General features: G+C 38.0%; 6 protein-coding genes and 2 non-coding genes across 9 annotated transcripts; 2 read left to right on the top strand and 6 right to left on the bottom strand.

Annotated features, from left to right (window-relative positions):
• Window positions 1–13441: 13441 nt before the first annotated feature.
• TRNAG-GCC (transfer RNA glycine (anticodon GCC)) lies at window positions 13442–13512 on the bottom strand. Its single transcript has one exon. It is a non-coding gene; the product is annotated as a tRNA-Gly (tRNA).
• A 166-nt stretch (window positions 13513–13678) lies between these two features.
• LOC107814634 (putative protein phosphatase 2C 76) lies at window positions 13679–14761 on the top strand. Its single transcript, XM_016640080.1, has one exon. It carries the CDS (start codon window positions 13679–13681, stop codon window positions 14759–14761), a length of 1083 nt encoding a protein of 360 aa, XP_016495566.1.
• A 741-nt stretch (window positions 14762–15502) lies between these two features.
• Window positions 15503–17954, bottom strand: LOC107814635 (uncharacterized). The gene has a single exon (XM_016640081.2). The coding sequence runs from the start codon at window positions 17742–17744 to the stop codon at window positions 15783–15785; it is 1962 nt and encodes a 653-aa protein (XP_016495567.2). The 5' UTR covers window positions 17745–17954; the 3' UTR covers window positions 15503–15782.
• Window positions 17955–31926: 13972 nt separating this feature from the next.
• Window positions 31927–33839, bottom strand: LOC107802613 (uncharacterized). The gene has a single exon (XM_016626144.2). It carries the CDS (start codon window positions 33305–33307, stop codon window positions 32027–32029), a length of 1281 nt encoding a protein of 426 aa, XP_016481630.2. The 5' UTR covers window positions 33308–33839; the 3' UTR covers window positions 31927–32026.
• Window positions 33840–37228: 3389 nt separating this feature from the next.
• LOC107802610 (uncharacterized) lies at window positions 37229–46247 on the bottom strand. 2 transcript variants are annotated; one of them, XR_001651850.2, is made up of 9 exons: window positions 45857–46246; window positions 43794–44685; window positions 42770–43608; window positions 42514–42675; window positions 42367–42421; window positions 41830–41978; window positions 40591–40677; window positions 39710–39882; window positions 37229–37727 (listed from the first exon to the last, which is right to left on the bottom strand). XR_001651850.2 is itself a non-coding variant. In XM_016626141.2 (9 exons), exons 1-9 carry the CDS (start codon window positions 45932–45934, stop codon window positions 37590–37592), a joined length of 2529 nt encoding a protein of 842 aa, XP_016481627.1. In that variant the 5' UTR covers window positions 45935–46247; the 3' UTR covers window positions 37229–37589. The 2 variants fall into 2 exon arrangements, 1 of the variants encoding a protein (XP_016481627.1); XM_016626141.2 differs by having other exon boundaries at window positions 39710–39838; window positions 45857–46247.
• Window positions 46248–74923: 28676 nt separating this feature from the next.
• On the bottom strand, window positions 74924–89615 carry LOC107802612 (agamous-like MADS-box protein TM6). Its single transcript, XM_075235286.1, has 8 exons — window positions 89522–89615; window positions 89186–89389; window positions 89023–89089; window positions 88829–88890; window positions 76887–76986; window positions 75635–75676; window positions 75486–75530; window positions 74924–75389 (listed from the first exon to the last, which is right to left on the bottom strand). The coding sequence occupies exons 2-8, from the start codon at window positions 89371–89373 to the stop codon at window positions 75216–75218; spliced, it is 678 nt and encodes a 225-aa protein (XP_075091387.1). The 5' UTR covers window positions 89374–89389; window positions 89522–89615; the 3' UTR covers window positions 74924–75215.
• Window positions 89616–104401: 14786 nt separating this feature from the next.
• Window positions 104402–104508, bottom strand: LOC142172220 (small nucleolar RNA R71). Its single transcript, XR_012701595.1, has one exon. It is a non-coding gene; the product is annotated as a small nucleolar RNA R71 (small nucleolar RNA).
• Window positions 104509–108816: 4308 nt separating this feature from the next.
• LOC142172168 (uncharacterized) lies at window positions 108817–109170 on the top strand. The gene has a single exon (XM_075235952.1). It carries the CDS (start codon window positions 108817–108819, stop codon window positions 109168–109170), a length of 354 nt encoding a protein of 117 aa, XP_075092053.1.
• The last annotated feature ends 35009 nt before the right edge of the window (window positions 109171–144179 follow it).

Below are 144179 nucleotides of genomic sequence, written 5' to 3'. Positions count from 1 at the left end.
AAACTCCTAATTCATTGAAAGATTGGAAGTACGAATAATTTTACATTATAAATATAATTTAACTAATTATAACGGGTGTTGTCATACTTTTCTGGTTACAACAGTTCTTTGTATTGGAATTTTAAATAGCTTAGCTCATAATATAAAATTTACTTTTCCAATGCATAAAAGTAAACTCACTTGGATCTTATCTTCATTTACGAAGTGCTATACTCATAAAAGTAAACTTTCTAATAATTTATATGTCGAGAGTCATGCAAATTAAGTTACGGGTACTTTTTCTTATATCATTTGAACGTTTGAGATGCAAACTATTATCACCATAAAATATATTTTTGGCATAGCTTTCGAATAAGTATCTATTCCTTTGAAAATAAATGAAATCAGTGTCCTTTTTGTATTTGTTGGTATTACTCTTAGGCAGTGAAAAACAACCACATAAATTGCAAAGAAACCTAGTACATAGGACAAGTTGATGATGTGCATTTATTCAAAACAAAGAAAATCTAAACAAATAAGGACTCAATAATTGAGGGGAAATGGCATGTATTTAACACTTGAAGGACTATGCACTAATGGCGGATTGATGGTTTTCAACGAACGGTGTTAAAATATAAAAATTAAAGATACGAAAAAATCAGAGGATTGAATATATAAGGGATTGAATATATAGTACATAACTATATACACAATATAATTATCCGACAAAGAGATGACACCCTTGCTATGAACTAACTCAAAAGGATCGGTCTAGCGCATATGTGTTTGAGTACGTTCACTCTCCGTGTTCATATTTTCATGCGAAAACAGGAAGGAAAAAAAAAGAGCCTGTGTGTCCTCTTAATTAACAAATTTTTTATTAATTGATTCTTTAACTCTGAATCTTAATTCTTATGTAAACTATTCCTATTTCGGTGAAGTGACAAACTAGAAGAGCTCAAGAAAGCAAAACCTAGGCTGCGCAAGATTGGAGTTAGAGGTTGCAGTACTCCATTCTTGTCGTTTAGGGTTCAAATCTCACATGTAATTAACTTCTCCTATTGTCGCATGGGGCAGTGCATAATTTAGTAAATATCGAATTACCGTATCGAAATCAAAAATTTTGGTATTCGATATTTTGGTATTTGATATAGTATTTGATTTAAGTTTTTAAAAAAAATGGTATTATGTATGGTATTTGGTATTTTAAAATAAAATATCGAAATACTGTAACCGTTACCGTACCGAAATATATATTATATTACACAAAACACATATTATCAATTACAACATAAATATAAAAAATCTAAAATTTTACTTTCCTTTATTCTCTAAGTTCATCAATTAGCTCTAAACAAGTAACAAGACATTTCTAGTGATCAAATTTATTCTTTTATGTACAGTTTTCTCTTTATGGGTCGATATTTGCTGGTTTTGGACAAAACTTTTGTCAAGAAATATTTTCAGTTTTGTATTTTTGAGTACTTTAATTAAGAGTATTACAGTCTATGTCTCTATGTATTAGTTAGTATTCAAACCGAATAAACCGAAATCGAAAGGAAAAAAATCGAATCATATCGAATTTAATTAGGTACGGTATTGATATAGGATTTTAAGAAACCGAATACCAAAAGTATCGAACCGAAATATCTAAATATCGTATCGTACCGACGATAATGTCGCCTATACACCATTCTACACTCTGAAAAGAAATTATTTAGAATGGTACGAACTACGGAGTCTGCGAAGGAAAGAAGGAAGGAGGTTTCCTAAGACGTCCTTATGTACCGTACAATTTTTGCTTCATTACTTGGAAGCCCAACTTAACTAATTAAAGAGTTTGAGACATGATTTATTTTTTAGGTTACTAACTTCACTTTTATTATTATAAATAATTATATATATAATTATTTTTTAGATGATCCAATATAAAACAAACTTCATTTATGTTTGTTCATGTAACTATATTATATTAGGAGGGTAGTATGCATGGTGGTTAAGTCAAGTGGCAAGATAAAATGAAGCCACTCGACAATTTTAGGACAATATTAATAATTAAAATTATAAATAGAAACATAATTATTGGAAGTAGTTTAATGAATCTTATACATATAATCTAAATAGATCTTAGACAAATCTAATCTATATATCTATATTTATATTTATATGTATATTTTTATCTATATCTATAACTATATCTATTTCTATATCTATATCTATATCTATATATTGATCCACTCATAGATTTTCTTCTATATTAGCTAGAAATATGGAGGTAAAAAATTAATTAAAAAATTATAATAGAAAAAAATAAAAAATATATAATGACGTAAATTGAGATAACCTATGGCTATTTATACTTTGGACTAAGTCAAAATAAAAAATAAAAAAATTTACTTATGATATTAAAGATTTATTGAGTTTAAAAATTAAATAAATTCAAGCAGCAAAATAAGATCTTACATAAAGTATACAAATTATTTATAAGGTAAGAAAAAAATTAAATAATTAGTAAAAGATATTTTAATAACAAGAATAATGAAGTCATATTAATATTGATAAATCGTGCAAACGAATATTTTATACGTAAATATTACTATAACATTTAGATATAAAGTGTTCAAACAATTAAAAAAAATATTTTTTTATGATTAATATTTGAATTGAGTGCAGTTAGTTTAAGTTTGAAAGCATAATATAATTTTTTTTAAATACGGTCCAATTAAGAAAATAGAATGATAAAAATTATTTGAATTTGAGATGAGAAAGTTTTTAAATTTTTATCTATCTTATATTAGAATAAGTGTGGTAGAAATAGATATTAAATTTAGACAAGCTAATAAAATTTCACATGACAATGTAATAATATTAGGTATTGAATCATATAAAATCAAAAATAAAGAATAATAGAGAAAACATAAAAATTCAGATTTTTTATCTTAGAGAAAAAGGGTAAAACTTATTTAAATTTGAGATGAGAATTTTTTTTATATCATGATAAGAAAAGTCATAATATAAGTCCACATAACTCAAGTCTAATAGATAAAATCAAAAACTAAAAATATTGAATAAAAGAATAAATAAGAGATAATGTAAGGACATTTATAAATCATAAGTTTAGAAAATAAAATAAAGTAAATATACAATACTTAAAAATATTATTAAATTTTAAATAATTTACAATTTTCGAGCATTATTTTTAAAACAAAATAAATATTTATTTTATAATTAAAAAAATTATATATTTATCTAAATTTTATTAAAGAAAAGTAGTTGATAATGATATTAAATAAAGTTACAAGTTAATGAAAAGCCACATAAAACGTAATAAGATTATATATTAGATTAAAAAAATAGCAAAATTATTAAAAAATTACTATTAGATAATGAAAGGAAAAGACTTTTGAATTTGAGATTAGAAAGTTCTTAAAACTATGATGAGAATGCTCAAATTATGGATAATACCACGAAATTGAAGTCTTATTTATGAAAAATAAAAATAAAAAATAAAAAATTGAAAATACAAAATAAATTTCTAATATAGGTAATTTTACTAATAAAAATTAAAAATTAAATTTGTATCTTAAAACTAAAAAGGAAAGAAATTTTATATAAAGAAATAAAATGACAGTGAATATATTACTACAACATTTAGATATAATATGTTCAAAAAATTAAGAAAATATTTTTCTATGATTAATATTTGAATTGAGTGCAGTTAGTTTAAGTCTGAAAGCATAGCATAATTTTTTGAAAATTCGGTCCAATTTAGAAAATAGGAGTAAAAATGTTACTACAATATTAAGATATAATGTGTTCAAATAATTAAGAAAATAGTTTTTATGATTAAATAAAATTTCAAAAATACAAAATAAATTTCTAATATTGGTAATTTTACTAATGAAAATAAAAAATTAAATTGTATCTTATAGCTAAAAAAGAAATAAAATTTAACTGCATCTAATACAAAATTAATTATAAGAGAACTCAATACGTTTGGAACATGATAATCAAATAACTTATGTATTAATATTTTAGATTAATTAAAAGTTATAATTTAAAATAAAATATGATATTATTTTGGTTATAGGTAAACCATTAATATAAAAACTAATTTAAATTTATAGTAGGGAAGAGAATGTATAAAAAACAATAGAGGTAGTGTGAGGATAAAGGTAGTGTGATTTATACTTAAAATTAATTGAAAAATAAATAAATTAAATAATTAAATTATATTTAAAAATATTGCTGATAAATTTAAATGATTAAAAAATTCCGAATAAGAGGATACAAGCATAAAAATATACCAAATTTCAAGAATAAAATATTTATATTTATTAAAGACTATTAAAAAGGATAATAAGCAAGACATTAATTTAATTATTAAGCTAATAAAAAAATTATATGTTAGTATAATAATATTAAATAATAAATAACACAATAACTATAAGAAAAGAATAAAAAGAAAAGAATTTGCGTAAAAATGACGTGATGAATCAGACATATTTGACTTTCAGATAAAAATAAAATGATAGTAAGAATTTTGTTAAAATAATATGATCTAATGTGCTCAAACAAGATAGATCACAAAAGGGCATGTTTAGTATTCTTTAATATTGACAGAAAAATGAAATGCAAGTACTAAAATCAAGGGGTTAGGTTAGTACAAATAAAAATAAAATAGGTTGTCCACTACGATTTGAACAATAATTTAATATCTTGCTTCATAATTAATATCTAATGTTATATAATTTTCATCTGAGAGGTTTATATTTTAAGGTTATTTGCACATGATTCAAACAACCTACATCGCAATTTGACATGATCTGTTCGCGCATCGCGCGAATACTAATACTAGTAGAATTTAAAAGTTTGCGCCAATATATACTTCATTCACGATGTAATGTTATTAATCAACAACTTATGCAATGCATTGACTTATGAAGGTTCTTCCTTTTTTATTTTGGTCTTTTCCTTTTCTCTTCCTTTATTTATTTTTAGTTTCTTTTTTCTTAAAAGTTTTTGAATTATGGACGGGGTCGTACGTGAATAAGTGAAGAGAAGGGAAAACAAGAGAAGGAAGGAAGTTTAAAACTCTATATCTAACTAATGTAGAGCGGAGATCCAACCAAATTACCATAACAGCAAGTCAGCAACTTCAATAGTATGAATTAATTATCTTAATTTTTTCTTTCTTTTTCAATTTGGTATTTTAAACAAACATATTAAGTACTTTTTTGATGGAAGAAAGTAGGGGTGTACATAGGTCGGGTTGGTTCGAATTTTTTAATTACCAAACCAAACCAATGGTGTCGGGTTTTTAAATTTATAAACCAAACCAAACCAATAAAGTCGGGTTTTTCAATCTCAAGTTTTTCGATTTTTTTCGGGTTTTCGAATTTTTTTCCGGTAAAGACTTAATAGCACAAAATATGTAACTTGTGCTCCAAATATTTATTTTAGTCCTAGTAGAATACAACTATATAATGTATTTTTCAAGAAAATAAAATAATAATATGAGATGGGTCATAACATTGTACTAAAATATTCAATAACATAAATAATAAAATCGCACAAAGAAAATATTACTACTTAATACACCATAATAAAAATTAACATAATCTAAAAATACTATCTAGGTTGTGCTAAAATAAGTATAACTAATAAGTACTATTAATTACACAATTAAGTATAAAAAAAAAGATAAACTAGGTTATACATTTTCATTATAAATCAATTCAAAACTAAAAATAGATATCCAACACTATTGTCATTCCTAGTGTTGAATTGAATTTCCTTTATTAGCATTAGTATTGATTTGAACTTTATTTGACTTACTACCTTTATGGACTATAAAGTTTATTGGTTTCGGTTTGACTCTTTTTAGTTAAAACCAAACCAAACCAATTCTGGTCAGGTTTTTTTTTTCCAATACCAAACCAAATCAAACCAAACTACAATCGGATTTTTTTTTCGATTTGACTCGAATTATCGGGTTGGTATAGTTTATCATTTTTCTTTGTACACCTCTAGAAAAAAGAAATAAGTAAGGAGAATTCAGAAGTGGAGGGATATATTATTGGAGTTGTGTTTGTGTTTGAATTTTAGACAAATGTCTAAAAAGTTTTTAGGAAGTAAAGGGAAAGCAGCTACTACGTACGCACATTGCTCCAAATTGGACCACTACTCCACAGTCCGCATGCTTGGCCAAAAGTTTGTAGAAAAATTCAAATGCTGGTGCTTGAGAGAAAAGGTGAAATACTTTTTGCACTAATTTACCACTATAAAAGTGAAATACACTCATTTCATTCATATATACCATTTTTGTAAATATCACATCTTTAAAGAACACAAAAACAATTAATTAAATATACTTTAATATCAAACAAATTGAGGTTCACTATGTAAAATTATTGTCACCGTTCCATTTCATTTAGGGGTCGTTTGGTAAAAAAATGTAACATGATTATTTCCTTACATGCTAAAAAGATGAAAATTCTCGACTAAATCGGACATGAAAATTCAAATCTAACCTCTCACGAAAATTCTTACTATTTCCTTGCATTTGCTAATTCACATTCCAACATAGCCTCAAATCTTTTTGGTAGATAGGACTGCTAACTTACTGTCAATTGATTACTCTTTGCTGATAAATTGCACTGTGTATATAAGTGTATTAAATTTTAAATGTCCATAACATATAATGAACACGTTTTGCCGGAGAATGTTTTTCACTTTTTGCAAGTTTGAACGCACTTAAATCTTCTTATAATCCCTGTAGTTAATAGAGAAGCTTGCAAGGATTGAAAATCCACCAAAAAATTATGTTAAACGAAAAGCATGTGAAAATCATTTTCCTAATAGATAAAACGTTGAAGCACTCACATTGGAAAAATTCGTCTTTAGCACAAAATTAAATGCTCTATTGGATAATTGAGTTTTGACGGATATCACACCATTGCTCTAATAAGAGTAAAAGTTTTATTTGGACTAAAAATATTTTTTATTTTAGATTCACAAACACTAGCAGTTTAACCTTTTTACACTACCTGTATATTTTAATATATTGTAACAAGTAATTTAATTCTCTAGATTACAACTGTCACTTTTTATGGAACTTGTTGTAGCAGTTACCTTATTTTATAGGTTACTCATCCTATTTTCTATGTATAATTACTTGTAATTACTTGTTAGGTGAACTGATAGTGTATAAAATTAATTTTTGCATAATGAATACATTGAAGTTAAATTCTAAATTTTATAGCTGCGCTTTCTCCATATAATATACTTTCTCCGTTTCAATTTATGTGAACTTATTTCCTTTTTAGTCCGTGCCAAAAAGAATGACCTATTTCCCTATTTGGAAATAATTTACCTTTATGCAATGATTTATAGTCACACAAAATATATGTGTCTCATTTTACACCACAAGCTCAAAAGTCTTCTCTCTTTTCTTAAACTCCATGTCCAATCAAATGTGTTCATATAAATTGAAACGGAGGGAGTATAAGATATGCTGTAAATGCTTTACCTTTCTTTTCCATATGCCTATTTAATTACGTGTTATTGTATGGTTTTGAGTACCAATGCAGATTAAACTTTGGACCTAGGTTTTCCCTCATCTTCAGCTCTAAGTTGTGTGATTAACGTGAAATTCTAAATTCTGAGACGTAGGACACTCTTCTCCTGTCAACATTCACATGTAGTAAGACATTGATGACTAAATTGACTACTATTACTCCTCCATATACTGACTCCCATACCATCCTTTTGCTTCTTTCTCAAAGTTGTCCCCTATATAAACATCTTCTCATCCACACGTATTATGCAAGAGGTTACAATTTATGCCTTGCAAAGATTTTTTATCGTATTTGGTTAAGTTGAGTTGCAATAACTTTTTATGATATGTGAACTGAAAAAATTAAATAACAACCTGCTAAATTACATTAGTTAGTTTTGATAGTGTAAAGTTATTTGTATAATTACCAGTACTTATTTCATAAATAATCCGTTAATTAGGTGATTGACCTCTTGCTAGTCCGTCGTGTTATTAGACGGATATTTAGAAAGAATCGATTCTACACTGGCAGGTTAATATTAAACGTAATATTGTGAGTTTTAAATATTAACATTAAGTAATTTATACATTCAACAGCATAACTAGTTGGAGTATACAATTTTTGGGAAAATATTGAATAGTTTGTGGTAAAGACTTTTACTTGCTTAAACGGATTAACTCTGCTCTAGGTATGCAAAGTAATTAAAGAGAGATTTGATTAATTCATTTGAGATGATAACGGTTTACATAAAAATGAAAGAAAATTCACTTTTTTCATTGAACGGAGAAGAACCTCAATTCAATGTGATAGTTCATCAGCATCCCGCCACTGCATGTTGACCCATCTTACGTTTGAAAATTGAAGTATCAAAGTAAGGCGGTTTAGATTTAAAACAATTGCTGCATTTGAAAATAAGTCTCATATTTTTCTAGAATACTACTAAATTTCAAGAAATAAACCAAAACTTTTTGAAAGCCAAAAAAAATCAAAAAAATATGCCGTAGGCAGCCTACCGTATCGTTTTGAAAGAGAAGGAAACAAATATACTTCCAAAAAGTTATATTCCTTCTATATTCTCAAAGCCTTGGGCTAACTAAGAGCCCAATGAAAGGGCCTTCTCAAGTCATCCAAATAATTGCGCCGGTTGTCCGCCTACGGGATTGGTCTTCAAATAATATTTTTATTTTTTATTTAGTTGTAAAAAAGGCTTCTTCCTCACCAAGAACATCATAGTTCTTCAATAGTGAACATTTGAAATTCTTGTTTGGGGTGAAAACTGAAAGTCAATGACCGATTATTGTTAAAATTAATTAAATGTTGATAATTTTTGCTTAAATTTTTAGCTGAACTAATCTAATGATTTACTTTAAAAATCTCAAAACTCTATTATGGTTCTTAAAAAGTATTAAATCAGACAAAGTCAATCTTCTTGACTTGATGTTATTTGACTAAAATTGTGATGGGGGATTGTTGGCATTGGTATTTGAAAGTTTTGTTTCAAATTCGAATTCATTTGAAGTAAATTTTGGGTGGTTTGATCGAAACTGGAATTACAAATTCGAAGAACACTTTGTTTAACAACACAAAAAATTATGCCATTGGGGTAGACTTCGAGGAACAATTTAATAGATAGGTCAATTGCAGATAACACAAAATCATGCCAATCTGGTAGAGTTTGGTGAACAATTGAATAAGAACAAAATCATGTCAATTGGGGAGAGTTTGTAAGCAATCTAACAAATAAGTCGAATGAAGATAACACAAAGCCATACTAAAATCGTAGAGTTCGGTGAATAATTGAACAATCACAAATTTATGTCAACAAGTTAGAGTTTGTGAATAATTAACAATATAGGTAAAGTAAATATAGCATAATGTCACTGGCCGACTCCCTTACGCTCGCCAGCGGCACCGAATTGCCCGTGCGGCGCCTGCAGTTCCCCTCGCTGCAGGCCAGCCTTCTCGTTTCCCAGGTTTTCAAGCATGATCCTGTATCTGTTGGTGAAATTCGCCCATGAGGCTCCCCCCAACTTGTGCAGCCCGTATGATGTCTAGGCCCTTGGCCCTAGCGTGTCGTGGCGCATCTCGTCTTAGGATCATAATCCATGCGCGCCCTGGGGTTGGCTTAGGACATGTATTATCCCTCGCCAAATACTGAGCATCGCTCTCGCGTGCACAGCCCAATCCTCAAGCTTGACACTCGCCTAGTGCATCCGCAACTAGCTCGTGCTTCGCCCGCTTCGCCCGAGTAAGGCAACATTTAGTCCTTGGCCATTGTCACACGCGTTTTTCGTGCCGTGCCCATACATAGCCCTCGCGACACACTTTCACCCCGAATAGTGCAGTGTCGCCTCACAACTGCATGTGTTAGGCCAATGGACCCTTGCTCGTATGGTTGAACCCAAGCCATGCTCACAAGTTGACACATGACGCCCCTAAGATAGGTGCATCAAGTATCCAATCGGCATAGAGGTCTCTTCCAATATTTCGACAGCCCGTGGGGCTTAGCCGACCCACATATCAACCTCCAGCACCACTTTGGTGCCCAACGCTAGCCCGAAGGCGTTGCGCCATCCATAGAGTTTCCTAACTCGTATGGATACCTAGGACACTCCTTTGAGTCATCCAGGCAGGCCCTTGAGGTTGCCCCCAATGTATCTCTTTCAATACGGCTTGGTGGCAGCACGTATGAGGGAGGAAGGTCGGAGCTTTCATCACATATACCTCCTTATATATGCTTTAAATTAAAAGGCCCAAATTACCTGAGTGGACGGATCTACGTCAGACAATCAGAAGAGCCTTTTCTCACCAGTTCTTGGCCGAAGTCACAACCCCAAAGTGCGGGTTGTGACATCCTCCCACACTCATTCTGCCAGCGTCCCCGATGACATATCATGGCCTACGACATCCCGGAGTCTGCCCCCTCAGGTATGTACTTCGCGGCTCCCTTGGTCCTGTGGGTTGGACTTCCTCGAAGTCCTTTCTCAAAAGGAGTCGTGCCCCATGCACTTCTCCCCCAAGTATCTTCCAAGCGTGCCTCTGCACTTCACCTCCTTTTGGTGTTCACTTGGAAAGTGCCTCCGCACTTGCACCCTCTAGTGTCTAACTTTATGATTGACCCACACTAGTCAATCACACCATGACCCTCGCGGCCTTCATGTCCGTTTGAAGCTTTCCCTTCACAAGTTAGCACATCAACGTGCTCTTTGGCATGGCTCTAGTAGCTCAATCGCTCACATAGCCTCCAACGCCCTCCGGCATAGCTCTCGTAGCCTTCCGCTCCCATAGCTTTTTCTTGCCCTCATTACCTTGAAGATGTGTTCGCTTCCGGACTCACAACTTCGCCCTTATGCCTCTTGCATAGGTGGATCCTCCCACACTCAATGTGGAGGATACTTCGTAGCGTTGTCGTCCCACTTGGCATTCAGCCAGCTCTTGGGACGACTCTTGGTAAGTACTACATTCTCAAAGTCATAGCATCGCTGCATTCCCGAACAAAGTTCTTTGTTTTCCAACTGTCACTTCTTCAACAAGTACCCAATGCTCCCGATAGTACTTCAATACTCGCCCTATAGACAGGTACTCTCTTGGTCCTACTAGCACGGCTTCCCGGTTCGGTTTTACCTCGCACTTGGACTCTCAACGGTCCCCGATCATTCGGCGAACTCCTTTCCAGAATGATGACATCTTCCAACTTGGAAATCCGCCCAATTCTGAAGCTTCGCTATTTCCTCGACTTCGTCTCCTCACCTTGGCAATGCCCTCAGGCAGTCCAAAAGTCTATCCCATAGGAAAGACACTCAAATGATGCGTTGTATGCATCTTTGGCAAGATCTCCACTATGATCATGCCGTATGTTTATAGTCCATAGCTCCCACACTTTGCAATATGGTTGCACGACCTGGCAAACATGGCCTTCTCTTGACCATCCGACTCATCGGCATATTACCACATTCAGTAACACCCTAGACTTTCGAAAGAAAATAGAATCACCCATTTCTTTCTTCGACCAGCAGTATCGGACTCGATCTCTGGTGGCATATGAACATCAATCTCTTCTTTGATATGATCTCTGCACTGACATCCAAAATTCACTCGCCATCTCCACCATTGCCTTGACATTGTGCCATGGCATAGTATGGCCTTAATCATCTCTGATACCACGTGTCACGGGCCGACTCCCTTACGCTCGCCAACGGCACCGAATTGCCCGTGCGGCGCCTGCAGTTCCCCTCGCTGCAGGCTAGCCTTCTCGTTTCCTAGGTTTTCAAGCATGATCCTGTGCATGTTGGTGGAACTCGCCCATAAGACTTGCCCCAACTTGTGCTGCCTGTAAGATGTCTTGGCCCTTGGCCCTAGACATGTTGTGGCACATCTCGTCTTAGGATCATAATCCATGCGCGCCCTAGGGGTTGGCTTAGGATATGTCTTGTCCCTCGCCAAAGACTGAGCATCGCTCTCGCGTGCACAACCCAATCCTCAAGCTTAACACTCGCCTAGTGCATCCGCAACTAGTTCGTGCTTTGCCCGAGTAAGGCAACCTTTAGTCCTTGGCTATTGTCACGAGCGTCTTTCGTGCCATGCACATACATAGCCCTCGCGATACACTTCCATCCCGAATAGTGCAGTGTCGCCCCACAACTGCACGTTTAGGCCAATAGACCCTTGCTCGTCGTTGAACCCAAGACATGCTCACAAGTCGACACATGATGCCCCTAAGATAGGTGCATCAAGTATCCAATCGGCACGTAGGTCTCTTCCAATATTTCGGCAGCCTGCGGGGCTTAGCCGTCCCACATATCAACCTCCAGAACCACATTGGTGCCCAACGCTAGCCCGAAGGCGTTGCACCGTGCATAGAGTTCCCTAACTCGTATGGATACCTAGGACACTTCTTTGAGTCATTCAGGCAGGCCTTTGAGGTTGCCTCCAAGGTAGCTCTTTCAATACGGCTTGGGGGCAGCACGTATGGAAGAGGCAGGTGAGAGCTTTCGTCACCTATACCCCTTATATATGCTTAAAATTAAAAAGTCCAAGTTACCTGAATGGACGGATCTACATCAGACAATCAGAAGAGAATTTTCTCACTAGTTCTTGGCCGAAGTCACAACCCCAAAGTGCGGGTTGTGACAATAAACTCTACTAAATGGATAGAGAAATTTCTAACAAGCAATAAGTGTAGGTCAATCTTGTAAATCATACTAAGTTATCAGTCGTGTCGAGTTTAAAGAATGTAGGCCCAGGGTGAAGTCCTAAAATGTCATTTAACTTAATTAACTTAGACCTCCCCGTGCAACTTAGCCAAATCTGCAAGAATCTCATACTGATTTGTTACATTCAACAAAATGTGCGCATTGAAAGATGCTTTCTTTTAACATCAACTAAAAATACTTTGTTACACCAACCTAAATTAGTTGTAAAGGGGAGTTAGTGGCGGAGCCACATGCACCCAAGGGGTGTCAGCCTGACACCCTTTGTCAGAAAACTATATTGTTTAGTTCGTAATTTTTAAAAAATATGTATATATACTATATAATGACACCCTTGATTTCTTGGTGAATTTGTTTCTTTATATTTTGATTCACTTTAATAAAAATCTTGCCTCCACCACTGGGGGAGTGCATAATAGCAGAAACCTAAGGTATCCAACTCCTACAGTCCACTTCAACCTTGAACCCTCAGACCATCGTGTAGTTGCAGAAACGAACATTGAATGGTATCAACGGATAGGAATATATGTTGGTAATTACAAACAAAGTTATTAGTGTGTCCCAACTGGGTGTTTGGTCTAGTGGAATGATTCGCTTCGGGTGCGGGTGGATGTGAGTTCGATTCTCGCAACATCCTTGGAGATTATTTTAATTTCCAAAAATAATTTCTCTATGTGAATTAAAAAATGCTGTTGCACCAGCCGGGAATCGAACCCGGGTCTGTACCGTGGCAGGGTACTATTCTACCACTAGACCACTGGTGCTTTTGCTTTATTTAATTGTAAATACAATTTATAATATATGCGATTAACAGTTGGGCTACATGCATGATGCATATTGGCTATTGCATAGTAGCATCCAAATTCTTATAAAAGGCAACGCCGCTAGGGCTATAGGATTCATCATCTATGCGTATTTTTTGTCGCTGAGATGGCCCAACGTATGGATGCTGTTCCCTGTTTAGATAAGAAAAAACAATTAAGAACTAATTGGAAGAGGGTGAGTATTACTATCATATATGGATCTTTAATTGCCTGCGTTATTGCAATTTTGACGAACAACCCTATTTTAGTAGCCAAGTTTAAACCTAAACCTGAAGAAAAGCTTGTCAAAGCAAACTACTCTGTTGATTTATCAGATATTTCAACTCAAGATTGTGAATTTGCCTCGATCCAAGGAAGAAGGAAATACCAGGAAGATCGAGTAACATGCAACCTTGATCTTAGTATTCCTTTCTTTAAGCCCGATGATGGCGGCCTTGATGTAGTAGGCGTTGGCGTGGTCGCCGTATTTGATGGTCATATTGGATCGGCTGCTAGTGACATGGCGTCAAAGCTCTTTTTGGAAAAGTTTATCCTTAAGAGTTACGCTGAACAATCTTCTAACTATAGGGAATTCCTAAATTCATCATTAGTACAAACCATTGAGGAAATTGATGCAGAATTCTCTAAGGTAGCTCTTGAACATGAACTTTATTCGGGATCTACTGCTGTTGTTGCTGTTATATATAACAATAGTCATGTTTTAGTTGCAAATGTTGGCGATTCGAAGGCGTTTATTTGCTCTGGTTCTTCGGCTAAGGAGTTGACGAGAGATCATAATGCATATAGGTTGGAGGAGAGGGCTAGGGTTGAAGCTTCTGGAGGAGTATTTACTCATAGTTATAATAATAATGTTCCTGATCTGCTAATGGGACACTTCCCTATGACTCGAGCTATAGGTGATGTTTCTTTGAAAAAATATGGCATTATTGCTACTCCTGAGGTGACTGATTGGCTACATTTAACTTCAGAGGATGAGTATTTGGTGGTGGCTTCTGATGGAATATTTGAAAGCTTAAGTCCCCAAAAAGTCTGTGACTTTATAAATCAAGCAGAGGACAATTCAGATACATCATTATTGGCTCAACAACTTGTTCAGAAAGCATTTTTAGAAGGCAGCAGCGATAATTTATCTGTTGTTTTGGTTCAATTAGGAGTAGAGAGGGTTTCTCCTGTAGTTGATTATTTTTGAGCTGTTTTTGGTTCCATTGATATCTAGAGGTTTTAGAAAAATCTTAGTGCTGTCTGGGCAAAAGTTGGCCTTGATGGGTCTAAGAAGATGTAAAGGTAGACCAAAAAAGTAGTGAGGATAGGTGATTAGGCAGGATATGGCGACATGACCCTTGATAGGAGGGTGTGGAGGTCGAGAATTAGGGTAGAAGGTTAGTGGGTAGTCGTGAGTGTTCCTTGTCCATACCAATAGTATTAGTGTTAGTCTTGTACTTTCTTATTTTTAGATTTCTATTACTACCTGCTTTTTCTTCCGTTTCAACTTTCTTGCTATCTTGTTGTTATTATTGTCTGTTGCTACTGCTTGTTTTTCATCTTTCCTTGAACCGAGGGGTCTATCGGAAACAGGATCTCTACCTGCTCAGGGTAGGTGTAAGGTCTGTGTACACACTATCCTCCCCAGACTCCACTTATGGGATTACATTGGGTTTGCTGATGTTGTTGTTGTTGTCGGAAAAAAGTTGGTTTGCATTCATTGAATACCAGCATAGAATTGTAGTTGCAACTCTAATCTTGTTGGGTAGTAAACGTATTTCCACAGCAAGTGAGAATCTGACATTCATTTTCTGTCTGTACATTCTAGTATGCTTGCTCTTAAAAAATAGTACTAGTAAAACTACTTAAAAGGAACTGGATGTTATCTGAAAAGTCATATAGACAAAAGGTAACTCTAATTTGGTAACCAAAGAGAATAACAACACTGTTTCATATTTTATACAATACCCTGTTAACAAAATACCAACTGGGAAAGGACAGTAGCATCTGTCCACTTGTTTTATAGGCTCCTAATGCCAGATTAGAATCTGTCCTAAAAAACAAAAGGAAGAAAACATACTCGGGTGGTCAGAATAACATTTAATTCTCATGTATTGAGTGACTACAATTGAAATACAATGCATACAGGTGAACTATCAAATGATGAAAATGTAAAACAAATAAAGAAGAGGAAAATATTGTCTTTGAAGGTTTCCCCTTAGCAGATACTATGAGTGTTTACAAGGAGGAAGAGGAGCTCCACACAAGCCACGATTTCCAAAAAATGCAGACTTTGGAATATTGGCTTTATGGGGAGGGATTTTACCACTTAGTTTATTTCTTGATACATCAAATTCTTGAAGCTCCTTCAAATTCAGAACTTCTTCTGGTATTGCACCTCCCAAATCATTATTTGAAAGTAAAATTATTTTCAATTCCTTGGCATTCCCAAGCTCTTTTGGAATCCCACCTGATAGTCCATTTTCTGCTAATTTAATCTCCTGCAAGCTTGTCAAGTTTCCAAATGATTTCGGCATGTGCCCTGTCAATGGATTGTGTGACAAACTAAGTGACACAATAGATGTCATTACTGGTTCATTTCCACTGTTTTCATCTAATGGTCCCTTGAACATGTTGTATGCAAGATTAATAGAATTGTAGCAGCCGAGAGGATCCTGAAATTCCTTTGAGAAAATTGCTCTCAAGTTGCCTGAAAATTTATTGGAGTGAAGATCAAGATCCATCAGCAGTGACAGGTTCCTGAATTCATCAGGGATTGATGAATGGAAGGCGTTATTCGACAAATTCAAGAATGAAAGGCTGGTCATATTTCCAATCCATTTAGGTAATTGTCCTGTCAAACCATTGCTTGACAAATCAAGTGTTGAGAATGATGATGAAGCCAACCAACTAGGGAGTTGCCCTCTGATTCCAGTCTTTGCTAAAATTAGCCGAAACACTTTTAGTTTCTTGAACCAATTTGGTATTCTTGAAAGCCCCAGAGGATTAAATGACAGATCCAAAGTCTGTAACCTCACTAGTTTTACAAGCTGATGAGGAATTTCTCCACTTAGCTTATTTCTTGACAAGTCTAGTGTTTGGAGGCTTTGTAGATTGCCAAAACTTGATGGGATTTTGCCAGTAAAAAGATTATTGGAAAAGAACATGTCAGTGAGAGTTGCAAGATGTCCAAGAGCTGCAGGAAGTTTCCCACTGAACTTATTGTTCTCAAATATTAGCCTTTGGATTTTTGGAAGATTGCCAATTGAAGGTGGGATACTGCCACTCAGCTGGTTTTCTGATAAACGGCAGAATACCAATGAGCTAAGACCAGATATTGATGAAGGAATTTTTCCTGTAAGTTGGTTTTGATTCAGATACATCAGGACTAATTTGGAAAGATTTCCAATTGAGTTTGGAATCTTTCCAGATAACTGATTTTCAGACAAATCAACATATTCAAGATTCTTGAGCTTTCCTGTACTGTCTGGAATGCTTCTAGAAAACTTATTGTGACTCATATCAAGCTTGGTTAATGATAATAAATTCCCAATTGAAGATGGTGTTGGACCTGAAAATTGATTTCCTGAAAGACCAAGTTCAGATAGTGAAAGGAAACCATCAAAAATATTTGAAGGAATAGTACCAGAAATATTATTATCACTAAGATAGAGCTTCTTCAGCTGGTGTAGATATTTAAATGTGGCAGGTATAGAACCGGAAAGCTTGTTTGTATCAAGAAAGAGGCAACTCAAGCGCGATAGCTTGCCAAATTCAGGTGGAATTGGCCCTGTCAAGTCCTTGAGATTACTAAGGTCAAGCCTTTCAAGAAAAGAGAGTTTAGCAAGAGAAGGAGAAAGAGTTCCAGAAATTGAAGTATCGATAATGAAGTCGTCGCCTGAAGAAAGGCCAGGGCGAGAGACATTGACAACCCTGCCAGAGGAATCACAAGCAATACCTTCCCAAGATTTGCAGCAATCAGTTGTAGATGTCCATGTATGAAACAATTTTGAAGGATCAAAGGTAATCTTTTGCTTGAATTCTAACAACGCTATTTTATCTACCAGATGACAAGCTTCTAACTGACATGGAACCAAAAGAATGTAAAAGAAGATGAACAAGAAAGTTTTTCTCCGACCCCAGATGCCCATAAGTGTTCTATGATTACTGGACTTGAAAATAATGTACATGATTGAGGTTAGGAAACTGGATGTGTATTGAATTAAGGGTAGCTGTAAACAGTTGCCTCATGCGGTTTGAGTAGATTACACTGGTAGAATAGATTAGATAGGTCTTGCACTTAATAAGAATATGTTGCTCCTATTGTTTAATTGAAATCTTTTAACTTAAAACACTATCTCTCTTACTTTGAGTTGGCATGAGATGAATTTACGTATGTCACTCGGTCACTCGTTAGGATTTATATAGCTGGTATAGTCATCGAACTTTAACCACTATAATAGTAAAGTTACAATATTATTATTGTCACATTAAAATAAGTGATTGAGATCAAACTTTTTATCACTTTAACGTAACTGAGTTATGTGTGAATTGCTGAGAAAATTAAATGACCGAGGATTTGATATTACATGAAATTAATCGGAAATTACTGGCTAAAAAATTGAAAAAGTACAGAAATTACTTCAAGGTTTTCCTCCCTGCCCCGACCACTTTTTCTTTTCTATTCTTTTTCTGCATTTTGTCTGGTGCTTCTAGTGGAATCTAACTACGATCAGTACTATCCTCCAAGTAAACGAGTTATTATCTAGCCAATGACAAACGAACCCGGTTAACCCATATGCTTCTCCTTACAAAAGTCCAAATGGGAAACCACTTTACCGCAAATCTTGAAAACCACGGCCGTTCAAAGGCGGATCCAGGATTTCAAAATGATGAGTGCACTGTTATGAAGAGGTAGATTTAGAATTTATACTTGACGGGTTTAACTTTTATCTATTACCATGAATTCACTACACTTTTGAAATTAAAGATTCAAAATTATATTCTTTTTAAAATTTTAGTAAGTTTCACATATATATCTATACTCCGTATCGAAAACAAGACCGTTTGGAGTGGGATTTGAACTGTCAATATCACTTGTAGAGGTGCACCCAATAATAATTGCATCATAGGAGTCTTTGAGCATGAGTGCGCACACATATATTTAAATAATTTTGAAGAAATATGACATTATTATACATGATTTAGGAAGAGGAGTATGAGTTTAAGTGAACTCATACCCCAGATACGCCTCTGCGGCTGTTAGTAACATATTTAGCATTACTGTGTGAAATATTTTAGATTTTCTTACTGCTTTGTAGGATATAGTACTGTTTATTTCACTCATCCACACAAGAAATGTATGGTATCGTTATTGAGTCTTGGAAGCAAGTGGGAGATGACTCATATTGCCCGAAATGGTATATCAGGGATCATGTAAATTATAGGATAACCAGCAATCAACTTGCAGTTGAAAATGAGGTGGGGAATGGAAATGGTGGATCATGACCAAATGCGGATCCAGGATTTGAAAATGGCAGGGAATCACTATCTAATAAAAATTTGAACAAATACTGGAGCGAGAATTGAACTCGGACAGCATATTAAAAGTTAAGTTGTACCCTCCCAAATCAATCAATGCAGCTGCCTAAACTTTAAGTTTTAGGGTGCTAATCAAATTATACCTATTATTTAATATATATATATATACACATATATACATATATTGTTTCTGAAATTACCGATAATCGATGATCCCCTACCTAAGGGTAGGTCCGTCTCAGGATTCATGACCCTTAGTCCCAGTGGAGTAAGCAAGAGTTTGTTCTGTCTCGTGTGTGCCTATTATCGCAACTTATGTTTGTATTTAGTGTTTGGTGTGGAGCAGTAGAGGTTCTAAAACTATATTAATTGTCTCATATTAATATTTTTTTTTTTTTGGAACCCCATAAAAATTCGCAGCCTTTATCACGGCCTCTATCCTTCGGATGAATATCATATGGTGAGCACGTTGTACGCATCGGGTAAACCCTCAATGTGTAATAGTTTGTAAACTACACGGGGATATTGATATTTACTTTGCATTATTTTTAAGTAGTGCTAATATTTCGCGTGACGCCTTTGTTGAAGGGTGTCTACTTAGGCCTACACGTAGCTGTAATTACACTCTTTTCATTAGAAAATCAATTCAATGCTATCATATGATTTGCAAGCATAGTCCGAACCAGACTACCAATTTAATTTATGCAGCAAATAGCATGTGCCACCAGTTGCGGAAAGAAAGGGCATTTATGATTATAATGAGTGATTATTGGTCCCATTCATCTGGATAGTGCAAATAACCAGGACTAGAACAGTTGAGGATATGATCATAATTGCTTATGGTGGAGTTTCTTGAGCTTAGCAACTTTACCAGAAAGGGAGGAATGAAAACCATTCCTCCTTGATTCAAGGACCTCTTTCTCGTGAACGATTTTCTGGATTTTCTTAACACTAGTAGTGCAGTTGCCTTAGATAATAAATGTTGACGGTATTGAAATGTATTATTTTGACTTCTGTAATGCAGCTTCATTTCAAGATTGGAGGCTTCACTATTCTAACGTAACCCATGATATAAAATACTGCTACTAGAAAGTTTTATTTGAAGGGTGATAATTCAAAGCAGTCCATTACAAGAAAGCTAAATAATAGCTTAGGTTCTACGTTTTCATATTAATTAAGATTTCCCCTGTCGTAAATATAGATTTTATTCCCTCCCCTATTGCGCACTATAATAAACAAACATTACTTATTTCCAAAGAAAAGTTTACTCATTACTCAATGGGTTAATTTCACTAATGGTCATTGAACTTTCTTTCAATTTCACTAAAGTCATATAACTATTTTTTGTCACTTAAAAGTAACTAAATTTTATCATTGTCACTTAAAAGTCATTTTGCCTCAAACTCCTACCATAAATATGACATGGCATTAAATTTTATGATAAAAATCCAAAAATAAATGCCACATAAGCTAATATGGGTCATACCCATTTTAGATCCATTTATCCTTTAATGTGATTTGATCCATAATCCAAATGAGTTTCGATAAAAAAATATTAATTCCACATTAGTTTAAAATGATTATCCTATACTACAAAGTTTTTCTTTTCTGTCACAACACATTCATAATTATTCTATACTAAAATAATCTATGCTAGAAAATTCTTATCTTGTTTGTATGCCCCATCTGAGTCATTTTATAACTCTATTGAAGCTAAAATTACTACCGTATACAATAGTATTTTAAAATGACTCGGATAGGGCATACAAACAAAATAAGAATTTTCTAGCATAGATTATTTTAGTATAGAATAATTATGAATGACTCGGATGGAGCATACAAACAAGATAAGAATTTTCTAGCATAAATTATTTTAGTATAGAATAATTATGAATGTACTGTGACATAAAAGATAAAACTTTGTAGTATAGGATAATCATTTTAAACTAATATGGAATTAATTTTTTTTTTTATCGAAACTCATTTGGATTATGGATTAAATCACATTAAAGGATAAATGGATCTAAAATGGGTATGGCCCATATTAACTTATGTGTCATTTATTTTTGAATTTTTATCATAAATTTAATGCCATGTCATATTTATGATAGGGTTTTGAGGCAAAATGACTTTTAAGTGACAATGATAAAATTTAATTATTTTTAAATGACAAAAAATAGTTATATGACTTTAGTGAAATTAAAAAATAATTCAATAACCATCATTGAAATTAACTCATACTCCGTCTATTCCAAATCTCTAGTCTTTTTGGAGTCGCTTGTTAACATAAAAGTTGATCATTACAAGTTAGTACATGGAGTAGTATTTATTCGGAAAAGCATGTGGGAGCACACTATCTTGACTTTATCTTTTGGGGAATAAAAACAGGGAAGTATTCATGAACTTGTCCTCACTTAAATCCATAAGCGAAATACTTAGGTTTTCTCCTTCAAAACATAAATGGATTGCGAATACTGAAAAAGAGAGAAAATTCCACAGTTTCTCTAACTTCAGCAGGACAAAAGAAGAAAGAAATAGTTGTTGACCACTTCCTACAACGAATCACAACAACAACAACAAATCCAGTCTGAAAATTGATCATTGTTATACATATTGTGGAAATCATGAAATTCCGAAGACACCTAAAGTTTTGTACAAAATTTATTATAAATGTTTGATATTTGCAATGTATGAGGCCATTTCCAACCCTACTCCATTTTTGCCCCAAACTCCATTTTAAAGTTAAAAATGGAGTAATTTTGCTCCAACCCACCTCCAAATTTACCTCCGTTTTGGAGGGTGAATAGTGTTACTCCAGACTTGGTGTGACACTATTCATCTACTCCATCACTATTCCTTATTATTTTTTTTATTATTTAACCCTTTTAATTTGTCATATTATATATAACTAATTATGTTTATGTAATATCTTTATAATATTATTTTTACATCTTAATTTTGGCTTATAATTTTGATAAATTAATTTTCGTACATATATTATTTTTATGTAAAATTGTAAATTAATTTTATTATAAGTTATAATTGTATAAAAAATATATAACCATCACAAAAATGAATGGTGCAAATATAACATACAAGATGTTGCTAAAATTGAAAAGTGAAAATTGAAAATACATTATATAAAAATACATTAAAATTGAAAATACTTTAAATTAAAAATACATAAAAATTGAAACTACATTAAATAACATAATAATTTAGTAGGGACCTTGGGAAGGTCCTTCCAACAGTATAAATGCTTGGGAAGGTCAAACTCCAATAGTGAAAATGGCAGTAGATGAAAATCATCTATTTGAACAATTTTTAGGTCGACACAAAAAAATTAAGGATAAAGATACTCATTTTGCACTTCGTAATGCATTAATAGATCATTTATGAGAACATACTAGAGGTGATAGTTGAATATTTAAGTAGTATTTAAATTAAATTTTAAACTACATGTAATATGTATTGAATTATCTTGTATCTCAATAATTTCACTTTTATTTGAATTATCCATTAATATTTTACAAGTTGATCATTGGGGCGTAGACAAATTGTGCATGTGCAGAGATATAATCATTTGGATCGGTTTTGTTTCAAGGGTACGGAAATGATCACGACTACCACCGCAACAACAAATTAAAGCAGTAAACTGTTTATTTATGTTGATGAAGACAACCCACGGGGGACCTGGGAATGGGATTTTAAGAAATTATTGAGAATTCTGTAGATTCATAGGACCTTGGACAGAGCATGTGCCTAATGGCTACGTAATCCAGCTGAAGTTTGTTTTCTATTTGCCTAATGAATTCCCTTTGTTTTTTAACACCCATTTTCATTCCAAAATTAAAGCCTCAGATATTCAGTATATACAAATTCGGTCAAAATCTAAATTTATCTACAACTTAAATGTTGTACAGAATTCGCTTAAAAATTATAATTTACATACAATTTATTTATGTATTCTTTTTCGAGTTTCAATCTGAAATTTCAACCAAAATCACCTCGAATCTTCACCAAATTGTCTCTAAATTAAGATATAAACTCCAAAAGATATTCTCAATCATTTGCAACAACACCCAATCCAAAAGAAAATAAAATTTTGCAAATTTCGATTTTCAAATTTAAAACTTTTAAGTTTTCTAATAGATTAATATAGTTTCAAATTCAATCTACTCCCTTATGATTAATACTATTTTGTTTATTGATTCCAAAAAACTACAAGAAATTAACGATCTTCCCTCGTTCAAAAGTGATAATTCGTTCATTGTTTAACATGGAAAAAAAAACATAATAGAATTGCTTGATACCAAATCACTTTGTTCTAGTAAAGGTAAGGCTGAAGTTGAGGAGAAAGAGGACAAACATTCTTCTTTTAAATTTATAATTTTAGTTTTGGAATGGAAGAGGGAGAGAAAGTATGGAAGATTAAAATCTAATACATTTTTTTTGTATAAAATTGATAATTTGTATATGAATTTGTAATTAAGTTAAAACCTATAGTGAGGGTAAATCAATTCTAAAATTAGTATAGATAACCAAAAGTTTCAAATCGAAAATCATCTAAGGCCCAATACTCCACATAAATCATACAAACACTTCGCCGGTTGGCCCCATCACACTCTTGCATTTTGTTTTATAACGACGGAAAAGTATTTTTTTACTGGATGTAGGTAGCACTTATGTACTCACTGACCTCTGTTTTGCGAGGAAATAATTTTGTTTCGTCATGAAATTATTGCTTCAATGTTTCAATTGTTGAAGTCATTAGTTCCAAATAGTGATTTGGTAATGAAATTTAAAAATTACAATGTTATTTTAATTTCAAATGAAATTAATATCAACTTAGGGCCCGTTTGGCCATAAATAAAATTTTATTTTTTTCGGATATTTTTTACTTTTTTTCGAAATCGGTATTTAGCCATAAAAATTTCAAATTTCACTTGAACATGAATTTCGGAAATTTTTGAAAATTTGAAAAACTTCAAAAGGTTGTTTTTCAAAATTAACTTCAGATCACTCACAAAAATTTAAAAATAGCCCAAAATTATATTCATATCCAAACACAATTCTAATTTTCAAATACTATTTTCACTTAATTTTTTTTTATAGTTTTTTTTCTGAATTTTACTATTCTTATGTCCAAACCCCTACTTAGTGACTTAAAGGTGTATCCAATATTAGCCCGTTTGTCTAGTATTTCACTTTTTGCAACATATTGAACCTTTAATATTGGCAAATTGGATACAAATATTGTACATAAGTCGATGGACTTCATAGAAAATTGAAATATTGATTCAAAGGTGTATTTCAAGGGAATAATGAATATCACTCACAAATTTAAACTTCCACAAATTTTTTCTTTTTGGCATAAATTTTATGTCTGAATACAACTTTAACTTTCTTAAACTTTTTTTCAACTTCAATTTCTAACTCAAACACTAAACAGACCCTAATTAACTACTAACCTAAATAGATATTGTAGAAAATTAAAGAATGCAGGCAATGAAAACTAGAGGTGTACTTAGGTCGAGTTGGTTTGAATTTTTTAATTACCAAACAAAACCAATAGTGTCGAGGTTTTTAAATCTATTAACCAAATCAAACCAACAAAGTCGAGTTTTTCAATTTCGATTTTTCTCCGATTTTTCGGGTTTTCGATTTGTTTCCGGTAAAGTCTTCATCTATATTTATATTTATCTATATTTATTATAAAAACACGAATAATTTATACTAAATGTTGAATGACAAATATATCCCTGAAATATTAATAGACTTTTATGCCCTCAATATTGCAGGTTTCTCAAAAAGAAATCATTTCATATTGGATAGAATTGTAATAACTAGAATTTATATACAATGCACACTAGGATTCATATTCTTCAACGAATTTATTTGCTAATAGGATTCATATTATTCACATGCTTATAAGACGTTTTTAATATCATATCAAAAAATTAGTATTAGATTATTTATGGGGTTAGCAAGAAAAAAGTGTGGTGGCTAAATTTAAGGAAGAACAGAAAATCAGTACCAAGGAGTTATTTAAGTTTTGGTAATATTTTTACTTTTAGCATATTCCCGTGCTTCCTTCTCTATTTACGGTTGTGTTAAACCTGTGTCACTACATATTATACGTTGGCAATACTCTTGTGCTTCTATCTCTGTTGAAGGTGGGTTGGGTTGATTTGTTCTAATTTTTATGTATAAAAATATAAATTGAGTGTGTGTGAACATTGACATGTACGTAAGTATATTGCTTTTTGTTAGTTTTACGTGTAGAACTTTGAAAGAGACGATTGTTCGTAATATATTGAAAGATAACACACGAATAAATTAATATGAGAAAATATAGGGTTTTGCGTTCATGCTCTTATCTACTATCGTTATCAAGTTAGTCGTCTTTTTACCAATTTTAATATATTAATTTGAAATATATCTACTTGCAACTAATTTTATCCTTTAATTATGATAAAATTTATTAATAAGTTGGTTTCAATTATATATTAATATTCTTTTATTTCAAGGAACTAATTATAATGAACTTCATATATTAATAACAAGTAGTTTACGCAATTAAACGTGTATTACTTTTGGTACATATTTAATATTTAGCACAAGATATCTCGTGCATTGCACGAACATATAGACTAGTCTATCTATATTATTATAAAAGCACGAATAATCTATGCTAAATGTTGAACGACTAAAATATCCCAAAATATTGATCGACTTTTATACCCTTAAATATTTGTATAATTTAAGGATATAATCGCAAATCACCTAAAGCTGAAACTTTTTTTCGATTTAAATTAAACTACATATACGCCAAGCCTACAAAGTTGATTTTGGGTCAAATACTTTTGGTATATCTTGAACGTAGCCTACCAAGCCTACAAAATTGATTGTCTCTGAAGGTATTGTATACTAAATAAAATTGTTATTTTGAATATAAAACAATTTTATATCATTGCCTAATATTTAGAGCCCGAAATCTTCTAAGTTTTGCCATATATTTTACCCTTAATAAAGTTTGTCCTTTCCTTATTATATTGAAACATATATATTCTCTCGGACCAGAAAAAACATGTATTCTCATCTTTCTAACCTTTCAGAGATGGAAAGCACATAACTTTGAACGAATTGACTAAGAATTTCAATTCTTTTCGGGTTTAAAGTTCTTTTATTGAAGGAAATTCCAACAGGCTCTTAAGTCTTAATCAATTCCCATATCTTATAGTTTCAATCAAGCGAAGAAAAAAAGTTCAAATAAGAACTACTTTCGGAAACTGATGTGATACAATAAATAAGTTAGATTGCATTAAACTGCTTCTTTTAAGATAGTTGTTAATGAGATTTGTTTCTAAATAGTCAATCAATTTTAATATTGGAGACGTATTAAAATTAATCAATCTAGACTTTGTCATTAATGAATCTTAAAATAAGAAGAATAACTTCCATAACATGAATCATTAAGGCTGAACTAAAGTAAATTTTTGCATAAAAAAAGAAGGTATTGTTGTATTCTTAACGTGATTTTACAATTTTAATCTCTAACTATGTGATTCCAAATAGTTTCGTTTTGTCATGTGATTGCGTTAAAACTTTATTGATGAGTTTAATTAACTTTTTTTTATAAGGTTAATAGGTTTACTAGACTATATGTTATATTATGTAAAACAAAATATTTTAAGGAATTGGTTATTAAAATTCGTTCATATCCATGATTAATTTTATAGTATATATGCAATTAAAAGTTATTTTTATTTTTGGTACGCGTTATAATATTTGACAAATGATATCCGTACATTGCACGAACGTAGAGACTAGTACTATATTAAAAACATGAATTCCCTATCGAAATGTTGACTGACTTTTTTACCCTTCGTAAATGTATTCTATGGGTGGATAAAATTGTAATTGTAAATACTAATTATTTTTCTGGAAAAGAAAACCAAAAACTGTCGTTTGTTGCCTTTTTCTGTTGAGTACAACTTATTCTTATTTAGGCTTTGGATTCATTATAAATTTTTGGATTTTTCTGTCAATTAAGGTTACTAATTAATGCTACGTCTTACTTTTTCTAGGTATTCTTTTGTTTTGTTTAGGTATACGATTCACTAATTTTTCTTTGATTGGAAAAATAAAAAATTGCCACGTCTTTTCTTTGTTTAGTTTTAGGATTCACTATTATTTTCTTTTTGTAGAGGAAAACCAAAAAATTGCCCTTTTTTTTAGAATACAGGTTTCCTTTATTTAGGTTTAGATCCTTTTCTTTGTTTCGGTTTGGCATGGACTAATTCTTTTTGGTGGAAAAACTAAAAAATTTAGGACCGAGGCATAACTTTTATTGTTGTTGTTGAATTGACATTGTGTCTAAATATTTTTTGACGTATTTTTTCTTTGTTTAGATTTAACGCTTCTTTTTAGATTTAATTTCTTTTACGAAAACTGCAAAATTCAGCCATTAATATCACTTTAGGTTTATGATTAATTTAGCGATTATAATTTTACTTACGTTGATTTTTAAACTTTTAAACAAAAGCCATTTAGTATAAAGAGGAGCTCAATATTTCATTAAAAGAATTTTGATAGTGTCGGCAAAGGTAAACTTGCTCGTGCTTTGAGGTAAATTTTATAACCTTTCGTTTGTTCTTGAAGTTATGTTATTCTTAATAGATAATTGCAATATTAAATGTTGTCATGTCGTGATTATTATTTACAATATCTCATATACAATTATCATTTTAAATTGACTTATTTACATTTTGTACAAGTTGTTTGGATCATTAATGGAAAATGACACTGTATAGCCGCTCTCAAAATAATAGCCGAAAAATATATATTTATATTCGCTAGCCGAAAAAATGTATAAAGTTTATATAATTTTTGTATATATATAAATATTATATATATACAAAAATTATATAAACTTTATACACTTTTCGGCTACCGAATGTAAATAATTTCTGGCACATGCTAAAAGTGATAATAACTCATTCATAAATGTAGTTCGTTACAGAAAATTAGTTAGGCATTGCAACTCATTTCAATTAAATATCTTATTAATTTAAGTTTATTTTGTCCCTATATTTTATTAATGAATTCATATTGATTTTAGACATTGGCGTAAGATAAATATTTTTGTTCTTACTAGAAAGCAGCTAGAGCGCTTACAAGGAGGATGATAGTATTCTAACAACGATAAAGATCCAACAAATATAAATGTCCTTTTTACTTGTTCTAAATCTACTATTTCAATGTTTTGACTATGAACGTTAATATGTGAAGTCACTTTTAATATCGTTGAAACTTGCATGTAAAACAACTTTAGTCTATTTCATATTCACCATATATTCGTCTTCTACCGGATTATTACAGTCTTTTTGGCAAATGAATTAAAGATTATGAAAAAGGTTTTAAAGATTCAGAATATTTAAGAAAAACAAAAGTAGGGGACAAAAGGTAAGAACTTACGAGAGTGATCTCCACTCTCCAGTACTGCAAGCTACAAGGAACGTTATGTATCTTTGAGAGTTTTAGGCTTGCGAGTATTTCTATTTTTTTTTCATAATGTTACATTATGTTTTATTTCAGTATGTAGAAACATCTTTTCTTCTAATTTTGATTGAATTTCGTGTCTTCACTATTTTTAGAATAATATTAATGTAGTCCTTTCAGAATCAACTACAAAAAATTCCATTATAATCATAAAAGACCGGACTCGAATGCATCTGGATACATGGTTATATGCTTGAATAGGGACAGAAAATTTGATCTTCAAAACATGTAAGAGTCGTTTAATAAAAATATAATTAATACATTCTACTTATGCGATAGTGATTTATTTTCTATAATCGTTTGAAAATAATTACTAGAGTATTTTTTATTGATAAAAATAGTACAATTTTTACGAGAAAAAAAAATATCTTTTGTTAATTGTTAATCAGATTCGAGTCTTCTAGAATGAACTTAAGAATATATAGCTTTCCAACAAAAATTCAGAAAAAAAACTCTTAAATCTCAAGGATATGTATTCAAAATTTAAAATAATGTAATTATAAAATTGGGTAATATTTAAGTTGAATATATAGTGACTAAGATGATTGAGGACTTCTTATGAGATTTAGTTTCTTATTATTATCAGAGTTATCTAAATATGTTCAACAATCATTATTTTTAGGAGTTTATTTTTTTTCATTTAACTTCTATCATATACATCAAATAACTTTTTAATAAAATATTAATGTGATATTTTAAAATTTTAATTTATTAAGACAGGGTACACGCGCAAAGCACGTGCCCAAAAACTAGTAGCATAAAACACGTAACTTGTGCTCCAAATATTTTTTTAGTCCTAGTAGAATATAACTATATAATGTATTTTCCAAGAAAATAACACAATAATATGAGACGAGTCATAACATTGTACTAAAATATTTAATAATAAAGATAATTGATGTGTGGCTATAATTCATGGTTTAGCACACTATTCGCCTTGCATTTTATACGCCTTAATGATAAATTACACTTTATTTGCTCGTAATGAAGTCCATTTTATGTTTAGGTGAATTGGAGATGAAAGTAGAGAAAAGGGGATACTTAAAAGTCGAAAGCGTGCTCGGGAACAGTTGAAAAGGAGAAGCTGGCGAAGCCAGGCCTACACCAGGCGTTATACATGGCGAAGCCAGGCCTAGAGCAGGCCTTATACCTGGCGACGCCAGGCGTGTAGCGGGCGATAGACCCGGCGAGGCGAGGCATAAGCGAGATTGACCAGGCTTTATACCTGGCGACGCCAGGCCTGGGGCGAGCTCCACCAGGCGTTAGGCCTCGCGAGGCTAGGTCTGGGTGTGCGCAGTCCGAGTTTTGAAGACTTAGTTCATCTCCGATTTTGACTAGGATTTTTCCTACACGTTTAGGTCTTTTCCTACACATATAAATAGACCTAAAAACGCCACTTTGGAGTACTTTCGCAACTGGAGGCAAGAATAGTTTATGGAATCAACCGTTGGGAGTTAGAATCATCGATTTCTACATCCTCTCATCTTTACTTTGTAATTGAATTATGCAAAATATTTGGGATATTGTTACTATGAGTATGAGTAGCTAAATTCTTAATCTAGGGTTTTGATGGAACCTATTGAAGGATGATTTTCTTGTTACGTTAATATAAATTTGCCGTAGTATTTTCTCTATTTGTTCAACTATATTATTCATGTGGTTGATTGAAAGGCCCCCAATTAGCTGTGCCTATTTAGTATGTATTACTCGGGAGAGAGTGCATATTTCGGTAGTTGTTGAACAACATCACTCCTAACGTATATGAGGGATCAATACGAAGGGTTTAAAGGTGAGATTAGGGATAACAAAACCTTGGTGCGATCTAAGTGAGCCGTACTTAATGCTAGCTAGCGTAATTCGGGAGAATGTGTCTAGTAAATTGTGGTAATTACTCAGGAGAGAGTTACGAAGTCATAATGCTTATGATCGATAGAGAAGACTTAGGCGAATTTATAGAAAACGTAGCGGAAAAGGTTCCAACAATAGGGAAAATCACAACCTTAGATCATTCCAATTCTTGTTTACAAACCGCTCGTAGTTAGTTATTTATTATTGCATTTTCATTACGTAATATTTAGTTAATAAACATCCAAAGTGTTATTTAAATATTTCTGAAGATTGATTGCGTGAATTTGTGCGAGTTTGTGATTGATATTAAAAGTTAAAATTGTGAAAAAGTTTAAGAAATATTTATAAATTACATTACAATAAATATTTATATTTATAAAATATTTAAAAAATTATATAAATGTAATGTCGGATTGGTTTGACTTTTTTTAGTTAAACCAAACCAAACTAATTATGGTCAAATTTTTTTTCCCAATATCAAACTAAATCACATTTATTTTTTGTTTTTTTAATTTGACTCGGATTATTGATTTGGTGCAATTTATCATTTTTCTTTGTATATAATTTTTAGAGAGGTCACCAACGAAACAGGTGGCGGAGCTTCTGCTCCTTGCAGATGCAATCAGAGCATCAGTTCCCTTTATTTTACTCTGTTTTTTTCTTTGAGAAAAAAAAATTTAGGTTGGGGTGAAACTACAGCTAGTATAGTACAATATGATGCAGCTGTAGATACGTAAATTTGGGTAATTTTTCAGGACAATTGAACGTCATAGTTCATGACAATCATGTGAACTGAATGTCACTTTTCGTCAATCTCAAATCTAGTCGCCGTCCTTTCTTATCCATACAACCCAAAACTACACAAGTCTCACGTCTCAATAGCCGCAAGTAGAGTTGAAAATAAACAATTTCACTATCGTCTTTAAATACTAGAAATTCAAATAGAACGCTACAGAATTCTCTATTGTCCATCCTAGTACTGTTCTTGTTTTAAGCTAAAGATATTATATATCCCAAAACCATATTGGTAGTTATGCTACATGTTATAGTATACTTCACAACCGATAACTTAAAATTCCAAAATTAATTACCTTAAGACATTCTCCTATATAATGTAGCCATCTAGCATGGGCTTCGGTCTAGTGTGACTTTTGCTTTTTCAGAAATCATTGCTAAAAGTACGAATTGAATTCCACCTAATTTGCATCTGAAGATCATCATACATTATATCCCGGGTCGTCTAATAAATTCTCCCCAAACATATTTCTAATATATAACACATCTTTATTTATTTTCCTATTTTCACAAAGATAAGAACTCTCTATAAGCTACATCCCGAAGATATACAATAGATTACATCTAGACCATACCTAAAACCCCATGTGAAGATATAAGAGTACTGGAGAAAAAGCCAGGGAGGAAAATCCAAAAAATATTTATTTATACAATATACAAACAAAAAAACTTAGTAGTACAAAAACAATCTAAGGACCTCGAAGTAAATAGATTGTCACATTATTCAAGGAATGATGGGACCAAAAGCCTGACACTCCGATAATGACTTCTGTTCACCACCTTCACATAAAAATAATCTCAACGGGCACCGGTACAAACAGTTGTCCCCTAACCTCAGTGTTACTGAACCCGGTTTTAGCTCCAACATTGGACCCGGTATGGGTCCGAATAAGTAATTCCCTCCTAGCAACAGCCTCTCAAATTGTGATACCCCTTGACCCGGCAGCACCATTTTTAATGCATATTGGACCGGTATCATACCCGACAACTTGTTGTTCTCTAGTGATAATGATGATAATCTGGGCATTAAACCCAAAAACCCGGGTAATAACCCACGGATCTCATTGTTGCTCAAGTCTACTGCAATCAACTGACTGTTTTGTAAAAAGTTCCCGGGTTGTTGAACCGACCCGTATTGGTTATACGATAGTGTGAGCTGTTCAAGAGAGGGATGGGTGAAGAGATTCGCTGGAACTGACCCACTGAGTTTGTTGTGACTCAGATCAATAACTTGTAGGAAATTCAGTCCGGCGAGACTTGCCGGAATGTTACCCTCTAAGCTGTTGTTTCTCATTGCAAGCTCGACGAGAGATTCCGGAAAAGTCGCCGGAAGTTGGCCGGAGAAAGCATTGTCACTACCATCGAGGAAAAACAAATTATTTAACTGACCCAAATCGGGAAACTCGCCAGTGAGCTTATTGGCTTGAAATTCGAGCCTTTTTAAATTCTTGAAACCGTTGAAAGTTGAGGGTATTGTTCCTTCAAGGAAATTATTATCAAGGTAAAGTTGTTCAAGGTTTGAAAGTGAGCCTAGAGAACTGGGAATTGAACCAGAGAAGGAGTTTCTTGACAAAGTGAGTCGTTGAACACGAGTTAGATTTGAGAGCGAGTCAGGTACTGAACCGGTGAAGAAATTATTAGTAAGGTCTAAGGTTTGGAGATAAGGTAAGTTCCAAGAAACAGAGGAGAGGGAACCAGAGTAACCCCATTGGTCAAGAGCGAGTTCAGTGACTCGGCTAACTGAGGATACTACAATGTCACAACGGAGACCACAGGTGAATTTTTCACTGGAGAGATTGTCACAAGGATCTACTGAGAAATCCCAAGAGATGAGGCATGAGCCAGGTGTCACCGAATTGGGGTCGACGCTATTCTTCAACTGTTTCAAGACTTCAATGTCTTGCCAGTGTGTTGTTGAATGGGCATGCAAGAACAGAGCATGGAGAACTGTAAGGAATATGAGAGTTGAAGAAGATGAGAATACAGAGAATAACGAACGATCCATTTCTGCAAACTTTTTTCTCTGTTCGTTTTTCCCCCCTTCCTTTTGGGTAATGAGAATTGAAGAAGAAGCACCTTTAAGATTGGTTTTGAAATGAGTTCACGAGCATATATTCACAAAGAAAGGTGAAGAAAAAGTGAGAAAGGCTTAAGTGAACACTTGGCAAGGAGGAGTTTAAGGGGTATTTGTCTTTATTCTCTTTACTCTCTCAACACCACTAGTACGACGAAAGAAGAAAAAATATGAAATGTATTATATATGTCAATTAAAAAAAAAGTAAAGCTCATTAAATTAAATTAAAAACTAGTAATAAAATATATTAAGAAGTATGTCTTCAAAAATATCTGAAAAATATTTTGAGAAATTATTTAAAGATGGAGATGATTTGGAACAATTTAAATACAAAATAAGACATACAATTCAAGACAAAGGAGTACGCTAAATTTGGCACAAATGTCTTTTGGTGAGAGAGGCTCACGGGAAAATGTAAATTTCATTATTTTGCTTATTGAAGATAAGAAGAAAAGGGGAAAATGATAGCTCTCTGCGACACTGCCATTAAATGTTATATAGGCAGAGAGCGGGGACAAGGGTCCCAATTTATGGTTGTTACTCAGTCAACAACGTTCATTTCAGGCTCTGATTTTCTTTTTTCACAACATATTTTACTAATTTCCGATGTTCTCCAGCTAATTGATGTTCTGTTCTTTCAATATATTTATCTTGTAACTAACCAAATATTCTCTCATAATGACTGAACAAAATAGGCAAATAAAGGATTCATGAATAACTTAGCTCAGCAGCAATTGCGCTTGCATTGATTGTGAGGCACCTACTTTTAATTGAGTAGCAATCACTTTGCTTCGACCAGTTAAAGAGAGCCACTTTCTGATTCTTTCGAAAAAGTTACTACCAGTAATTTCTCTTTGCGTTTCACGCTATTTGTTTAAGGATATTCTTTTATATTTTCGAAAAAGAAAAGGTGTTATTTTAGCTCTCTATGTTTGACTTTCCTGGTTATTGGACAAATTTTGCTTCGAGAAATTGTCTTGATTCAATTGTTAATTCTTCGAGAAACTTACGCTGAATGTTTGTAAAGCTTTCGCCCCTGAACTTAAAAATTAGTCTGCACGAGACAAATGATAGACCTTACCTAGGAAACTATATTCCGACCATAAAATAGTGTTATGACCCGTGACCTAACATATATCAACCAATTAATTTTAGCCCAACTAAATTTTAGACGAATTATCATTACCCCATTCGTTGTTTCACGCTATTTTAACTGGTAAAACCTGACAAAACCCACCATTTGATTTCTTAAGCTTTTAAATATATTTAATACATGAAAATATTTATTGTAGTGTAGTTTATAAATATTTCGTAATTTTTTTTATAATTTTATCTTTTAACGTATTATTTCAAGCTTTGACTTATAATTTTTGAATGCTCCAATAAGTTTTATAGTCCATAAATGTTAGTAACTCAAATAAATCCTAAACCAAAATCAAATCAATACTAATGATAATAAAAGACATTCAATTCAATTGTACTATAAATGAAAATAGTGTTGAATATCTATTTTTTAGTTTTTTCATGGTTTAGATAAAATGCATAACTTATTTTTCTTTTAGTGTTTAGTCATGTAAATAATAGTACTTATTAGTCGTACTTATTTTAGCAACTTATTAGTAATTTTAAATTATGTTTGTTTTCATTATGACTTATTAATAATATTTATTTTATGCAATTTTATTATCTTAAATTATTAAATATTTTAGTACAATGCCATTAATCATCTCATATTTATATTATTTTATTAAAAACACCTTATATAGTTCTATCTTACTAGGATTAAAGAAATATTTGGAGCACAAATTCTATGTTTTGTGCTATGAAGACTTTATGGAAAAAAAACCCGAAACAACCCGAAAACCCGAGAAAAACCAAGATTTAAAACCCCGATTTCTATTGGTTTGATTTGGTCTTTAAATTTAATAACCCGATATAATTAGTTTGATTTGGTACTTAAAAAATCCGAACCAACCCGATCTATGTACACCTCTACTTTTTGACATAGCCAATACCTCCCAATATGACACATTATAATTTATAAGTTCAAGTTGTTCAACTCATTAAAAAAAGCTTAAAATATGCATCAATGTTAATTGAGAACATACTATGTTTTAAGAGCATATCAAGGATCGCTTAGAACTGAAAATGTGTAATGAATATTTGGTTGGTCGCTGTGGAAGAATATTGATGTGCTGTGAGAATTCTTACCCCATCCCCCTGAAGCCTCATTGGTCTGGATTAGCATCTTCAATGAGACGTTCGAATCCCAAATATTTTAGTGCATCATTAAAGAACGCATATCAAAGATGTGGAACAATAAAAAATAGGCTACTCTCTACCAAATCAGAGTAGCTGGCTCATTTCTCTACCAAATTGGCAAAGATGCCTTATGATTCGCTATTTTAAGAATTACTGAATTATCTTTTAAGACTATTTTTGTCAATCGTAGGAGAATTGCTCATTGTGATGTTCGCTGTTTTAACCCATTACAAGCCGCCAAGTTGGTATCTTGCCCCTCATACTGTCGAGTAGCGCGTGATTTTATGTAGTGTCAGTCTCATCATTGCTAGCTTACTTCAGACTTTCAGCAATGTTATACTATAAAGTTGCTTACCCAACCCAAGGTTGTTAAAGGCTCGTTTAAGGTGGTTTCAACTCTAGAGCCCAGGTAAAACCACATTCTAACTTTCTCTTAGCTTATATGGCGCCTTAGGTGCCGTTGTTAGTATATGAGATAAGAATAATAATTCCAAAATAAATTTTAGGATTAACTTTATCTCATGTTTGGTTTGAAATATTAGTTAATCCGGAGATAACTTTAACACTAAAATGATGAGATTAATTATCCCATATAAAAGGTGGAATAACTAATCCCCATGGGATATCAAGATATCCCATTATGATATCCCACCATTATACCGAATGACCCCTTGGTGTATGTCCTTAAAGTGCAAAGGCATCCCGATCACCTGTGCTGTCTTTGACGGGGCAGTATTAGGCAATAAGCAGACCTAGTAAAATGATACATTAATTGCTAAATACTCTTATGAATGAATATCTAGTCCTTGGGTTCATTACAAGGAAACTACCTCCAAAAGACATACAATTACATGTTTTTGTCAAATAAGAATTTTAAAATGATTCTCAAACTTGATTGACATGACTTCATACTTTGTATATTTCGCTTTACTATAGTTACTTCAATTCTGTTGTCCAAATAGTTGTTTGAGTTATATGGTTACATTTCCTAACATCACATATTCGTGTAGGTTTTTTTATTCTTTTATTTGCTTAAGCCCACACTTTTGTCACACTGCGCGCCCCAGATTATGACTTTTTCCTCGCTTTCGACTACTCTGGCCTAACCCTGCTTTTCATATAATCATTATGGAAAAACTTTTCTCATCCTTAACCAGGCAAAACTCTAGCACAAACCCACCACACTAATTGCAGATTGAGAAACTTTAATAGTTTGAGAAGCGTAATGATGGTCGCAAAGGTAATAATCTGTGTTCCGCATTTTGATCCCCACAGAAAACTAGAATCCACCGGCTATCTACTAAGTTTAAAAAGATAAGCAAAAGATTAGAGAGATTAAAACAAATAATAACTAAAAAAAACATCTTTGCGGCTCTCTATATCTCCCTTCAGAAAGGGGAAAGAAATGATTTAGGAGGCAAACTTCATGTACAACTAAACCTCTGCAATCCGAGATTAAAAGACTAAAAACTATTAAAATCATCTAGGATAACTTTGACCTTTTTATCAAGCGAACGCTACTCTCAATATTTACATTTGAGTAGTTTACTCTTGAAAAAAATATTTGTACATGAAATGCACATCTTCCTCTAGATAACCGTAAAATTTAGACAATTCCATTTACACATCTAATAGTTAAAAACATCTTACTTTTACAAACACCTTGAAGAAACATAAATGCAATCTTAATCCCTCTCCTCCAGAACTGTTTACTAAAATAACTCTGGAAGAGAAAACTGAAAGTCCCAGTAAAACTACACGAATAGAGATGAAGAAAAGAAACAAAGTGGTAAGGGGATCTGGGCAGGTTAGATGACCTTTAGACAGGAACATAAGGAGATATTAACACTTTACACATCCATTAATGAACAGAAGAAACTGATCCTCAACCAAGGATATTCATTCAACGTAAGGTTAATTTACAAAATAGAACAAGGATAACAATGGTACCTTATAAAGGTGTTCGTCTTGGTTTCCTTTCAGGTGACCATTCAAATTTGCCAAGCCTTCCTTTATTCTGGTTAATGCTATGTATGTACTGCTTGACATACTTACGGTTCATCTCAAACATAAAAGTCATTTCCCGTATCTGTAAAAGTGCAGTATGTTCCATAAATTATAAAACTGTAAGACTCCAACCAGTGAAAATATCATAATAGTGAACAATGCATGATCTCCATTTCCAGGGGTAATATAAAATGAAGATACTGCAGGGCATTTTAGGTATACGCAAGTGTAGCTTAGATGGATTTTCTCATCATTGCCATGACTAAATAATACACTCACCAATTACTCTCTTGACCACCCCCATATCCCCCAACCCCGCCCCCTGCAGAGGCAATCAGGGGAGGGGGCAACAAGTCATAGCACTTAAGAAGAAATTGAAATAAAAGGAAAAATCATGGCATGACAGGAAATACAAAAAACTATCTTTATTGGTTGATTGGGAAACACAACATTAGCAGCCAGGTTAGGCCAAATAAAATTTATCCAGTGGTAGGTGTAGTCTAATATCCACATGAAACCAATAGAAAGCTACCACTTCTCAAATCTATATCTCAACTGCAAAAATATAGTATTTGAACTTTAGGATTGATTTTTCACAAACATAGAAAGAACACCAATGTAAATATCTAGTAAAAAGGTGACAACATAAGTAATCAATAATTTATGAAGAAAACATGACCAAGCTGTTTGCTGGTCTCATACTTAGTGGTGAAGAACTTTGAGCGGACAAGGCCAAGCTTTTTGGCAATATAATGATGGTAAAAACAATCCTTCTTCTACCAATTCAGCTTTGAATTTGGTTAACAATCTTTGTAATGACAAAACGGAAATCCCTAATGCATGGAGTTGTGGATGTTGGTCAAAGCTTGGAAGGAGTGTGGAGCATTTTAGTCAACTTACTTTACAAATAAACATCATCTTAGAATAAAATCAGTGCAGAGAATTCATGTAGCAGATGACACCTAATTTAGGATTGATTGATTGAAACACCATCCTACTGTGGGGAGAAGGTCCAAAATATGTATAAGATTAAAAGGAAAATTTGTATAGTTTTGCTCTAAAGGGAAGATCTAGGAGCCCCCGGGCTCCCGTCTAGTGGTAAGAACACAAGGCGTGATGTGTGAATCAAGCGCAATTCACAATTCAGATCTTGCCACAAATATAAAAAACCGGTATTTAAGGAGAAGGGTAGAGTGGCGGGCCCATTATCCAACAAGTGTGGAACAGTGTGCTGCTGGCCCTGGTGAATTTTTGGGTTTTCATATTAAAAGAAAAAGGAGAAAAGGTCTAATTAACTAGTCATCCTTTCCTTGTTGATTTCTTTTAAGTTTCCCTTTTTAAAAAATCTTTTTCCATTTATGTGTTGCTTTCATCTAGCATTTTTTTTTTTATAAGGATTTTGCACTTACGTTGATTACGTACTTCAATATTTTGTTGTCAACGGCTAAAAAAGGTTTTGTTGAATTTTCTTATTTAGAAAAACACTTCTATGTATTTCTGTATCATATACAGATAAATTGGCATTTGGAAAATAAATTAGGGCAATGTATAAAGTATAAGCAGGTCAATTTGGAAATAAAAGATTTAGTACTAATAACCAAATGTTGGATTCTAAAATGGTGGAAAAGATACAGGCCAGGTTGCAACCTACTAACTAACAATCACCAGTAGAGTTCTTTATCTCACTTATCATGTCAGATATGCCAAAGCAACTTAATTTGCTATCTTTTTTTTGTATTAACGTGATCAAGGATGTGTTTTATACATCAACTTTCAGCAAATGCTTTGTAATTTTTCTTTATCATACCTCAACTCATAGTTTAGAAATACCTTGGATGGTTTGAACATCCTTATTTCTTTGACATGAAAAGCAATGTTTTATTTTTCAGTGAACATGTAAAGCAATGTGTAATATTTGTTAGAGAGGATCTCCGACAATTAAGTAAATAAGGAGCAAGAGTCATAGGACGGGAGTACTATCAACCACAAAGCTGAACTTCCAAGACAAACATGTAGGTAACATGCAAGAAAATTTGTCCCTTAAAGGTAAGGAGAGTGACATACCTCTATCACACTACTAGAGCTAAGAGTCAGATACTGCCCAGTATCAACTGACTTGCCATTCACTGCTATTGAGCACCTCCCTAGATTCTTCAGACAGAAAGATCCATCCGATTCCATCTTGATGCTTGCCTAAGTAAGAACACGTGGAGAAATGACCAAAAAAACGCATCCATCTAATGCAAAACAATAAGGATGGCACAACATATAACTATCTGTCCCAGGAAATTTTACTAGCTGACAAAGAAGGCATTCTGAACTAAAGAACCTTAGAAATATTTACCTCCACCAAAATGATATAAACAAAAGGCAATATATTGTCTAGAACTGACTGTTTCATAATATGTCTACGAGACTATGCCACAGAGGATTATTCATCACGATGTCTTCTAGCCTCACCACCCAAGTGCTATTACCTGGTTTTTCCTTAAAATTAACCCACAATTGTGTTTTAGACATCATCAACCAATCACTGCAACTTCCAGTGCTTGATAACATTGCATAAGTAATTTCTTTATTAAAAGAACATTGCATAGCTGATTAAGCAAGAACCTTGAACATCCTGTGTGTTTAAAGCCACATCACTTTTTATGCTCGTACATTATTACATTAAAAGAATTAAAAAGCGCCAAAAGAATCTCCTTCACTGAAGTTTTAACATCAAGTTGTACCCAAATCAAAAAAAGAAGTTTTAAACATAATAACATCAAGTTGTAACATCAAAAGGCACTCAAAACAAAGTCACAAGAAATCATCATATTGTTTGACATGTCTCCTTTTCATCGAGTACATAAACACAAACTATGTCTCAAGGAGTACTCCAACATCATTCTTAACAAAGAAATAATAGCATAACATAGAAGATGCAAACTAAATAATTCTACCTGACGCCGAGAAATTTTGTTAGCACGGCCTTCTTTTCGTAAATCAATGTCAACCTCAACATCTTCAGTGGATCTTCCAAGTATGACCTACAAAGGCAAGCTCATTTGATCAATAATATGCAGGCTAAATGGGAAAGCTTTACAATAATCAGGGTTTGATTTCCCCTATTAAAGCTGCAAAACCATATAGTGCTGAAACTCCATTAAGAAAGGGCGAAGAGGTCATTTGAAAAGGGCTTAGCCACGATACAATCAAGAGGCAGTTAGAGTAGGAATATACTAAGATGAGATGTCGAATCAATTAGCTGCAAATCCTTGTAAAAGTTTGGACAAAAAAAATGATGAGACTAAATCCAAAAAAATATCTTATTTCTGGATACTAAACAGAGACTTAAAGCACACTGCACTTGATCTTAGCCAAGAGGCCAAGAAAGGTATTACATTGTCCAAGGCAAGAATCAGGCAGTAGCTGCAGAATCCATGTCAGTAATATAAATGCCTGATGAAAGACAAGGCACTCTAAGGAAAGTACACAAGTGAGAAAGAAAATCACATTTTTTTCTTAAGATACGGACTCTTTCAAGAATTATTAATGGTTTTATAATTTTTACTCATAACGTCATAACCCGAGACTAGACTATTCTATTTAATCTCAACGAGAATAGGGTATTAAAGCAATTTCATATTTTGTAATAATTTTTTCCAGGAAATCCAGTCAGCGGTCTCCAGCCAAGTTTCCTAGTTACACTACATTTCTTTATTGTTTACTGGTGTTACAAGTAGGAACAAGAAATTTATCCCTATAAATTATATGTATTCTTTCAGTTTTTTTTTTTTGGGATAAGATAAATGTATTCTTTCAGTTTATTGGTGGAACAAAATTCATTGAATGAAACTTATGTAGCTTCGTTGGTGCATATGTGACCTAGGGAAACATTTTCTGCTTCGTATTAAATGGAACAAGAAGATGCCCCAAAGGGAAGCAATTACAAGGCCACATGAAAAAAGTCTGAAAATCAGTCTATACTACTAAAACTAAAACTTCAAAGGAACAGCCGCATAGAAAATAGAAATCATAGATGTGGAAGAGCATTGCCCAGCAGAAAGAATACAAATAAAGAAAGAGGGAGAGACAGAGAGAAGACGAAAGCTGCTAGACTAAAGGAGACTGTTGAATGCTATAAATATAATCATTCAATTAAATAACAAATGATGCAGGTCACAATCTGAGATATCTACCTCGGTCTTCCGAATATAGTGCCTCAGATGACGTCCATATAGGATAGCAAAGGCCCCTCGAGGTGTCATTTCTCTTCGCGAACAAGAACGAGCACACTGTTCCAACCTGATGGTAGTCCTTTTAAAGTCTTCCGCCTGATACTTTGGCTCTGAATATCACATAACCCAACAGTTCAAAGTCATAATAATCTACATCATATAGCATAATAATAGGCATTTTATTTTTCACTATGATGTAAAAACAGTAGCTTCACTATATAACACACCCATTAGCTGTTGGGGCAATCAGGAATTTCTTACTACATCAATTAAAACAGTAGATAGTCACACACCTGCAAATGTATGGATGACTAAATATGGATGTTATCTTTGTATAAGACTATAAGTTCGGCACATCAATCATGAGAAGAAGAATAAACAGATGTAAAAGTGATACCACAGAGTAAGGAACATTCAAGTCTTAAAAGTTGCTTCACATGATTTATCTCCAGTAAAAGCTACAAATGAACACAATCCATTCAATTTCAAATAACTCACCTTGCCTAGTTGTATACGGGTCTTGATCTTGTGGATCTAAGTCCATATCTAGTATCTGAATATTGAAATCCCAAGATCAAAAGGTTATATCTACTTTGGTAACTCTATAGATGAGATTAGCTTAAAAAAGAAAAGTACAAGAATTACCAAAGCTTCAACATCAGAAAAATAAGGTACATCATCATCGCTCTGAGGTTCCTCCAGTTCTGATGTTGAAGGGTTAATTGCTGACTCTATAGCAGCCGCTCTGACAGAGCTTGATTCGCCAAATTGTGGCATCTTGATGAAAGTAGCAGAAGTGTCCCCCACCTGCCACCAACAAATAAGCAGCTCTATAGGTTTCATACGGAAATGCTAAGTAGTTCAAGGAAGAAAGTATAGATAATATTTCAAGTTTTGATACCCCTCTAACTCTAACAATATCCTCCTCTCGCACATCATCTTTAGATACTTCTGCATTTGCAGGCAATGATCTGCTTTGACCTGCGACTCCAGCACCCTTCTTGCCATCACCAGGAAGCGCCGGCAAAGCAGTAGTACCAGACACCTTTACACGGGCAGTACTATCGACGGATGGCTGCACCGGGCGTGTTTCTCCAAAGATGTTTGGTGCAACCTTATTAGTCCATGCAAAAGACTTGACGGAATCTTTTCCACGAGTGAAGGAGTTAACTCTTTGTTCATTTTTATTACTAGCCGATGAGAGGTCCATGGAACTTTGACCAATTGTTTGAGTTGCAGTAGAAGCAAATGATGTAGAAGGGTGGATAAGCAAGAAGATATCGTCATTACAAGGAATTTCTGTATCCTCAGTGTTCAGTGTACAATGCATATTCCCATCAGTAAGCTGTCTTATATCAGGATTTAATGATGATTCGGATGACAAATTAACTTCACAATCAGCTCTTACATCTTGACTAAGCAGGGAGGAAGTGTTCACTTCTGATCCTAAAGGATTGAAATCATCAGGAACTGCAACATTTGCATTCGAATCATTAACTACTTCAGATTCATGGTCGTCTGAACCACCTGCTGGAATATCGCTAGGAGAATCTGGAAGGAGCTTAAGATTAGCTTTAGACAAGTTGTCCGGTGAATCCTTCCCATCCACTTCCATCAAGAGGATGTCATCCTCATTTGAAAGGTTCAAGAGTGAATCTGGGAGATCCGTGAATTCACCATCTGAGGTAGCTGATGAATCAATAAAATCAGTGCTACCAGTCCTGACCCCCATCATTGCTCCTGCAAAGACAAAACTATACATACATGAACACTTATCATAACTATCGCCATCACAAGGATAAGACCTTGTTAACGGCTTATAACATATCTCCAACGCTAATCCTGCTACATTTTCCATTGTGTTCTAAAGAGGGAGAATGACTGAACAGATGGAAACTCCAGTGTATGAAATGAAGAGTTCTGACCTGATTCAGGGGAGTGGGAATGCTGTCTGCTTCCGAATCCACAAGGACCCCTACAGATATTTTGATGGTTGTCACTTCTTGAATGAAAGGTGGACAACTGTTTTCCTTCAGGACTACCAAAGATCTTTCTCTCGGGAGATAACTGTGATAGGCAGGGCCGCTTAACACCTGAGCACTTTTCAAAGTCAATGGAATTGTCTTTAAGAGCATCATGAATTTCTCTGTCTTCCATATCAGGCTGAAAAGAATTCCTCATCTCTTCTCTTAATGATGAAGCGGAAAACTCTTCCAAAAACCTACTTTCTCTTAGAATTCCATCTGGACTATTATTGTCTACTGAAATTGAACACCTACTGTTATAGGCTATACGGGAATTAGCAATGGCAGAAGTGACAGGCATGTCTCCAAGTGCTTCTGGGAAAGCATTGCGCAAGATATCCAGATCTGATTCTTGAAGCCCAAGGTCATCTGAGATACAATTCCCAAGCATACAGTTCCCATCACGAGACTGAGCATCAATTCTGACATGCTGCCTAAAATCAGTTCCATGTCCATTGCATTCGTGTAGATTTGGCTCATCCAGAAAGCCTAGATCGGTGGAGTTGAAAAATTCACTTCGAAATTTCTTCCGCATCGTATAGTATTGTTTACGAATGCTGTCCACTTTCCTCTTTCCAACAACATCTTTGCTTCCTTTAAAATTATCAGATTTATTGAACTTTGACAATGGATTGATCCCTGAAAGTTCAAGCTCAACCATGCGAGCAGAAGCTGGAGCTGCAACATCAGAATCATACAGAAGAGAACGCCAACGGTCTTGCAGCTCTTGCAACGTGAATCTGCGGGAAAATCGCACTGCCCCTCTAGCAAGGGCTTCTAAGGATGCACCAGCCTGCCAGTATATGCAAGGAAAAATGAGCAAGTTTATTTAAAAATAAAACAACTGAGTAAGACTTGGCTATGAAGCAGCTAGATTTGGAGTGCTGATAAAAAAAAAGATGTGGAGTATTATCCCAAGCAACAGTAGACGGTGGAAAGAGACGGACAAGTACTTCAAGAGAAAATAACTGAAGCATTTCTATCCTCATCAATGTGAGCCAAGGTAAAGTAAGAAACATATTAACTTTGTAAGATGCAAAAACAAAAGTATTCTTTTGATAGGTAATAAGCATTTCATAAATTCTTGCACTAAGCCGGTGCATGAGGCACAACTATGCAAACACAAAAATATAGTATTAAGAAATGGACCTCGGGCCTAACTCAACCCCAAAAGCTAGATCATGAGGAAAGGATTGCCCAAGACCATATAAGGAGACCACAATCCATTTCCCTCACCAATGGGGACACATAACTTATAGAAAGCAGATTCGGTTTAACTTATAGAAAGCAGATTCGGTTCAGGGAAAGACAACTAAAGAAATTCCACAGCTACAGGCCTTCAGTTCACAGGTTGAAAAAATGTCAATTCCTAGTAAAACAGTGAAGAGGGACAGTGAGACTCAAAGGTTATGGTCAAATCGAAGAACTGGAGTACCTAATAGCAATCATTGTTTAGCTATTAATAATAACTGATGCATTAGTGTCTTTCGGGACATTGACTAAGAAAAGACGTACATTACCTGATGTATAAATAAATATAAAAGAAGAACTAGATCATTTTTATCCTAAAAACATCCCACAGTTTCAATCTGATCGAAGCTAAAACTTCATCACGTAATATGCAACTACCTGAGCAACAAACATGTAAAATTGGCTGAATCTCTAGCATCATTTGTTAAACGCAGTATTCTCGTATTTAACCCCAATTTAACGAAAATTTGAAGAGTGTGATTTTTTCATGTACCTCGCATTTCCAGCAAATTAGCTACCTTAAAATCTAACTCTCCATGGCTTAGCCTTTCTATATCATCGCTATCAAGTCAAATTTCCAATGTTAAAATTGACTGAACTGATTTAATAGCACATATATGCCTAATGAAAGACAATAGGTGTGAAAATACATAAAAGAATGATCACAAATTAATGCGAAAGTAGATAAGATCGAGTCGAAGATAAAGTGTAACCTCGACGGCGTTCTTCAAGAGGAGGTCATCTTCGGGAATCCACGAAACGGGAACTGGAGCAGCACTTGCCATCTCCATCTTGTAAACCCTAAAATTCAGCTTGATTCCAGAATTAGGAGAGCTACTATTATCATTCTCAATTCTGGTTTGAGGGATTTCGGAAAGTGGATTGTGGAATATTGAACTCACAGTGATGGTTCGGAATCGGAACTTTGGGTGAAAGTGAGAAACTGAGATTTTGGAAATGTTTTTATAGCTTTTTTGTTGTGAGAGCGATGTCACGACGCGGGTAACGTGCTCCACGGAATCCAGATTTTTCTTTTCTCCGTTTCCGTAATACTTTAACGTCCCTCTTTTTCTCCTTTTTCAATTTTCGAATCCCTCGTACATAATGATTTTGAGGGCTTAGTTTAAAGTAAAATGGAGTGTAATAAGTTACTAACAACAAGTTGGTATTTTGGCTGTTTACTGGGTGTTTTTTGGCAAGCTTGCAAGTTTATTTGAGCATCTTTGGGATTATTTATGCTTCGAAATGTGTAAGTTAATAAACAAAATCAGTTAAAATAATAGGTTGGTCACCTTCAATTTATGATTTTACCACTTTTAAGTTGACCAAATATTTTACAGTATCATTTTCCCTAATATTTTTTATAACACTAAACATGCAATCCAAATAAAAATTCTAACTCACTCTCTCCATTCAATTTTCTTCATTATTCTTATGTGAAAAGTATATTTGCCAATGTACTATTTGAAATTGTTCAATTTCGCTTATTACACTATCGGCCTATTCATACTATTGATGTTCGTATTTTTTTTTTGGGGTCACTAACGACGCCTCAACATGAAATGCGTGAAATTCACGTATTCAAATTCTTCGAGAAGAAAAGTTTAAATTTATCTTTCAAACTGTTGAATATAATTTTGGATTATCTTTCGTGTTGGAACTCCATTATGGGGTCAACAATAAAAATGAGAATGTGTTTTTAACAATTGAGGTAATAGTAGTGTATACGGTCGGAATTGAGCTCGCCTACGACATGATAAGTTAGGTTCGGAACATGACTAACCAAATAGTGAAGATCGATCTCGAGTCCCATCGAGCTAGAACCCGGGGTCAGAACGCCTATCTTCGAGAACATTGAGTCTGTAATCTCGGAGTCGGCCTTAGCTCCAATCAAGATCGAAGAAATATTGTTAGCATTGTTACACCCCATGTTTTCGTACGTGAAAGTAAGACATAAGTAAATTGATATAAGCTCGGAAATGAAATGTTACATCCCGCATTTCGTACGTTAAAGTTTCGCCGTAAGATAATTGACATCAGTTCAAGAACAAGATTATTTGGAGATTATAAGTATTATGCTATTTTAAACAAGTGATAAGTAAATTCGTTACGGTGAGAGGGTAAGCGAATCGAAGAAAATGAGTTTCGTCGAAGTTTGACAATTTGGAATAAAATACGGTCCAAGCTATAATACCCCGTATTTATGGACTAGTGACATACAAGGTACCACATGACCATGATAGTAAGGTGTATAAAGTATGTTAAAAGTGAGTAGTATTATAAGTAATTTGAGATAATTCTTAATTATGTGGATAATTAGTTAATTATTGGATTAGTGGGGGATTAATGAGTTGATTAAGGAAAGGGGGTGAATATTTGGATAAGTCTTAGGGAGGCTCAACGTGGCAGCCAAGAGCAAGGTAAATGTGACTCTTAAATTAGGTTGAAAGGTGGCATAATTTGGACATTCTTTGGCCAAGTCATACTTATCAAGGTGGGCCCACACCACCAAGACTTAAAGACTTCTTGAATTAACAAAATGAAGATACTTACATCTTCTAAAGTGACTGGTGAACTTGAGCAAAGAAAAGTTATACAAGATTAAGATCAAATTCAAAGAAGAGATATATCTATCTTCATAGTAACGTAAATAGTTTCAGCAAGAGATTCATACGAGACTTCCTAGCATAATAGTAACATAATTTTGCGATTCTAAGGGAATACAGTGCAATCTTTCTCAAGAATATCATACGGATTTTTTCCTACTTCAATCCGCCATTATGTGTTCTTCGCAAAAGACGTGTAGTAGAGGGAGTGTCAAGAGAATCGGCTCAGGTATGTTAAGGCTATCCCTTCTTTCTTTTTGGCATGATCCAAATGATACAAATGAAATAAGCAAAATACGCAACTTTCATAAATGACTCTATTCATAGAAATACTAGAGGTGTCTATATTCTTGATTCCCCATGTGTCTTATTATTCTATCATATGTTCATGGTCTCAGAAAATACGTAAGTTGATAAAGTTTATTTAATGACATTAATCAAAGGCATAATGGTCATATGATATTCCGAAAGATTTTATTGACGTAGTTCTCATGCATTGCATTCATTTATACATGTACATTGACCCATGACCAGATGGCGTTATATACGCGTATATATATATATATATATATGTAAATATATGTATATGGAATGGGAAAAAGTTACGGCGTTATATACGCATCACCACCTGATCAGCTGGTATATGATGATGATGTTGCCCACAATGGCCGAGATGATATGATGGGATGCCCTCAGAGGTTTGATGATGTTATGAACGCATATACCTAAGCATGGTATGACATTTATACGCATATGCATGACATTATAAATATTAAAGATTCATAGAGTTATTCAGACTTACATGTTGAATCTTTTACTCCATGTTTCTCGCATGTCTATTATTTACTGATTTTCATTCCTTACATACTCGGTACATTATTTGTACTGACGTCCCTTTTTCTTGGGGATACTGCGTTTCATGCCCGCAGGTCCCGATAGACAGGTCGAGAGTCCTCCAAGTAGGCTATTAGCTCAGCAGAAGATGTTGGTGCGCTCCATTTGCTCCGGAGTTGCTTGTTGGTCAGTATGATTTAGACGTGTATTGTTTGGTATGGCGGGGCCCTGTCCCGACCTTTATGATAAGTATGTACTCTTAGAGGCTTGTAGACAGATGTCATGTGTACAGATACTTGCATGGCCTTGTCGGCCTATGTTTTAAGTATATAATGGATCACATTGGCCTTATAGGCCCGTATGTCACAGGTATGAGTTTCTATATTAAGGCTGGGTCATTCTATGTCGGGTATTCCGTCATGTTTACTCTGTTTATCTCATGACGCCCCTTCTGGCTCACTTACCTATGATGATGTAATAAGAAAGATACGATTACGTTGGTACTCGGTTGAGTAAGGTACCGGATGCCCGTCGCGGCCCATCAGTTTGGGTCGTGACAAAAGTGGTATCAGAGCAGTTCTGTCCTAGGGAGTCTACAAGCTGATATGGATTTCTATATCAGGTTGGGTCATTCTATGTCGGGTATTCTCTCATGTTTACTCTGTTTATCTCATGACGCCCCTTCTGGCCCACTTACCTATGATGATGTAATAAAAAAGATACGATTACGTTGGTACTCGATTGAGTAAGGTACCGGGTACCCGTCGCGGCCCATCAGTTTGGGTCGTGACAAAAGTGGCATCAGAGCAGTTCTGTCCTAGGGAGTCTACAAGTCGTGTCTAGTAGAGTCTTGTTTATGGGTGTGTTATGTACCACACTTATAAGCATGAGGTTATAGGGTATTTGGGACTGTCACTCTTTCGTCTTACTCTAGATCGTGTGGTAGAGCTCACTTGTAAGAATTCAGATTCCTAAATTCTATTTTATTCATAATAAGATGATACCTACATCCAGACAGACGATTGGTAAGAGATATAGCTGTGGAAGAGTTGAGTCAGAGGAACTCGATTTGGCATCATGCTTATGATGGATAAATATGAGGTATTCAATAGATCATATGCATACTAAGATATGTAAGCTTCTTGATAAGGAATCCTTAAGGCAAGAATATCTATCCACCCATATGGTTAAAAGAAATGAGAGAATCAGAAGGTAGATATAAGTTTCAATAATGTAAAAGAAGCAATGTGAAGAAGGGTATGAGGTACCCAGTTAATGAATATTGACATTATTTACAATTCAAGCAGAGAAATATAAGCATTTTGAGTTACCTTCAACAGTAACAGAGGTATATACAATAGATCACACCCATTTCAGTTATGCCTTATGGGGGCTGACAAGTGTAGTTTAAGAGAAGGAGGGGATATCGGGATCCGGCTGGGGTTAGAGTAACCCAAAATGGTGAATGGATTGTTTGTGTTAGTTGATACTTCCGAAGGATAGCGCAAATGTGGTAATAGATCTCATTGTGAGACACCTAGATGGTGGACACTAGAATAGTACAACTAAATATGAGTACTACAAAGGTAGGCACTGGAAGCCTTGAAGGGATAAATATTACCTTAGTGTGGCTCCCATCCCTAGTAGAGAAAGAATGTTAGGCAAACCGAAGAGCTAGTAGATAGAGCAAGGGGAGCTAAAATCAAAATAATGTCTTGTTCGAGTTTTCAAAATAAAGTGATAGACATAAATGTTAGCGGGAAACAAGAAGAGAGTTAATTAAACATTATGAGTAAGATGTGATACATGGATGACAACGGTAGATAAAAAAGATGACAGTATTACAGAGTCTATAGTCAAGTGAGGGAAAAGACGAGATGTGACAGGCCTTGAGACAACAAAAGAGTATAGGGCATAAAGTTATATCCTCATTTCGAGAAATAAGTTCATGACTCTAACGTGATTACCAAAAGGAAAAAGTTAGACCCCAGAGTAATAGAAATCAGTATGGACTGGTGAACAAGATAAACAAAACATGAATTAGGGACTGAGTGATTTGATAATAGTTGGCATCATGAGAAATTTAGAGATTGTGTTCCGGCGATAATAGAATGGACGACAGAAGAATAACCCTTAAAGGTCATTCAAGAAGACGTTTTCCTAAAGCAAGCAATGTGAGCAAAGTTAAGCTTAAGGGACTGTATGTGCCAGTTATACTAAGTGTCACCCTCGCGAGTAAGGAAATTTGTTATCCTTGGTACAGAAGGATTACCGCAAGGCGAGTAAGGATCATCCATGATGTGAAAAGACGCCTAAGAGAAAGAGGTAAAACATCTATATGTAGCTCGTCGTAGCCCTAAATCTTAGTATTCCCCTAAAGGGGGAATATGGAGTGATGTGGCATTAAGTCAGAATTAAGTGATTCTAGTAATTATGGAATGGTAAAGGAAGAATGCGATAAAAAAATGAAAAAGGAATGAGCTTGCACTTATCCAAATCCTACAGATATGCTACGATTCCAGAACATTATGCGAACACGATGTCAAGGAGAGGAAGTGAGGGTTCCTTCCCGGGATGTTATTGATAAATAAGGAGCCACAATGAGAGGTAAGTTAAGACAAAAGAAATAACCCAAGAAATATTACGCGGAATATTGATATGAGAATGGGCCAACGAATAGTTAGCAGTTGATTCAGGAAGAGCCTAGTTATGGCTAGGCAAGAGGATACAGACAAATCAACAGATCGTGCAAGACAAACATAGTGAACCCCAACATGGGGAATTCAGTCTCGCAGATATGACATTGTGATCCTTGAGAAATATTCAGATAGGAGTTGGGATAGTTAAAGGTACCGTATGAGTGTTACAGAAATAAGAGAGAGTCCCACCGGGAAGACAGTCAAAATATCAGTTCAGAAGCAACCCTACAAGCACAAGGGCACGGAGGTAAGTAACTACAGATAATTATAGGCGAGGAAGGACATCAAAAATTCTATCGGGTATACAACGTAATAAGCTCTCAGCTTTACAGGAGTCAGAGGGTCTTACCTAAGTACTACAACGAAAGACTAGCTGAGGAGATAAGGAAGAAGGCTTCAACCTAAGCATAGTAACTTGAAGAAGAAGGTCATGTAAAAATAGTCTCACTACAAAATTGTATGCACTTCAAAGGAAAGAGGCACATACCGTGGCTAATGAATGGGAAGTAAATATCAAAAGTAATATTCGAGGCCATATGAGTTGCACGAAAATTCTGACATGCGTGGGAACTAAGATAAGTTAAGTATGCACGCAACAAGGGGACATAAAGACCAGGAAAAGTAATAGCTTACATTTAAAGAAGGTTGAGAAGGAACGAAAGGAATTATTCGATCAATGATCCAGAGTTAGTTACGTTATAAATGCACTTAAGAGTTCAGAGTATTATCCATGCAGCATATATGTTGAAAATCATACAGCCGTAAAAGACTCTGGTATAAGTTAAAAGAAAGAATTGAGTCCAAGTCATAAACAAGGGATTGAATTGTTAGATGATGGTATCACGGATATTCCATAGCGTCTATGAAAGGCTAAAGTAATAATTAATACCATGAGCCACAGATCGGAAGATAGATTAAGCCTACCTAAAGGTTGATCTGAGGAAAGAGGAAACTAAAGAGTTACATTAACTAAGTAAATCAGGAGTCTGATTGTTGGACCCAGAAAATCATAGACCTCGTGATTGAGAATATTGAATAATTACCCTTAATTTGGGTGGTGAAAATTAGATTTTTAACAAGCTTAAATATGTGGGTTTAAATTTCGAATTTGATTCTGTGAGAAAGTTGGAGTGGATGTTATTTAGAGTTGTTAGAAATAGTATAAAGAGATTATATCTTCAAGTTGTGGATGTGAATTATACCTATGTGAAAGGGAGGTCATGAAAGAGATATAAGATATGATGTGAGATTTTAAGGTAAGTAAGGTAAAGGTGAACAACGTACGAGATACTCAAATGTAGAAGGGTGTGAATAATCCATACTTCGGATAAAAGGCTAGAAGTGTTGAGATTCAGTATCCTGGAATGATAGCGGCGTCATCAGTGGCATATCTTCCAGCCTATGGTTTCTAGGTATTGAGAGGTCTAGTTAAGAGAGTAAAGAAGAGTTAGAGACGATATAATATCTCGTTTGATGTTCCAGAATAACATAAAGAAATCTATGGTACAAGCAAGATGAATGAGGTTGCGAGTAGTATAAATAAATATGTGTAGATCGCAAGCTAAAGTATGGTAAAGCGATAAGGTTTTAGGATGACGTTTGGGCCTTCGATTGAGTAATGAATTGTATGAAATATGGTTATACCCACGTAACCAAGGGGGATTTCATGAATTGTACAGGATTAAAATACCCACGTAAGGTGAATCACATTGGGATGCTATGAAATATGGTAATAGAAGCATGGTATCGCCCCCGGGTAGATCAGTCTAATCATTTCAGATGTTCCTCGATGAGACGTGAGCCCTAGCGGCAGTATTACATAAGAGGTCAAGTTATCGGTATTAAGGCGAATCAATAATGGATGGATAAAAGTTACAAAGTATGAGATGAGATTAGACCATCATTCTTAAGATGAGCAGTAATGAGGAAGCATTAAAAGACTTAGATTTATACATATAGGATAAACAACGAGAGTAACCTGGATTTTGGTAGCAGACCTAAGTAACGATAAATCGAAGTAAGAGTTATGGTATAGTATGACCTACCTAGATGCAGTAAAGTCATACGAATGGATAACCGGGTCTATGAAATAAGATATAGCAATATTTGTAAGTTCGACAAAGTACTGAGCGAAGAACTTCAGTATACCCATAGATGCCAGAGGGACATCTTATCAAGCTATGTATATGTTTACAAAGTGAGGCCTAGAGATTGGCTAAAAGTTGGAGGGAAAAAGGAGAGAAAAGTCGCATAGGCGCACTTACAAGGTCAAAGTCGTACATGCTGCATGATAGAAGGTAGCAACAAATACGAGATTTGAAGGATTCCGACCACAAGTCGTGGTGTGAGAAAGAGTCCTAAAGAGAGGAATGCCCTAGCCTTTGGATTTATTTACAGAATAGTCGCTTAGATGGCAAGAAGAGTACTAAAGTATTCAGAAGACATAGGTTATAAAAATGATAAGTGCATCAGTCAACATTCGAGGATGAATATTCCAAAGAGGTGAATGATGTCGCACCCCATATTTTCGTACGTAGAAGTACGCCATAAGTAAATTGATATAAGCTCGGAAATGAGATGTTACATCTCGCATTTTCGTATGTTAAAGTTTCGTCGTAAGATAATTGACATCAGTTCAAGGACAAGATTATTTGGAGATTATAAGTATTATGATATTTTAAACAAGTGATAAGTAAATTCATTACGGTGAGAGGGTAAGTGAATCGAAGAAAATGAGTTTCGTCGAAGTTTGACAATTTGGGATAAAATACGGTCCAAGATATAATATCTCGTATTTATAGACTAGTGTCATATAAGGTACCGCATGACCATGATAGTAAGGTGTATAAAGTATGTTAAAAGTGAGTCGTATTATAAGTAATTTAAGACAATTCTTAATTATATGGATAATTAGTTAATTATTGGATTAGTGGGGGATTAATGAGTTTATTAAGGAAATGGGGTGAATATTTGGATAAGACTTAGGGAGGCTCAACGTGGCAGCCAAGAGCAAGGTAAATGTGACTCTTAAATTAGGTTGAAATGTGGCATAATTTGGACATTCTTTGGCCAAGTCATACTTACCAAGGTGGGGCCCACACCACCAAGCTTTAAAGACTTCTTGAATTAACAAAATGAAGATAGTTACATCTTCTAAAGTGACGGATGAACTTCATCAAAGAAAAGTTATACAAGATTAGGATCAAATTCAAAGAAGAGATATATCTATCTTCATAGCAGCGTAAATAGCTTCAGCAAGAGATTCATACGAGACTTCTTAAAAAATAGCAACGAGATTTTTCAATTTCAAGGGAATAGAGTGTAATATTTCTCAAGAATATCATATGAATTTCTCCGTACTTCGATCTGTCATTATGTGTTCTTCGCAAAAGACGTGTAGTAGAGGGAGTGTCAAGAGAATCGGCTCAAGTATGTTAAGGTTATCTTTTCTTTATTTTTGGCATGATCCAAATGATACAAATAAAACGAGCAAAATACGCAACTTTCATAAATGACTCTTTTCATAGAAATACTAGGGGTGTCTATATTCTTGATTCCCCATGTGTCTTATTATTCTATCATCTTTTCATGGGTCTCAGAAAATATGTAAGGTGATAAAGTTCTTTAATGACATTAATCAAAGGCATAATGTTCCTATGAAGTTCCGAAAGATTTTATTGACGTACTTCTCATGCATTGCATTTATTTATATATGTACATTGACCCATGACGAGACGGTGTTATATACGCGTATATATATATATATATATATATATATATATATATATATATATATATATATATATATATATATATATATATATATATATATATATGTGTGTGTGTGTGTGTGTGTGTGTGTGTGTGTGTATGGGGGGGATATGGGAAAAGGTTATTGGTGATTTACCCACAGTGGCCGAGATGATATGATGGGATGCCCTCATAGGCTTGATGATGTTATGAACGCATATACCTAAGCATGGTATGACATTTATACGCATATGCATGATATTGTAAATATTAATGATTCATAGAGTTATTCAGACTTACATGTTGAGTCTTTTACTCCATGTTTCTCTCATGTCTATTATTTACTGATTTTCATTCTTACATACTCGGTACATTATTTGTACTGCATTTCATGCCCGCAAGTCCCGAAGATGTTGGTGCGCTCCATTTGCTTCAGAGTTGTTTGTTGGTCAGTATGATTTAGACGTGTATTGTTTGGTATGGCGGGGCCTTGTCCCGACCTTTATGATAAGTATGTACTCTTAGAGACTTGTAGACAAATGTCATGTATACGAATATTTGTATGGCCTTGTCGGCCTATGTTTTAAGTATATAATAGATCACATTGGCCTTATAGGCCCGTATGTCACAGGTATGAGTTTCTATATCAGGTTGGGTCGTTCTATGTCGAGTATTCTCTAATGTTTACTCTGTTTATCTCATGACACCCCTTCTGGCCCACTTACCTATGATGATGTAATAAGAAAGATACGATTACGTTGGTACTCGGTTGAGTAAGGTTCCGGATGCCCGTCGCGGGCCCATCAGTTTGGGTCGTGACAAGCATAACCAACATAAGACCGAAATATCTGTGACTGGTCGGGTATTATGGCGAGAATCTCTGTGCGTATCAGTAAGAAACCATCAATCAGCTAATCAAATGATTTTTTTACCTTTTGTAGAATTGTACCTAAAGTAGTACTCCTCTACTATATAAATGGGGGGTCTGATAATTGATTTAACATATTATAACACGCATCCCAAAGCAAAACATTGTTATTATTTCTCTTTAACCTCTTGTTCTTCTGTATACTGACACTGATTGAAGCGTACCTGGCTCGAGGGTGGCTAACCTTCCAAGGCTGATACTATTTAATTTGTGTGGTTTGCATTCACTTTGTCATTATTTATTACAATTGCGATCTAATTTATCATTTTGTATCAAGTTAGTCCACATATCCTTAAAACCACTTATAAATTTAATTATTATCCTATTTTGAAGGCAAACAGTTTGGCGCCCACCGTGGGGCTAAGGATAATAGTGGTTATTTGATTCAAATCTCCTTAACACACACTACTTTTCACTTGTTCTTTGAAGTGTCTCTAATTTCAAGTTAAAACTCAAAATGTCGAACTCTCAATCAGCACCCCCTACATGTTGACAACGAGTCTGACCATCACGGTAAAAATAACAACATAGCACCCGGTGATGAGGTACCGCCCATTGATTCTATCGGAATTCCAATCGTGGGCCCGATTGACGCTAATTCATCTGTGTCTATCGACGCAAACTTTCCTACCGACCCCGAGAATAGCGTCTGTGGTGGAGCCCAATCGGCAACTCAAAATATTCAAAACATTGGAGGAGACGGGATCAGTTTACGGGTGATCTTCGAAATGTTGCAGGCTCAATAGGCTGTGATAGCTCAGTTACAGAACCAAAGCCGTGCACCGAGCAGAGTTGAACCCGATCCACCCCGGGAAGTCACCCGCATGGATGAACCGGTCGCAGAAAGGTCACATGAAAATGAATCGAGGGCTAACCCCGAGATCATAAAGTTGCTCAAAGAGCTTACAAAATAGATAGAATCAGGGGAAAAGAAAATCGAAGCTAATGACAAAAAGGTGGAAACCTATAATTTTAAGGTGGACCAAATCCCAGGAGCACCGCCAATGTTGAAAGGCCTGGATTCCAAGAAGTTTGTACAAAAATCTTTTCCTCCAAGCGTGGCTCCAAAGCCGATCCCTAAGAAATTCCGCATGCCTGAGATTGCATGTAACATCTTACACATGCGCCATCAAAAGGAACAACTTGGAGGATGATGAGATCGAGTTTGTCTTGTTGAAGAAGTTCGGAGAGTCCCTGTCAAAAAGGGGCTATGATATGATATCACAACTTACCTTCTAATTCTATTGACTCATTTGCTATGCTTGCGGATTCTTTCGTGAAAGCACACACTGAGGCCATCAAGGTCGAGACCAGGAAATCGGACCTTTTCAAAGTAAAACAGAAGGATAACGAGATGCTTAGAGAGTTCGTGTTACGGTTTCAAATGGAACGAATGGACCTGCCACCGATCGCTGATGATTGAGCCGTTCAGGCTTTCACCCAAGGGCTCAATATTTGAAGCTTGATGGCTTCACAACAGTTGAAACAAAACCTGATAAAATATTCGGCCGTTACTTGGGCCGACATGCATAATCGGTATCAATCGAAAATCAGAGTGGAATATGATCAACTCGGGGCGCCTTGGGGGTCCGTTTATCCTGTCAGAACCATCGACAGAGTCAAGGGAGACATCGATCGTGAACCGAGACCAAATAGGGATCAATATCAACATTATAATGGAGACCGAAGAAGTAGTGGGTCCGGGCGAAACTCTATGAGAAATGAAAGGAGAAGTGATCGAGGTTAGAGCAACCGGGAACTCATGAGAAAAAACAGCTTCTACAGGCCCATCGGGCCTAAAGAAGCATCGAGGTTATCATAATACAACTTTAACATCGATGTTGTCGCCATTGTATCATCTATCAGACGCTCAAAGATATCAAATAGCCTCGACCTCTACAATCCGATCCAACCCAAAGGGATCCTAACCAGATGTGTAAATATCACGGCACTCACGACCACAAAATGGAGGATTACCGACAATTGAGAGAGGAAGTAGCCCGACTATTCAACAACTGACATCTTCGAGAATTTCTGAGCGACCGAGCCAAGAACCATTTCAGGAATAGGGATTCTACAAACAGACCGAACAAGAAGAACCTCAACACGTCATTAACATGATCATCGGTGGGGTCGATGTCCCTCAAGGACCGATGTTGAAGCGCACCAAAGTATCCATCACGAGGGAGAAATGAATTCGAGATTACATACCGGAAGGAACCTTGTCTTTCAACGATGAGGACGCGGAAGGGATCGTGCAACCCCAGAATGACACACTGGTAATATCTGTACTCGTAAATAAAATTTGAGTTAAGCGTGTGTTAATTGATCCAGGTACCTCAGCCAACATCATCTGATCGAGGGTCGTGAAGCAGCTCAGTTTACGAGATCAAATCGTTCCTGCAATCCGAGATCTAAACGGATTCAACATGGCATGTGAAACCACTAAGGGTGAGATAACATTACCGGTGAACAACGCCGGGACCATCCAAGAAGCTAAGTTTTATTTGATCAAAGGAGACATGAGGTATAACGCTTTGTTCGGGAGACCATAGATCCACAACATGAGAGCAATGCCCTCGACACTACACCAGGTGCTGAAATTCTCAATACCCAGCGGAGTCAAGATAGTGTATGGGGAACAACCGACCATCAAGTAAATGTTCGCGGTCGATGGAGTGATCCCGACATCCACAATTTCAACACTAGAGGATCCGAACAAGCTGGTCAAAGATGGGGCCAAATAGCAATCACTGTTATCAACCTCGATAGAATTAGAGGATCGAGGGATAGACGAGGATGAGGACTACGGGGTCCCCAGATATTTCATAGCCCCCTGATGACTCCGACGCTACAAAATCAATGGTCGAGGAACTGGAACAAGTCGTATTGAGTGAACACTTGCTCGATCGAAAGGTATACCTAGGCACGGGGTTAAGCCCCGAGCTCAGGAAAAAACTCATTCCATTTCTTATAGCTAATGAAGATTGTTTCGCTTGGTACCACCTTGATATGACAGAGATCCCACCAGAGATAACCACTCACAAGCTGAGCTTGGACCTAAAGTTCTATCCGGTCAAGCAGAAGAGGATACCTAGTCCGAGGTCAAATATGCTTTCATCAAAGACGAGGTATCTAAACTCCTTAAAATAGGGTCTATTCGGGAGGTTAAATACCCGGAGTGGCTAACAAATATAGTAGTAGTCTATAAAAAAAAGGGAACAAATTAAGAATGTGTGTAGACTATAAGGATTTGAATAAAGCATGTCCCAAGGACTCTTTACCTTTTCCCAACATCGATCGCATGATCGACACCACAACCGGCCACGAGATCCTCAGTTTTCTCGATGCCTACTCCAGGTACAACCAAATATGGATGAACCCGGGTGATCAGGAAAAAAACCTCCTTCATCACTTTGTACGACACATACTGTTATAACGTGATGCCATTTGGATTAAAAAATGCCGGTGCCACTTACCAACGCCTAGTAAACCGGATGTTCGAGGAAAAAATAGGAAAATCAATAGAGGTTTACATTGACGATATGTTGGTTAAGTCCCTGCGAGCAGAGGACCATTTAAAACATTTGCAGGAAACCTTCAACATATTGAAGAAATACAATATGAAGCTGAACCCGGAGAAATGTGCGTTTGGAGTTGGATCATGTAAATTCCTCGGGTTCATAGTATCCAACCGAGAAATTGAGATCAACCCCGACAAAATCAAAGCCTTCGAAGATATCACGGTTGTGGACAACGTGAATGCCGTGCAAAGATTAATCGAGCGCATAGCCTCCCTGGGGCGATTCATCTCGAGGTCCTCCGATAAGATCCACCGGTTCTTCACATTATTGAAGAAAAAGAATAACTTCTCGTGGACCCCATAGTTCCAACGGGCCTTGAAGGAACTCAAGCGGTATCTATCGAGCCCACCACTGCTTCAACACGCCGAAGACAGACGAACAATTGTACTTGTACTTGGCAGTATCGGAGATAGCGGTAAGTGGAGTCCTGGTCCAGGAAGAGCAAGGTACGCAATTTCAAATTTACTATGTTAGCAGGACCCTAGGTGAGGCCGAAACTAGGTACCCTCACCTAGAAAGGCTGGCGCTCGCTTTGCTAAGCGCCTCTAGAAAGCTAAAACCATACTTCTAGTGTCACCCCATATGTGTCGTGACTACTTACCCGTTGAGAAATGTTATGCATAAGCCTGAGCTCTCGGGCCGATTGGCTAAATTGGTCATGGAAATTAGTGGGTACGATATTCAATATCGACTCCGTACCGCCATTAGATCTCAAATTTTGGCAGACTTTGTGGCCGACTTTACACCGACCCTAATACCCGAGGTCGAAAGAGAGTTATTAGTCAACTAAGGGACCTCCTCAGGGATCTGGAACCTCTTTATGGACGGTGCCTCGAACGCAAAAGGGTCCGGAGTTGGCATCGTATTGAAGCCACCAACAGGTAATATAGTTAGACAATCTATTATGACAGTGATATTGACTAAAACCGAGGCCGAATATGAGGCCATGATTGTAGGTCTCGAACTAGCCAAAAGCTTGGGGGCAGAGGTGATCGAAGCCAAGTGCGACTCCCTCCTCGTGGTGAACCAAGTTAATGGGACGTTCGATGTCAGAGAAGAATGAATGCAAACGTACCTGGATAAGTTGCATGTAACATTACATCAGTTCAAAGAATGGACTTTGCAACATGTACCTCAGGATCAAAACAGTGAGGCTGATGCCCTCGCTAACCTGGGGTCATCAGTCGAGGACGACGAGTTCAACTCGGGGGCAGTCGTACAACTTATGAAATCGATAGTGGAAGAAGGTCATGCCGAGATTAACTCGACGAGCCTAACTTGGGACTGGAGGAATAAATATATAGAATATCTAAAAACCAGAAAACTACCATCGGATACAAAATAATCAAGGGCCCTGCATACGAAAACATCCCGGTTTAGCCTGTCCGGAGACGGAACCCCGTTCAGAAGAACTTTCGATGGCCCACTCACGATATGTCTAGGACCAGGGGATACCGAGTACGTATTGAGGGAAATCCACTAAGGCACCTGTGGAAACCATTCAGGCACCGAATCATTGGTTCGAAAAATAATCTGAGTCAACTACTACTGGATCGATATGGAAAAGGATGCGAAGGAGTTCGCGCGAAAATGTGATGAATATAAAATACACGCTCCGATGATTCATCATCCCGGGGAACTACTGCATTCGATTTTTTCACCATGGTCATTCATGAAGTGGGGAATGGATATCGTTGGCCCCTCCCGTGGGTACCCGGTAAGGCTCAATTTATATTGTTTATGACTGACTATTTTTCTAAGTGGGTGGAAGACTATGCATACGAAAAGGTCAGGGAGAAGGAAGTCATCGATTTCATTTGGGACCACATCATATGCCGGTTTGGAATGCAGCCGAGATCGTGTGCGACAACGGGAAACAATTCATCAGCAACAAAGTTAGTAAGTTTCTTGAAGATCATAAGATCAAAAGGATCCTATCAACACCCTAGTGGGAACGGACAAGTAGAATCGACCAACAAAACCATACTCCAAAACCTCATGAAGAGGTTGACACGCCAAAGGAAAATGGAAGAAAATCCTGCCGAAATCTTATGGGCATACCGTACGACCTCGAAGTCCAGTACCGGGGCCACCCCATTCTCACTGGTTTACGGCTCCAAAGCTCTAATACCAGTCGAAGTCGGAGAACCAAGTCTCAGGATCCGATATGCAACCAAGGAATCGAACGACGAGGCTATGAACACGAGCCTAGAACTATTTGATAAAAGGCACGAAGCAGCCCTTGTCAGGTTGGCCGCCGAAAAATAGCGGATCGTGAGATATTACAATCGAAGGGCCAACCTTTGACCCTTCAATGTCGGGGGCTTAGTGTTAAGGAAGGACACACTAAACACCAGGAACCCAAACGAAGGAAAGCTGGGGCCGAACTGGGAAGGACCTTATCAAATTATCGAGATCACCGGTAAAGGATCATACAAGCTCGGAACAATGAACGGTGAGCAACTACCGAACAACTGGAACATAACTCACTTGAAGCGATACTACTGTTAAGGTACGACCCCATTTATTTTCTTTTATTTATTTACATTACGAACTAACACTTGCAGGCAATCATCAAAGAACGATGCAATCTTTAGGACTGAAAGCACGCATTGCACTCTTTTTCCCTTGAACCAGTTTTGTCCCAAATGGGTTTTTCGGCAAGGTTTTTAACGAGGCAACAGTAAATCATGCTAACTTAGAATTGAAGTCCGGTTACGAATCGGTATCGAAGATCACGACAACATTATTCGAGGTCTCTCTACGCTCGTCCCCGAACATTGGGGGGCATCACCCTCGGATAACGACTTTAGCAAGGAAGGAAACTTTATGATTGAATAGTCTCGGCTCGATCGATAAGATTTACTGTAAGGGCCAAACGGTCAAATAAACCATGCCCGCATAGACTACTCGAGCCCTGGCACAAAACTTGTGCACATGTGTAACTGTTACGCACAAGAATAAAAAGAAGTTTCTACCTTGCGGATAAATATCTTGTCCCTTAAGAATTTCTCTTTTTTCTTTTCCTCTTAAGGAATTTCTTACATTCGATCCCCTAAAGGTATCGAGCCCAAGGGCCGCCTTTATCCGGGTTCAAACGATCACTGCCAATCGAGGGCTGCCATCCAAAAACAAACTCGGACGGCTCGGGCTATCGGAGCCCGGGGGCACGAGACCTATTAGGCAGCATCTGAACCTTAAAGGCTACGACCATCCCCATTCGGGGACTGTTATCTTAGGCAAATCCGGATAACTTGAAGTAACAAGCCCACTGGGCAACACCTGAACTAAAGGCTACGGCCATATTAAAACGGCTCAGAAACATCTGAGACCCGTAACAAAAAGCAAGGCCTTCAAAATTTCATAACCAGTTCTAAAGGCTACCTTCGGCAAACTATAATCTAAAAAATCATAAGTACTTTGGGGGAAAAAACATTTCTGGTCATACCGAACTCACACGATGCCATAAACAAAATAATTTTGAAGGCAAGGCCTGTTCGAACCTCCAAACATGACCTAACTATTTTATGCTAAGGCATTTCAATCTTTGCAAACATAAAGAATAAAGCAAAGAAAAACAAAATTCTTAAACTGTCGAAGGAAAAAAACAAGCCTTGTATATTATATACAGTCTTGACAAAGGCCAAATGACCTTAACAAAAAGTGCAAAAGTACGAAAAAAGCAAAAAACATCTACAAAGGCGTCTAAATAGCCTGGTCTTCTTCGCCCCCGGTTCCATCGGAACCCTCAGAGTCTTCTTCTTCTTCTTCTTCGTCGAGGTAAGCTAATTTCTTAGCCTCGGCCTCGAGCCCCTTAGCGATTTCGATCTCGGCCGATAGATCAAAACCCCAAGTATGAACCTACTCGAGGGCCTCTCTTCGTGATTGTCGCTTCTCGTATTCAACAATGTCTTTCAAGTGGTCCTTGGCTGCTTTGGCATCCGCCTTATATTGGGACACCATCTCATCGGCGTCAGCTTTAACCACCGCGGCCACTGGCTTGGCCGTTTCAAATTCCATGCCCATAATTATTCGATCAGAGGTAGCAGAACTTAGCCGAGATTAGAGCTCTTCAACCTTTTTGGCCTACACCTTGGTCTTTTCCTTTGCTTCTCGAAGCTGGGCCTCAGCCTAAGTCAGTTGCACCCGTGCAACCTCTTTTTCCGAGGCCAAACGATCCATCCTGCCATTTCATTCGTCGGTCTCGGCCTTGACAACATCCATCTCAGCTCGCAGTTGATCGATTTGATCAATGTTTTATTGGACCTGCGGATTCCGAACGTTAGTCATCGAACCTAGCTCTTCGTCACTAACCTCAAATATTTTTACCTGCTCAACCAAGTCGGAATGCTCCTTTCGAGCCACCTCCAGCTCAGCTCGGAAGCTCTTAACCCCCCCTCGTATTTCTCACTGAAAAGTTTGTACATATCTCTATTCTCAATAAGCTCTTTGGCTTCGGCCTCAAGGAGACTCAGCTCTTCTCGATATCAGAGGAAGATCTCGTGGTGAAACACCGAGGCCTGCGAATACAAGGAAAAATATTAAGATCATTAAGTAACCAAAGCTTGAAAATGAAAAGGTTTGGTAACACCTTGCCCGATTCAATGTCTGTTATGCTTCATTGAACAAGCATGGAGACTCCACCTCGTTCATCTTTGATTGGTCTTCTTTAGTCACCAGGCACCGGAGGTAACTAGCTACCCAACAGGCGCGGAGAGGACCCGGGCATCCTCCGGAATAGAAATAGTGATCGAGCGCTTCCGACCGGGATCGACACTCGGGGCAGGAAATCGGTTGACCAATCTCAGACTCGAGCTAGACCCACCCGTCCCAGAGGGCGAACTCCTTCTTGGTACTTCTAAATCGCTCAATCCGGTGAGATCCTCCGTGGCAATACAATCCACGTCATAAAAAAAGCTTTGGAGGGGATCGTTCGCTCCTTGGACCCCCTCATTTGAACGCTCCTTCGCCGCTTGAGCTTCACCGATCATTGAGTCCGTAAACAAAGGCGATCCCGTTATATCGATGACACCGTGTGGAGAAGAACTGGCATCTTGAGGGTTCTCAACCCTCACTAATACATCGACCTCTTGAGTTTGGGAGGGATTGGCCTCTATCGTCCCCCCTTCGGTTGATGACCATTCTTTAGGGGCTGATGGCTCACGGGCCACTAAAATTTCATCCTCTTCAGACTCGTCCCTGAGCCGGTAGAGGGAGTCCGAATCAAGTATTCGGGAGCTTGAGGTTTCTTTTGGCTTGCGGATCAGCCTCCTCCTTGGTTTCTTTTTCTCCGAGCTCGGAGAACTCGAAGCCCTTTTTCTCTTCTTGTGTTCACCCTGTTTCGGAGCAGGGGACTTGTCACGACCCAAAATCCTAACCGTCGTGATAGCGTCTATCTCAATACTAGGCAAGCCGACAACATCAATAACCCACGATTCCTTTTTAAATACGGTAAATATAATAATTTAAGTTTAATAGAAAATCCCATAAATACTGGATATAAATGCACTCCCAAAAATCTGGTGTCACTGAGTGCATGAGCACCTATACATTACAAGTCTGGAAAACACGGTCTATAATAGTGTGAGACCAAATACATTAAACAAGGAGATAGGGAAGGAGAGACAAGGTCTGTGAAACACGACAGCTACCTCTGAATTTTCGGAAAATTAATTGTGCGAAAGAATCAACACCCACTGTGTCCGGGATCACCTGGATCTGCACACGAAGTGCAAGGTGTAGTATGAGTACAACCAACTCAGTAAGTAACACTAATAAATAATAACTGAGAGTAGTGATGAGCTTCACAGCTAAGTCCAAATAAAGTATTTTTTAACACAAAAATGGTAGGCATGCTCTCATGTTCAACATTTGAAATTCCACAGTAATTTCATATCAACTTCAACTGAAACAGAAGATAATGTCTTTCAAAAATTTCCAAAACAGTGATATATGACAATTGAAATGCACCAATAATGAAATCAATGCATCCTCTCAGAGTAACAGTCACTTAGTCCTCCCATTCACTCCAACCTCACAGTCACTCTTTCCTCGCAGTCACTCATTCCTTTCAATCACTCAACACTCGACACTGGACACTCGTCACTCGTACTCAGTAGGTACCTGCGCTCACTGAGGGTGTGTATAGACTCTGGAGGGGCTCCTTCAGCCCAAGCTCTATAACAAGCCAATCATGGCAAAATCAATAAAACATGCTGCGACATGCAAACCGATCCCATAAATATCCTCACAATCAGGCCCTCGGCCTCATTCAGTCATCAACCTCTCCAGTCTCTCGGGCTCTCAGAAATAATAATAAGCAGCCCAAACAACAATGATATGATACATCAATAATGGACAATAAAGACTGAGATAAAATGTGCAAATAAAACTGTGACTGAGTGTAAAACAATAATTTAACATATAATTCCACAAGTACATGACCTATGTGTGCCCTAATAGTGTAAACACATGGTTTAAACATGATTTATAGTTTGATTTATCTAATACGTAGAAAATGTAGGGATATCAATAGATTATTCAATTACACAGTTCTATGGAATTTACCAAGTCACAATTCCTACAGTGCACGCCCACATGCCCGTCACCTAGCATGTGCGTCACCTCTGTGATAAAGCACGGGAGAAAATATATTATTGATATTAGATACTCAATATAATACAAGAGGTCCTATTTATAGCTACAGTCTACAAAGTACATATTACTCCCATTCCAATGTGAGACTATACATAACTAACACTCCCCCTCAAGCCTGTGCATACACATCATATGTACCGAGCTTGTTACACATGTAATTAATACGAGAACCAGTAAGAGACTTAGTGAAAATATCTGCTAGTTGATCATTCGACTTTACAAACTTTGTAACAATATCTCCTGAAAGTATTTTTTTCTCTGACAAAGCGACAGTCGATCTCAATGTGTTTAGTCCTCTCATGGAACACCATATTTGGCGCAATATGAAGAGCAGCTTGGTTATCACACACCAGTTCCATCTTGCTAATTTCTCCGAACTTTAACTCCTTGTGCAACTGCTTGACCCAAAATAACTCACACGTTGGCATAGCCATGGCCCGATATTCGGCTTCGGCGCTAGATCAAGCAACTATATTCTATTTCTTGCTCTTCCACGAGACCAAATTACCTCTTACTAGAACACAATATCCAGATGAAGAACGTCTATCAAAAGGTGATCCTGCCCAATCAGCATCTGTGTACCCAATAATTTGCTCGTGGCCTCGATCCTCGATCCTCGAATAGTAATCCTTTGCATGGAGCTGACTTTATATATTGAAGAATGCGAACAACTGCATCCCAGTGACTATCACAGGGAGAATCCATAAACTGACTTACAACACTCACCGGAAAAGAAATGTCAGGTCTAGTCACTATGAGGTAATTCAATTTGCCAACAAACCTCCTATATCTCGTAGGGTCTCTAAAAGGCTCCCTCTGTCCAGGCAGAAGCTTAGCATTCGGATCCATAGGAGAGTCAATAGGTCTGCAACCCATCATTCTAGTCTCCTCAAGAATGTCTAAGGCATACTTCTGTTGTGAAATAACAATACCTGAGTAGACTGAGCAACCTCAATACCTAAAAAATACTTCAATCTGCCTAGATCCTTAGTCTGGAAATGCTAAAAGAGATGCTGCTTCAGATTAGTAATACCATCCTGATCATTGCTAGTAATAACAATATCAATAATATAAACCACTAGATAAATACACAGATTAGGAGCAAAATGCCGATAAAACACAGAGTGATCAGCCTCACTACGAGTTATGCCGAACTCCTGAATAATTGTGATGAACTTACCAAACCAAGCTCGAGGGGACTATTTCAAACCATATAGTGACTTGCGCAATCGGCACACACAACCATTAAACTCCCCATGAGCAACAAAACCAGGTGGTTGCTCCATATTAACTTCTTCCTCAAGATCACCGTGGAGAAAAACATTCTTAATGTCTAACTGATAAAGAGGCCAATGACGTACAACAACCATGGACAAAAAGAGATGAACAAATGCTACTTTAGCCATGGGAGAGAAAGTATCACTATAATCAAGCCCAAAAACCTGAGTATATCCGTTTGCAACAAGACGAGCCTTAAGCCGATCAACCTGGCCATCCGGGCCGGCTTTGACTACATAAACCCAACGACAACCAACAGTAGACTTACTTACAGGAAGAGGAACAAGCTCCCAAGTGCCACTCGCATGTAAAGCAGACATCTCGTCAATCATATCATGTCTCCATCCTGGATGAGATAGTGCCTCACCTATAGACTTAGGGATAGAAATAGTGGACAAAGAAGATATAAAAGCATAATGAGGTGATGGCAAACGATGATAACTTAAACCGACATAGTGGGGATTAGGATTAAGTGTGGATCGTACACCTTTGCATAGTGCAATTGGTTGACTAAGAGGAGACAAGTCCGCAGTAGGTGCAGAATCTAATGCAGGGCGTGAATCACCTGGGCCTGATGTTGGATGTGGACGATGATGATAAGTCAAGAGTGGTAGAGTTGCAGAAGGTTGAACTGGATTATGGGAGGAACTGAAGCTATATGTGGTGGAACTGGAGCTATAGGTGGTGGAGCTACAACTGGAGCTGTAGGTGGTAAAGCTGGAGATGTAGAGGAAGATGAATAGGAGATAGTGACTGAATCTCCAACAGATGAAATTGGTAGTACCTCAGAAATATCTAAGTGATGACCTGAACCTGTGAAGTATGATTGGGTTTCAAAGAAGGTAACATCAGCAGACATAAGGTACCGCTGGAGGTCAGGAGAGTAGCATCGATACCCCTTTTATATTCTCGAGTAACCCAGAAATACGCACTTAAGAACACGAGGAGCTAACTTATCTGTTCCTGGAGTAAGGTTATGGAAAAAATAAGTGCTTCCAAAGATACGGGGTGGAAGAGACAATAAAGGTAAGTGGGGAAACATGACATAGAATGGAACTTGGTTCTGAATAGCTGAAGATGACATACAATTAATAAGATAGCAAGATGTAAGAACTGCATCCCCCCAAAAATGCAACAGAGCATGAGATTGTATGAGTAGGGTACGAGCAGTTTCAATAAGATGTCTATTCTTTCTTTCAGCTACCCCATTTTGTTGAGATGTGTACAGACAAGATATTTGATGAATAATCCCATGAGATTTCATAAGCTGCTGAAATGGGGGAGACAAATACTCTCGAGCATTATCACTACGAAATGTGCGAATAGAAACCCCAAATTGATTTTGAATTTCAGCGTGGAAGGTCTGGAAAATAGAAAACAACTCAGATCGATTTTTTATCAAAAATATCCAAGTGCACCTGGAATAATCAACAATGAAACTGACAAAGTAGCGGAATCCCAAGGTGGAACTGACCCGACTAGGACCCCAAACATCTAAATGAACTAAAGTAAAAGGTGACTCTACTCGATTATCAAGATGCCGGGGGATGCTTATCGAGCTGACATGACTCACACTCTAAAGGTGACAAGTGAGATAAAGCAGATACCATTTTATGTAGTTTTGACAAACTGGGATGTCCCAACCGTTTATGTATTAAATCTGGTGAATCAGTAACAGGACAAGTTGTTGAAGGAAGGTAAGATGTGAGTCCATGTGATTTAGCAAGGATAAGGTAATAAAGTCCGTTTAATTCACGCCCGGTACCAATGATCCGCCCCGTACTGCATTCATATATAAAAACATGGTCATCAAGAAATAAAACAGCGCATTTAAGTGATTTGGCTAAGCGACTAACAGCTATGAGATTAAAAGGACTATTGGGAACATAAAGGACTGAATCTAAAGGTAAGGAAGGAAGTGGGCTTGCTTGACCTATTGCAGTTGCCATGGTTTGAGACCCATTGGCCATTGTGACTTTTGGAAGAGATTGAGAATACGAAATAGTAGTGAAAAGAGATTTGTTACCAGAAATATGATCTGATGCACCTGAATCAATGACCCAAAATTCAGAGGATGAAGATTGGGAGAAACAAGTCACGTATTACCAGTTTGAATAATAGAAGCTATCTCAGAAGATGTCTGCTTACATGCTTTGTACTGAAGGAACTCAATATAATCTATTAAAAAAACCATCCGACTATTCAAAGTATCGGTTCCCATGTCGCTACAATTTGTAGTAGTAGGGTTAACTTGAAATAGTAGAAATAAGTAACTCCTGTGAGAAAACTGAAGAAATGGCTGGGAAAACACTGCTTACAGCAGAAAACAGAAAACTATTTTATGCCGGAAACATTGTTCACACCGGAAAATACTGTAGCTCACCAAAAAATTATAAAGTTGTCGGAATTTTTCGTAACCAGGATGGATAGACTCGTAATTCCCTTGCGAACAAGCTGTCCTGAAGAAATGTTTAAAAAGAAATGGCCAGAAAGGTCACTGTTCACGCCGGAAAAATATAAAAGTGGTCGGAATTTGATTTGAATTAGATGGGTAGGCTCGGAATTGTGAGAGCAGGATGTCCTGAAGAAGCTTCGCGAAAAAATGGCCGGAACCCTCACCGGAAAAGTTATTGTTGCCGGCGCGTGGCAGCTTTTCTACCGGATAAATTTTCAGGGGTTGGTCGTCGGAGAGTGATCTACCTCGTGGTGGTGTTGGTTTTAGCACAACACCGATAGAAAGTGACTTTCACGTAGACAAGCCTTAGGTCACAGGAAAAATTCCACGATGACTAAGTTCTTTCTTCCCGGTTAACGCTGGAATGACGCACACCGATCTTTTCTCCCTAATGCTCTGATACCATGTGAGAAAGCACGGGAGAAAATATATTATTGATATTAGATACTCAATATAATACAAGAGGTCCTATTTATAACTATAGTCTACAAAGTACATATTAATCCCATTCCAATGTGGGACTACACATAACTAACAACCTCAAAATCAATCACATAACACATAATTTGGGGTTTCATACCCTCAGGACAAAATGTAAAAGTGTTACTTACCTAAAACCGTATAATTCTTTATTCTGCAATGCCTTTGCCTCGCGAATCGGCTTCCAAACGCCTCAAATCTGGCCACAAATAATCTGATTTAGTCAATAAAAATTATAAGAATTAATTCCCTATGAAAATACAAATTTTCCATAAAAATCTAAAATTTCATCCAAAAATTGCCCGTGGGGCCCACAATCCGAAACATGACAAAAGTTATAAAATCCGAAAGCCCATTCAACCACGAGTCTAACTATACCAATTTTACCAAAATCCGACCTCAACTCGACCTCCAAATCCTCAAATCTTATTTTCAAATCCCTAGGTTCAAATCCCCGATTTAGACCTCAAAAACATGTAATCTAGTCGGATTATTCGATGATAATTCAATATTAAGAAGTAGAAATGATCACAAGGGACTTACCTCAAGTTTTCCCGTGAATTCTTGCTCAAAAATCGCCTAACCTATTTTGGAAATGTCAAAAATGACAAAAATTCTCGGACCCTTCTGTTTTTGTTCTGACCAAGGATTTTCGCACTTGCGATTCGCTCCTGCGATGGCCATTGCACCTGCGGACAAGGAGGCCGCTTCTGCGATGAAGCGTCCGCTTCTGCGGTCCAAGGCTGCTCCCACTCACTCTGAATCTGCGGAGCCTGGCTCGCACTTGCGGGCTCATAGATGCGGAATTCTTCACGCACATGCGACGTAGCCCAGGACAAGCCCAAATCTGCTTCTGCGCATTGCCAGCCGCACCTACGGCAGCGCACCTGCGGGGATAGTTCCGCAAGTGCGATTGCTCTAGAAGGCAGGAACTTCCATATTTCTTCTAAGTCCAAATTTGATCAGTTAACCATCCGAAACTCACCCGAGGCCCCCGGGACCTCAACCAAATACACCAACAAGTCCTAAAACATCATACGAACTTAGTCGAAACCTCAAATCACATCAAACAACGCTAAAATCACCAATCACACCCCAATTCAAGCTTAACAAAAACTAACGAATTTCAACTTCTACACCCGATGCCGAAACCTATCAATTCAATTCGGATTGACCTCAAATTTTGCACACAAGTCATAAATGACATAACAGAGGTATTCAAATTTTCAGAATCGGATTACGGACCCGATATCAAAAAGTCAACTTCCCGACCAAACTTCCAAACTTAAATTTCTATTTTAGCCATTTCATGCCTAATTTAGCTACGGGCTTCCAAATAATTTTGTGGACACGCTCCTAAGTCCAAAATCACCATACGGAGCTATTAGAATTATCAAAACTCTATTCCGGTCCTTTACACATAAATCGATATCCGGACACTATTTTAACTTAAGCTTTAAACCTTGGAACTAAGTTATCTCATTCATTCCAAAACCTCACCGGACCCGAACCAATCACCACGGCGAGTCACATAACAAATGTAAAGCATAAATTAAGCAGCAAATGGGGGAACGGGATTGTAATACTCAAAATGACTGGGCGGGTCATTACAGGAGTCAGTGGGGAAATCGTCACTACCGGATGTGGGCCTCATTTGGACATCCTTGGGTAAACCTGCAAAGAGAAATAAAACAAGTAAGGACTTAATCATGGAGAAGGGAAACCAAATATTACTCATGAAAAGAGATCTCACTGTGCGAGCGGGCCTCCCATCAGCCTTTTGAAAGCTCGCACCACGAGCGCTCGGAATAAATCCTTTGTGATACGATGCCCTCGACCCACTCCTTGAGTCGAGGAACTGCATTCGGGATCCGAGCAATAGCTGCACCATCACAGAACACCAATAAGAAGGAAGGAAAAAAGCGATAAATAAAATCTTGGAAGGAAAATTATATACTTACGTTTCATGTTCCATTTCTTAGGAAACGACATTTGCTCGGCCGGGATCAAGTTCGAGGTCCTCACTCGGACCAAACGGCCTAACCAACCTCGATCCCTATCTTCATCGATACTCGAGAATGCGACTTTACTGGCCCGAGGGCGAGCTTGATCAGCCCCCTCCAGTAGAGTCGGGGACTGTATAAACGCATGAGGTGGTCGATCGTGAAAGGGCACCCTTCGATATTGCTTACAAAGAAACGGAGGAGGATTACGATCCTCTAGAAAGAAGGGTGAATTTGACCGAGGGTTACCTCGTATCTTTTGCAAAAGTCAACGATAACCGGGTCCAAGGGACCCAACGTGAATGGATAAGTGTAAATACTTAAAAATCCCTCGTCGTGGGTGGTGATGGCTTCGTCAGGTTTGGGAACCACCACATATTTGTCAACCCAGTTACAATACTTCTTGACTTCGGAGAGAATATCCTCGGTGATCGAGCAGATGTACCTCGATACCTCCTCACACCGACCTGGTACGGAGGAGGGCTTTTTGACTTTAAAATTAGCATTGACCGGGCACCCCCCCGGATGAACATTTTTAGAGGAGGTTCTGGTGCTAGTTTCTCGACAACAGTACGTGACGCGGTCTCTTCGGTTGCCGGCCGTGAGGTAGAAGGAGTTTCTTTTTGGGGAACGATTTTGGAAGTTTTCGCCATTTCTTTATGGAGAGGAAATAAGGAAAAAGAGGGAGTTAAAAGAGTACGCTTAATGGTTTGCGATGGAGACGAAACAAAAGTTCTTATAAAAAGACCTCAAATATAAGTGCCTGAAAATATTGAGATTGCTAAGGTACGAGGACAGAAGCTTTTAGTGTAAAGTTTGAATGAGCAAATGAGGGGGTATTTATAGTTTTTCAACGACAATTCGCATCCAGGAGTGGCCGACCAGCAACTGACAAACATTTAATGTCATTAAGACTTGACTGACGAGACGTTTCGACTATTTTGTCGTTTCTGTCGTGTGGTGTCGAAGAAAAAAATTGAAAGGCCATGTCGTATCTCGTCATTTACTCTCCGAAAAATGAGGGGACTATCTGTATATGGTCGGAATCGAGCTCGCCTACGACATGGTAAGTTAGGCTCGGAACATGACAACCAAAGACTGAAGATCGACCTCGAGTCCTACTGAGTTAGAACCCGGGGTCAGAACGCCTATCTTCGAGAATATTGAGTCCGTAATCTCGGAGTCGACGTTAGCCCCGATCGAGCTCGGAGAAATATTATTAGCATAACCAACAGAAGACCGAAATATTCGTGACCGGTCGGGTATTATAGCGAGAATCTCGGTGCGTAGCAGTAAGAAACCGGCAATCAGCTAATCAAGGGATTTTTTTTTACCTTTTGTAGAATTGTACCTAAAGTAGGGATCCTCTACTATATAAAGCGGGGTCTGATAATTCATTTAACATATTGTAACACGCATCCCCAAGCAATATATTGTTATTATTTCTCTTTAGGCTCTTGTTCTTCTGTATCCTGACATTGATTGAAGCGTACCTAGCTCGAGGGTGGCTAATCTTCCAAGGCTGATACTATTCAATTCGTATGGTTTGCATTTACTTTATTATTATTTATTAGAATTGCGATCTAATTTATCATTTCATATCACGTTAGTCCACGTATCCTTAAAAGCACTTACAAATTCAATTGTTATCCGATTTTGAGGGTAAACAAGTAGACCAGAAGTTTAATTGATTGTGCAATTTCGAATGATAAATGGACAACTTTCTTCTTAATATAGCATTTTATTCAAACCTTATGACAAATGATACTTTCCTTCACTTTCTTTCTCTCTTTTTGCCGTTCGATTTCATATCCTTTCAGTTGATTGAAAATGAATTTGGTAAGTAGTAATAAAGATGTCCAATCGATCTTTTAATAATTTTGTAATGAGATGAAAGCATGTAGTATAACATTTTAAAACTCTGGTTATATTTTTTGCTTTCGATGTTTTGAATGGAAACTACAACTCATACTTTCAAACACAATTGTGTTCTAAAACTAATTCCGCTAAAGCAAAATCAAAAGAACGCAATTTAATGACCATTTGTCGTCTTCCCAATAGCATCGAACTTCGAAGTATCCAACAGATTTAAGCAAAAGCATATTCGGGATTTTTTTCACTTATGCCAGTTCAAACGAAAGCTGCCTTGTGATACCTTTATCACTGAAAAATCCCAATTTAGATTTTCCCTTTAAGTAAAATGTGGATTACACTCGATCGAGGTTCAGCCATAACCCAAAGAGAAAATTTACAAGTCACAAGCACGCTACAGAAAGAGTGCCGCCTTTTCTATCAGCACAGAGCTTATTCCCAGTAGTTAATTGAAATAAGTAAAATTCGTCGATTCATATAATTCATAATAAAGCTATTACAGATCTTAAAATAAGTTTACAGCTCCTAACCAATATGCATCAACAAAATATTAAGAATTAGACTTATAAATGAGATGTGTTGCATAACATTCTAAAAAGAACAAACTACATGTGTAGATTTTCTAACAATAAAGTAAAAAAAATCAACATCGGAGAATTGAATTCATTCAAGATATCATAATTCATCTTCATAATTTGGCATCACACATAGTGGAGTCGAAACTCCTAGCTAGAATAATAAAGTGCTATAGACAATTAGGAGAGCAATCAAATCCAGACTTAGCGTAAAACCTAATTAGATAAAGTAGTCTTTGCAGCTTGCAATAGTTAACTTTTTTGAGTAATAACATATAACTTGGGAAGTTGGTTCGAATAAGTAAGTCAACATTTAATTAAGGGTTTAACCCCATTGCCAAATTGCTGTTTTCAAGCAAGGTGTAGATTACGAGAACCAAATTCTCCTCCATTTTGAAGATTGGGGTGCAACGATTGTAGGCGAAAAGCATAGAGGTTGTGTGCTCCATTGGCAAATGCCATAGCAGAGTTGTACTCTCCCTCATTTTCCACTACACCATACTTTGGATCTTCACTTTTTGCTTCCTTAATTTGATGAAGCAATTAACTTTTTCGTGTTAATTAACAATCCCATAAATCAATAACAAAAAAATCAAACATATCTATTTAAAATATACTTACCAAATCAAGCACGAGGTTTCCATGTTGCTCTTCTAAGTTCTTCACCTATTTTAGTCATCACATAAAGAATCCGTTGCACTTTGTAATATATTCCAAGCGAAATGAAAGGAAAGAAATTCATATCAAAGATAACTAAAAGGAAGACTAACCTTCTTCCTGAAGGTATCTGTTTGAGTCTTGATCACGTGGTACTGTATGTAATTCATAGAGTCACTTATAGTTAAGTACGTATATAATACATGTGGAAAAAGAATGTTAATTTTATTTGCTGATAATGTAAAAATAATTACACTAAATGTAATGTGACTTACTCCTAATATGTTATTCACCATCTTTTTGGATTTCAAACCCATACTTAATGTATTCTTAAGTGGTTTAATTGAGTACATATTTTTACACTTTATATAAAATTTATACTTGTAGGGAAAAGTAAAATATATCATGGCCGAGACAAAGGAGCAACTTGTTTTTTTACTAGGACTAAAAGCTTTGCGTGGTTTGTATATTTTTTTCATTTTTAAATTTCACTGAATTGACCCAAAATGTTTTGACATTTTCACTAGTTGACCAAGAGACTTTAAGACCAGCTTGGAGATCTATTAAAATGGCAAATGTTGTTTCACCAATGTTTAAATTAAGTTGGTCCAAGCTGAAAAAGAGTTGTTACTAGGGATGGCAGTGGGGCGGGGTGTGTGCGGTTTGCAAAACCCACAAAATTTTCGATCTGTCTCACCCTGATAGCTTAGCTATTTTTTCAGTTTTCTACCCACCCCGCTTAAGTTTTTTTCTTTTATTTTTTCTAAAACAAACTATTTTGACATTTCAATATTTTTAAAATGGAGAGTTAAATATTATTCAAGCAATTATGTTTTTTCTCTTTATCGTAGTGTGAAATTACATGCTCATACCAATTAATCTCATTTGTAGTAACATAATTTTCCAAATGTATAAAGCTAACCACGCAGTCTCCATGAAATAAGACAGACAAGATTCTATCACCCAATCAGCCAATTGCTATATGCATGATACATTTTTTTTTAGTTTTGCGTTCATCCTTAATTAGGAATATTTAATTACTATCAGCAAAATAGAGCTGGAAAAAATAAATCTTAAAAGCTTTATAAACCATCCTTTTTAACCGTTCATATGTATTTCACTTCCACGTTTCTCGATGTGTCTAAAATAAGAACCATTATCGTTTTTGAATACGAAAAGGTTAATGAAAATAAAATAATTGCAAGATAAAGAAACATGAATGCTTTCCTTGGATAGAAACCGAAAGTTAAATTGCTAGTAATAAAGATAAGTCTAACAAATTGTAGTAGCAGTCGCATAAAATTAAGAGGGAAATAGCAGATAATAATGCCAACAAAATGCAAGAGTAAAGGTAAAAATCATAACCTTTCTTTCACGTATCTCAGCTAGAGATTCAGAGATGTTCTCCTGCAAGTGGCACAACTCCAGCAAATTGAGGCCGCTCATGTCTTCCCCTGTTCTTTGCCTATGAACAGACAAGAGCATCGGTCATTTAACTATAGTTGCTGCATTACATACAAGTTTTAGGTTTTATTCATTATATAATCAGATTAGTTATAAAGTAACTTTTTACTAGAAATATTAAATGGTAACATTGTAAAGTTTAGTCCTCGTAACTAGTATGTTATTGTAGGTGTTTACCCGGAAAATCGAATAGATAAATAGTTCTAAGGATGTGTGATATAACTTGACATAAATTGTACAGAGAAACAGAAATGCGTATATTCTAGACTATGGGAATGAGAGATAAAATAGTGAGCGAGAAGAATGAATGAGATAAAATAAAACAAGCTCAAGAGGTTGATCTTTCAATATCAGAAGTAGACTCTTGTTACAATGTGTGAATCTCCCCATGCTTACAACAATCCCCCTCTTTATAGTAGAGGAATCCTACTTTATATACAATAAAAAATATATAGTGAAGAACCCATGATTGAATTGTCTTTTTTCTAATTCCTGCCAGGATTTTCTCCCTTAGTGCGGTTGCAACGGTCCTTGTCTGTGAGCTCGATACTGACTCGAACTCGATATTGGATTGAGCCATCGGCCTTGACTCGAGCTTGATCCTGATTCGGAGTCTTGATATTCGGGGTGGGCATTGGTCGGTCTACGCATCTTTGACAACTTTCGCGTCGCCTCGTAGTTCAATTTGGTTATGGGCTCGATAATGATACCGAGTTGATCATTGATCGTCCTTAGAGCTCGAAACATGACATCATTACTTCAGACCTCCACCTGACATTACGCAGATACCCTTTGATCGAACCATTATCATCTCGACCAAATCGTATGACTGACTAATAGGTTTCGACCGTATACAGACAGTCCCCGCATTTCTCGGGAAGGATATGACTAGAGACGATATTTTCCAACGGTATGATTAGATGTATATTGGTGTCTGTACTGAGTCCGACCATGACGCACGTGGTAGTTGTCCCGTCGGTTCAGCTTACCGAGGCATTTAATGCATGTCAATCGATGTTTGCCATTACCTGAGATTGAACCGCCTCTGTTCAGCCCATAAATAGCCCGTTTCTAAATCAAACTTTATCCGTTACTCTAATCAAACCCCCAAATTTTCTTACTCTTCTCGTCTCTATTTCGCCGCATGTAGAGCCATCTTCATCAGAGTTTGAAACCGTCTTCTTTTTATCTTCCTTCGCCCCTCTTTTACTTATACCAATGGCAAAAACTTCAAAAACCGTACCGCAGAAGGAGAACGCTTCCTCTTCCCGGCCGTCCGGCGACAAGGCGCCGGCGGAGCCGCTTCCCCACGAGTACGTTCCTGGCCCGTGTATTCTAAAGGCTGATTTAAGGTTGAAAACCCTTCGTCGGTTCAGGGCCGATGTGAGCATGTGTCGATGTACATGTGCTCGATAACAGAGAGCCATCTCGAGACCGTGAGGAAAGACTGCAACTGGGGTCCCGAGGTTGTGCTGCAAATTCCTTCTCCCGAAGAGAGCATCGTCACTCACGTGGAGGGGTTTTTAAGTGTTTATACTTACCCCTTCACGTTGGGTCCCGTCGACCCAGTGATTATTGATTTTTGCAAAAGATATCAGGTCACTCTCGGCCAAATTCACCCTTCTCTATGGCGCATAGTAATCATACTGCGCTTCTTCTCCAACAAGGCCGGGGGGCTGGATTTTACTCTAAATCACCTCATGCGATTGTATCGGCCTCAAATCTTTCGAGGACTAATCAGGCTCCATCGCTGGTCAACAAAAGCTTTAATGTCGAGCATCGATGAAGACAAGGATCGGGGTTGGATGGGCCGCTTTATTCGGGTAAGGACCCGTGACCTTATTCCGGAAGAGAAGATATCGTTCCCCAAGGAGTGAAATTTCAACCGTAAGTGATTTTTTTTCTCTGTATCTTTGGGTTCGGAAGTTAGCCTCGACTTCCTCTTATGCCGAACGCACCTGGCGTGACTTGACAAAAGGTAGATAGGAGGCCAAGAATCATAGTAAGGGTCCCTTTTCATGTTTTTTGAAACATTTTTATGTTCCATTCGTTACTGACTTCCTTTCATGCAGGCGTGACCAAGGATGCCGTTTCGAGGCCTTCGAGTGGTGAGGATGGAACCAAGTCCCCGGTTTCAAAACCGGGGAAAGATAAAAAGCGGAAAGCTGTTTCTCAGTCCGAGGACCCTAAGCCGAAAACTCGAAGGGTGAGAAAAAAGGTAATCGCTCTTGCGATGGACTCGGTCCAACGATTGAGAGATGAAGAAGAAGAAGGTGCTTTGGCACTGGCGGTCCGATCTGCGAAAGCCATCGAGGTCGCCAGGCCTTCTGAGCCGATGGCGGCTACAACGGATGGGGCAGGTTCTGATACCATTAGGATCGATCAGAGCGTCCCAAGCGATTCGCTCGGGACTATGACAGTGGGTCATTTGCCTTCTCTTCCGACTTTTTCTGAGGAGGCGTTAAGGGAAGCTTGAGAATTGAAGACCCCTGATATAGGCGGAGGCTCTAGTGTAGGGAATCCTTTTCGGGATTGCTTTACTGGAGTCGATGATGCCTCCTATATTAGTGACGCTTCTATTCTTCTAGAAGAGGCCCAACGTTTCATATCTCGGGTAATGATTTTACTGCGCTTGGTTCCTTTGTTCTTTTCTAAACTTGACTTGTGTTTTTTTCCCTTTTGTGTAGGCTCTTGGCAAGTTTCGAGCCGATCTCAACCAGTATGAGGCCGAGCTTTAAAAGGTCTCGGAGGAGAGATATGCTATGAAGCTTCTTTGCGGCCAAAAGGACGAGATTATAAAGGACCTCCAAGCAGATTTGGCCAAGGCTCGTGAAGAAGAGGCCGAGCTAGATAAACAGGTGATCATCGTTCTGTTAGAGTATGGATTCGACCCTACTGTGGAAGTTAACACTTCATTATCTCAGCTGCAACAAAAGGTTGAAAAGATCGGGTTACTTCGGGGAGAAGTTGATCAGATCAAGGCCGAGTGTGATCGGTGGAAGGAGACCATGGACCGCTTGGCTGCAGAAAAAGAAACTATCTTGGCCAAACTATCATCGGCCTATGTTCAACTTCGAGGCGTCAAGCAAAATAGTTCGGCCCAGGCCAGGTGGATCGAGGAGCTTGAAACCGGGCTTGCTAAGGCCAAGGCAGAGATCGAGTCATCAAAAGTCATGGCGGACAAGTCTATTGCTATGTATCAGGCCAATGCCGAGGCTGCTCAAATGCAGCTAAGGGAGGCTTCTGACCGAGAGCAACGGGTTACTGACTTGGCAAAGTGCCAATCCCGGAGGGAAACCCTCGAGGAAGTCCACACTCGAGGTTTTGAACTTTCCGAGGAGATTGCCCGAGCCAAGATGCTCAAAGCTGAAGCCAGGCAGCTTGTCTCCTTCGACGAGGAAGATGATGATGAAGAAGGCAGTCGGGGCGGGTCCGATGAGGAGCCTGAAGGGGAAGCATCTCCTGAAGGAGATATCGACACCGGCAGTAGTTAGGACTTAGTTTCCCTTTTGCGAAGTTTTGACCGATCTCTTGTACATAACCATTTCTGTTAATAATAGAGCTTCTTTTGAATGCCTTCTCAGTTTTATGTTCAAATGTGCTTTTGCTTTTGTGAAGATTTTGTTATTGCAACTTAGTTTTATGGCAGTTCTTTGAGCTGAGTTATCTTGAACTTTGGAGTGATGGAACATTTTCGGTCCGATTTAAGTGAGAACAAAGCCTCAAACTCTCGTTGTATTGGTCCTTAAGCTTAATAATTGAGTGGGTTATTATTTGAGCTTGAAGTAAGATAGCCCTTAGGCTTGATAGTCGAGTGAGTGATTATTCGAACTCGAACTTGAAGTATTTGTAGCATGTAGAATTTATGGTCGAGTGAGCAGTTTGCTCGAACTCGATGTAGGATAGCCCTTAGGCTTGATAGTCGAGTGAGTGATTATTCGAACTCGAACTCGAAGTATTTGTAGCCCGTAGGCTTTATGGTCGAGTGAGCGGTTTGCTCGAACTCGATATAGGATAGTCCTTAGGCTTGATAGTCGAGTGAGTGGTTATTCGAACTCGAACTCAAAATAGTTGTAGCCCGTAGGATTTATGGTCGAGTGAGCGGTTTGCTCGAACTCGATGTAGAATAGCCCTTAGGCTTGATAGTCGGGTGAGTGATTGTTCAAACTCGAAGTATTGTAGCCCGTAGGCTTTATGGTCGAGTGAGCGGTTTGCTCGAACTCGATGTAGGATAGCCCTTAGGCTTGATAGCCGAGTGAGTAATTATTCGAACTCGAACTCGAAGTATTTGTAGCCCGTAGGCTTTATGGTCGAGTGAGCGGTTTGCTCGAACTCGATGTAGGATAGCCCTTAGGCTTGATAGTCGAGTGAGTGATTATTCGAACTCGAACTCGAAGTATTTGTAGCCCGTAAGCTTTATGGTCGAGTGAGCGGTTTGCTCGAACTCGATGTAGGATAGCCCTTAGGCTTGATAGTCGAGTGAGTGATTATTCGAACTCGAACTCGAAGTATTTGTATCCCGTAGGCTTTATGGTCGAGTGAGCGGTTTGCTCGAACTCGATGTAGGATAGCCCTTAGGCTTCATAGTCGAGTGAGTGATTATTCGAACTCGAACTCAAAGTATTGTAGCTCGTAGGCTTTATGATCGTCCATTACCTGAAATTCTTTCGATAGTGGTCGGCCCTTGAGCCTGTTTGAATCATGAAGTAGAAAGATCTTTTCGAAGTATGAGACATCTGAAAAAAAGAAGTTTTCCTTTATAAGTCATTATACATGCGTTTGTATCTTGCACCAGGGCTCGAGCAAAACTACGCGGGCATTGTTCGTTTTGACTACTTGGCCCTTACACTTTTCTCTATCGAGACCCTGTCTGACATGAATTTGATATCAAGAAACTTTCTTGTACCAAACTTGGTTTATTCTCGATGGTAGGGCCCCCCAGTATTTGAGGTTGATTATGAATAAGCCTTGGATACTGTTGAATTGCCCTCAGGTAGCACATGGTTGTTGCCTCGTTAAAAACCTCGCCGAAAAAAAAATCCATTCGGGATAAAAGCCGATCTAAGGGGAAAAAGAGTGCAACGCGTACTTTAAAACCTGAGGTCTCGACGTCTTTGATCGAACTCCTGCAATGGGTTAGCTTCGAATATGTATATATGGGTGAAAGGGAAGAGAGAATCATACCTTAACAATAATATCATTTGAGGAGTGATATGCTCCAGTTGTTCGATAATGGTTTTCCATCCATCGTTTTGAGTTTATAAGATCCCTTTTCAACTATATCGAGGACCTGATAGGGTCCTTCCCAATTTGGGCTGAGCTTCCCTTCATTAGGATCTCGAGTACTGATGATGACCTTCCTTAGGACTAAGTTCCCGACCCTGAAGTGGCGGAGGATGGTTCTTCTATTGTAGTACCTTTCGATTCGTTGTTTTTGTGCAGCCATTCGAACAAGTGCCGCTTCTCATTTTTCATCTAATAATTCGAGACTAGTGTTCATTGCCCCATGGTTTGATTCCACCGATGTATGTTGAAACCTTGCGCTGGGTTCTCTGACTGGAATTAAGGCTTTAGAGCCATACACTAAGAAAAACGGAGTTGCTCCTGTGCTGGACTTCGATGTTGTTCAGTATGCCCATAGGATTTCGGGCAGAATTTTTCTCCATTTCCCTTTGACTTTGTTCAACCTTTTCTTCAAGTTTTGGATGATAGTCTTGTTTGTTGATTCGGCTTGTCCGTTCCCACTGGGGTGATACGGTGTCGATAATATCCTTTTTATCTTATGATCTTTGAGAAATTTTGTTACCATTATTGCATGTTATTTCTGCGGGTATCCCGAATCGACACATGATGTGATCCCAGATGAAATCTATAACCTCTTTTTCTCTTACTTTCTCGAACGCATGTGCTTCAACCCATTTAAAGAAATAGTCAGTCATAAATAAAATGAATTTAGCTTTACCTGGGGCCGATGGTAGGGGGCCGACGACATCCATCCCCCATTTCATGAATGGCCATGGGGATAGGACTGAATGAAGTTGTTCCCCGGGTTGATGGATCATCGGTGCAAACCTTTGAATTTTATCACATCTTTGAACAAACTCCTTAGTGTCCCTTTCCATGCTATCCAATAATATCCCGTTCTGATGATTTTTTGAATCAGTGATTCGGCGCCGGAGTGGTTCCCACAAGTGCCTTTATGGACCTCTCGTAAAACATAATCAGTGTCTCCTGGTCCCAAGCATACTGCCAATGGTCCATCGAATATCCTTCTGTACAATGTTCCATCTTCAGCCAACGTGAATCGAGCAGCTTTGGTTCGTAGGGCCCTTGACTCTTTAGGGTTCGATGGGAGTTTTTCGTTTCTCAAATATTCAATATACTTATTTCTCCAATCCCAGGTTAAGCTTATGGAGTTTATCTCGGCGTGCTCCTCCTCGATTACGGACCTCGAGAGTTGAACGACAGTCCCCGAATCAATCTCATCTTCCTCGACCGATGACCCCAAATTTGCGAGTGCATCGGCCTCACCGTTTTGTTCTCGAGGTACATGTTGCAAAGTCCATTCCTTGAAACGGTGCAAAGTTACCTGTAATTTGTCCAAATACCTCTGCATTCTGCCTTCTCGAACCTCGAAGGTTTTGTTTACTTGGTTTACTACCAGTAAAGAGTCATATTTAGCTTCAATCATTTCTGCTCCCAGGCTTTTGGCCAGCTTGAGACCTGCAATCATGGCCTCGTACTCGGCCTCATTGTTAGTCAACCTAGAAGTTTTGATAGACTGCCTAATGATGTCACCCGTGGGGGGTTTCAACAGGATGCCAAGCCCGGACCCCTTCACATTCGAAGCACCATCTTTTAAGAGGGCCCAGACCCCTAATGATATACCCGATTTTAACAAGAGTTCTTTTTCAACTTTGGCTACGAGGGCTGGCGTGAAATCGGCCACGAAGTCTACTAAAATTTGAGACTTGATGGCCATACGGGGTTGATATTTGATATCGTACCCGCTGAGCTCGACGGTCCATTTGGCCAATCGGTCCAATAGTTCGGGCTTGTATAAAATATTACGAAGTGGGTAAGTCGTCAACACGTATATGGGGTGATATTAAAGTATGGTCTTAATTTCCTAGAAGCGCTTATCAGTGCAAGTGCTAATTTTTCTAAGTGTGGATATCTAGTCTCTGCTTCTTCTAAGGTCCGAGTTACGTAATAAACAAGAAATTGTGTACCTTGCTCTTCTCGAACTAGGACTCTACTTACCGCGATTTCCGATACGGCCAAGTATACGTAAAGTCTTTCATCTGTCTTCGGAATGTGAAGCAGTGGCGGGCTCGACAGGTATTGCTTTAATTGTTCTAAAGCTTGTTGGCATTCCGGGGTCCAAGCGAAATCGTTCTTCTTTTTGAGTAAATAGAAGAATCTGTGGCTTCGATCCGATGACCTCAAAATGAATCGGCCTAGGGCAGCTATCCATCCGGTTAGCTTTTGCACCGCTTTCACACTATCCACGATGGTGATGTCTTCGATGGCCTTGATTTTATCGGGGTTGATCTCGATTCCTCGATTTGATACCATGAAGCCAAGGAATTTGCCCAAGCCAACCCCGAAAGCACATTTCTCGGGGTTGAGCTTCATGTTGTATTTCCTTAATATCTCGAACGTCTCCTGCAAATGAGTTAAATGGTCCTCTGCGCGCAGGGACTTGACTAGCATGTCATCAATATAAACTTCCATCGACTTACCTATTGGTTTTTCAAATATTTTATTCACTAGGTGTTAATAAGTAGCTCTTGCGTTTTTTAGCCCGAAGGGCATTACATTATAACAATATGTTCCATACTTGGTGATAAACAAGTTTTTTCTTGGTCCTCCGATTCATTCGAATTTGATTGTACCCGGAATAGGCATCGAGAAAAGTAAGGATCTCGTGACCGGCTGTGGCATCGATCATCCGATCGATATTAGGCAGTGGAAAAGAATCTTTGGGGCATGCTTTGTTTAGATCTTTATAGTTTACACACATTCTGAGTTTGTTCCCTTTTTTATGGACTACAACAATGTTAGCTAACCATTCGGGATATTTTACTTCCTGAATCGACCTTATTTTGAGAAGTTTACTTACCTTGTCCTTTATGAACGCGTGCTTTAACTCGAACTGAGGTCTTCTCTTTTGCTTCACCGGTCTGAACCTAGGGTCCAAGCTCAGTCCGTGCGTTGTTATCGACGGTGGGTTTCCTGCCATGTTTATATGGGACCAAGCAAAGCAATCTATGTTATCAATAAGAAATTGAATAAATTTTTTCCTGAGTTCGGGGGTCAACCCCATTCCCAGGTATACCTTTCTTTCTGGCAGATATTCGATCAATATAACCTGTTCCAGCTCTTCGACCGTCGATTTGGTGGCGTCAGAATCCTCGGGGATGATAAAAGTTCGGGGTGTCAGGAAATTTCCTCGTCATCTTTTGTTTCCTGCTTCACCAATTTGGTCGAGACTGGCAGCTGTGATTGCTATTTGGCCTCTCGTATATTTTTAATGCTCAATATTTCTGAGGCTGATAATGTTGATATCGGTGTTACCTCATCGACTGCAAATATTTCCTTCGCCACATGCTGCTCCCCATACACTGGTTTCACTCCGTCAGACGTTGGGAATTTCATTATTTAGTGGAGAGTCGAAGGTACTTCCCTCATGTTGTGGATCCAAGGCCTTCCGAGTAGGGCATTATATCTCATGTCGCCTTCAATTATGTGGAACTTTGTGTTTTGGATGGTTTCAGCCACGTTCACTGGTAGAATAATTTCCCCTTTAGTCATTTCGCTGGCCATATTAAAGCCGTTTAAGACCCGAGCTGCTGGCACGACTTGATTCTGCAGACCGAGCTGCTCTACGACACTTGATCGGATGATATTTGTAGAGCTACCTGGATCCACTAAAACACGCTTAACCTGAACTTTAGTTAATAGGATAGAAATTACCAGAGCATCGTTGTGGGGCTGAGAGATGCCCTCTGCTTCTTCGTTTTCGAACGATAAAGTGCCTTCGGGCACATAATCTCGGGTTCGTTTTTCCCCTGTGGCCGATACCTTAATGCGTTTGAGTGCGGGTCTCTATGGAATGTCGACCCCACCGATGATCATGTGAATGATATATTGAGTTTCCTCTTGTTTGTCTTTTCTGTTGGAGTCCCTTTCTCTAAAGTGATTCTTGGCTCGATCACTGAGGAATTCTCGAAGGTGGCCCTCATTGAATAGACGGACTACCTCCTCCCTTAACTGCATGCAGTCCTCGGTCCGGTGGCCATGCGTACCATGATATTTACACATAGAATTTGGGTTTCTTTGGGAAGGATCGGTTTGCATGGGCCTGGGCCACTTAGTATCTTTGATTTTTTCGATTGCCGATACAATACTCGATGCATCGATGCTGAAGTTATACTCCGATAACCGAGGTGCCTCTCTAGGATCGGCATATTTGTCAAAGCCATTCTTGCTCATTAGTCTCTGAGAATTCTGTCTTCGATCACTCCTTCGATTGTTCCGGGCGGCATTGTGTGTCGAGCCGTTATTAATTCGATTTGTGACGTATGGTTGATATCGGTCTCTGTTCGACCTCGGTTCTCTATTGATGTCCCCCTAGTTTTTAATAGCCGATCTGTTTGGATGTGCGAATCCGGAAGGAGTTCCTAATTGGTCGTCTTCGACCCTGATCTTTGATTGATATCGATTGTGCACATCTGCCCAAGTTATTGCCGGGTACTCGATCAAATTTTATTTCAGTCGACATGATGCCATCGATCTTCGCTCGTTCAACCCTTGAGTAAAAGCTTGGACGGCCCAATCGTCAGTGACCGGTGGCAATTCCATGCGTTCCATTTGAAATCGGGACACGAACTCCCTTAGCATTTCATTATCCCTTTGTTTCACTTTGAAAAGGTTCGATTTCCTCGTTGCAACCTTTATGGCACCGGCGTGTGCCTTTACAAATGAATCCGCTAACATGGCAAATGAATCGATGGAATTTGGTGGCAGGTTATGATACCAAATCATTGCCCCTTCGAGAGGGTCTCTCCGAATTTTTTCAATAACACGGATTCGATTTCATCGTCTTCCAAATCGTTACCCTTGATGGCACGCGTGTAAGAGGTGACGTGTTCATTGGGATCGATCGTATCGTTATATTTGGGGATTTCGGGCATACAGAAATTTTTGGGGATTGGTTTTGGGCTTGCACTCGAGGGAAAAGGCTTTTGTACGAATATCTTGGAATCCAACCCTTTTATCATGGGCGGAGCCCCTGGGATTTGATCGACCCTGGAATTATATGTTTCTACTTTCTTATCGTTGGCTTCGATTCGCCTTTTGAGCTCCTCAAGTATTTTTAGCAATTTCGGGAGTAGTCCCCAATTCTTGCTCGTTTGACCTTACTACGACTGGTTCCGTTCGGTGGGTAATTTCTCGAGGTAGACTGGGCTCCGGTCTGCTTGGTAGCTGGGTTTGGCTATGCAGCTGAGCTATTGCTACCTGCTGGGCATGCAACATTTCAAAAATCATACGCAAGCTGACTCTGTTCTCCTTCACGTTATGGGAGTCTCGTCCTGCAGATCGAGTACTGCCATGAATGCTATTTTCAGGCTCGGAACGTTGGTTTGCCTCAAAGGCCATATGCGAGTTGACATCTAGCGGTACTTCGGCTTGAGCTTTAGGTACCTCGACTCGAGCTTCAATGACATTGATAAGCGGCCTTCCGGCCCTGAGCATCAAGTTATTGGTTTCGTCTTGAAGGCCGGCTTCGTTGTCGGTAGGTAATGATATTAATCGAGTATTTGCCATTGCTAATTCGAAGTCAGAGACACCCTCAAAAGACGAGCATAAACTGATGTGTGTTGCAGATTTGTATCAAACAAACACTGTTATCCTTAGCCCCACGGTGGGCGCCAAACTATTTACCCGGAAAATCGGATAGAGTTAAATTTATAAGTAGTTCTAAGGATGTATGATATAACTTGACACAAATCGTACAGAGAAACCGAAATGCATAAATTCTAGACTATGGGAATGAGAGATAAAATAGTGAGTGAGAAGAATGAATGAGATAAAGTAAAACAGGCTCAAGAGGTTGATCTTTCAATATCAGAAGTAGACTCTTGTTACAATGTGTGAATCCCCCCATGCTTATAACTATCCCCCTCTTTATAGTAGAGGGATCCTACTTTATATACAATAAAAAATATATAGTGGAGAACCTATGATGAATTGTCTTTTTCCTAATTCCTGCCAGGATTCTCTCCCTTAGTGCGGTTGCAACGGTCCTTGTCTGTGAGCTCGATACCGACTCGAACTCGATATTGGATCAAGCCATCGGCCTTGACTCGAGCTTGATCCTGATTCAGAGTCTTGATATTCGGGGTGGGCGTTGGTCGGTCTATGCATCTTTGACAACTTTCACGTCTGCTCGTAGTTCGATTTGGTTATGGGCTCGATAATGATATCGAGCTGATCATTGATCGGCCTTAGAGCTCGAAACATGACATCCTTACTTCAGACCTCGACCTGATATTACGCAGATACCCTTTGATCGAAGCATTATCATCTCGACCAGACCGTACGACTGACTAATATGTTTCGACCATATACAGTAGGTTAAACTATACTAGTGAATACTATAAAAAAAATTACGCTATATAAAAAAAAATTACGCTATCTTTATATAGCTTAACTCCTTATAAATTACTACACGAAAAAAGAAACATCTGAACATGATAAAACTCATTAACCATCCTTAAATTGCTCAAATTAAAATATAAAAAATAAAAAAACGGTGTTAATGATCCTACTATTACCTTATCTCTCTTCTTAGCTTGTTATTGATCTCTTTCAATCTCTTCAAATTTTCTTGCATTCTCTGTACACATTGAACGAACAAAGGGATTTTGCAGGAAAAATTACATGGTAAATCATTCCTAATATAGTAAATACTATTAAGTCACAACGTTAAACCACATAATGAGAAAACTAGAGTTTATAAGGAAATTACCTCGTAGTGAGTGCTCCAAATATCAACCCCAAGCGTCCTCTGATACTGATCTATCATCTTTTTTTGCCTGATTAACACACAGAAGAAGTTGGAAAGCAAGAAAGAAAGAAACAAAAAGTAACTCTTTTTTTTTTTTTTGTTTTTTTGTGTGTAAAAGACATACGTAGTGTTGGGGCTGGTGTATTCATGGAATTTCCTGGTGCTAGAGAGCATGAGGAGTGAGATCTTAGCATCACAAAGAACAGTAAGCTCTTTAGCTTTCTTGATAATACCATTTCTTCTTTTGGAGTAAGTGACTTGCCTGTTTGTTGAGTTCTCTATCTTCTTTATCTCAATCTTTCCACGACCCATGATCTCTTCTTCTCTTCTGTAATATTGAAACAAACACAGAAAGTAGCTAGCCTCATCTGTCTGTCAAGTGATGAAGTTAAAGAAGAAACAGAAAGGGAGAGTTAGTAGCGAAACTATATCGGGAAAAAGAAAGTTAAAGTGTAGTAGCTGCACTAGTAGGAGCTTTTGCCAATTTCGTGAAAGTCTTTTGTGGCTCTCATGATGACTACTGTTTAACGTGTGATGTTCGGTTCTTTGACCATGACAAGTCCCTGTTCAGCATTATGGCGTTTGTTTGGAGTTAGTAAACTTTAAGGTTGTAAATTCTGTTTTTTAGTTTTTCTATTGTGTTTATATGGGTCTGTTTAGAAGAAATTATTCTAAAAAATTCAAACTTATTTGTTCAGATCTTTAAAAAAATTTTAATAAAGATGGAAACAAAATAATCTCAATTCTATGATCCCGGCTGAAGTAAGAAAAATTTTGTTGTGTCTCGTACACTAATTGTGTGAGGTTTTATTTTATTTCACAATAAAATGAATTCAAGAATTTATGGACCCGAATGGGTAAGAATTGGGGACCGAGGTCACGAATCAAACTAAGAGCAGAACATGATCACTGCCTTCAATTACATGAAGTCCATGGCATTTTGATTTACCAAAGGTCACGCAGTGATTCCTATGAACTGACAGTGACGAGATAATGAAAAAGTATACACGGCTCCCGATACAGATTAATTAATAATCCAAACTGATTCAAATAAGTAAATAGAGTAGTAAGTACTGTAGTGACGCGTTTCTTCCCTTCCACACAGAGACTTTTAATTTCCAACCTTACGGCCTTAAAAAATCTCCAAATTTGCACAAGAAGTTAGTTATCGTTTACTCAAATATTTAGAAGTTATTGTGGTTTGGAAATCTATAGCCCAAACCATCATAGGTGCCACTAGGTAATATTTGATCAAATTATAAACGGTAAAAACTGGTTAGTACTTCGTACGAACTGATTTAAATGGCAATACATTTGATCGAAGAAGCGTCTTCATAGTATTAGGTTGAGGTCCGAAGTCAGGTCACCAAGCTTCGAGCCCGAGTGACCGATCAATGTCGAGCTCGATATCATTATCGAGCTCGAATCCAAGTCGAACTACGATGCAAAGTAAAGTTATCGAGCTTATGAGGCAGAGACCGACCAACACTGACCCCTAATCAATACAAGGATCCGAGTCAGAATTGAGCTCGAGTCAATATTGAGCTCATAAACAAGAGCCGTTGCAATCCCACTAGAGGAGAGAATCCTGGCAGGATTATGGAAAAACTGATTTATCATGGGTCTCCCACTATGTATTTTTTATTATATCTAAAGTAAGATCACTCTACTATAAAGGGGATGGTTATTATTTTTGTAAGGACCAAGCTTTTGCTTACATTATAACTAAAAGACCATACACTCCTATATTGAAGGATTATTCTTTTGGGCTTCATAGAGTGATTCATCTTGCTTAGTCCTTAAATCATCTTCTTTCCAACCTTGTGTATTTTTCATTCTTTACAATCCGTATTTTATACTTTCAATTTATCCTTACGATTTGTATTAAGTTTTACCACATATCCTTAGAACTACGTATAACAGTCGTTATTTGATACGAATCTGCAAAAACACGTCATTTTGCGCTTGTTTCCGGAAGTGTCTTTGATTTCGGATTAGCAACGACTAAACTATCAATTAAATGGACTTACCTATCGACAACGAAGCTGGTCTTCAAGATGAGAACAACAACTTGACACCCAGTACCGAAAGGCCGCTTGTCAATACCGTTGGAGCTTGAATCGAAGTGTCGATAGACATTAATTCGCATGTGGCCATTGAGGCGAACCTACATTCTGAACTTGAAAATAGCATACATGGTGGCACTCGATCTGCAGCTCGAGATACCTATAACGTCGAGGAAAACTGCGTCAGCTTGCGTATGATTTTTGAAATATTGCAAGCTCAACAGGCAGTGATAGCACAGTTGCAGAGTCAAACCTAGATATAGAGCAGGCCGGGGCCCAGTCAACCCCGAGAAATCGCCCATACAACGGAACCAACTATAGTGAAATCAAATAAGCAGGAGTCGGGGACTAATCCCGAAATTGCTAAGATGTTCGGAGAACTGACCAAACGAATAGAATCGGGAGAAAGGAGGATCGAAGCAAACGACAAGAAGATGGAAACATACAACTCCAGGGTTGATCAGATCCCGGGGGCACCACCAATATTGAAGGGCTTAGATTCCAAAAATTTCATACAAAAACCTTTCCCCCCAAGCGCGGCTCCTAAACCGATCCCAAAGAAGTTCCGCATGCCCGAGATTCCTAAATATAACGGAACTACCGACCCAACGAACATGTCACCTCATACACATATGCCATCAAAGGGAATAATCTAGAGGATGATGAGATTACAAGTGTCTGGTGAAGTCCTTCTTATCAGTGTGTTGTCAACCACATCTATAATTGCGATCTAATTCTATCGATTCTTTTGCTATGCTTGCGGATTCCTTCATAAAAGCACATGCCGGGGCCATAAAAGTCGAGACCAGGAAGTCGGACCTGTTCAAGATAAGATAAAAGGATAACAAGATGCTAAGGGAGCTCGTATCTCGTTTTCAAATGGAACGAATGGATCTGCCACCAGTCACAAACAATTGGGCTGTTCAGGCTTTCACTCAAGGTTTGAACGAACGAAGTTCGACGGCTTCACGGCAGTTGAAGCATAACCTGATCGAGTACCCAGCTATCACTTGGGCCGACGTGCACAATCGGTACCAATCAAAAATTAGAGTCGAAGATGATCAGTTGGGGTATGAACCCGCTGCTCGAAGGGATATCAATCGGGAACAAGGTTCGATCAGGGACCGATACCGACCATATAATGGAAACCACAGAATCAATGAATCAAGACGTAACCCCGGACAAAGCAACAAAAGAAGTGATCGAGGTCAAAGGTCTCGGGGGCTGATGAACAGAAGTGGGTTCGACAGGCCTACCGGATCTAAGGAAGCACCACGGTTATCAGAGTATAACTTCAGCATTGATACATCCGCTATCGTGTCCGCTATCGGACGCATCAAAGACACTAAATGGCCTCGACCCATGCAGACTGATCCTGCCCAGAGGAATCCCAATCAAATGTGCGAATATCATGGCACCCATGGCCACAGAACGGAAGATTGCAGGAAACTAAGAGAGGAGGTAGCCCGGTTATTCAATAAAGGGAACCTTCAAGAATTTTTAAGCGACTGGGCCAAAAATCATTTCCAAAACAAGGATTTTGGCAAATAAAATGAACAAGAAGAACCACAACACATCATCCACATGATCGGCGGCGTCGATACCCCTCAAGGGTCGATGCTTAAATGCACTAAGACATCGGTTATGAGAGAAAAGCGACCTCGAACTCAGGATTACGCACCCATAGGAACTTTGTCGTTCAATGACGAAGATGCAGAAGGAGACATACAACCTCATAACGATGCACTAGTAATATCCGTACTTATGAATAAAACTAAAGTTAAGCGTGTGTTAATTGATCCAGGTAGCTCGGCCAACATCATTAGATTGAAGGTTGTAGAACAACTCGGTCTACAGGACCAGGTCGTACCCGCAACCCTAGTTCTAAATGGATTCAATATGGCATGTGAAACCACCAAAGGCGAGATAATTCTGCCGATAAACGTGGCTGGGACCCTCCAGTAAACGAAGTTCCACGTAAGCGAAGGCGACATGAGGTACAACGCCCTTTTTGGAAGGCCATGGATCCACAACATGAGAGCTTTACCTTCGACCCTACACCAGGTTCTTAAATTCCCAACATCGAGGGGAGTCAAAACAGTGTACAGAGAACAACCGGCCGCAAGAGAAATGTTTGCCGTCGAGGAAGCGAATCCGATATCCTCACCTTCGTCAATAAAGGGATCAGATGGTTAGCCAATGTAGTTGTAGTCCCTAAAAAAGGGAACAAACTTAGAATGTGTATAGATTATAAGGATTTAAACAAGGCATGACCCAAAGATTCTTTTCCGCAGCCCAATATTGATCGCATGATCGATGCTACGGCCGACCACAAGGTCCTTACATTTCTCGATGCTTATTCCGGGTATAATTAATTCCAAATGATCCCGGAAGACCAGGAAAAGACTTCATTTGTCACCAAGTATGGAACATATTATTATAATATGATGCCCTTCGGGCTAAAAAATATAGGTGCTACTTACCAACGCCTCGTAAATAAAATGTTCGAGGAACAAATAGGTAAATCAATGGAGGTTTATATTGACGACATGTTAGTAAAGTCCCTACGCGCAGAGGACCATTTGGCTCATTTGCAGGAAACATTCGAGATTTTAAGGAAATACAACATGAAGCTCAACCCCGAGAAATGTGCTTTCAGGGTCGGTTCGGGTAAGTTCTTCGGCTTCATAGTATCAAATCAGGGGATCGAGATTAACCCCGATAAAATCAAGGACATCGAAAACATCGCCATCGTGGACAGTGTAAAAGTCGTGCAGAGGCTAACGGGACAGATTGCTGCCTTAGGCCGATTCATTTCAAGGTCGTCAGATCGAAGTCACAGATTTTTCTCTCTACTCAAAAAGAAGAACGATTTCGCTTGGACCCCGGAATGCCAACATGTATTAGAGGAATTAAAGCGATATCTATCGAGCCCACCACTGCTTCATACTCTAAAAATAGACAAAAAACTTTGCTTGTACTTGGCGGTATCGAAAATCGCGGTAAGTGGTGTCCTAGTTCGAGAAGACCAAGGTACGCAATTTCCCATTTATATGTAAGTCAAACCTTAGGAGAAGCAGAAACTAGATATCCACACTTAGAAAAATTGGTACTTGCGCTAATAAGCACCTCTAGAAAGTTAAGACCGTACTTTCAATGTCACCCCATATGCGTATTAACCACTTACCCATTCGTAATATTTTGTACAAGCCCAAACTATCAGGCCGATTGACCAAATGGGTCATCGAACTAAGTGGGTACGATATCGAATATCAACCCCGTACGACCATCAAGTCTCAAATTTTAGCGGACTTCGTGGCCGATTTCACGCCGACCCTCGTACCCGAAGTTAAAAAAGAATTCTTATTGAAATCGGATACATCATCGGAGGGATGGACCCTTTTCACGAACGGGGCTTCGAACGTGAAGAGGTCCGGGCTAGGCATCGTTTTAAAGCCGCCCACGGGTAACACTATTAGGCAATCTATCAAAACTACTAGGTTGACTAACAACGAGGCCGAGTATGAGGCCATGATTGCAGGTCTGGAGCTTGCTAAAAGCTTGGGAGCAGAAGTCATTGAAGCCAAGTGTGACTCTTTGTTGGTGGTAAATCAAGTAAACAAGACCTTCGAAGTTCGAGAAGATAGAATGCAAAGGTATTTGGACAATATTCAGGTAACTTTGAACCGTTTCAAAGAATGGACCTTACAGCATGTACCTCGAGAACAAAATAGTGAGGCCGATGCACTTGTAAATTTGGGATCATCGGTCGGGGAAGATGAGATTAGCTCGGGGACTGTCGTTCAACTCTCGAGATCCGTGATCGAGGAAGGTCACGCCGAGATAAACTCTAGAAGCTTAACCTGGGATTGGAGGAATAAGTTTATTGAATACTTGGAGAACGGAATGCTCCCATCAGACCCTAAAAATTTGAGGGCCCTACGAACCAAAGCTGCTCGGTTCATATTGACTGCAGATAGAACATTATATTGAAGGACATTCGATGGACCATTAGCAGTATGCTTAGGACCAGGGGACACCGATTACGTCCTACATGAGATTCACGAAGGTACTTCTGGAAATCATTCTGGTACCGATTCATTAGTCCGAAAGATAATCAGATCAAGATATTATTGGATTGATATGGACAAAGATGCAAAGGAGTTTGTTCGAAAATGTGACAAATGTCAAAGATTTGCACCAATGATCCATCAGCCCGGAGAGCAACTTCACTCAGTCCTATCCCCATGGCCATTCATGAAATGGGGAATGGATATCATCGGCCCTCTGTCATCGGCCCCAGGTAAAGCAAAATTCATTTTATTTATGACTGACTATTTCTCTAAATGGGTTGAAGCTCAGGCGTTCAAAAAAGTTAGAGAGAAAGAGGTTATAGACTTCATCTGGAATCATATCGTATGCCGATTCGGGATACCCGCCGAAATAGTGTGTGACAATGGAAAATAATTTATCGGCAACAAAGTGACAAAATTTCTCAAAGACCATAAGATAAAAAGGATATTATCAACACTGTATAACCCTAGTGGAAACGGACAGGCCGAATCGACGAACAAAACTATCATTCAAAATCTAAAGAAAAGGTTGAACGACGCTAAGGGGAAATGGAGAGAAATCCTACCCGAAGTTCTTTGGGCGTATCGAATAACATCAAAGTCCAGTACGGGGGCAACCCCATTCTCTTTAGTATATGGCTCTGAAGCCTTGATTCCAGTCGAAGTTGGAGAACCCAGTGCCAGGTTTCGATATACAACAGAAGAGTCAAATTACGAGGCTATGAATACTAGCCTCTAATTATTGGATGAAAAACGAGAAGCCAATCTCGTTCAATTGGCCGCCCAAAAGTAGTGGATCGAAAGATACTATAATCGAAGAACCAAGCTTCACCATTTTAAACTCGGGGACTTAGTGCTAAGGAAAGTCACCCTCAGTACCCGAAATCCAAACGAAGGAAAATCGGGTACAAACTGGGAAGGACCATACCAGGTTCTCAAAAACGTCGGAAAAATATTTATAAGCTCGGTATTATAAATGGCAAACAACTATAAAGCAATTGGAATGTATCGCACCTAAAACGATACTATTGCTAAGGTACGACCCTCCCATATTCGTTTATATTTCGAAACTAACCCTTGCAGGAGTCCGATCAGGAGCAAGGATGGACCCTTCAATACGAAGCCCTAGGTCTGAAATCACACGTTGCACTCTTTTCCCCTTAGACCGGTTTTATCCCAAACGGGTTTTTTTGACAAGGTTTTTAATGAGGCAACCATTAATCGTGCTAACTTAGAAACAATTCGACAGTATCTGAGGCCTCTTTACAATCGACCTCGAATACTGGGGGGCATTAGCCCTCAAATATATCAAGTTTGATGCAAGAAGGTTACTTTATAACAACAGGGTTCCGATAGGAAAAATTGTAAGAGCCAAATGGTCAAAACGAACCATGCTCATGTAGTTGGCCCGAGCCCTGAACGCAAAACATGAACACATGTATAACGACTTATAAAGAAAGTTTTTTACCGATATCTTATATCCAAGAAATATTCCTCTATTTCGAGATTTATTATGCAAACAGGATTAAGGTAAATCTTTGAGTTCGAGCAAGCACTCACTCGACTAAGCCTACGGGCTACATTACTTCGAGTTCGAGCAAGCACTTACTAGACTACTAAGCCTATGGGCTACATTACTTCGAGTTTGAAATCACTCACTCGACTATTAAGCCTACGGGCTACATTACTTCGAGTTCGAAATCACCCACTCGACTACTAAGCCTACGGGCTACATCACTTCGAGTTCGAAATCACTCACTCGACTATTAAGCCTATGGGCTACATTACTTCGAGTTCGAAATCACTCACTCGACTATTAAGCCTACGAGCTACATTACTTCAAGTTCGAAATTACTCACTCGATTATTAAGCCTACGGGCTACATTACTTCGAGTTCGAAATCACTCACTCGACTATTAAGCCTACGAGCTACATTACTTCAAGTTCGAAATTACTCACTCGATTATTAAGCCTACGGGCTACATTACTTCGAGTTCGAAATCACTCACTCGACTATTAAGCCTACGGGCTACATTATTTCGAGTTCGAAATCTCTCACTCGACTATTAAGCCTACGGGCTACATTACTTCGAGTTCGAAATCACTCACTCGACTATTAAGCCTACGGGCTACATTACTTCGAGTTCGAAATCACTCACTCGACTATTAAGCCTACGAGCTACATTACTTCGAGTTCGAAATCACTCACTCGACTACTAAGCCTATGGGCTACATTACTTCGAGTTCGAAATCTCTCACTCGACTACTAAGCTTACGGGCTACATTACTTCGAGTTCAAAATCACTCACTCGACTATTAAGCCTACGAGCTATATTACTTTGAGTTCGAAATCACTCACTCGACTACTAAGCCTACGGGCTACATTACTTCGAGTTCGAAATCACTTACTCGACTACTAAACCTACGGGCTACATTACTTTGAGTTCGAAATCATTCACTAGACTATTAAGCCTACGAGCTACATTACTTCGAGTTCGAAATCACTCACTCAACTATTAAGCCTACGGGCTACATTACTTCGAGTTCGAAATCACTCACTCAACTACTAAGCCTACGGGATACATTACTTCGACTTTGAAATCACTCACTCGACTATTAAGCCTACAGGCTACATTACTTCGAGTTCGAAATCACTCACTCGACTATTAATCCTACGGGCTACATTACTTCGAGTTCGAAATCACTCACTCGACTATTAAGCCTACGAGCTACATTACTTCGAGTTTGAAATCACTCACTCGACTATTAAGCCTACGAGCTACATTACTTCGAGTTCGAAATCACTCACTCGATTATTAATCCTACGCGCTACATTACTTCGAGTTCGAAATCACTCACTCGACTATTAAGCCTACGGGCTACATTACTTAGAGTGCGAAATCACTCACTCGATTATTAAGCCTAAGGGCTACATTACTTCGAGTTCGAAATCACTCACTCGACTATTAAGCCTACAGGCTACATTACTTCGAGTTCGAAATCACTCACTCGACTACTAATCCCACGGGCTACATTACTTCGAGTTTGAAATCACTCACTCGACTACTAAGCCTACGGGCTACATTACATTGAGTTCGAAATCACTCACTCGACTACTAAGCCTACGGGCTACATTACTTTGAGTTCGAAAATGCCCACTCAGATATAAAGTCTACAAAGTCCAAATTCGATCAAATTGCCTAAAGCCTTATGAAAATATTCATAAGGCGTGAATAAAACAAAATCTTCACAAGGCAGAAAATAAAACAGAGGTAAGACTGGAAAAGAAAAGATATTTGTATATATTTACAAGATTGTTTACATGATTGTTTGCAACATCCAAAATAGAAACTAAGGGACTAAGTTTCTTGGTTATCCCCGGGGGCAGTCTATTCTCCATCGGGCTCAGACCCGCTCTTGCTCCCATCATCGTCATCATCATCATTGGAAGCCAAGGCTTCAGCATCAGCTTCGAGCTCTTTAGCCCTTTTTATCTCTTCAGTAAGGTCAAAACCTCGAGCATGGATCTCCTCAAGGGTCTCCCTCTGAGATCGGCACTTAGCAAGTTCAGCAACCCAATGTGCTCGAGTGTTGGCGGTCTCGGCTACCTCTCTTACTTGTACCTGAGCAGCTTCAGCATCGGCCCGATTAACGGCCACGAATGCATCCGCATAGGCCTTTGCCTTTTCATCGTCAGATACGACTTTAGCAAGTTCAGAGGCCAACCGAGCCTCAAGATTCTCTATTCTTCTTACTTGAACCGAGCTTTTCTCCTTCATACTTTGAAGCTGGTTTTGCGCCGATGATAATTGGGCTCGAGCGGCCTCTTTCTCTACAGCAAAGTGGTCCATACCTTCTTTTCACTTCAAGGACTCCGCTTTTATCATATCGACCTCCTCACGTAGTTTCCCGATCATCTCAACTTTCTACTGCAGCTGTGAGACCGAAAAGTTAGCCATCGTTCCGGTATCCAGCCCATAGGCTTTTAAAAGTAGCATTACCTGCTCAGACAGATCGGTCTGATCTTGGTGAGCCTTGGCCAACTCAGCTCGTAGGTCTTTGATTTTCTCTCCCCTTTTCCCTAAGAGGAGTTTAAGGGAGTTCCTCTCCTGCGTGACCCGTTGAAGATCGGTCTCAAACCGATGCAGCTCAGCTCGAGACCGAAAATATGCTTTTTGATGAACCGCCACGGCCTGCGAAGAAAGAAGAATAGAAGTTAGGAAAGAATAGCAAAACACAAAAGGTAATATCAACAAATAGAGTTAAGAGCTTATCTGATTCAGAGCTAGCTGCACTTCACAAAGAAGGACCGACACATCACTAGGGCCAGCAGCGTCCTTGACCACAGTAAACAGATCACAGAAAGGGTCCTCCCCTTCGTGAGACCGGCTCATCTTGAGGGTCCCCAAAGCTTGGGCTTCCCAAATATCCCCTTCGGAAAAGGCAGGGAGAGTGGGCGAATCTACGATTACTATTTCCCCAAGCGACTCGCTTGGGGCGTTCTCCTCAGTTCGGAGATCTTCAGGACCCTTCCGATGTACCCACTGTTTGTTGACTTCGGTAGGAAGCATCCTCGATCTCTAATGACTCGGGGACTTTGCCCGAGCCTTCCTCCGATATCTCCTTAGTCCGAGGCAGAGCCTTATTAATCACCATCGATTCAACCGTCGTTGGGGCATCAGTGCTTTTCTTCATTCGGGCCGCCAGCGTGGACCCGTCGTTTTCTTCTTCTTATTCTTCTTCGTCTTCATCCCTTAGACATAGAACTAATTCTAGGGTCAAAGTAATGGTACTCTTCTTCGGCTTACGATCCGTCCTCGTCTTCGATTTTAGATCTTTGGGAGCGGAGGCCATTTTCCTCTTATTATCTTTCACCGGCTTCGGAACAGAGGCCGAAGCCTCTTTCTCAATGGACAAAGGCATCAAAACCGTATCTTTGCCCACTCCTATATACGGGAAAATGTATCAAAGTATATGGAAAGCATTTCGTTCGAACTACCAAAAAATACGAGAAAGGGGCTTACCGTGATTTTTGGCCTCCCATCGGCCCTTTGACAAATCACGCCATGAGCGCTCGGCGTATGTGGAAGTCGAAGCCAAATCTTGTACCCATTTCTTGAGATCGGGAACTGTGCCGGGCATCCAGGGAACCGCTGCATCACAAAAAGGGGATATCGGTGAGAAAAGAAATGAAAGGGAAAAATAGTAGGAGATAACAAAAGAATTACACTTACGCTTCATGTTCCACTCCTCGGGAAAAGGCATCTATTCAGTTAGAATCAGGTCCGAAGTCCTTACTTGAACGAACCTGCCTATCCAGCCTCGATCCCTGTCCTCGTCTATGCTCGAGAACAGAACCTTGGGTGCCCGACGCTGAAGTTTTATTAACCCTTCTCGAAAAAGGCGAGGACAGTACAATCATATGAGATGGTCGAGGGTGAAAGGCATCCCCTCGATTTTGTTCACGAAGTATCAGATCAAAATAACGATCCGCCAAAAAGAAAGGTGGATCTGGCCTAGGGTTATTTGGTATTGACGACAGAAGTCAATAATAATGGGGTCGAGGGGACCTAACGTAAAATGATAAGTATACACACTTAAAAACCCTTACACGTAAGTGGTGATATCATCGTCAGAAGACGGGATTACTATTTCTTTATTCTCCCAATTGCAATCTTTCTTTAGCTGTTTGAGGTGCCTCTCGGTTATCGAGAACATGTACCTCGATACTAGCTCACATCGGCCGGGAATTGACGAGCCTTTATCGACCTTAAAATCAGAGGTAAGAACACACGCCCCAGGAATGCATTCCTCGGGCCGTGGATCTACCAGTGCTTTTTCGGCGGCAGGCTGTGAAGAAGAAGCTTTCTCTTTCTGAGGAATGGTTTGTGACGTTTTCACCATTTTTGAATTTAAAGGTCGAGAATAGAAGAAAGTGACAAAGATTTGGTAGTTTTGAAGAATGATTTTTGCAGAAAGGAATCACAGATTTGCGAATGAACTCAGAAGATACGAAAAAATAACTTGGAAAATTTGGAAGATTGAAGATGTAAAAGTGATAAATGGTAAAAGGAAGGGCTATTTATAGATTAAAGCAATGGCGGTTCAATATCAGCGGTGGTCGATCGTCGTCTGACACGCATTAAATGCCTTAAAAAACTAAACCGACGGGACAGCTATCACGTGCGTCATGATCGAGCTCAATATGAACGTCAGCTTATATCTGATCTAGCCGTTGTGAAATCATGTCGTTTCTCGCTATATCCTTTCTGAGAAACGAGGGGACTATCTATATACGGTAAAAACCAGTTAGTCCTTTGTACGAACTGGTTTAAATAGTAATACATTGGATCGAATAAGCGTCTTTATAGTATCAGGTTGAGGTCCAAAGTCAGGTCACCAAGCTTCGAGCCCGAGGGACCGATCAATGTCAAGCTCGATGTCATTATCGAGCTCGAATCCAAGTCAAACTTCGATGCAAAGTAAAGTTATCAAGCTTATGAGGCAGAGACCGACCAACACCGATCCCGAATCAATACAAGGATCCGATTTAGAATCGAGCTCGAGTCAAGATCGAGAGCTCGAGTCAATATCGAGCTCATAGCCAAGAGCTGCTGCAATCCCACTAGAGGAGAGAATCCTGGCAGGATTATGGAAAAACTGATTTATCATGGGTCTCCCACTATGTATTTTTTATTATATCTAAAGTAAGATCACTCTATTATAAAGGGGATGGTTATTATTTTTGTAAGGACCAAGCTTTTGCTTACATTATAACTAAAAGACCGTATACTCCTATATTGAAGGATTATTTTTTTGGGCTTCATAGAGTGATTCATCTTGCTTAGTCCTTAAATTATCTTCTTTCCAACCTTGTTTATTTTTCATTCTTTACAATCAATATTTGATACTTTTAATTTATCCTTACGATTTGTGCTAAGTTATACCATATATTCTTAGAACTACGTATAACTTCAACTCTATCCATTTTTCGGGTAAACACTAATCTAAAAAATATGTACATAAAACACATAGTTTGACGGAGAGAACATGGATTCACATGTCCCATACATGGCGGCGCTATACCCCTGTAAACCAGAGTCTAGTATATTATCAACATAAACAAACAGAAAAAACTACCCACTTTTCAAATTTATATATATACTCAATATATATGTCAACTGCAAGACGTAAATTGATAGTAGGCTATAATTATGTAGTTTAGCTACTATTTGCACTCTAACTTAGATGCACTTTATTGATATTTGAATGTTAAATGATAACAAATTACTCTAATTAAGAACTTTATGCTTTGCAGGAGCAATTCCGGGCTATGAGGACGTTAAAGAGTGTTTTGGAGCTAATATGGAGCATTGAAGGCCAATTGGAGGTTAGCGCACTTAAAAAGAAGAAAGAAAAAAAATGTTGCAGAAAATTCTCCAGGTGCGCGGTCTATGCGCGACCCTGCACTAGGCCGCGCATGTCAGACAGAAACTGGCCAAAGTGCGCGGTCGATACGCGGTCGATGCGCGACTGCGCACGTGCTTCCGAGAAACATCGTCCAAGGCCAATTTTGTAATTTGAGAGGCGAATAACCTTGACCTATATGAAGCCCAGCTCGCCCAAAAAGAGGGTATCTATCTTTTTAGAAGAACTTTGGAGGCAAGAACACAAAAGGAGCAAGACAGAGAATTCTCCTACAAGTTTTTCATATTCTTCTTCTTAATTCCATTGTTGGTTATGACTTTTTATATTGTAATCGTGCATAGTAGTATGAGTAGCTAAACCCGTCATCTAGGGTTGATGGAACTAATTATTGGATGAAGTCTTGATTACGTTTTGATATAATTGAGTCGTTTTTACTCTATAATTGTTCAACTATGTATTTCTTGTGATTAATTGAAAGTGTCCTTGATTAATCGTGTCTAGTTGTCTAGTGTTGCTTGAGAAAGAACACTTGATTAGATTGTTGCTGAACAATGCCACTTTCGAGTAAGATAAGAGATTTATTACTTGAATTTAAAAGCGGGATTAGAGATAATGAAGCTTTGGTGTGATATTTATTAGTTGTACAATTTGTCAAGTAGAGTAGTTCGAGAGAATGCTTCTAGTAAATTATCGTAATTGATCGAGAGATAAGAACGGTAAGCAAGAACTCATCATCTTTATAGAGTGTTACGGCGAGATTATAGCTAACGTGTCAGGAATTAATCCGACAATTGGAGAAATCAATAACCCTAAATTCTTTTACCCTTGAATTCAACTTCATTCTTACTTATTGATAGCTTTTATTGTCATTTTTCCTTAGTTAAATAATTCTGTTAATTATCAAATAAAATCTTGAACTCTGACAATTATCTGAGCTTATCATTAGCGATACTAAAAGTTGTAGTAAATAGGTCAGTTCCCTGTGGGATTCGACTCCGGACTCTTGAACCGGATTATTTTTGCAGCGACTGCTTAGTCCTTTTTATAAGCATAGTTGGGCGTGATCAAATTTTGGGCCGTTGCCGGGGAACTAACGGTGTTATTTATTACAACTTGGAAGAATTGCTAGGATTTTTAGTTTAGATCAATTTTCTGTGGTGTTAAAAATATTTCCATTGAAATTCTCATGTTTGAACTCTTCTGTGACTCAGATGCATGCCTAGAAGCTCCTTGAAAACTGGTGAACTTTTTGAAGGAATATCAGATCCTGAGAAAGCATTCAGGGCATTGAATCAGGCTAACAAGAAGGGCAAACAGCTAAAACAAGATGAACAATTCAAAATTGAAATGGACGACGTTGAGAACGTCAATGAGAACAATATGAATGATCGAGTTGACCCAAACATCGGAGTGGTAGCACCTCTTGTGCCGGAAGATGCTCTATATGATTGGGCCCAACCAACTGCTGATAACCTGGCCACCGCAATTGCAGTCCCTCCGATACAAGCGAAGACGTTTCAGATTACCAACAACATGTTGCACTTGCTGCAAAATACTCCGGGTCGTACATCGAAGACCCACAACAACATCTGAAGAACTTTCTATCAATTTGTGTCACTCAAAGACAGCGCAATCAGATTATTACTGTTCCCATTCTCAGTGACTGGGGAGGCTCAAACTTCGCTGAATTCTCTCCCAATAAACTCCATTACTACTTGGGAGGAACTAGTCAAGCAGTTCTTAAACAAGTTCTATCCACCCAACAAAACTGCGAGGCAAATTGATGAGATATTGCAATTCAGGCAGAAACCAACTGAAACCTTGCAGGAAACCTGGGAGAGGTTTAAGGGTATGCTGGTTAAGTGTCCACACCATGGCATCCCAGATCAGATGCTTGGACAGAGATTCTATATGGGTTTGGCTGACAGTCTGAAGGCCAATGTAGATGCTTCAGCTGGGGGTGCATTCTTGAGCAAAACATTCACAGAGTGTAAGATTCTTCTTGACAAATGGCTCAAAATTCAGGCTGGATGACGAGAGATACAACACTCACTCCAATAGTGTATTCTGTTGCTCTTGACCCAAACAATACATATGCAGAAAACAAAGCCACTCTCATGAACCAGATGAGCTTGTTGACAAAGAAAATTGATGAGATGGGTACGAAACAGGTGCACATTGTTGATACGACAAATGGAGGCCTATGCACTCCCTGCATAAATCAGTCATATGTTTGCTCGTGGAGTGGAGAGAAAGATAACCAGGGCTTCAGAGAAGACATGAATTACGTCAATAATTTTGGGGTCAGAGGCAAGGTGGTCAGCAATGGGGACCTCAAAATCAGTAGTACAGACCAACCCAGAAACAATACAATACCATTCCAGGGGGAGCACAACCACAAGGCCAAGTTGTGCCTTATCAAAGTGAGCATGGCTACAGTCAGCATCACCAACAACAGTTGGCTTACCAACCGCCTTATCAATAACAGGACAGTAATATGATAGAAATGAAGGGAATGCTGCAACAACTCATTGGAACAAATGGAAAGATGCAAGAAAAGTTAGCCGCACATGATTCGGTTATTAAAGGCATTGAAACTCAATTAGGCCAGTTATCTATGGCCTTAAACAATCGCCCACAAGGAACATTGCCTGCAGACATAAACATCAATCCAAAGGAGCAGAACCCAAATCAGCTACTGGCAGTGAGTCTCATGAATGGAAGGGATTTAGACAGAGAGCAAGAAGTTGCTCAATCTAGGAGAGACGCAGTACCCAGTACTCCAGTGACATTAGAGACCGACGAGTCAAGGGAGCTCACAGAGGTTGTAATTGAACATGCACAAGTGGACAAAGGCAAGGAGAAGGAATTTGAACAACTCCCAGAACAGGTGGTGGAAAAGGCTCCTAATAAAGAAAAGACACCAAGCAGTGGGCAGAAGCTAACTCCTGCACCATTCCCTCAAAGGTTGGCATAGCAAAAGAAAGATGATCAATAAAGGAAATTCATGGAAATGCTTAGACAAATTCAATTGAATACTGTAACTCTAACTCAAACTTGCAGCGCGGTAGTGACAAGACTTATGGCTCAAAAATTGTCTGATCCCTGTAGTTTCACTATCCCATGCACAATTGAAAGTTATGCTTTTGCTAAAGCATTGTGTGACTTAGGAGCCAGTATCAATTTGATGCCTTTGGCAATCTACACAAAATTAGGCATTGGCAGAGCTAGACTGACCTCAATGTTGTTGCAACTTGCAACTGGCTGATCGCACAGTCAAAAGTCCGACAGGAATTCTGGATGATGTGCTCGTCCAAGTGGGGAAGTTTGTATTTCTTGTCGACTTCGTTATTCTTGACTATCAAGTTGACGAATAAATACCAATAATTTTGGGGAGGCCGTTCTTAGCCACTGGGAGAGCATTGATCGACTGTGAGACTGGAAAGTTAAAAATGAGGTTGAACAACGAGAAAATAATATTCAATGTTCAACAATCTATGAGGAGGCCCAGCGAATTTGCAAATTATTCACTAGTGGAGGCGGTGGATGTAACACTACAAGAGAAGGATGAGACCCTTAATGTCAGAGATCCGTTAGAAGCTTGCTTGATGAATTTGGAAGATGTGGATGGTGAAGAGTTGGCAGAGTGGGTCATGGATCTCGAAGGTCAACGGTTCTGGAAAAGGGAACCACAGTTTGAGCCACCACACTTAGAAGAAAGGGAAACACCACCTGCGAAGCCATCAATAGAGGAGCCACCACAGTTGGACCTGAAACAGCTTCCAGCTCACCTCAGGTACACTTTATTACGGCCTAACTCTACTTTACCTGTTATTATCTCATCCGGTTTATTAGTTGTGCAGGTAGAACAACTCCTACAAGTGTTATAGGAATGTAAGACTACTATTGGTTGGACCATGGCAGATATAAAGGGTATCAGTCCGGCCTTTTGCATGCATAAGATTTTCTTGGAAGAAGGGCACAAACCTTCCATAGAACATCAAAGAAGGCTTAACCCGAACATGAAAGAAGTGATCAAGTGGTTAGATACGGGTATCTTCTTCCCCATCTCTGACAGTTCAGTTCAGTGTGTGCCAAAGAAAGGTGGAATGCCAGTCGTGCAAAATGAGAATAACGAGTTGATCTCGACTCGTACAGTCACGGGTTGGAGAATTTGCATGGATTATAGAAAACTGAACACAACCACCCGGAAATACCATTTCCCCTTACCATTCATTGACCAAATATTGAATAGGTTGGCTGGGCGGTCTCACTTATGCTTTTTGGATGGATATTCGGGGTATAATCAGATCTCAATAGCCCTTGAAGATAGAGAGAAAACATCCTTTACATGTCCATATGGCATCTTTACCTTTCGGAGAATGTCGTTTGGCCTGTGCAATGCACCAGCTACATTTCAGAGGTGTATGTTAGCCATTTTTACTGATATGGTGGAGGATATTATGGAAATCTTTATGGATGATTTCTCAGTGGTGGGGGATTCATTCGAAGATTGTCTTCACAATTTAAGAAGAGTGTTAAAAAGGTGTGTTGAGACAAATTTAGTGCTGAACTAGGAGACGTGCCATTTTATGGTTAAAAAAAGGTATAGTGTTGGGGCATCGAGTGTCCAGTAAAGGTATTTAGGTCAACCATGCTAAGGTTGACGTGATTGAGAAGTTTTCAACGCCCACTTCGGTCAAGGCAGTGAGAAGTTTCCTTAGGCACGCCGGGTTCTACAGGCGATTTATAAAAGATTTCTCTAAAATTGCTAACCCCTTATGTAAACTCCTTGAAAAGGATCATCACTTTGTGTTCTCTGATGATTGCAGGTTGGCATTTGAGGAGCTGAAGAAGAGACTAGTGAATGCACCAATCATCGTTACACCCAACTGGGAGTAGCCGTTCGAGCTCATATGTGACACAAGTGACTATGATATAGGAGCAATCCTGGGGTAGCGAAAGGACAAGCTGGTGCACCCAATTTACTATGCAAGCAGAACGCTAAGCGGTGCACAACTCAATTATACCGTGACTGAGAAAGAGATATTGGCTGTGATGTTTGCATTCGACAAATTCAGGTCTTATTTGATTGGTTCAAAAGTGATTGTTTATACTGACCATGCAGCACTTAGGTACTTGATAGCAAAGAAAGAGTCAAAGCCATGCTTGATCCGTTGGGTTCTGTTGCTACAAGAATTCGATTTGGAGATTCGCGATAGGAAAGGGACAGATAACCAAGTGGAAGACCACCTTTCAAAGTTGGAGGGAGCTGAAAAGAAAGTAGAGGTTGAAGATAGAACTAAGACATTCCCAGATGAACAATTACTAGCAGTGGCAATGGAGGAGATGCCATGGTATGTTGATATTGCTAATTATTTGGAAAGCGATATTGAACCTTATGAACTCTCTTCGATTAAAAAAAAAAGTTTTTTCGCGATTGTCAGTCTTATTACTGGGATGAACCTTTACTTTTTAAAATATGTGTAGATAACATGATCCGAAGGTGTATCCCCGAGAAAGACCAATCTTTTATTTTGCAGGCTTGCCATGCTTCACCATATGGTGGGCACTTTGGAGGAATTCATACAGCGGTGAAGGTGTTGGAGTCGGGTTTGTATTGGCCGACTTTATTCAAGGATGTCGATGCTTGGGTGAAAAGTTGTGATGAGTGCCAAAGGACAGGCAACATCTCTCGCCGTCATGAGATGCCGATGACTACAATTCAAGAGGTGGAAGTATTTGACATGTAAGGGATTGAATTTATGGGACCATTTGTTAGCTCGTATGGTAACAAGTACATATTGGTAGCAGTTGACTATATCTCCAAATGAGTTGAAGTTGTGGCCCTTCCAACAAATGATGCCAAAGGAGTGACATGCTTTCTAAAGAAAAATCTTTTCACACGTTTTGGCACTCCGAGAGCTATAATCAGTGATGGTGGAACCCATTTTTGCAATAGAGCGTTCGCAAGGCTGTTAGAAATTAAAAGTATCCTGACCAAAATGGTGAATGCGGCAAGGACTGATTGGGCAAAGAAGTTAGATGATGCATTATGGGCGTACCGCACAACATTTAAAACTCCAATTGGTATGTCTCCATACAAGTTGGTGTTTGGAAAAGCATGCCATCTTCCGGTGGAGCTTGAGCATAAAGCCTTATGGGCACTGCGGCAGTTGAACTTGGATATGGAAATCACAGGCACAAGTAGAGTCACAGAGCTACATGAACTTGAGGAATTCCGGTTCCATGCATTCAAGAATGCAAGATTGTACAAAGAAAGGATGAAAATTATGCATGATAAGCATATTCTAGATCGTAACTTCAATCCCGGAGATCTAGTGTTGTTATACAACTCGAGATTAAGATTGTTTTCGGGTAAGCTAAAATCTAGATGGTCAGGACCATTTAGAGTTGTGCAAGTGTTCTCAAGTGGAGCAGTAGAAATTGAGTCTGAAGATGGAACGAATAGGTTTAAAGTGAATGGACAAAGGCTGAAACACTACCTTGGAATGGTTGAAGAAAAGGGGAGAAAGTTGTGATGTCTTTGGGAGAGCCCCAATATGTGAGCGAAGTGCAATCATGAAAGCATGAGTTGTGCTGCGACGTTAAATCAGGCGCTTCCTGGGAGGCAACCCATGATTTTGTTATAATTCGTCGTGTCGCGACGTTAAACTAGGCGCTTCTTGGGAGGCAACCCAATATGTTTTCTTTGTTCTTATTTTTTGTATTTGATTTTGAACGGTGAAAGTATTGACAGGTCTATTAGTGTGCAAGGATAAAATTGTGCGCGACGGAAGGATTCGGGGTGAAGAAATCCATCCGGAGATAGGTAAAAAATGGCTGAAAGGGAGAAATTTCGAAGAACAAACGTGCGCGGCCGTGCACTTTCGGACCCCTACTGTTGTACAGGCGCGGCCGCGCACTGACCGCGCATGGATCGTCCACTGGGTGACCTCCACTGCCCCACGTGCACGGCCGCGCACTGACCGCGCATGAACCGCGCATTGGGCGACGTTTTTAGGTTATTTCATTAGTTAATTTTTTTTATTTTTTTCCCTTTCTTTTCTTTTCGTTTATTTTATTTCTCCCTTACTAATAACCGACCTCCTCTTATTCCCCCATTCCTCCCCTAAAATCTGAATAAAAAAACAAAACAAACTCTCCTCTCTCACAACAAACACACGCCCAAAAACAACCCTCCATTCTCCCCAATTTCAAAAGCAAAAACCTACCTCCCTTTCCTCCCCTTCCCTACTCAATCACTCCCCAATCTCTATTCCTCACAAGCTTCTTCAGGTAAGTACCATGTCTTCTATTTTCCTTTTCCTTCAATTTCTACTTTTTTAGTTTTTCCAATTTTTTCTTTTCTTTTTCTCTTTTAATTGTATGGTAGTAGAAGTCATTGTTGTTATTTTCTTTGCTTTGTATTACTCAGTATATTTGTTGGTATGTGAGGATAGTAAAATTTCATCTTGTTGGGTTGGATTAGACATTGTTAAGATTGTGGTGGAATTGAGGTATAATTGGGTGTTTGGGGAATTTGGGGTGAATTTGCACATCAAGTATTTGTTTAAATGCCACAGTGAGTTCGTGAATGTAATTTGTGACCAATTGTGCGGGTGAAGTCTGAGTAACAGCTATTGGTTCACATATCCCCCCTTGTACTGATAGTGGTATTTGTTTTGTAGGTACTATGACACCCTAAAAGAAAAGACGAACCACGTGCGCCTCTTTTAGTGGTCATGCAGGCTCGTCCCGGGCATGGGCCTCAACCAATGCGCCTTAGTTTGATATCATAAGATTTATATCAAGCTCAACCCATGAACGTTTTAGTCAGAAGGCTCCTAAGAAGCCCATACCGGAACGGGGTATTGATAGGGGGTCCCTCTAGATTGATTGCCCCAATATGTATCATGAGTTGGCTCGACGCATGCTGGATATTTTTTTTGAAGAACCCGAGGAGGCCAACTTGATGGTTGTACGAGAGTTCTACGCGAACTGCTCTGAACATGAGGACCATATTTGCACTGTACGACAAAAGAGTGTTTATGCATCGATAGACGCCATTAGGAGGGGGTATCGGCTGCCAGTATTTGGTAGGGAGGAAGACTATTATGATACGTATAGCCGAGAACCAACCTCCTGGAACCTATATTTCAGAACAATCTGTGTGCCAAACAAAGACATAGTGTGGGTTACGCCGGGGCAGAAGTTTCACTCGGCCTAACTCACTTTTGAAGGGAAATATTGGCTTTATACCATCAATAGTCGCTTGCTTCCTTCCTCCAACACCACTGAGGTGAACGGTCCTAGAGCTACATTGATCTGGTGCATCATGAATGGCTACGATTTTGATGTGGCTAAGGTTATTCATGATGAGATGTTCATCCGTTGTCCTGCGCAGAGGTATGGGTTCTTCTTCCCTTAACTATTCACTAGATTATGTTGGGTAGCACGGGTGTCGGAGAACAAAAACGTGGATAGAAGAGTTGAAAAAGAACCAAAGTTTTAGGCAGATAAAGTGACCATTGGGAAGGATCATGTGGTACCTGGCAGAGCTAATAGTGATGAGTCTGATGCGCCAGAGGAGGGAGATGAAGGGCAGGCTGAGGCTGTGGCTGAGTCACCCCCACACGAGCAAGTTGCTGAGGCTGAGGGAACATCTGTGGTCAGATGGGATACGCGGATAATAACCCTAGAACGTGATATGGCAGGGTTACGCACTTTTGTCACGGATTTGGGGACTCGAGTTGATGCACTGACCACCCAAAATGCAAAATCTGAGAAGAAAATCATGGCTTGCCTGCGTGCGCTAGGAAGGGCGTGCCATCTCGACCCCGGCACTGGATTCGATCAGGATTGATGTACTAGGGAAGTTTCCTTTACATCACAATTTTTTTATTTGTGTGGCATGGGGACATGCCACCATTTTAAGTGTGGGGTAGGGGATATTTTGTATGTATGTTGTATGTATAGATTTATGTAAAGTAGTGTAGTTTCGTTAGTTAACTGAATATAAAAAAAAATATCTTCAAAAGTTTCGATTTGTCCCGACGATGGATATCATTCGACGGATTTCTTGAGGGATTCAAGTCGAAGAAAAAAAAACACAAAAAGATTTTCTTTTGTTAGGAGTGTAATAATTCCCCCTTGATTTTTCTTTGGGCCACGGTTCTTTTTCAAGGGTTTCGTTTGAACCGGGTGTAGTTAGTTTTTTTTTTAATTTTTTTTAAAAAGTTAGAAACCCTTGGGCTATGGGCTGAATTGGAAATAGGATTTCTTAACTTCGTTATGCCTTGAATATAGCGGGTACTTTAGTGTGATACTTAGGCTCAATTGTTGATTCTTGTAAGAGTGCCTTAAATTGTATGTTCTTAACTTGGCTTAAGTACCCTGACTAGAGTGTTTTGATGATCCAATCTGGAGTGACTCTTGTGCCATGTGTGTGTGAGGCTTGTTGTATTCTATGCACTGGATTTGATGCCTAGAACTTGCCCCGTGTGTTTGCAAAGCGAAAAATAGTCTTGTTCAGTCTTGGAAGTGATGTAGGCATTTCTTTGTTGAGCCATATATATATATATTTTACGCACCTAATTATTATGTATCGCAATTAACCCGTTTGAGCTTGTAATCCTATTTCTTTGGCAACCACATTACAAGCCTTACCTATTTGTTTGAATCAACCATCTATTTGAACCTTCTAACCTCTCATGAGCACTTGAATTGTTATGAACTGTGTAAGTGTGGGGTGGTTAGTTTGGCTTTTGAGTGGAACTAATGAAATAAGGAGAAATGTGCACTGTTTTAAAAAAGTAAGAGCCATTTGAATTGAAAAAGAAAGAAAAGGAAACAAATAGTGGTATTGCTGTGAAAAACAAATATTCCTTGATAAGTGGTGACTCTTGATGTAATTGTGCTTAAAGAAGTATGGAGTTAATATATATTGATGTGAAGGTGGAGTTATGGTTTCACATAAGTATGGACTTGAATGTTAAAGTATATGTATTAAAGTTCTTAGGGAGGTGTAGTCACTCTTATATCCAAATATATCCAACCCGGCCTGCAGCCTACATTACAACCAAATAAAGTCCTACTTGATCCTAGACTGAATGAGCTCGATTAGTAGAGTAGTACACTACGGGCAAGCCTATGAAGCATCTTTTGTGGCACAAGAATATCGTTTCTGAGGGTGAGTGAATTCTGTCTATTTTGAAGTCCCTCATTGTGCGTGAATTTTATTGATTGTGGAATGAGTCTCTTTTGTTGCGAGCAAGCACATGATTCATGAAGGAAAGGTAATTCTTGACCTCTGCGTTAGAGTAAGTGAGTAAGTTAGGAATATTGCGTGGTGCGTGGGAGTCATCTCTTGAGGTGAAGATGTTACACTACGGTGCTCAATTTATGTGAAATATTATTGGTGTGATGAGTTAGGGAAGTCGCTTAGTGAAGTTAGGCCTCTGTAGAGTGTGGTTTGATTGCTCGGGGACGAGCAATAGTTTAAGTGTGGGGTATTGATAGTAGGCTATAATTATGTACTTTAGCTACTATTTGTACTCTAACTTAGCTGCACTTTATTGATATTTGAATATTAAATGATAACAAATTGCTCTAATTAAAAACTTTATACTTTGCAGGAGCAATTTCGGGCTATGAGGACGTTAAAGAGTGTTTTGGAGCTAATATGGAGCATTGAAGGCCAATTGGAGGTTAGCGCGCTTAAAAAAAAAAAGAAAAAAAATGTTGCAGAAAATTCTCCAGGTGCACGGTCTATGTGCGGCCGCGCACTGAGCCGCGCATGTTAGGCAAAAACTCGCCAAAGTGCGCGGTCGATGCGCGACCGCGCACGTGCTTCCGAGAAAAATGGTCCAAGGCCAATTTTATAATTTGAGAGGCGACTAACCTTGACCTATATGAAGACCAGCTCGCCCAAAAAGAGGGTATCTCTGTATTTAGAAGAACTTTGGAGGCAAGAACACAAAAGAAGCAAGACGGAGAATTCTCCTACAAGTTTTTCATCTTCTTCTTCTTAATTCCATTGTTGGTTATGCCTTTTTATATTGTAATCGTGCATAGTAGTATGAGTAGCTAAACCCGTTATCTAGGGTTGATGGAACTAATTGTTGGATGAAGTCTTGATTACGTTTTGATATAATTGAGCCGTTTTTACTCTATAATTGTTCAACTATGTGTTTCTTGTGATTAATTAAAAGTGCCCTTGATTAATCGTGTCTAGTTGTCTAGTGTTGCTTGAAAAAGAATACTTGATTAGATTGTTGTTGAACAACGCCACTTTCGAGTAAGTTAAGAGATTAATTACTTGAATTTAAAAGCGGGGTTAGAGATAACGAAGCTTTGGTGTGATATTTATGAGTTGTACAATTTGTCAACTAGTACGAGAGAATACTTCTAGTAAATTATCGTAATTGATCGAGAGATAAGTACGGTAAGCAAGAACTCATCATCTTTATAGAGTGTTACGGCGAGATTATAGCTAACGTGTCAGGAATTAATCCGACAATTGAGGAAATCAATAGCCCTAGATTCTTTTACCCTTGAATTCAACTTCATTCTTGCTTATTGATAGTTTTTATTGTCATTTTTTCTTAGTTAAATAATTCTGTTAATTATCAAATAAATTCTTGAACTCTGAAAATTGTATGAGCTTATCATTAGCGATACTAAAAATTATTGCAAATAGGTTAGTTCCCTGTGGGATTCGACTCCAAACTCTTGAACCGGATTATTTTTGTAGCGATTACTTAGTCTTTTTTATAAGGCATAGTTGAGCGTGATCATACTGACTAAGTTGTAGCAAATAGGCTCGTCATAAGGCATAGACGAGCCTACCAAAATTTATGTATTTTTTATAAGGCATAGACCACCCTACCATTTCCAACGCAAGTAGGAAAATAATGACAAGAAAGTTAATCAATAATTTGTGAAGGAAACAGAGCCAAACTGTTTGGATGACTTCGTATTTAATTTAGGCACTTTGAGCGGACAAGGCCAAGCTCTTTGGCAATATAATGACTACAAACACGATCCTAATTATATCCTTACCCTACTTTAAGCTTCTCTAATATGTTTCTTTTACTTTTTTTCCCTCTGTTTTTCTCTTTACTTCCTCAATTTTTGCTTTCTTCAGAAGGAAATAATTACTCTTGCTGATGAAGGTGAACTCTTGACAACTTTCTGCGTACATCTCTAGATCTTGTACCTCGGCGTATAATGTAGAAGTCTTGAAACAATTGAACATGATAAGAAGTTTAATTTTGCCGGCGGCAAGAATTGACTGGTCAAATGGGCATTTAACTTGGGGTAATTGACTATCAAGATCATTTATTCAAAAGTCAATCTACCTTACCTAATTAGCTTCAATGGTTATTTTCATCAGATCTAGTATTTTTCTGTAATACTTAGTGTCGTGGCAAGTTTAATTTCGAGAAAAATATTGTTAAAGTACTAATTAAGAACTGAATCAATTTACAAAATCCTAAACCAACTCAATACCTGAGCCGACACATTCTTTTTTGTTCTAAAATAAATGCTCATATTTTTGTTCAGTGTCGGCTCCATATTCCGTTCACTGATTTACAATATTTCATATGTTGAATGTTGTTTTGATCAATATACTAAGCAAATGTAATGTTAATTTTTTTGATGTGAAATTTGAGAAATAAATGGTACTAACTAACTTCCTATTTTGCTGTAATTATTATTGGTTCTATGTACCCTTAGTAATTATTTTATTTTTCATGGACTTCTCCTCCATTTTTGTTGTCCACTAGCCACAAGGCTCAGAATTAAAAGAAGAACAAAGTCAATTTTTGATGTTTGTTTAGTTAGTACTATTATTATGTATAGTTAATTTTGCTGTCGGGTCCAAGTTGTGACTTAGTGGGCATTTGGACATAAGAATTGTGAAATTTCGTAAAAAATGAAAAAATTTCAAGTGAAAATGGGATTTGAAAATTAAAGTTGTATTTGGACATAAATATAATTTGGAGATGTTTTTGAATAAATTTGGAGTTGTCTTTGAATTTTTTGTGAGTGATTTGAAGTGAAAATTATGAAAAATGACTTTTTGGAGTTTTTCAAATTTCCGAAAAATTTTGAAAGACAATCTCAAGTGAAATTTGAAATTGCCATGCCCAAACACTAATTTCGGAAAAAGTAAAAAAAAATCTTTATGGCCAAACGGGCCCTTAGAATGATTGTTTTTCCAAATTTAACACTATTCGATCGATTGATACCCAACAAAAAAAACTAAAATCCTGGTGGAAGTATCCTCGGAAGTTATCACTGTACGGAACAATGAACGGAACTATGAATGTTTGGGAACTTTTTTAGAATAAAAAGGAACGAGCCGGGTCAGGTATTGGCTCGATTTAGGGTTGGGTTAGGCTCTAAATTGGTCCAAATTCTTAATTCGTGTTTTAACTATTTTAAAAATCGAGTTAGTGTACTTAGTGTATTTGGGCTTGGCCCATATTTTATTTATTTCAGTTCAGTGGACTAAGTCGGGTCATATAAAAATAGTGGCCCGCATTTTATTTTACACAGATGAACATTTATTTTACAGAGATGAAATAAGAAAGCCGATGGTTCTCTCTCTCTCTCTCTCTCTCTCTCTCTCTCTCTCTCTCTCTCTCTCTCTCTCTCTCTCTCTCTCTCATATATATATATATATATATATATATATATATATATATATATATATATATATATATATATATATATATTAAACTTCGAGCCTTATTTATCTTCTTCTCAAATCCATGTCGATTCTAGCTTATAACATGGTATCAGGGCTTGGATTATGGTAGAGCTCATCCTTGTCTATCGTCCGATGTTACCCCTGTAACTTCTCGCCGGAGTTTTGTTTAAGTTCTCTCATCAGAATCCTTTTCCGATTTCTAGGTTTTCAGTGTTTGCTACTTCAAATTTTTCATTGGTTCGTTGTTATATCGTCTTATCCTTCTGATTCCTGCAAGCGATTGGGACAGTAAGGATTTATCAGCTGGATTCCCGTCGGATTCTAGGGTTTTGGCTTCCGCTTGGTATTTTCTTCAATTTTCATCTATTGGTAACATCTCAAGGTCGTGTCTTTCCGGTTGTGAAAGAATTGGTAATATCGTTTTATCTCTATTTATTTTTTCATTATCAGATTCTGCGATCTCACTTGCATGTCTAACTAGTTGATATTGTTTGAGAAAAATGACGATTGGTATTGTTACTCTTGTTGCGAATAAAAGTGTTTCTGAGTCTTCCCCTATTCCAATTAACTCCTCTGCTTGCCACACTGCTTTTCATCCTGGTGATTTTACTCATCCTTATCACCCTCTCTATGTACATCCCTCAGATATCTTAGGAGCTTCTTTAGTCTCTGTTATTTTCGATGGTACCTGTTATGGTAGTTGGCGAAGGAATATTATGGTTGCCTTATCTGTGCGCAATAAGCTAGATTTTATAAATGGGGCCACTGAGAGACCTCCTGTTAGTTCTCCTATTGCCAGACAGTGGCAACGCTGTAATGACTTGGTTGTATCCTGACTAAAAAATTCCCTCACTAAGGAAATCCCTCGTAGTGTTGAATACTTAGAACTTGCCAAAGATATCTCGAATAAACTAGAAGAGAGATATGAGAAAGCTGATGGTGCTAGGATTTTTGAATTAAAGAAAGATCTAGCACATATTTCCCAAGGATCCTTAGATATTGCCTCCTACTTTAATAAAATCAAACAGCTATGGGATGAAATAGCCTTTATCTCTGTCAATCATCTGAGTGTTTGTATATTTGGGGGAAATAAAAAAAGGTTGAAGATGAGCAAAAGGTGTATCAGTTCCTGATGGGACTCAATGAGACCTATCTTCAAGTCAGGAGAAACATCATTATGTTAAAGCCTCTTTCTTTCATGAACATTGTATACAATATATTGCTAAGTGATGAAAAGCAGAAACAAGTTTCTTCTACCTCTCATTTTTCTTCAACTTCTGCCTCATTTAATATTGGTATTTCCAAGTAGAATTTCCAATCAAAGGTCAGCTTTGATACTCCTAAACCTTCTCTTATCTGCAAGTACGGTAAAAAGCCAGGCCATACTATTGAAAAGTGCTACAAATTGCATGTTTTTTCTCCAAATTTCAAATTCTCCAAAACTAATGGTCCAAGAAAAATGGCTGCCAATGCTGAACAATTGTTTGCAGTGCCTGATTTAACTAAAGAGCAGTATTCCCAATTAATGATGTTGTTGCAGCAGTCACACCTATCTAATTCAAGCTCCACTCCAAATCTCTTGGCTTCAGCCAACTTTTCTAGTGAGTTAATGCCCGAAAGTAGTTTGTTCAGAACCTGCTTGCTTACTAAAATAGAGAACATAGTATGGATTATAGATTCTGGAGCTTCTGATTATATGACTTCTGACAAATCTCTTCTTTTCAATATTCAAACTCTTTCCATTCCTTATCTTGTTTCACTTCCCAATGGGTATAAGGTTAAGGTCACCAATATTGGTTCTTTGACTTTGTCCTCCGATTTAATACTTCACAATGTCCTATATGTTCCTTCATTCCATTATAATTCTAATCTCGGTTTACAAATTAGTTTCTAAACCTAGTCATCTTGTTCAATTTACCAATGCTGGCTGCACTTTTCAGGGCCCTTCACTGAAGAAGCCGGTGGTACTTGGTAGACCAGAAAATGAACTTTACAAGCTCTTTCAGCTTCCTGCAACATCCTTCTCTTGTAATTCTTCCACTTCCAGTATCATACCTTGTTCCATCCCTTGTAATGTTTCTCCTGTTGAGTGTTCAAATTTTTCTAATATTGATGCAAATATGTTTTCTGATGCACATGTACATACTGATCATGCTCTACTGAATAAAATCAATAAATTGTTTGGCATTATAGACTTGGTCACTTGCCTTTTTCTAAGATGAAGTGTATTTCTGATTGTAATACCAAAATTTCTTCTAAATAATCTTTTACTTTCCATGTTTGTCCTCTGGCTAAACAAACCACATTACCATTCTCTGATAGTTCAATACAAATTGTTGCACCATTTCAATTAATCCACATTGATACCTAGGGTACCTACCATGCCCCTACTTATGATGGATCAAAATATTTCTTGACCATTGTTGATGACTATACTAGAGCTACTTGGACTCACTTACTGGGTGCCAAGAGCAATGCTTTTGACCTCTTAAAGGCTTTTATTACTATGGTAGAAACCCACTTTCATTCTAAGGTACAAACTGTGAGGAGTGATAATGCATTGGAGTTAGGGTCTAGTTTATCTGGATCTTAATATTTCTCTACTCTTGGCATTGTGCATCAAACTTTTTGTCCACACACTCCACAACAAAATGGAGTGGTGGAAAGAAAACATAGGCATTTGTTTGAAACCGCGAGGGCCCTACTCTTTCAATCCCACCTACCTATTAAATTTTGGGGAGATTGTATCTTGACTACCATTTATTTGATCAATAGGTTCCTCTCTCCCTTACTAAATCACCAAAGCCTTTATGAAGTCTTATATGGTAAACCTCTTAGTTATTCCCACCTTAGGGCATTTGGCTGTTTCGCTACTCTACTGTTCCTAAAACACATAAGGACACGTTTCAGCCTAGAGCTTTGCCTTGTATTTTTTTGGGGTACCCTTTTGCTAAGAAAGGCTACAAATTGTATAACTTGGAAACTATCTCTTGTCTTGTATCTAGAGATGTTGTTTTTCATGAGCACATTTTCCCATTTCTTCAGTCTTCTTCTAGTGCTCCCAACATTTGTCCTTTTCCTTTTTCTACCTATTCTGATGACTTCCCCTCTACTTCATCTTATGTTCCCTCCCATCCCACATGTTCTGGTTCTCCCTTACCTGCTTCTATTTCTCCTTCGTCACCTCCTACTTATTCTGGTTCTCCCTTGCTTACTCCCGATTCTCCTCCTTCTTCTTCTTCTTCTTCTTCTTCTCCTATCTCTCTCTCTTCATCCTCTTCTGTCTCATTAGCTTCTCCTTCTTCACCTATTTCTGTTCCTTCCTATTATCCTCCTATACCTCTTTATCCTCATTCTCCAACTACACTCAGAAGATCTAGTAGGGTGTATAAGCAGTCCTCTTACCTTTAGAGTTATGACTGTCACTCTTCATCCTTATACTCCAGTTATGTTTCCTCTACTTCTCATTTTAGTGAGCAACTTGTTCCTAACCCTTCACTTATTCTCAGGAAGCTCCTGTCCCTGAGTGGCATGATGCAATGAGAAAAGAATTTGAGGCTTTGAATCCAATCAAACTTGAAAAATTGTTGAATTTCCCCATGGTAAGAAACCCATATGATGCAAATGGGTGTGCAAGGTTAAATATAAAGCCGATGGCACTATTGAGAGGTACAAAGCTAGGTTGGTGGTTAGGGGTGATACTCAGGTTGAGGGGGTTTATTTTCATGAAACTTTCTCTCCTGATGTGAAAATGTCTATTGTTAAGACTATTATTGTTGTAGCAGTTAAAAGGAAATGGCCTCTTTTTCAACTAGATGTCAACAATGTATTTTTGCATGGTGATTTGGATAAGGAAGTGTATATGAAACTTCCTCCTGGTTTATCTGTTCCCTCCACCTCTTCATGTGCTACCCTAGTGTGTAAGTTGCAAAAATCTCTCTATGGGCTAAGGCAAGCTTCCAGGCAGTGGTATGCCAAACTTTCCCATGCTTTACATTCTAGAGGTTATGCTCACTCCTTAAATGATTACTCTTTGTTTACTAGAGGGTCAGGGGATTCTCTAGTTATCTTGGTTATTTATGTGGATGACATAGTTCTTACTGGGACTGATTTAGAAGAAATTTCTACTTTGAAAGATTTTTTGCATGATAAGTTCAAAATCAAAGACTTAAGATTATTGAATTACTTTCTTGGTATTGAGGTTCTGTACACTCTGGTGTCTTACTCCATCAGAGAAAATTCCTTTATGATCTCCTCAGAGAATTTCATTCCGATGTCTTTCTCTTGTGGTTTGCCCTCTTGAGCTACATGACAAATTGAGGGCTAATATGGGTAATCCTTTACCCAGGCCTGAGTTGTATAGGAGTTTGATTGATAAGCTGAATTTTTTAACACATATCATGCCATATTTGTCATTTGTTGTACAACATTTGAGCCAATTCATGCATCATCCTTGTGTTTCTCATATGAAAGTTGCACTGCACTTCTTGAGGTACTTGGAAGGGACTTCTGATTTTGGGTTATTCTTCAACAACTCCTATGATCTTTCTCTTCAAGTTTAATGTGATAGTGATTGGGATTCTTGTCCTGATAGTAGACGGTCAGTGACTGGTTTTTGTCTTATACTGGGTGGCAGTTTGGTCAGCTGGAAATCCAAGAAACAACATGTTGTATCCTTGTCCTCAGCTGAAGCTGAGTATAGGTCCTTGAGCAAAGTTGTGGCTGAGGTTACCTGGCTCTCTAGACTCTTATCTGATTTTGGGCTTACTAATATCTCTTCTATTCCTATTCGTTGTGATAATCATATTGCCATCTACGCTGCTAAGAATCTTGTTTTTCATGAGCGGACCAAGCATATAGAGTTGGACTGTCACTTTGTGCACACCAAGCTGGGTGATGGCCTAATCTCTCTACTACACACTTCGAGTTCTACTCAAATGACTGATGTTCTCACCAAACCTCTACCTGGGGTAGTCCATCATCTACATATCAACAAGTTGGGTGTGTTACCACCATCCAACTTGAAGGGGGTGTTAAGTTTAGTGAATGTACTGACGTGGGCTAGTTAGTGTACTTAGTGTATTTGGGCTTGGCCCACGTTTTATTTATTTCAGTTCAGTAGATTGAGTCGGGTCATATAAAAATAGTGGCCCACATTTTATTTTACACAGATGAACATTTATTTTACAGAGATGAAATAAGAAAGCTACTAGTTCTCTCTTTCTATGAAACTTCGAGCCCTAGTTATCGTCTTCTCAAATCCATGTCGATTCGAGCTTGTAACATTAAAGTCATTTATTTGCTAATAATAAGTTTGAATGATTTAGATCTTATACAAAATCTAATATTACTAAGACATTTCTTTTGTTTTATTGTTTTTAACGGATACGTTCACTCAGACATTCATAGTGAAGGTAAGATTTTACCCAATACTGTATCCATTACAATCACACAATTATTACAATCAGTCTCCCGCGCATAACCATCGCCAACTACCACCAATGACTTCCTCTGACGCCAGTCACCAGGCACAACCACCATTGCACAATTACCACTGCCTGTAGGCACCTCCACCATCACAACTACCACCGGTCCATCTCACAATCCTCACCATCAACGACAACCATTGCCAACATCTTGGTAGTTTTTAGAGTGTGCCCCATCAAACAAATAGTAGTTTTTACAATATTAAATAAATTAAATATTTTTGTAATATTTTGTTGATATTTATTGCAATTTATACTCATACATTTTATTTTGCGTGTCTTACTTTCAATTAGTAAATTTAAAAATAATATTATATTTCTATATATAGTATTTTTTTAGATTTTTAATATTCTCATTTTTTTCTTAATAATACTTCGATGTAAGAATGATTTGACATGTTTAATATCACAAAATTCCATGGATATTTTTGGTATGTTATTTACATCTTTAATTTGAAATTATAAAATTTTAAAAATCTTCTTTTGAGTCTTAAATTTCATGCCAAGCCAAGTTAAACATTAGATATCTTAACTTTAATTAAAACGAACAAGACTATATATCCACTTTCAAAAAAAAAAAATAGAGGTAGTTGGTTTTTTCTTTTCTACTACACGCTTGCTTTTACTTGTCATATTTCGTTTTTCGAAAGTCAAACTACATAAACTTTGATTGTCGTTTTAATATGTATTTTTTCACCATACTGACATGAGAAAAATTATAAATTATAGTACTTTTCATATAGTTTCCAAATATCTAAATTTTAAATTTAAAATATTAAGAAAATCTAATGCAATTTTGCTTCAAATATTAATCAAATCGACTCTAGAAAAATAAAACGTGACAAGTAAAAGTGAATGTATGGAGTATTTGTGACAGTGATATTGCCAGTTGTTTCTTCAACCGTAGTATTAATTGCAATATGAGTTTTAAATTCGACCAAACAAGTAGTTAGACATTCAAGACTTTTGACTCTTGAATCAAAGTGGATATAAGTACTGCCCCTAGTAAATTAATAACTTATTGCTGGAGGGGCCTATGAGAAAAAGCGTGGGAGATACTAATTAGGAGCTCACTCCATCCAAAAAAACTGGAAAAAGTATATAAAAAGTAAAACTATAACAAGAGGCGGAGCCAAGATTCAAGTTTATGGGTTCGAAATTCTAATTATTTTAAATTACTGGGTTCTTAATAATAATTTGTACATATTCAATGGATTTTTAAGACAAATACAAGGTTAGAATCAAAGTTATTGGATTCGGTCGAACCCGCTCCCGGTACTCTAGCTCCATCCGTGACTGTAACAGGGCAACCTGTTCTTTTACTTGATCAATTTTGTTAGGTGAGCCTTCTGCATGGGAGCTTTAAGAGGCAAGAAAAATCAATTTCATATGGCATGTGATAAGTGAGTCCGGAACCAAAATAATGCATTTTTGGACTCAAAGAATAAAAATATGTAAAAAAAAAATATACAGTGGCCAAAATATATATAGCGTCGTTTTAAAAGACGCTATACCTTAACGGTCGTTTGGCCAGTTAGGTATAGCGTCTTTTAAAACGACGTTATATATATATATTTTAGTTTAAGCGAAAACTATAGCGTCTTTTGTTAAGACGCTATATATATAGCGTCTTAACAAAAGACGCTATACATATAAATATACACCGTCTCCTTCCCTTCCCCAAAACAGAATCGTCGAGCCTCCCCCCCCAAAAAAAAATTAAAAAAATCTAAACATCCTCCATTTTTAATCCAAGCATCCTTCATTTTTAATCCAAAAACAATTATGTGGAGCCCACCCGTCCCACAAAAAGTAAAGATTCTCTGTCCCACGTTCTAACTAAAGCGTTATCTTGGACATTGTTGCTTGTTTCGGCTCCAAATCACAAAATCTTCGACTTTCTAAAAACCTTAAATCGAGATATTCCGACTTAGTTTTAGCTAAACCTTGTATAAAAAATGCATATTAGTTATTTTTTATGTGCTCTATGTTATTTTGTGATTGTTTTGCGATTTAACTAATTTGTTGTTTTTTATCCGGACTATAATTTTAGTGTGCTAAAAAAATTCGTAAAATAGAGAAATTGTTATTAATTGTTAAAAAAATATTAATTAGTTACTTTTTACTGTGGTATATGTATTTTCGTGATTGTTTTGTGTTTAAACTGATTTGTTATTTTTATCCGTTTTAAATTATTTATTTGCTAAAAGACTAGTAAACTAGATCAATTGTTACTTTAGTTCCTTGTAGTGGTATCTTGTGGCCTAATGTAGTGCTCGTATTTGTAATGTAGTGACCTTTTAGCATAGTAAAACGTAATGTCCTTTAGCGTAATATCCTTGTAGTTATAGAAATTAATCATTTAAGTATCTCTTATTCCCAAAAATATGTCTAAAAGCTGACAGTAGAAATACAAACTATCCCCAATTATAGTCAACAAACGTAAAAATATAAGAATTCAGGATATATTGTTGCTTCTGGGCCTCAAATATTGTGTCCGGAACCAAAATATGAATATTTAATAATTAAATCTTGTATAGTTATGAAAATTAATTATTTAATTTTAGTATAGTAAAAAATAAGTCAGTAACAAACAAGCAAACAAACAAACAAATATATAAAATAAAATAATAAAACCAACATCTGCATGCAATGTCCACTTGTCAAGCTCATGTCGCATCAACCAATGATAAGCTCTTTCGTCTTCCTACCTGATAGATTCCATGCGCCTCCTGAATTTGCACTCCTAGTGATCAGTTGCAGCCATCCACATTAAATCATGCAAGTCCTTATTGGGATGTGCCTTCTGAAAATTGGCCTTCAAGTGCCTCACACAGTCACATGGCTCACCTAGTTTTTGCCTGCAAACTCTTCATATTTCCAAGCAAAGAGGGGCAGCTGTGAGCACCTAATTTTTTACTATATTTAAATTTTTATCACCTTCTACTATGTAAATATTTTTAGAAATTTAATATATATTTTTTTAACTTTGTGATATTTTTTATATATAGGGTAAAAATTTAAAATAATATATATATATATATATATATATATATATATATATATATTAGCTTTGTTATATTTTTTTATATAGGGTAAAAATTATTAATAATTTAAAAGGTCAATTATTACTATTAGTATTATTTTTATTTTTATTTTTATCTTTATTTTTAAATAAAATGAATTAAAAAACCGAAAAAATATTATTATTATTATTATTATTATTATTATTATTATTATTATTATTATTATTATTATTATTATTATTATTTTATTTTTGGGAAGAGCGTGCAAATTAAAAAATAGTAAAAGTAAAAATATAAAATTAAAAAGTAAAAGTAAAAGTAGGTGAAAATTATTTAATAAAAAAGTAAAAGAAAGTGAAAAGTTAAAAAAATAAAAGTAAAAGAATGTAGAAATTTAAAAAATAAATAAAAAGTAAAATAAAGTTGGAATTAAAAAATAAAAGTAAGGGTATCTGATTTTTTTTTATAAAAGTAAAAGTAAGAGAAAATATTTTTAAAAAAAAAAGAAAAGTAAAATAAGTGGGGAAATAAAAAAAGAAAAAGTAAAATAAGTGGGAAATAAAAAAAGAAAAGTAAAAAAGTGAAATTTTTAATATATTAAAAGTAAAAAAAGTGAGAAATTAAAACATAAAAGTAAAGGAAAGTGGGGAATTATTTTTAAAAAAATAAGAAAAATGGGAAGTAAAAATTCTTTTAATTAAAAAATAAAAATAAAATAAAATAAATCTGAAAATTCCGAAAAAGTTTCTATAAATAGAAGAGAAGGAGAAAAAAAAAATAGGGAGGAAGGAAATGAGAGAAATTTATTTTCTTCTTCTAGGATAAGGAAATTTCTACTCGTGTCATTCTTTCTTCGTCTTTCTTTCAAAAATTCCAGCAAAATCACCCCCTCCCCAAAAAAATAGCTTTAAACCCAACAAAAATAAGGCACTAAATCACCGGTTTTGTAAGGTCGATCGGGGTTGCAAGTCGCGATTTTTTGTTCGAGGTTTCGTGGCCGGTGAAAGCTCCAGACAACACTCGTCGAATTGTTTAGCGCTCTTGTAATTTCAACTCTGTTAATTTATATCAAAGGTCCGTTATTTCCCTTTTTTCACTGATTATAATTGTCCATTTACCTTCTTGTCTATTGGTGTGGTTATTGGGTAGCATGAAGTAGTAGTTCACTCTATTGATATTTGGATCATTTGAATTTGATTGTTTCCTTATTCATATGTTTATTGGACCATGATGTTAATTTTAAAGTTACAAAGTTTTGTTTTGAGTTGATTTAACCGGATAAAGGGTCTATTGAATCACTGTAATTTGGCTTGTTTACCAATTTTGTTCATGAGATTGTGGTGTCATTAGTTTTGTTTAAGAAATGTAAGGAATATGGGATATTGGGTTGGATAATTTGCTTGGGCCACGATTTGTTTCTAAGAAAATTGGTTTTGGGCTGTTGTAGAAGAAAAGATTTTGGGCCAAAAGATTTAGTCTCATCAGGCCCAAAGTAATAAATAACATAGCTGGCTCATCTTTCTCTAAACTAGCCCATTTTTCTATAAATAATAAAGTCAATTCTTTCACAAATAATTACATACCTCATGACCTTACAATAATCTCAAAATTCGTAATTGAATAATATTCGAACATCGTAGCTTGCTTTAGACGCGATTAATAATAAATCATCTTGACTGTGGGTACGGTTCCCGTAGCATGGTCACGATACGTAATCCCCAATTCGATTGTGCGTTTCACGTGACTCGACCACAACTTCAAACAATAAAAAATAAAATTAAACATGTTGTAGATTGCGGGTGCGTTTCACGTGACGCGATTTGCGATGTGTATAAACAACGAGTGTACGACAACGTAACTCGTCTCATATTAATTCCATAAAAGTTTAAAATGCAGTAATGTAATAAAAGCAGGAAAAGGAATAAAAATGCACATAGGTTTAAAACATGTATTAAATCAGATAACTAGGCCAATTATTAATAGTTGAGCGACCGTGCTAAAACCACGGAACTCGGAAGTGTCTCACACCTTCTCTCGGATTAATAGAATTCCTTACCCGGTCTTCTGTGTTCGCAGACCATAAATAAGAGTCAATTTTCCTTGATTTGGGATTCTAAAATAAATTGGTGACTTGGGACACCATAATTATTTTAAGTGGAAAAACTCCCTATCCCCCGGAAAAAAGGAGGCGTGACAGCTCTAACGACTCTACTAGGGATAAGAACCCAGAATCTCTGGTTCAGGGCTCAGAATTCGAGCTTAGAAAAGTTATTATACTTGGCTTTTATTTATTATCTGATTTTTACGTGTTTGAACCTAATGTTCTAAATGCCACTTTTTACCGCTTTTATATTGCTTGAACTGTATATAAACTGTTACGAAACCCTCTTCTCTTTGAGTCTTCTAAATCTTTTGGGAAGAGTGCACTTCGCGTGGCTTCTTTTCTGTTAGAGTCATACCCCTAATTTTAGAACGAGGATCCGACAAGTTGCAAAGCCGGTGAAGCTTCTATATTCCTGGTACGCTGTCCCACTTCGGCTCGAGTTGTCCGCTCGGATAAGCCAGGTCTAGAACAATATACCCAGGATTTAAACTTAGAATGACATAACCACATGCCGAATCCCTAGTAGGTACATTTGTTTGTATCACGTGCATTTGACTTTGGGGACTCAACACACAGATTGGGTCCGTCTAGGACAGGTGTACCCAATATAAAAGACCATCCTGATATATTTTACGTGCTACTTGTTCATATGTTTGTTTCGGCTTGCATGTTGACTGGCTTCTAGAATAGGGAAAAGGAACAAAAAAATAACAAAGAGTGAGGTAAGAGAGAAAATACATTTTACCCGATTTTGAAAATCCAAGTATTTGAAAAGTACTGAAATTCTGCCGAATTTTTGAAAAAAAAAAAAGTCATTCTCAAAATAAGTCATATTTTCCTATTGCGCCAAAACCTACCGAACTATGCGGGTCTGATTCTCACCGAATGTGAGATACGCAGGCAACCCCTATTAGGCCCGTCCATATTTTTTCAAAACCGACCAAAATAAGAACCTTTTGAAACATGATCATCACCCGAGGCCGTTCTTGTCAAAATAGCCTTAAAATATTCTCTTGGAGCGCCGAAAGGCTATTTTCACAAGAATAGCCACCATGTAAACCTAAGTCAGTCTTTTCTCCTATAATCAACCTCAGTTGGCAGACACAACCCTAAAAACTTTCCTCAAGTGCTGAAGGGCCGTATTTGCAACAAAATAAAAACAATTTGGTACGAAATTTACTGATTTGGATTTTTAAAATTAACCACTTTGTGTTTTTGGAAAATATGTCGGTTTTGATCTTTGTCCTCAATTTGTGTGCAGAATGAGCACTGTTGAGAATGTACCTTTTCGGGTCGTAGATGAGATTCCACTAGGACTCCACATGTGGTGGAATGACCTAGGGGAGGTCAGCAAGCGTTATGTGACAAAGACTTTAGGTGGGCTCACCGGGCTTCTGAAAATTAAACCAAGGGTTGATATAATTGAAACTTTGATACCGTTTTGGGACCCGACGCACAATGTTTTCCACTTCTCTGATTTTGAGTTGACCCCTTTGCTAGAGGAGATGGTAGGTTATGTTGGTCTTGACGAGAATCTCAGGCACCGATATCTAGTAGCACCAAGACCTGTAACCCCTCATAAGTTTTTTGACCTTCTGAGTATTAGCCGGCAGGTTAAAGATGGAAATTTGGCCAAAGGATTTTACACATTCCATTTCTTATACAACCGGTATGGGGATCCCCGAGGATTTGAGGCTCCAAACACTAGTTTGAGTCATCAGGGAAATAAAAACAAATGGGAAGCACGCAGAGGTTTAGCCTTCGTAGTTGTATTTTTAGGCACTCTGATATGCCCAAGGAGTGACGGACATATAGAGTTGGTACTTGCAGGAATGGCCGACTTTATGGTCAAAAAGGCCAACGGCACTCTTATACCGATGATTCTCGCAGAAATCTATCGAGCTCTAACCGCTTGTCGAGCTGGGACAAAGTTCTTTGAGGGTTGCAACTTGCTTTTGCCAATGTGGCTGGTGGAACATCTTTGCCATCGCCCGAGGTACATAAACTACGGTCTGACCGGACTCGATTGCATTGAAGAATATGGAAACCAGGTAAACAGTCATGAGTTACCAGAGGGTACTGAGGCTTGGTTTGCGTATTTGGGTTATTTGACCGCAAACCGAATTGAGTGGACTTTCAGTTGGCTCTCGATCAACGAGGTTATTTACATGTCCGTCGGAGCGTGCTTTCTTTTATTGATGGGACTTCGGAGTATTCAGCCATATGCTCTGCATCGGGTCCTACAACAATTGGAAAGATACAAAACAGTCCCTTATGATGAAAATTTGAGTCCACAAGTTATTGAACTATACCCAAAAGCCGCATTCCCAGAAGAAAAGGTTCGCCAGATTTGGCACCAATTTCGGTTTCTGGAGCCACAAACTCAAGTACGAGATTTTTCCTCGGGTGAAGTAGAATCTAAATACACAGCCTGGTATGGCAAGAGAGTTCGAGTCGATCAAGAGACAGAACAGCCCGCCAAAAGACCCCATGTCCAACAATTCACCGATGGAGCGCGAGAATAGTGGGTTTGGTTAGCTAAAGAGAAGGAATACCAGACCACCATAAGCAAGCTAGAGGATCAAATCAAAAACCTCAAATTTAACAGTAGTTTGCAGGCTGCCAAGGATGAAGGAAAAAAGAAAAGGTTGGCCGAGAAAATGAAGCCCTCCGAGCTCAGATTCAGAAAATGAAAATAGTCGCTGAAAACCCCGTAAGAAGCGAAAAAGATAAAAGAATCATAAGCAATCTGAGGCGGAAAGTTCATGATTATGGGTTTGATTTGAAAAAGGCCGGGGATGAATTGGCAAAAGCTCGGGCAAAATTGGCGAATAATGCAGAAGAACGGGCAAGGTGTGTTCAGCATTTAAAGCAAAAGTATGATAGAGGGGTCGCGGTCTTAAGGGAAAAGCCGACTAATCTCGAAAATAAAATGGTCCAACAGACAAAGGATTTCAAAGCTGAAAGAGAGCATTGCTATACATTGATTTCCTGATTAGAAGAAGACATACAGCAATTGCAAGACAAAACCATACGGCCATGCAGGTGTTGGAGGCCCGGTCTCAGCAAATTGGACGCCTGCTCCAAGAAAAGGGCTTCATTAGAATGAGGATTAAAGAAATCATTGATTACGTCGCAATGAAATGCCATGAATGCGAAGATATGACCAGGTCCATGTTCTTTGCTTCTGTGATGACTTTTGTCAGTCAGGTGATGGATGATTTAGAGTACCTTCAAGAAGAGATTGCACGCAGGCCCGCGTCGAGACCGACTGATGTACCGCGGGCCCCCAGAGTAGTATTGTAGGCTCTTATGTATTCCTGATTTATTATTATTATTATTATATTTGGCTTTGAGTCTGTATTTTACCTTTTCGAGTCTGTTTTTTCTGTTTTAAGTATGTATGTTTAATTGTTAGTATTTCCAAAGTCTTTGTAATAGAAAAACCCAAAAAGATTTTATTTAATGAAATATTGAAAAAAAAAACCAAAAATTTTCTTTTCTTTTATTCTGCATTTATTTCCTGAACCACGTAATGATCTGATTCATGCGGCGTCATGATACGTAGGCAATCCCCATCGGATTTGATCGTAGCAATAGACAATCTGAGTGAAAAATAAAGAAAAAGAGAGAAAAAGAAGGAAAATTGAGTGAACAAGAAAGAAAAAAGAGTGAAAAATAAAAGAGCGAAAAACAACAAAAAGGGAAGGAAAAAGAAATGAGGATTCGAAATTGAGAAAAGAGATAGTAAAGCCGGGATGAAACATACAGTCGTTGCAAAGATATTTAGAAACTTTTAACTATTTAAGTGCATTGCATCCCCAGTATGCGATTCCTTATCTGTTAAATATCTCAAACTAACCAGGTTGTTGCGTGTGCAAATATCAAAGGTCATGTTTAGGTGGTTGGTTTTGTGGTAATCTGGCTTCCCATCCTTACTTCACGAGATCTAAAGGCAGTGTTCCTATGGCCTCCGAAATTCATCTACCAATTATTGAGCCTGAGGATAGTCCAGTATCGGCTATTCCACAGTCAGAGTCCGCAGTCGCTGAAGAAAATAAGAGGCTGCGCGTCGGCATGTTAGAAATGTGGGACGCTTGGTCTAGTGGCAAAGAACCGCCCAGTATAATCCCCGAATTTCCTGAACTGCTTCCCAGGACAAGTAGAACATCCAATGTCCCCATCCCCGTAACCAACCCATTCACCCCCAATGTCTCCTACTCCGATCTGTGCATGTTTCCTCATGTTCATTTGCCCGTTGGTTTTAAAATTCCAAAATTCGAAAAGTACGAAGGGCACGGAGACCCGATCGCTCATTTGAAAAGATATTGCAATCAGCTGAGAGGGGCAGGTGGAAAAGAAGAACTTTTGATGGCCTATTTCGGGGAGAGCTTGACGGGAATTGCGTCAGAATGGTACATAGACCTGGACATCTCCCATTGGCATATATGGGATGACTTAGCCCGAGATTTCGTCAGGCAAATTCAATACAATGTTGATATAGCTCCAGATAGGAATTCTCTGACCAATTTCAAGAAGAAAACCGCGGAAAGCTTCCGTGAATATGCTATCAAGTGGCGTGAGCAAGCAGCCAGAGTGAAACCGCTTATGGATGAGACATAAATGGTCAATGTTTTCTTGCAGGACCAAGAGGCCGATTACTTTCAGAACATGATGTCTGCCATGGGCAAACCTTTTGCAGAGGCCATAAAAATCAGAGAAATGGTAGAAAATGGCCTGAAAACTGGCCGAATCATAAGTCAATCTGCTTTGAGAGCCACCTTCCAAGCCATCCAAAACGGCTCGGAAGGTTTAGCAAATCGAAAGAAGAGGTAAGAAGGAGTTATGTTGGCTTCAGGTTTGAGAGGCCCCCGTTGATCCCGCGATCATTCTTACCTGCCTTCCAGAACCCCAAAACACTACTACCCCTATCAAGATGCAGCTTATGCCGTGGCACCGCCTCCCTATGCGGTGATGAATGCCCAACCTTATACACGACCACAACAACACTATAACAAAAACCGAGCTCCACCTCCCAGAAATAACCATCCTTACCAAGCTCTATATAACCCTCGCCCCCCACAAAATAATTACCAACATAATACACGCCCCCGTGAGCATCCTAGGAGAAACGACTTCACCCCTATTAGTGAGTCCTACTCTAGCCTGTTTCCAAAATTAGTCCAGATGGGTCTATTGCAACTTGTGCCACCAAACCGGCAAAATCCGAAATCTCCATCATACCGGCTCGGTACCAGGTGTGCCTATCATTCGGGGGCAGAGGGTTATGATACAAAGGATTGTTGGACTCTCAAGAGGGCCGTTGAGAATTTGATAGAACAAAAAAGAGTGGTGCTGAGGGACGAGGAAGTCCCCAATGTGACTAACAATCCATTACCGGCTCACAACAATGGGCCGGTCATTGGAATGATTTGTGATGATAAAGATTTTTATCCATCTTTGAAAGCTATCATCGCCATTGCCGATTCAGAGGCAAGACCTAAAGCGGCGGCGAAACAAGCCAGAAATGAGAAAAAAATCACTCCAACTCCTCAAGTTGCAGAAAAACCTGTGGAAACAAATACTGGGGCAGGACCTGCTAAGGATGCAATTCTCTATGTTCCTAGGGCCTCAAGGAAAGAGCAACTCATATTGAACACTCCTAAAAGATTTAAGCAGAGGAAAGTCGCGCTAAATATGCCAAAGTTGTATGTGCCAAAAGGGACTTATGTGGCATGGGGGCCGGTAATTTCACCAAGGCTGACTGAGCCCGTGGTTATCAGCCGCACACCACAGAGCCCTATAGGAGACCCCACGATATTCCCCTGGAATTATAGCAAAACAGTGGTTACTTACAAGGGGAAAGAGATTATGGGAGAGGTGAACGAAATGAACCAACCTAGGAAGTACCATAACCCAGAAGAGCAAAAGAAGTTAAAACTGACCAAGGATAAATGGTTTCCGCCCAAGAAGCCTGTGAGCGCTGAGGAAGCAGAAGAGTTTTTTCGAAAAATGAAAACTTCGGAATATGCAATAATTGACCAGCTCAGGAAGACTCCTTCCCAGGTTTCACTTTTATCTCTTTTTATTAGCTCAAATGAACATAAGAAGGTACTCCTGAAAACATTGAACGCGGCATATGTCCCGGTTGAAACTTCAGTTGAACAACTGGAAAGAATGGTTGAACGATTCTTTGAAGTTAATAGGATTTCCTTCAGTCGTGATGATTTGCCCCAAGAGGGAGCTGCCCACAACAAAGCCCTTCACTTGACTGTCAAATGCGAAGGTTATTATATGAAGAGAGTCATGCTAGATGGCGGGTCGGTGATCGACATTTGCCCTCTCTCAACGCTCCAGAGGATGAAAATTAGAACAGAAAGAATTCGACCAAACAATGTCTGTGTGCGCGCTTTTGATGGTGTCAAGCAAGACACGATAGGGGAAATTGATTTGATTTTGACCATTGGCCCTGTGGATTTCGAAGTAACTATTCAGGTTCTGGACATGGACACTTCATATAATTTTCTCCTAGGAAGACCATGGATTCATGCTGCAGGAGTTGTGCCCTCCACTCTTTATTAAATGGTCAAATTTGAACATGAAAACCAAGAAATTGTTGTCCACGGGGAGGAAGAACAGTCCATTTACAGGGACCATTCAGTCCCATGTCTCGAAGCTAGAGAAGAAAGTGAGCACATTATCTACCAAGCCTTCGAAATTATGGTCGCCTACCAATGGGAAGAAGGGGCCCCGTTCCCTCAACCTTGCTTATCTAATGCCTCTGTCATGGTCGCCACTGAAATGATTAAATATGGGTACAAGCCAGAAAAGGGGCTTGGGGTATCTCTACAAAGCATCATAGAGCCCGTTACTTCAACCGCCAATGAGAAGTTCTTCAGCATAGGTTTTCGAGCTACAGAAGCCGATAGAAAATGGGCTGATGAGCGCAAGAAAAATGGGTGGGTCCTGCCTCAGCCCGTTCCGCATCTCGCCAAGTCATTTATTGATCCCAAATATGTAGAAGAAGAAGAGGAAGAAGAGGTATTCACGGCCGAAGAGATTGATGATATTTGTGAAGCCATGAAACAAATATTGTACGAGTCCCACATGGTCCAGCCGGGGAAAGGAACGAGCCCTGCTGAGGTGTTATACATGGGGCCAAATGCCAAGATTCAGAATTGGAAATCTACCCCATTCCCTATCAGGAGGGAATCCTGGTAGTCTAGTCTTGCCATTTTTTCTACATTACGAGTTATTTCAGGGTGTAACTTGAATGTTTTTATTGTATTGTCTTTTGATTTCGATGTAAACCCTCTTATCTTCAATTCAATTCAATGAAATCAATATTTCATCATCACTGGATGTTTCCTTTTTCTTTATTCTAATTTTGCTATTTTTCTTATCTTTTCCTTTTCCGTTGTAATAATGCGGACTTAAATAACATGACATGCTTGCGGACTTCATGCCTAGATCCTAAAACGTTATCTAACTATGAAATAATGAATCAAGATCCAGAAGAAGAGGCTTTTAGGAAAATAAATCGAGAATTGGAACAATTTGAGAATAAGCCTAAGCCAAACTTAAATGAAACCGAGCCAGTTAATTTGGGCAGTCCAGAAGAGGTCCGAGAAACCATAATAAGCATTCGCGCTAATGAAAGAACTGGGGATGCATTGATCCAACTTTTTTTGAATTCAAGGATGTGTTTGCATGGTCCTATAATGATATGCCAGGTTTGAGCATTGATTTGGTAGTACATAAATTGCCAACATATCCCGGTTACCCACCCGTACAACAAAAGCAAAGAAAGTTTAAAACGGAAATCAATGATAAAATCAAAGAAGAAGTCACCAAACAATTAAAAGTTGGTGTGATTCGGGTGGTCCGATACACCACGTGGTTGGCTAATGTGGTCCCAGTTCCGAAGATAGATGGGAAAACCCGAATGTGTGTTGATTATCGGGATTTGAACAAAGCAAGTCCCATGGACAACTTTCCACTGCCAAACATTCATATTCTTGTTGACAACTGTGCCAAACATGAGATACAGTCTTTCGTGGATTTTATACTGAGTACCACCAGGTTCTGATGGATGAGGACGACGCAGAAAATACGGCTTTCACCACGCCGTGGGGAACTTATTGTTACAGAGTCATGCCATTTAGTTTGAAAAATGTTGGGGCAACCTACATGAGAGCCATAACTGCCATCTTCCATGACATGATGCACCGGGAAATTGAGGTCTATGTGGATGATGCGATCATTAAATCCAGAACACAAGAAGGCCATGTACGAGATCTGAGAAAGTTCCTTGAGCGTCTGCACATGTATGACTTAAAATTGAATCCAGCTAAATGTGCATTTAGAGTTCCATCTAGGAAACTTCTGGGGTTTATAGTCAGCCGGAGGGGTATTGAGTTAGATCCGACAAAGATAAAGTCTATTTGGGATTTGCCACTCCCAAATGCACTTCGTTCATGATCTTTTCAGCTTCTAGGGCATCTACATACCTCAAAAGATTCAGATCTGGAGTTTTTTTGTACAAGATTTCTCCGCTCAAGAAGAAACCGCTGATAAGCCTTCTAATGGTTCTCTTTTGGTCTCCACTAGCCTGCTCGGGATATTTCTTTATTTTCAAAAACCTTTTGATATCATGATACCATGGCTGAACATCTGGTTCTATTTCAATTATATTACAATAACCATGCCTTTCTCGAATTTGGATTTCCAGCGGGTCAATATGGACATTGCCCAGATACGACAGCATTGAGGCTAAAGTAGCTAATGCATCAGCTAACTCGTTGTAGAATCGAGGAATATACCTGAACTCAACGGACTTGAATCGTTTGCTAAGATCTTCCACTATTGCCTCTATGGGATAAGCTTGATATCTCGAGTTTCCCGTTCACCTTGGGCTTGTCGAATGATCAAATTTGAATCTCCCATAATTAATAATTCTTCCACATCCATATCAACTGCCATATTCATGCCCATAATGTAGGCTTCATACTCAGCGGTGTTGTTGGTATAGAAGAACCGAAGACGGGCTGTGGCCGGATAGTGCTGACCGGTGGGCGAAACCCAAATTGCCCCAATCCCGACACCTTTTGCATTTACAGCTCCATCAAAGAACATTTTCCAAGAATTGGTGTCTTCTGAAATTACTTCAACTAAATTTACTTCCTCGTCCAGAAAGTAAGTACTTAGGGGTTGGTATTCATCATCAACCGGGTTCTCAGCTAGTTGATCTGCCAAGGCTTGAGCTTTCATCGATGTACGGGTGACGTAGACAATGTCGAACTCAGTGAACAAGATTTGCCATTTTGCTAACGTTCCCGCGGGGCATTGGTTTCTGGAATATGTACTTTAGAGGATCCATTCTAGTTATGAGATATGTGGTGTAAGCCAAAAGATAATGTTTGAGCTTCTGGGCGACCCAAGTTAGGGCGCAACAAGTTCTTTCCAACAAAGTATACTTGGCTTCATAACTGGTAAACTTCTTGCTCAAGTAGTATATGGCCTTCTCTCTCTTCCAGGTCACATCATGTTGCCCCAAGACACAGCCAAAGAAATTTTCAAAGACTATCAGATACAAGAACAAAAGTCTTTCTGGCTCGGGTGGAACTAACACTGGCGGATTTGACAGATATTCTTTGATCTTATCAAAAGCCTCTTGACATTCATCTGTCCATTTGATCACTGCATCTTTCTTTATCAACTTAAATATGGGCTCACACGTGGTAGTAAGCTGAGCAATGAACCTGTTGATGTAATTCAATCTCCCTAGCAGACTCATGACCTCTTTCTTGGTTGACCTCACATGAACGGATATGTCCTTGCAAAGAAAATCCTTCGGGCAGGTTATTACTGGATGACCATGGAAAAAGATTGCTTCAGTTTTGTCCGGAAGTGTCATCAGTGTCAGATACACGGTGACTTGATTCATGCACCGCCTTCAAAGTTACATTCTATGTCAGCACTTTGGCCGTTCGTTGCTTGGGGTATGGATGTCATTGGGCCAATCGAGCCAAAAGTTTCAAATGGGCACAGATTCATCTTGGTTGCCATTGATTATTTCACAAAGTGGGTTGAAGCAATCACTTTCAAATCCGTCACCAAGAAAGCGGTGGTGGACTTCATGCATTCCAACATTATTTGTCATTTTGGTATTCCTAAAACCATCATTACAGACAATGCTGCAAATCTGAACAACCACTTTATGAGGGAGGTATGCGAACAATGTAAGATTATGCATTGTAATTCTACCCCTTATCGGCCCAAAGCGAATGGCGTTGTTGAAGCTACAAACAAGAATATCAAGAAGATCCTCAGGAAAATGATTCAAAGTTCTAGACAGTGGCATGAAAAGGTGCCTTTCACATTATTGGGATATCGCACAATCGTGCGCACATCAGTTGGGACTATGCCTTACTTATTGGTTTATGGCACCGAAGCCGTAATACCTGCAGAAGTTGAAATTCCCTCTCTTCGAATCATTGTTGAAGCCGAGATCGAGGATGATGAATGGGTCAAGTCCCGGTTGGAAAAATTAACTATGATTGATGAAAAGCGAATGACCGCAGTTTGTCACGGGCAGTTGTACCAACAAAGAATGGCCCGTGCCTACAACAAGAAAGTGTGGCCCAGGAAATTCGAAGTGGGGCAACTCGTTCTGAGACGTATTCTCCTGCATCATGAGGAATCAAAAGGAAAATTTGCTCCAAATTGGAAAGGTCCGTACATTATAAGAAAACTGTTGCTGAAAGGAGCGTTGTACTTGGGAGACATTAAAGGAAATAACCCCGAAACGGCTGTCAATGCAGATGCGGTCAAGAGGTATTATCTTTGACCCTTTTCGCAACTTTAATACTCTCCTATTGGGAAGACGAAGGCTTTCATTCTCGCTACCAAACACTGCCAACCCTTGCAAACCCTTTGAGCCAGTTCCTTTTTTTTTTTTGATCACCCTCTTTGGAACCTAGAAGTTACTACGGAAAAGGAGAAAAAAGAAAAAGATAAAAAAAATCAAAAAAAAAACAAAGTTCCTTGAACTACGTTTGACTTGATTCCGAAAGGATACGTAGGCAGCCTCTCTCTGGGATTCAGTCACACCAAAATAAAAACCCAAATTCCCCCTAAAGTGAAACTGGGGCAGATGTTATAATGGTTTGGCGATGGTTTTGTCTGAAAGGTTCCAAAGTTATAATTCAATCCAAATCCTTTTTACCCAAATTCTTTTCAAGTCCTTCCGATCAATCGGCAAAGAGATTCAAAATGGGAGGATACAGTTACCCGGATATGATACAACAAAATGAGAGAAATAAAATGAGAGAGTCTTATCGGTGAAAATCCTCACGGGCACCGTAAGGCGATGGTAAGCAGAGAAATTCAAAAATGAGAGTCTTGTTAGTGAAAACTCGCAAAGAGAACTATAAGGCGATGGTGAGAAGAGAAATGAGAGAGGCCAGATGGTGAAAACCTTCAAAGGGCGCCACTGATCGAAAAGAGGATTCTCACAGTCACTAGCATTGACACAGTCCTGGGCAAAGTTTCTCAGTCTCAAGGCAGGAGTTGTGATGAATTTCTAAGAATCGGAAAGTTTACACAGATCAAGCATCTAGTCCAAGAGGCATGTCATGTTCATTGAAGTTCGTATACACTCCAGTTAAATCCTTCTTTCTTTTCCCCGAAAGGGATACCTCTTGTCTAAATTCATTTGTCCATTCCATTGTTTGCTTTTCTTTGAATCCTTTTCGGTTTAACTCTGTTCCGAAACTAAGACAAAGAAGGGAAGGCAGGACTGATTTACAGGGTTCTCACTTGATACAAGCCAGTATGCAAAAGAAAAGGCACCCAATCTCGGCAGGGGCATCAAGTCAACTCCAACTGGCCATGTTGGCCGATGTTTCGAAATCAAAAACTGTTGAAAGAAGAAATTCAAAGTCAAATGCCCACAAGGGCAAAATAAAAGTTGAAAAGGTTAAGTCCTACGTGACTAACCATCATGGCAAAGTCCGGAAAAGCCAGAGGTTCTCCAAGGTTAGAAGTGCAATCGATATTCAGAAAACAACCAGTTGTAGCTGAAAGGGCCGAGACCAAGTGACTGAAACAATCAAGGCCACAAAACCAACTACCGTTTCAAACTGACAAATTGTTCTTTGTTTGAAAAAAAACAGGAAACAGGTGCAATCCAAAAGCAACCTTGCAAGAAGCAGGTGCAACCAAAACGAAATTGCGCAAAGGCTAGAAACAGTTTTGCAGCAACTACTCCAAAAAGGAAGTCTCCTCCAAAACCTTTTTCCCGCATTTACTCATTCTCTGAAATAAAAAAAATGATGATGAAAAAAAAAAGAAAAAAAGTTCAAAATCACGGTAGTATAGGGTCTCCACTCCCTAGTCTGATTTTCCAACATAGGGTCTTCACTCCCTAGTTGATGATTATTTTATACATAGTGTCTGCACTTTCTAGTCGCTTTTCCAACATAGGGTCTCCACTCCCTAGTTGATATATTTAGACATAGGGTCTCCACTCCCTAGTCGTTTTTCCAACATAGGGTCTCCACTCGCTAGTTGATGATTTTTAGACATAGGGTCTCCACTCCCTAGTCGCTTTTCCAACATAGGGTCTTCACTCCCTAGTTGGTGATTTTTGGACATAGGGTCTTCACTCCCTAGTCTCTTTTCCAACATAAGGTCTCCACTCCCTAGTTAATGTTATTTTGGACATAGGGTCTCCACTCCCTAGTCTCTTTTCCAACATAGGGTCTCCACTCCCTAGTTGATGTTATTTTAGATATAGGGTCTCCACTCCCTAGTCTCTTTTCCAACATAGCGTCTCCACCCCCTAGTTGATGTTGTTTTAGACATAGGGTCTCCACTCCCTAGTCTCTTTTCCAAAATAGGGTCTCCACTCCCTAGTTGATGTTATTTTAGATATAGGGTATCCACTCCCTAGTCTCCTTTCTAACATAGGGTCTCCACTCCCTAGTTGATTTTTATTTTAGACATAACATCTCCACTCCCTAGTCTCCTTTTCAACATAGGGTCTCCACTCCCTAGTTGATTTGATCTTAAATGCAGGGTACACCACTCCCTCATATATTTGCTAATATAAGGTATCTCACTCCCTGGCTACATTTTCCCAACATAAGGTACACCAATCCTTAGTTGAGACATACTTTTGATAATAAAGGAACACCATCCAAAAAAAAGGGACTTTTTCGGGGTACACCACTCCCGACCTTTTATTGCTTCCAATAAAGAAGTAGATTAGAATTTTGTTACAATAACTCACGAAATTTTTCCAGTGCAAAATGGGGCAGAAAATTTCATTTGTTTGTTTGTTTTGGTGTCTGAGTAGGTTTTATCTCGAGGCACATGGTTCGAGATGACCAAAAGAAGAAGTCTCAATTCAGAATAAAAGAAAAAAAAAGTGAATCCAAAATGCAACAACAATTGAAAAGATGTGGAATGCTCAAGACATGACTGAAGCCACGAGCATTGGAGTCCCGGTTTGATTAGAAGAAGCTATAGAACAATGAACTGGAACCCACAACTAGTGAGCATCAAGGTTTAGATCAGAGTCTGCATGAAGAACCAGTCAAGACTCAAGATCAAGTTTCAGAAGACTCATAGATAGGAATCTTGTAACTCATAACCCATATGCTTGTTTAGTTTCTTTTTTATTTTGATATAATAGCAGGACAGCGGACCGGAGCCTCGACGGAACCTCACCCGACTCCTCAACTCATCATTCCACCATTCTTCTTGAATTACACGCGACCTGATTCCCTTATAACCTGGGATATATAGGCTGTTCAAAATCAGGACTCGGTTGCACCCTATCTTTTATTTCTTTTTCCTTTTGAATAATGGTTTGATCAAAAATTAGTCACATGGCTCACCTAGTCTTTGCCCGAAAACTCTTCATGTTTCCAAGCAAAGAGGGACAGCTGTGAACACCTAATTTTTGCCCTAATATAAAATTACTCCTAAAAAATTTAAAAAATAGCTTTAAATTATTTTTCTATATTTTTACTTATTTTGCTTTGTACGTATTCATGTTTGATGCATTTTTAAGTTGCATTTTAAATCCTAAAGAAAATACAAAAATATTTCTAATTTTTACATTTTTTAGATTTTAATTGCATAATCAATTGCATTTGTAAAACACTAAAATACCCAAAAAACAAAATACATTAGTAAATTTCGGATGGGAATTAAAAAATAGTAAAAGTAGAAATATAAAATTAAAAAGTAAAAGTAAAAGTAGGTGCAAATTTTTTAATAAAAAGGTAAAAGAAAATGGAAAGTTAAAAAAATAAAAGTAAAAGAATGTGAAAATTTAAAAAAATAAAAAGTAAAATAAAATTAGAATTAAAAAATAAAAGTAAGGGTATCTATTTTTTTTTAATAAAAGTAAAAGTAACTGGAAATAAAAAAAAAAAAAAGTGGAAAATAAAAAAAAAGTAAAAAAGTGGGAAATAAAAAAAGAAAAGTAAAAAAAGTGGGACTTTAAATATATTAAAAGTAAAAAAAAGTGATAAATTAAAAAATAAAAGTAAAGAAAAGTGGGGAATTATTTTTTTTTTAAAAAAGAAAAATGCGAAGTAGAAATTCTTTTAATTAAAAATAAAAAAAAAAAATTGAAAATTCCGAAAAAGTTTCTATAAATAGAAGAGAAGGAGAAAAAAAAACAGGGAGGAAAGAAATGAGAGAAATTTATTTTCTTCTTCTAGGATAAGGAAATTTCTACTCGTGTCATTCTTTCTTCGTCTTTCTTTCAAAAATTCCAGCAAAATCACCCCCTCCCCAAAAAAATAGCTTTAAACCCAACAAAAATAAGGCACTAAATCACCGATTTTGTAAGGTCGATCGGGGTTGCAAGTCGCAATTTTTTGTTCGAGGTTTCGCGGCCGGTGAAAGCTCCAGACAACACTCGTCGAATTGTTTAGCGCTCTTGTAATTTCAACTCTGTTAATTTATATCAAAGGTCCGTTATTTCCCTTTCTTCACTGATTATAATTGTCCATTTACCTTCTTGTCTATTGGTGTAATTATTAGGTAGCATGAAGTAGTAGTTCACTCTATTGATATTTGGATCATTTGAATTTGATTGTTTCCTTGTTTATATGTTTATTGGACCATGATGTTAATTTTAGAGTTGCAAAATTTTGTTTTGAGTTGATTTAACCGGATAAAGGGTCTATTGAATCATTGTAATTTGGCTTGTTTACTAATTTTGTTCATGAGATTGTGGTGTCATTAGTTTTGTTTAAGAAATATAAGGAATATGGGATATTGGGTTGGATAATTTGCTTGGGCCACGATTTGATTCTAAGGAAATTAGTTTTTGGGCTGTTGGAGAAGAAAAGATTTTGGGCCAAAAGATTTAGTCCCATCAGGCCCAAAGCAATAAATAGCATAGCTGGCTCATCTTTCTCTAAACTAGCCCATTTTTCTATAAATAATAAATCCAATTCTTTCACAAATAATTACATACCTCATGATCTTACAATAATCTCAAAATTAGTAATTGAATAATATTCGAACATCGTAGCTTGCTTTAGGCGCGATTAATAATAAATCATCGTGATTGTGGGTACGGTTCCCATGGCATGGTCACGATACGTAATCCCCAATTCGAGTGTGTGTTTCACGTGACTCGACCACAACTTCAAACAATAATAAATAAAATTAAACATGTTGTAGATTGTGGGTGCGTTTCACGTGACGCGATTTGCGATGTGTATAAACAACGAGTGTACGACAACGTAACTCGTCTCATATTAATTCCATAAAAGTTTAAAATACAGTAATGTAATAAAAGCGGTAAAAGGAATAAAAATACACATAGGTTTAAAACATGTATTAAATCAGATAACTAGGCCAATTATTAATAGTTTAGCGACCGTGCTAAAACCACGGAACTCGGGAGTGCCTCACACCTTCTCTCGAATTAATAGAATTCCTTACCTGGTCTTCTATGTTCACATGCCATAAATAAAAGTCAATTTTCCTTGATTTGGGATTCTAAAATAAATCGGTGACTTGGGACACCATAAATTATTCCAAGTGGCGACTCTGAATAAATAAATAATCCCATTTCTAATAATGTCACTTAAATTAGAAAAACTCCCTATCCCCAGGAAAAAAGGAGGTGTGATAATACCGCCATGCCGATCAGATATTAGACAAATACCTGAACGTTGTTTGACAACGTGCTCCTTCAAGTGGTTCAAAAATAGCATCCATGTCTCTTGGATTTCATTGGCACAAATAGCAAAAGTTAGGAAAAATATTTGTCCATTAGCATCTACTGCAACGGTGATCAACAACTTAATATCATACTTTCCATAGACATGAGTGCCGTCTATGGATATTACCGGCCGACAATGCACAAAACCATCAATTGTTGGTTTAAAGGCCTAGAACGTGTATCTGAATATATATATATATATATATATATATATATATATATATATATATATATATATATTCTGGTATTCCCGGACTCTGCTCAAGCTTCCATTCAACAACAGTCCCAGGGTTAAAGTGTTGCAATGCGGCCATGTACCTAGGTAGAGATGCAAATGACTTATCCCAGTCACCGTAAACAATTTCAAACGCACGTTTGCGCCCGAGAATTGCCTTTCTTTTGGTAATGGTACACCCATATTCCTGGTGGACAGATGTAATACACTCTTTGATCTTGTACCTTATGGAGGCTTCAATGTGTGGAATCAAGACAAGAGAAATCAAGTCAACATCCAAGTTAAAGTGATTTCCGCTGAATGTGTCCATTTTACAATTGTGGGTGCCAATGTATTTACCCACAACCTACATATTTATTTTCTTCTTCCTCGCACGCAGTATTCAATTACAACTCGTAAACCATCTACGGTAAACGGCCTTGTATACATCCGGAGATGACTCCCATTCCATCATATCACGATACTCTTTTACGCTGTACATTTTCACCGCCCTGATTAGGCGCGCCTTATCGGGAAAAAAAATGCCCTTTGACAGCACTGTTAGTCTAGATTCATTCCACATTGCTGACCGAATTTCGTCAATATCCCTTGTGAGGGCATCCACATCCGGCGTACTTGGCAAATGATCAAGGTAGGGAATATGTCTCGAATAAAACGGCACGTGGAACTCGTATACTTTTGGTCTAACGGGAGGTGGAGCATGCTCCCTCGTCAAATCAGGT

This window comes from Nicotiana tabacum, chromosome 17 (assembly GCF_000715075.1).
Source record: "Nicotiana tabacum cultivar K326 chromosome 17, ASM71507v2, whole genome shotgun sequence".
In the NCBI taxonomy this organism is placed as follows: domain Eukaryota; kingdom Viridiplantae; phylum Streptophyta; class Magnoliopsida; order Solanales; family Solanaceae; genus Nicotiana; species Nicotiana tabacum.
The sequence above is the reverse complement of the archived record's forward strand: the minus strand, read 5'-3'. Positions and strand labels throughout refer to the sequence as shown.

Excerpts from the sequence above, each read along its gene's own strand:
- LOC107814634 (XM_016640080.1), top strand. The coding sequence starts at position 13,679 with ATGGCCCAACGTATGGATGCTGTTCCCTGTTTAGATAAGAAAAAACAA.
- LOC107814635 (XM_016640081.2), bottom strand. The coding sequence starts at position 17,744 with ATGTACATTATTTTCAAGTCCAGTAATCATAGAACACTTATGGGCATC.
- LOC107802613 (XM_016626144.2), bottom strand. The coding sequence starts at position 33,307 with ATGGATCGTTCGTTATTCTCTGTATTCTCATCTTCTTCAACTCTCATA.
- LOC107802610 (XM_016626141.2), bottom strand. The coding sequence starts at position 45,934 with ATGGAGATGGCAAGTGCTGCTCCAGTTCCCGTTTCGTGGATTCCCGAA. Across the intron at positions 42,676-42,769 it reads ATATTGTTAGAGTTAGAGGG|GTGGGGGACACTTCTGCTAC; the intron begins GTATCAAAACTT and ends TGTTGGTGGCAG. Across the intron at positions 42,422-42,513 it reads TTTCTGATGTTGAAGCTTTG|ATACTAGATATGGACTTAGA; the intron begins GTAATTCTTGTA and ends TTCAATATTCAG.
- LOC107802612 (XM_075235286.1), bottom strand. The coding sequence starts at position 89,373 with ATGGGTCGTGGAAAGATTGAGATAAAGAAGATAGAGAACTCAACAAAC. Across the intron at positions 75,677-76,886 it reads CTGAGATACGTGAAAGAAAG|TACCACGTGATCAAGACTCA; the intron begins GTTATGATTTTT and ends AATTACATACAG. Across the intron at positions 75,531-75,634 it reads CAGATACCTTCAGGAAGAAG|GTGAAGAACTTAGAAGAGCA; the intron begins GTTAGTCTTCCT and ends TGACTAAAATAG.
- LOC142172168 (XM_075235952.1), top strand. The coding sequence starts at position 108,817 with ATGGAAATCACAGGCACAAGTAGAGTCACAGAGCTACATGAACTTGAG.